Here is a 144,179-nt window from a genome sequence, read left to right as displayed (position 1 = left end):
TAGCTATCTGACCCTGACTGAGAATAAGCCCTCATAGTTCTTTGAATGCTATCTATTGTTCGATCCTTACAGGTATTCTTGTGCAAATGGACCCAATAAAAGCCCCTTGAGGAAGGGGCTCTTGGCCCTTCTCCTTTGAGGGATGGGCCATCTTTCCTCCCCAAGAAGATCATGTCTTGGTAGTTTCACTTTCATCTGTGGTGGATGGGGGGACAAATGTTGTGCCCCCACACAACATGTAACCACTATAGCCCTAAAATGAAAGTTATGCTGTTACCTGTCTGTGTGCTGCCTGAATTCCAAGACTGTACACTACTGGTCTCAGGAGCCAGGACTGTGCCAGCAGCATAGTAGGCCCTCACAAATATTTCTGGATGTATCAAACACTTTTATGTTGTCTTAAATATATAACAATTATATTTCAAATTTATTATAACAATGGGAGATTAAAAAATGGACAACCCCAATATAAATAAAGTCAGGACCATAGGAAACCAGGAGAAAGACTTCCTACCACCTCATGGAAGGGTTTCTCTTGAAAAGAAACTTGGAAATTAATGTAGATCCATACTATATATTACTTCAAACTTTATCACTTAACTATTTATATTTTCAATTATTTACATTTTTAATAAAATAGTGTGTATACATTTCCTGTTTATGCCACCATCTCAGGGAGAAAAGATTTTGCTAATTCTGGGTTTAGGAAATTGAAGTAATTCAGATAACATTGTTTGCAAAAGTACCTGACATAGCTTCCACACTAATTGTATTTAAAATATCAAGAAAGTTTTACTCCATAAAACTACTTTAAATTCATATTTTATGATATAGCCTTAATATATTTAATGTTCTTCTATGCAAGAATACACATTTAATTCTATGAAAAATATTATGATACTTTTGAAGAGATAGCTATAATTTAGGCCACCTAACAGGTATATAGTTTTCTACAATAGAAATGATGATGATGATGATGACAATAACACCCATCTATTGTATTGTAAAAGTATATGTTTAATAAAATAGACAAACATACTATAAACTTCTAAAAAAATTCATATATGAAAGGCAGTATCACTTCATCAATATAAATGACTCAGAAATTACTGACACTAGACATGAAATTTTATGTTGCAGTGAGGCTTCCCAAGAATTCAACTGAGCACATAAAATAATCCTTTTATATAAATGTTTCCTTTCCTAAAATAATTGACAAAATATTAGAATTAATTTATCAGTGCTTATTATTGTGCCATTCTTTTGATAAATTCAACATAAATTTTATATTCATTCTTAATACATTTTTGTCTTGAAATTTTCTTTATCAATGTGAATATCTTTTTTTATACTGGAATTAGTTGAGAGAAAAAGTGATATATACAATCAAATATTTGTGCAAATGAATGAATAGCAAAGAAAACACAGTAGGTATCATGGATGTGCATAATAATTATGTGGGCCCTTATGTGGGCATATTTCTATAGTTTCCCAAATCTCAATTTTTTTACTACTTCATTTATGAAATTGAAGTAATAATGTCTACACTTGAAAGCTGCTGTGAAGATTGGTTGTAAAAATATGTGTTTAAGTACCCAGTGCAGATCTGCATAGAGGATATATTATAATATTAAGGGTCCCTAGAGGCCCCTACCAGCACCGAGATGCTCTGTATTGCATTAAGCAATGCCTAATGACTATCTTGATTCATAAAACTCGGGTCCTATACAAATCCCAAAGAATCAATGAAAATATATACTTAGGCTAAGCCTTGGTCTACTTACACAGAGGGTGCAGTTGGAACTGGTGGAAATACAACTTCTTCACAATGTGATTAGTAAGTGGAATTCTTTGTCTTTATGGACCTATGGGAATTACACCGTCAACACATCAAAATTAATTTGTGGTCTTACTTGTATTTTTTAAATGACTTACATAATTATATAAAAATTAAAATGAAATAAAAATAATGGGGGATGAGATAAAAAATGGTAGCAGAGCAGGTGAAAGCTACACTCACTTCTCCCCAGGATCAAATTGGAATTATAACTAAATTATACAAAAGTCATCCTGAAGAACCAACTGAAGACTAGCTGAAGACTAGCTTAGTCATCCTCATATAACTAAGGATGCACAGAAGAAGACACATTGAAACTGCTCCAGACAGGTTGCCAAGGGCCAATCACAAGCAGCATCAGATAACTGATCTATACCTGAGACTCTCCCAAGAAGCCCAAAATTAACACACCCAGTGGCCAGAATGAGACAACATCAGAGCAGAACACAATAAGCTTCACAAACAGCACATTCAAATGGAGATCTTGGCAGGCACCAAACTCCGCTGAGGCAAATTCCTCTTCATGTGGTCAACACTTGCATAGAACCTTGTCTGCCATGCTCAGAATTGAGCCTCACAGTCAGCAGGTTAAGGGTTGATCTCATGCACAAATGAACCAATAATAATCAAGATTAAATTACACTAGAGGCCCCATATAACCCACACAAGGGACACTTCTGGAGTGCCCTGCTGAGGTGATCAAGGAGACTGCACACTCGGTCCAATAGGACATCTACTACAATAAGACTGTGACACAAAGACTGTGAGTAATAGCTGATCTAGCTAATATATAGAAATAAACACAGAGCCAAAATGGGGAGACAGAGACAAAGAAACAAGGTTCAAATGAAAGAACAGAACTCTATAGAAAAAGAGCTAAATGAGATGGAGGCAAGCAATCAGATGTAGAATTCAAAATAATGATCATAAGGATGCTCAAAAAATTTAGTGAGAAATACAACAGTTTCAAAAAGGACATAGAAACCATAAAAGAGAACCACTCAGATGTGAAAATACAATATCTGAAAAGAAGAATATATTTGAGGGAATAAACAGCAGGCTAAATGAAGCAGAGGATAGAATCAGTAATTTGGAAAATAAGGTAGAAAAAAGACCCAACCAGAACAGCAAAAAGAAAAAAGAATTTAAAAAATAAAGATAGTTTAAGGGACATTTGGGATAATATGAAGCACAGCAACATCCACATGATAGAGCTACCAGAAGAAAAAAGAGAGCAAGGGATCAAGATCCTATTTGAAGAAATATTGACCCCAAACTTCCCTAACTTTGTGAATGAAAAAGAAAGGCAAGCCCAGGAAGTTCAACATGGACCCAGAGAGGCCCATACCAAGACACAATAATTCAAATGGCGAAGGTTAAAGACAAAAAAAAATTTAAAAGCAGCTACAGAAATACAGTTAGTTCCCTACAAAGGAACTTTCATAAGACTGTCAGCTGATTTCTCAACAGACACATTTCAGGCCAGAAGAGAATGGCATGAAATTTTCAAAGTAATGAAGTGCAATGACTTACAACAAAGACCACTTTACCCAGCAAAGCTACACTATCATTTAAAACTGGAGAAATAAAGAGCTTCCTAGCTAAGAAAAAAAACTTAAAAACTTTGTTACCACCAAACCAGTATTACAAAAATTGTTCTAGTTCCTGCAAGGAGGAGGAGGGGAGAAAGAGGAGAAGAGGAACACAATTAAAAGAATAAAATGGCAGTAAACACCTATCAATAATCACTTTAAATGTAAATGGCTAAATGCTCCAACCAAATACATATGGATAAGAAAATTATATATATATGCTGTCTATAAGAGACCCATGTCTGAATGAAAGATATACACAGACTAAAAGTAAAGCTATGAAAAATGGTATTTCATGCAAATGAAAATGAAAAAGAAACCTGGGAGAGCAGTATTTATATGTGACAAAATAAACTTTAAAACAGAGGACATAACAAGAAACAAAGAAGGACACTGTATAATGATAAAGGGAGCAATACAACAAGAGGATATAACCCTTGTAAATAGTTATGCACCCCAAATAGGAGCACGTAAATAAGTAAAGCAAATCTTAAAGGATAATAAGGACAAGATTGCTAATAATATAGTCATAATAAGGGGTTTCAACAACCCATAAGCATCAGTGCATAGATTTTCCAACAAAAATAAATAAAGCAAAAGCAACCTTAAATGACAAATTAGAAAAGATGGATTTAATTGATATCTTCAGAGCATTTCACCACAAAACAGCAGAATATACATTATTTTCAAGTGCATATAGAACATTTTCTAAAATAGACTACATATTAGGACACAACACAAGTCTCAGTAAATTAAAAATAATAAAATCATAACTAGCATCTTCTCTGACCATAATGATATGAAACTAGAAATCAATCACAAGGAAAAAAAAAACAGAAAAATACAAAGAGACTTGCAGTACCAAGAGCATGTTACTAAACAATGAATGGATTATCAATAAGATGAAGAAAGAAATCAAAAGGTACCTTGAAATAAGTAAAAATTAGAACAGCCCCAAATCTACAAAACACATAAAAAATTAGCCCTAAGAGGGAAATTCAGAGCATTACAGGCTACCTCAAGATAAGAAAAAGCTCATATAAACAATCTAACTTTGCACTTAAAAGAACTAGAAAAATGAACAATGAGCAAAACCCAAAAGTGAGTAGAAGGAAGGAAATAATAGTGATCAGAGCAGAAATAAATGGAATACAATCTAAAAAACAATACAGAAGATCAATGAACTAAAGAGCTCATTCTTTGGAAAGATAAAATTTAAAAACCCTTAACCAGACTCATCAAGAAAAGAAGAGAGAAAGCCCAAATAGGTAAAACCAGAAATGAAAGAGAATTAACAACTGACATTACAGAAATACAAAGCCTTTAAGAAAATATTACAAACTCTACAAAAATACAAAGGCTTTAAGAAAATATCACAAACTCTGCAGAAATGTAGTAAAATCTCAAACTATATGTCAACAAATTAGACAGTCTAGACAAAATGGATAAATTCCTAAAAACATACAATCTTCCAAAACTAAATCAGGAAGAATCAGAGAATCTGAATAGGCAGATTACACATAGTGAAATTGAAGCAGTAATCAGAGAATTCCCAACAAAGTCCTAAACTGGATGCCTTCACAGGTGAATTTTACCAAAGAACTAACACCTATTCTTCTCAATTCCAAAACAGTCAAGAGAAGGGAAGATTCCCAAGCTCATTTATAAGCCAGCATTATCCTAATTCCAAAACCAGAAAAAGATAATACAAAGAAAGAAAATTATAAGCGAATATCCCTGATGAGCATTGATGCTAAAATCCTCAACAAAATATTAGCAAACCATATCCAGGAATGCATTCAAAACATCATACAACATGATCAAGTGGGATTTATCCCAGGTATAATACCTGCAAATAAATAAACATGATGTACCATATAAACAAAAATGAAAGATAAAAATCACACGATCTTATCAATAGATACAGAGAAAGCATTTGATAAAATACAGCACCCATTTATGATAAAAATAAGTCTCAGCAAAGTGGGAATAGAGGGAACGTACCTAAATGTTATAAGGACCATATATGACAAATCCACAGCCAACATCATGCTCAAAAGAGAAAAACTATAAGTGTTTCCCTTAACATCAAGAACAAGATAGGGATGTCCATTTTCACCACTCTTATTCAACATAGTACAGGAAGTCAGCCACAGCAATTAGACAATAAGACATAAAAGGCATCCAAACTGCAGAGGAAGAAGTAAAACTGTCATCATTTGCAAATGGCATGACCCTGTATGTAGAGAATATAATGATTACAACAAAAAACTACTAAAACTAATAAATGAATCCTGTAAATAGCAAGGTACAAAATAAATACCCCCAAATCAGTTTCATTTTATACATCAATAATGAACTATCAGAAAAAGAAATTAACAAAACAAACACATTCAGAATTGCTTCAAAAGAATACAATTCCTAGGAATAAATTTAATTGAGAATATAAAATGCTTGAACTTAAAAAATTATATGACACTGAAGAAAGAAATTGAAGAAGATACAAATAAGTGAAAGCATATACTATGTTCATGTATAGGAGGAGTTAAAATCTTCAAAATGTCCATACTACCCATAGCAATCTAGAGGGTCAATGTAATTCTTCACAATGTACCAATAACATATATCACAGAACTAGAGCAAATATTTTAAAAATTTATATGGAACCACAAAAGACCTTGAATAGCAACAGTGATTGTGAGAAAAAAGAACAAATGTGGAAGAATCAAACTACATGATATCAAACTACACTAGAAGGACATAGTAATCAAAACAGCATGGTACTGGCATAAAAACAGACATAGAGATCAATGAAACCAAATAGAGAGCCCAGAAATTAACTTTTGACTTTATGGTCAATTAAAATTGGACAAAGGAGGCAAGAACTTACAATAGGGTAATGATAGTCTATTCAATAAATGGTGTTAAGAATATTGGACAGATACATGCAAAATAATGAAACCAGACTACCTTATTATATCATTCACAAGAATAAACTCAAAATAAATTAGAGATTTATGTGTTAGACTCTAAACTATAAAGGTCTTCAATAAGCACATAGGCAGCAAAACCTCAAACATTTTTCATAGCAATTTTTCTGGTATATCTTCTCAGGCAAGGGAAACAAAAGAAAAAATAAATAAATAGAAGTACATAAAAAATGGCACAGCAAAGAAAACCATCAATAAAATGAAAAGACAACTCACTGAATGGGAGAACATATTTGCTGATACATCTGATAAGGAGCCAATATCCAAACTTTATAAAGAACTTACAAAACTCAATACAAAAAAAAAACAATCCAATTAAGAAATAGGCAAAGTATCTGAATAGACAATTCTCCAAAGAGGACACAGAGACAGCCAATGGACATACAAAAAGATCCTCAATGTCACTAATCATCAGAAAAATGTAAATTAAAACCACAATGAGATATCACCTCCTACCTGCCAAAATGGCAACTATTAATAAATCAATAAATAGCCATTCTTGGTAATAGTATATAGTAAAAAGAATCCTTGTCCCTGTTGGTGGGAATGCAGACTGGTGCAGCCACTGTAGAAAATAGTAAAAAGTTAAAAATGACTCCTCCTTATGACCCAGCAATTCCACTTCTGGTAATATACCCAAAGAAACCCAAAACACTCATTTGAAAAAATATATGCACTCATGTGTTCATTGAAACATTTTTACTATAGCCAAGTTTTGGACACAGCCCAAGTGCCCATTACCCAATGGAATACAACTAAGCCATAAAGAAAGAAGTAAATCTTAGCTTTTTTGACTGCATGGGTGGACTTGTAGAGCATTGTGTTAAATGAAATAAGCTAGTCAGAAAAAGACAAATACCACAAGATTTCACTCATATGTGGAATCTAATGAACAAAATCAACTAACAACAAAATAGAGATAGACTTTATATAGATAGAGAGCAGGATGATAGCTTTTGAGGGGTGGGGGAGGATGGAGTAGGGTGGTTGAGGGATTGAGCAAAAAATAAAATAAACTCATGGACAGTAATGTGGTAATTGCTGAGGTGAGGGGAGATGGAGGAGGGTATGGAGGGATAAAAATGGTAATGAACAGAGTATTGACTTGAGGTGGTGAACACACAATACAGTATATAGATGATGTGTTGTAGAATTTTGCACCCAAAACCTGTATAATTTTGTTAACCAGTGTCACCCCAATAGATTCAATAAAAATGGGAAAAATAAAAATAAAATATATTAATAAAAGTAATGGGGGAGGAGAGTAATTGGCCAAAACACCAGTCTATACTGTGTACTCAATCCACCACTTTTCTTTGAATTTATAAGTACATTGGACAATGAGAATGGCAAATCTTATTGGGTATGTAAATAAGACACTATTTTATTTTTACTAGACTTAACTTGGGGCCTATTTAGGTTTAAATTCAGGCCTATTCAGGTTTGAATTCTAGAGTAAATTTATGTCTACACAGATCCTTTTCAGGCTACTTGAGAACTTGAACACAGTCACTAAGCTACAGAATTAATGGTTCAATTATCTAGGAATGCTGTCTAGTACTTAAAGTTAATGGTTAGCAGAAAGGACTTCCAAGAACAATGTATTAGGAGCTTACTCTTTATAGCTGTCAAAGGGGACTGCCTTTGGAAAGTGGGTCTGAGACACTGTTTTCTCACGTGTTCCTGTTTATCAGTTCATCACAGGTATGAACTCTAGGATTCGGGCTTATAACCTAATCACTGGAGCCAAACAAATCACTGAAACTGAAAGGGCTCAGATGCCATGTTATTAATACTTCTCATGGGCTGTGACTGTCCCCACAAGACTAGTTAGTAGAAGAAAGAAAGTGAAATGTCCATATGCCAGTTCTAGGGATAGTACTTTTCACACCTCTCTTTCCACCTTTCTCTGGGTGTCTATCTGGAAAAGAAAGAGACTGGGGAAAAAAAGAGCTAGGTTGTCCTCTTATAGAGAGAAATCACACAAAAACACACACTGCATGTGCACAATTTTTAATTTTTTCATTCCAACAGTTATTTACATTTATAAGTGAATGAGGTCCTAAAAAAGCACGAACTTGCTCAAAGATTAGTGCCATATCCAAGTAAAGAATTCTGACCTTCTGACTCATAGATGGGTGTTTTCCCATCCAGGTTTATAACCCTGGTAGCTTGATGGTCCAGACAGGTTAATACACCTTAAGCATTTCCAGTATCTATCTGGGATTTACTGGAAATTGAATAACTGTGTGGTATAAATAAAGATACTTATGAATAAAACAGATGTAATGAGATTCCATACTGCTAGATTGTTATTATGAAATATATTTTTTGAAGGCAAATGAGATTTAGGAGAAAAGGGTTACTCAGGACTGAAGAGAAACTGAAATAATTTTTCTGATCCCAAGGAATGTAGGAGCAGCCTGGTTATTCTCCTTGTCTACAAAAAAAGAAAGAATTGTGAAAAGTTCTCATTGATTGTCCATGAAAATACAGTCTCACTCAGGAGTTGAAATCAAAACTAGCTAAATCAGAGAGATTTATTTGAAATACAGAGAGAGAGAGAGAGAGACCTGGATTCTCACTGGGAAGAAACATGCAGGGTCTCTACTGACCCGGGCACCTGCTGCCTTCCATGCTCTGCTTTCCAGACTCACACAAGCTTGCCTGCCCTTCTTGGGGAAAACAGGTGCAGAGAGGAGGCTTCAGTGAGGAAGTGTAACATTTTCACATGGTAAACCCTGGGACCAAGGTCAGCTGTAATAGGAATCTCCATAGCGGTTGATAAGGGGAAAACAAAATTAGAAAAGAAATGCCAAACTTGTTTTTCCCCTGTTCTCTACTTACTCATTTAATGATGTCTTCACTATTTCTCAAACCTCTGTTACCTGTCTAATGACAAGTATAAAAATTTTTAATTATATAGATTAATAAATTTTAAAAGAAATGGTTATATTAACTATTATAGTTTTTACTAAGGTAACTGTATAATTCACTTATTTTTCCATTTAGTTTTTATGATGGAGACCTGACTTCCAATGTAACTCTAATAAAGTTAGTTACTCTCTCATTTCTATATGACTCTCTACTGTTATGTAAGGTCTACATAATGAGTTGTATTTAAGTACATTACACATATTTTTAAATTTAATTCCTTCTTCATCAATTTGTATGTTTATGTCTTCTGTCCTCCTCTTTATATTTCTGCAAAAGAAAATCAAGAAATTAAAATTATCCCTTAGGGTAAGCAGGGATTACATGCTATGTGCTTTTTATACGAGTTTTTTTTCCCCCATGGTTTCGACATCCTTCTTCTTCCCCTTTTTCTCCTCATTTATTTCCTCCCCTTTTTCCTTTCATATAAACACATTAAAAATTCACACATACAAACATACACACAAAACTCAGCTTGAAGCCACGTATAGAGAATTAAATGACTCCATCTCAAAATATATTTATATCTACCTCACTCTATCTATCTACCATCTATCTTTATACCTACCAGTCTCCATCCCCATAACTTTTCTGCACTTAAATAATGAAGCATGCTTCCTTTTTTTTTTTTATAACCCAACCCAAATCTAATGTACTCCAGGGTTTTACTGTATTTTTAGCTGGTCAAAAAGTACCCTCTGATTATTCTCAAGTCTTTTATATAATTAACATCATTTGCTATGGTCCTAGGGAGCAGATATCAGAGAATTTAGGCTTGTAACAGTGACAAAAAAAAAACCCTGAAATAAAACTACAAGGAAAAAATGGTATGCCCATTTATCTAAAAATAGTAGTTAAGCTGTGTTTACATGAATAAATTATTTGGTTTATATTAAATCATTTTTAACAACTGTTGGGTATCACTGCCTGAGTATTTGTTAAATTTGGTGTGCAGGCAACCAAAACAAGAAATATTTTGACTCCTTCACCTTGTGTATATTCAATTCAAGGTGAGAGTTAAGTTACTTTTTAAAAACATGCCTACAGTACAATACAGTTCTTACTATTTAAGAACCAGTTCTTATAAACCTGTTCTTAAGAACTGTTGTTTAATTCACAGACATCAAAGAAAGCTGTAGAACCAGTTCCTCTATTAGGCTGTAACAAGAAGACGAGAGCCTGCTTTTATAAATGTTTTATTAGACTATCTAATTGCATCTGTAAGTAGACCTACATTCTTCTAGTTGTACCTGGGTTCCACCTTTTATAACTAAATTGCTCCTATTGAAACAGCCCACCACTTGTTGGTCACAAGATGATTGATCATCATTTATGAATTTAAGGGTATGTTCATGTTTTTCACATTTTAGTGTGTTTCTATCCTGAGATGTGTTTCCATTCTAGGAAATGGGAAACTGCTTCATCAGGTATGGTTGTACCTTGATCCGAAAGACTGGGCTTGAAATGATACCTATTTAAAGATGTTGCCTAACTATAAGCATAACATATAAAATGTTGATGCATACACATTTTTATCAAAAAATTTGAGAGTATCATGCTAAATTAGCAACTTATTCTGCATATAGGATGTGTACCTAGATATTTATACAAAAAGAACAGGGAAAACAAATTAATTGTTTCTGTTGAAGTCCCCTGAAAACAAACATAGACTATCAATAAGAGATTGAGCAATTAAGCATATACTGTTAAGAAAAAAACAATTTGCATCTCTTTACCATTGAGTAAAGAATTAATTATTTTTGAAAAGCATCAAAAATAACTAAAACTCTAATTTCCAATTCATGCTATGAGAATCTTTAAATCATAAATAAGGAGCCAGTTTTGAGCAAAAAAAATAATTAAATATCCTTAAACTTTTTTCTCCATTGTCCTTGTGGAAGACACTGCACTTGGCCAAACTCTTATCTGGATCAAGACGTATGTCTTGCTTTCTGTCTACATGCACCTAAACACAGATGCAAAACAGCACGGCCACTGAGATTTGAGAGGTGATGAACTCACTGTATCCCACCACCACTGGTACCTTAATGCTGCTGGAACAACATCGAGGTTTTCTTCGTTTTCTCTCTGAATTTCAATCGGCTTTTTTCAAGCCTTTTCTACTTTCCTTAAGCATAATACTTCACCTCCTCCCCACACCACTCTACTCTCCTTTAAAAGAAAAAGGAAAGAGACCATCAACAAGGACTCTCTCACATATATCTGATTAACCAGTTATTTGTTTCCAAAACAATTGTCTCATTTTTTTCTCCTTAAGGGGACCTCAATCCCTGTCTAATTTTTTTCCTAATTCAGCTTCAAATATGGCTCTCTTGGTTTCGTCAAGCACGCCACTATACTGCTTATTCTCTTGCTCTTTATTATTCGGTCCCCACCCCTCCAAGCTGCCATCTACACTTCTTCCATAGAGTTTCTCCCTGGGCTTTAGCTGGACATTCATAGTCTTCCTGGCAAGATCCCCTCACTTGTTGGTCCATACTCATCACCATTCTGCCTTCTTCTTGTACTCTTCAGGAGCATTTTCACCCTCTTCCTTGGTGTTCAGATCTGACAGTATCCATGATATGTAAATCTTCCACCAACCCTAAATTCTCGACTAAATTTCAGATTCACATTCACTTCTAACTACAAGAAAATTGCTCACAGATTTTAACAAAAGAAGACAAAAGGACCAAAATGGAGTTGCTTATTGTATACTCAGATCACCAAACTGAGAGTTAATTACTTTCAGCTCTCCCAGAAATGGGATCTTAAGTCAGTCAATTAGGAATAACCTGACCAGTGCTAGTTGGGAAATTTGCCTGAAAGAAGCCTTGCTATCCACTAGAAAAGCAACCTTGCCCTAGTCAATCTACTTATTTGCCCAGCATAACTTATTGTTCCTGCTGCCTTCTGCCTATAAAAGTCTTTCATTTTGTAAACCTCCTCTGAGCTCCTTTCTAGCTGCTATCCTGGATGCTGCCTGATTTAAATTTTTTCTCAAATAAATTCTTAAAATATTTACTGTGTCTCAGTTTATATTTTAACAGTTAATTTAATATTTTTAAAATAAAATTGAGCTATTTGTGCCATCAGTCTACTGTGGCCCTTTCCTTTAACCCTTCTTTCATTAAATGCAAGACAATCTATTTGATAAAGAAACTTTGGCATTATATTTATTTCTTACTCTCCCTTGCATAATACATAAAATCTAACTCCAAGACTTCTCATTGTGATTCCCAGATATCACTGGAATCCATTCACATCTCTCCATTTCTGTTGAATCTATCACTGTTGGTTCTACCATCACCTCTTGCTTCTATGTCACAATAGCCTCCAGTGCCTCCCTTTTCACCACTTCTTCAATCTACCTCCATCCTGTGACCATAGTGATCTTTGCGTTAAAATGTTATGCTCCATATTTGCCGATGATACATTAGACAAAGGTTGAATCTCTAAAATATATAAAGGACTTATATGACTCGCCACCTATCTATAGGAAGATAAAATTCAATTAAAAATGGGCAAAGGGCCTGAATAGACACTTCTCTAAGGAGGTCATATAGATTGCACATAAACATAAGAAAAATGCTCAACATCACTAGGCATCAGAGAGGTACAAATTAAAACCACAATGATATATCACCTCACAGCTGACAAAATGACTATCATAAATAAGTCAACAAACAAGAAGTGCTGGTGAGGATGTGCAGAAAAGGGAACCCTAGTGTACTGTCCGTGGGAACACAAACTGGTGCAGCCACTATGGAAAACTCTGAGGAGTTTACTCAGAAAATTAGTAATGGAACTGCCTTTGAACCTAGTAATTCCACTTCTGGGAATATGTTCTAAAAATTCAAAATCACCAATTTGAAAGAATACATGCAACCATATGTAAATAAAAGCATTATTTACAATAGCCAAGATTTAGAAACAGCTTAAGTGCCCAACAATAGATGAGTGGATTAAAAAAACTGTGGTACATTTATGAAATGGAATACTGCACAGCAGTAAAAAAAGAAGTAATTCTTTACTATTTGCAACAGCATGGTTGGAAATGGAGATCCATGCTCAGTGAAATAAGCCAGTCAGTGAAATTCCATATAATCTCACTTATAAGTGGAATCTAATGAACAAAATAAACTAATAGGCAATATAGAATCAGAGTCATAGAAACATGGAATAGACTGGCAGCTATAGGGGGATGGGAGGAGCGGAAGGGAGGACTGGTTAAAAGATGGTGAATGGATAAATCAAAGAACGTGTGTGCATGACCCCTGGTTATGGACAACAATGTGGGGATTGACTGTGGGAAAGGGGGAAGAGCTGGGAAGAGGGAGCAAAGAAGGAGAATAGGGAGCACTCTAATAGTATAAACAACAAGACATTTTTTTAAAAAAGAGAGAATCTTTAGAAAATTAAAAACAGCAGCAACAACAAAAAACCTTATCCTGGATGGTATGGCTCAGTGAATTGAGCACTGGCCTATAAATCAAAAGGTTATGAGTTCAATTCCTAGACAGGGGACATGCCTGTGTTGCAAGTGTCAATATTTCTCTCCCGCTCTCTCTCTCTAAAAATAAATAAATAAAATCTTTAAAAAAACTTTATGCCCTATCTAACCACTTAAACTTCTAAGTCGCCATGCCCTCCATCACCCCTTGCACATGCTAATGCACTCCTCCACTTTTGCCTTTTTAACTCACATTTATTTATTAGACTAGCTTAGATGTCATTTTCTTCATAAAACCTTTCTTCACACCCCATCTTGGGTAAACTGCCCTTCCAACTGGCTCCTCTAGCATTCTACTGAATTGAAACATTCTACTTAGTTGTCTATATCCTCTTCTGAATTTCAGAAACTCTGCCAGTCTTGTTCACTGCTGTGTTTCTAGAACCTAGTACATGTACTTGACATACAGAAAGTATTTTAAATAATTATTAAATAAATTTATGAATTCATAGGAAGTGAATTGATTTAGGATTCACTGAAGACCACATGGAAATAAATGGGGTTAAAGGAGAGAAATCAAGCCCCCAGCAAGACAGCAAATAAGGACAAAATATGTTATAAGTTATAATGTTGTTTTATCTTTAAAAATTCTTTAAAAATTATAAACTTATGACTTTTACATGTTTGAGACAGATTTTATTAAGTCCCATTCTTTACTCCTCCCTGTATCAATGCCATTGTCAAGTAACTTTGCAAAGGTCTCTAACTGTGAGGAAGTATGTTTCCCACCTCCTAACTCTGCTTTCCATACTGAAACATACTTTTGTCAAAAGATTGATTTGAAAGTAACACTATGTTCTTTGCACCTTTCTGCTGGTCCTTGGGTGCTCCAGCCATGGCCATGAAAAGAGAATGGCTGTGCTAATCCACTGACTCCAAGAGGAGAATGAGAGATCCACGGGGCAGAGCTACTCTAGCCAAGATGCCTCAGCTAAACCAATCCTAGGGCACTGACCTCACTGGCCAGTATCCTTGGTTGCAAAATAAATAGTACTTATTGTTTTATGGCAGTGAGTTTTGAGGTAGTTTTTACACCAAACCTTTGTGGCAATAAGTGCTTGTTATGTGGGTCACTTGAATGTTTTGGTATAGCTATTTCATAGAATGGTACATAAGGGCATTTTGATTTATTTACATGTATTTTAAAATGAAACCTCCTCTAGTCCTCAACAACCCCAAAATTTCTTTCTCATCAAATGTTTTAATGTTTGAGTTTGGGTGAATATTTTTCCTTGATATTTGATATAACTCAATCATAATAATAATATGTTTTTAGCAGATCCTGCACTCTGTCATATATTTTGATCAGTATTATAAACATGCACAAATGCAATGATTTGCATTTCTGTATGAGGCCTTTACCCAGCATTTCAAGATTTCACACATAAATACACAAGATGACCCATTAAATTTTAATCATAGATAAACAATAAGTAATTATTTAGTGTACTATATCTCATTTGTTTATCTGGCATTCAAGTTAAACGGGACACCCTATCCAAAGGAGTAATTTAAGAAAAAATCCTGTGAAACTTTGTATTAAGATCTTTTTAGAACTTTTTAATTCTATCAGGTAATTTCTTTTCCACAGTTTCTTTTTCTGGTTTTAATAGCAGGAAGAGTTGCTCTTCTTTTGTGAAATTCATTTGTTTTTATCTTGGAAAGTCTGTACAGGACTTGACAGGCTTCTCTTTTTCACCTTGATGGCAAAAAGGCTTAGAGCCACATTTTGGGGTCCATATAGGTATAAGAGAGCACATAGGTGCTGTGGTTATACATGGTTTGAGGCTTTTTCTGGCTTCGTTTTCTGGCCTCATCATTAGTTTCCTTTTTTCTGTTGCTTCTACTTTATTACTCTTATCTTCCCAGATTTTGTATCATTTTCCAGATTAAATCCACAATCTTACCAAAAAAAGTTTGTTATGGAGTTTTTGTTTTGAATTATATCTAAAATGATTTTGCACATGTTTGCTTACTTATTGCCATTAGGAGTTTTACAAACATAGGCCTGCTTTGAAGGTGGTCCTACAGAGGAAGCCCCAAACATGACAGTGGAGTGAAAATCAGTGTGTGCTCATTTCTCATTCAGAGAAGATAATATTTTAATTTTTTACCTGAATTTTTGTATACTCTTTGTATTCATGTCTAAAATCATAATTTTGTTCTAATAACACTTGTATGTATATGGCCTTCCTATTCAAATAAACACCCTCTTCTGTTTTTCTCTTTATCCTCTAAGTTATTAGTATGTAGATAATCAATTTTATACCACCTTCTTTATGAGGATAGGTTGACTGCCCATATGGGACACTTTACATGTAGTACCATCTGAAAGTCAAGTTAATTTGGCAGAAAGTTAATTGATTTAGTCAGTGCAAAGGTTGAAATTGAAACACTTAGTTTAGAGATAGGCTCTAAAATTAACTCTTAACTGGCTGATCCCATACGACATAAATGGACTTGGTGACAGTATTCCCATTTAATTTTTTCATAGAATTTAGTTATCTTGCATTTAATGTCTTAAATAGTTGACACCTTAACAGTGTCATCAAAGGCAGCCTCTTTCTTCCATTTCCTTTTCCCTCTGAGTTTTACACCAAGCCACCCAGGAGTCTGGGGGTAGGGGAGACAGACAGGGAGGTAGCCCAATAGCTCCATGCATCAGTACAAAAACAAGAACAATAACTACAGATAAAAAGTAAGAGTAGTTTTGAAGAACTACTCAAAAACACTGACTTTTTTTTCTCTAAATTGTCTTGTAGAGGTTTTAAGCTACCTCAATTAGAATGCCTTGGGTGACTCATGAAAAATCAACACAGAAAATGAAGTATTTAATTTTTGAATGATAAAGCACTAATAAAATTATTTAAGAATGGATTGAACCTTGTGCCTCTGATGGATGGCAATGAAGAGAAGGAATCAGGCAAGCTGCTAAGAAAAATGCTAGGTCAGTCTGCTAAAGGCAGACCAACAACACGACTGTTCCACCATATGCCCTAAATTCATTTACCTTTTCTCTTCTGTTCTAGCTGAGACTGGGAATAGCTCAACTTGACTCATTAAAAGAGCTCCTTTCTGGAGTTTCTATTATTGCACTTTCTGGTTTAATCAAGAGAGGTCACTGTGGCCCTACTACTGGTAATAGTCTGTCCAGGCAGAAAACAATGGGAAAATGCAGTCACTCAGTCTACAACTTTGTATTGGATGGTATCAAACTCTAGGGATAAAGAGGTATATAAAGGAGGTGGTTTGAACAGCACTGAAAAAAGTGGAGAAGTAGAAAAAAAGGGTACAGTTAAATGTGCTAAAACAATGAATATAGGTCAGATCATTAGAAAAAGCCCCAAATGTTCTATTTACTTTTGGCAGGCATTATGTTTAACAGCATTTATGCAGTCTCAAATGTGAAACACTATTGTTTAAAACAGATCTGATGAACTTGCATCATTTTAATCCATTCTATATTTCAAAATACTTTCAGGACATTTTTTCAAACAAGTAAATAAATAGACACAAAGTCCTCATGAATCTCTTTCTTTGAGAAATAAACTAATATATGTTAATATCCATCTTTTATTAATGGAAGTCCCTATAGCAGGTAAGAGTCAAAACCTATCTATTATTCTTCTCTAGAGCATTTAGGGGTTCTCAACATTGGTTGAGAGTCAAGAAATTCCTCATGCCTAGGCCTCATCCCAAACCATTTACATCAGGACCTCTGGAATGGCGAGGGTGACCGCCCTTAGTATCTTTTAAACCTCCCAGGAGAGTCCAATGTGCAGCCAAGATTGAGAGCCACTGCCTTAGGATGTCTTTAAATTGTGTCCCCCAACACCAAAAAAAAGAAAAGAAATGAAATGAAAAAGAGAGAGATTTAATGAATGATTTTTTAAAAGTCTGTTTCATGGAAACTGCTTGAAAAATGGAGGATCATTTGGTTCTAAAAAGAAATGCAGAGCTGTTATTGCAGTTAGTTTTTAGAAAATGGTGAAGTTGAAGCCTGCCAATAGTTATCTGAAGGTTGTATAAAACATTTTATGTGAATATAGTTGGAGCTATTTTTTCAGTGTGGTTAAGTACTTTTGCCTGGTTAAATAAGCAAACAAAGGTGGAACAGGGAAAAAAGCAGAGTTTGATTAGCTTTGTGTTTCCCCGATAAGTGTCCTCCCTTTCTCTAAGTTTGATCAAGGACAGAAACTGCCTCTCCTGCTGCCTGTGCTTCCTTTGTAATTGATAACAGGTACTGATGGTCAGAGAGCCTTTAATGGTCAATATATTCATTGGTTTTCATCAGAAAAATTAGAGTTACATGACTCGATTGTCACCACTCATTTCTTTTTTTTATTGTTGTTCAAGTACAGTTGTCTCTGTTTTTCCCCCACCACTCCCCATTGACACACCCGGGATCCTACCCTCCTTTGGCTTTGCCCATGTGTACTTCTTTCTTTAGTGAAATGAATATGTACTCTTATTTCAATGAGTTTTAAGCTGTGTGAACACTAATTGCATGATGAGAATTGGTATTATCAAAAGACTTTTAAACATTTAGTTTATTAGAATCTGTGGCAATTATTTTAATTCATAAAAATTGCTCAAATATTTCTACTATGCTATATGGACAAACTATGTGAAAAGTATATAAAATGTGTAAGTAAATTGGAAATTATTCAACATTATTTATAGTGAAAGATCTCAAACAAAAAGAATAATGAAGTTTATTTCCTCTATTAAGTTATTTTAAAAATTGGTGTACAGTACTAGTGAAGATATAAATAGCACTGGTATTGAATTTCTCCATTGCTGGAGTCCACAGAAAATGCAAGAAAATGTTGGAAAAATAATTTGCCAATATTTACAAAGGTTTTATAACATTCATACCCCAAGTAATGGCAACCAGGTAATATTAATATAATACACATTTTTATTTATTTATTTTTAATATACATATTTTATTGATTATACCATTACAGTTGTTCTACTCCACCCCTTCATTCCCCTCCACCCGCACACCCCCTCCCCCACCATTCTCCGCACCTTAGTTTATAACCACGTGTCTCAAGTTCTTTAGATTCTGTATTTCCTCTACTATTCTAGCCCTCCCCCCTATTTTCTACCTACTGTCTATGCTATTTTCTGTACCTTCTCCCCCCTTCTCCTTTTCCCACTCCCCTGTTGCTAACCCTCCATGTGTGCTTCATTTCTATGGTTCCACTCCTGANTCATTCCCCTCCACCCGCACACCCCCTCCCCCACCATTCTCCACACCTTAGTTTATAACCACGTGTCTCAAGTTCTTTAGATTCTATATTTCCTCTACTATTCTAGCCCTCCCCCCTATTTTCTACTTACTGTCTATGCTATTTTCTGTACCTTCTCCCCCCTTCTCCTTTTCCCACTCCCCTGTTGCTAACCTTCCATGTGTGCTTCATTTCTATGGTTCCACTCCTGATTTAGCTGTCCTCTTGGTTTGCTTTTGTTTTAGGCGTGGTTGTTAATAACTGTGAGTCTGCTGTCCTTTCACTGTTCATATTTTTCATCTTCTTTTTCTTATATAAGTCCCTTTAACATGTCATATAATAAGGGCTTGGTGATGATGAACTCCTTGAACTTGACCTTATCTGAGGAGCACTTTATCTGTCCTTCCATTCTAAATGAAAGCTTTGCTGGATAAAGCAATCTTGGCTGTAGGTCTTTGGATTTCATGACTTGGGATACTGCTTTCCAGTCCCTTCTTGCTTGTAAGGTCTCTTTTGAGAAATCAGCTGACAGTCTGATGGGTACCCCTTTGTAGGTGACTGCCCCCTTATCTCTTGCTGCTTCTAGAATTCTCTCCTTCATTTTAATCTTGGCTAGTGTAATTATGATGTGCCTTGGTATGTTCCTTCTTGGGTCCAACTTCTTTGGGACTCTCTGAGCTTCCTGGATTTCCTGGAAGTCTATTTCCTTTGCCAGACTGGGGAAGTTCTCCTTTATTATTTGTTCAAATAAGTTTTCCACTCATGGCTGTTTCTTTACCCCTTCTGGTACCCCTATAATTCAGATATTGGAATGTTTAAAGATGTCCTGGAGGTTCCTAAGCTTCTCCTCATTTTTTTTTGAATTCTCATTTCTTCATTATTTTCTGGTTGGATGTTTTGTTCTTCCTTCTGGTCCATTCCATTGATTTGAGTCCCAGTTTCCTTTCCATCACTATTGGTTTCCTGTGCATTTCCCTTCATTTCAATTAGTTTAGCCTTCATATGTTCCTCTAATTTGTGACTATAATCAACCAGTTCTGTGAGCATCCTGATGACCAGTGTTTTGAACTGTGCATATGAGAGGCTGGCTATTTCTTGGTCACTTAGAGTTGTCAGCTCTGGATCTTTGAGTTCTTCTTGAGACATATTTTGGACTGTTGGTGCCTGTTACATATCAGGATTGGAGCCGTAGGTGTTCACCAGAGCAGGGCAACTCAGTCGCTGGGTTATGAGGCTGTACATGGGGGCGGGGTCAAAGAGGAGCAATGGCGGTCTCGTCTGCCACCTCCTGCCGCCATTGCCGCCGCAGCTGCTACCGTCACCAGGGCCCGCACATTTCGTCCCACTGCACTGGAATGTGCCACCGCCGTCAGCCCTCCACCACTGGGTTCGCCCGCTGGGGCCTGCGTAGTCAGTCTCACTGTGCACGAATGTGCGACCGTGGTCAGTCTGCCCCGCACGCCGACTGGGTCTGTGCTGCCTGTGTGCCTGAATTGGGGGATCTTTCCTGCCTGACCCTGCTCCACTGCGGGCTCTGCCCCTCATACTGGTTCTGGTTGAAGGGTTCATTGTTGTCGGACTTCCATATAGTTCAATTTTCTGTTCTTTGGCTGTGTCTTTGTTTACTAAACCTTTGTTGTATTCAAACTTGGTTGTGGGAGAAGGCACAGTGTTTCCACCTATGCCTCCATCTTGGTGGAAGTCTCTATAATACACATTTTTAATATCATGGTTCAATACTATGAGAGAAAAGATAAATTTTAAAAAAGTATAGAACTATTTATAAATACAGAGGAAATCCACAAAAGTAATATATTTTCTTAAAATTAAAGTCAGAAAACAGAGCAAGGGTATACATTTATTTTAATAGCCACAAATAAAAATATTTGAAAAATAATGGAATCTGAATGTCTAATAATACATTATATAAGCAAATACATCTACATATAAGATGTAATTAAGACATGTTCAGTATGATAGGAGTGTAAGACTTATAATTTAAAAACTATATGTGAAGTAACATGGAAAAAAATTGTGCTATGAATGTAATCAAAAATGAATTGACTCAAACCTCAAACTACAAGGATGAGTTACTTAAGATCTGAATAAGGGTGAAAAAGTGAAATGGCATGCAATCTTTGTTATTTGTAGGTGATAATTATTATAGGACTTAAGATGGAGAGACAATAATTCACATTGTAGGATTTAGTAAGGCCTCAGAATGAAGGAGGAAACATCCTAAATGAAATTTGAAAGGACAGTGTCAACAGGCAGATATTTGTATAAAGTACATTCACCAACTATAGAATGCAGATCAAATCAATGGGAGAAATACATGTATATAGAAACTATGTTGGGGAAGTGAAAATATCACTTTGTTAAGAAAAACCTCTTATTCAATCATTCACTCACTCATGTAATCTGTCAATGTCTGTTGAGCAGTAACTCTGACCAGACACTTCCAGATGTACATTACAGTGGTGGTGGGGTGGAGGGTGGGGAATAGCCCCTGCATTCTTGGGGCTCATATTCCAAAGCATAAGACAGAAAAGAAATGTAAGTGCTATGTATTAATTTTGGCTACACTAATATTGGGTGGCTATGCTTCTAAACATTTCTTATTAGATGTAATGACAATAATAATCTTATAAAGGGGAAATTGTGTCTGACCCCTTCTGTTTGGTGAAGGAGCAACAATCTAAACATTAACCTCCAAATTATAATTGCACTCCATAAGTAAATTTCCAACAGAAGAATAATAACAAGTAGATTATACTTCTCTTAGAAGATGCATGTAAACCAATAGTTTTTCATCTATTACACTTGATTTCCCTCCCATTTTTATGCATTAGGATTCTACGTGGACATTGAGATTTAATATAAAATCTCACCTTTCCTATTTGAGAAAAGCCATTTTATTTAATAAAGAAATATTTGCTTGACCCCTCAGTGGATTGAGTGCCAGCCTGAGAACCAAATGGATGCTGGTTCAATTCCTAGTCAGGGCACATGCCTGGGTTATAGGCAGGGTCTCTATTTGAAGGCATGTGAGAAGCAACCACACAATATTTCTCTCCCTCTCTTTCTCTCTCCTCTCCCCTCTCTGTAAATATAAATAAATAAAATAAAGAGAAATATTTGCATGATATTAATAAATGTTTAGCATGCTGTCAGGCCCTGGATACACAGTCAAATAAGTCCTGCTCTCTATCCTCAAAGAGCATGGAGACCAGTAGAGGAGTCCAAAGCTTAGGTAATCAATGTTGACAATAATGTCCTCCAAACCAACTGTGGAAATCAAGGCCAGCTTCCAGAGGAAGGTGTGATTTGAGCAGGTTTTTGAGGATTGAGTAAGAGTTAGTCAGGGTAGTCCTGGGTTGGTGACTCACTTGGTTCGAGGATTGTCCCAATACCCCAAGATTACATGTGTGATCCCCAATCAGGGTACATACAAACAGCAACCAATGAATGGTACAACAAATCAAGGATTTTTTTCTCTTTCTCTCTTTCCTCACTCTCTCTAAAATCAAACAATAAATCTTTTAAATGTAATTTAAAAACAGCCAGTTTAAAAGAAGTAGAATGATGAAAAACATTCAAAATAAAAGGCACAGTGATAATAGAGATCTTAATATATATTAAGCTTTTATACTGAATGCCACACATTTGGCATGCATTGTTCAAATCTTAACATAACCTTATGAAGTAAGTATTACATCTTCATCTCTGTATTGTGGATAAAGAAACTAATACAGGACTTCTGGCCAAGATGTAGGCATAGTAGACACACTGTGCTTCCTTGCACAACCAAAATAAGGACAACAACAATTTAGAAACAAAATGACAACCAGAATGACAGAAAATTGAACTGTATGGAAGTCGGACAACCGGGAGTTAGAACAGACACATTCATCAGACTGGTGGGGGGGGAGGGGCGGAGTCAGAAGGCCAAGCGGAAAGGAGTCATGGCACAAAAAGTGGTGGCACCGGGCGAGCAAGGCACACCAGGCATGCAAGACTGGAGAGGGTGGACCCTGGGCATGTAGGCATTGGCTGACAGACCCCAGAGACAGGGTGGCAACAGGCAGACCCAGCAAGGAGGTGACTGTGAAGTGAGACATGGCACACAAGGAGGCTGGCTGACCAGGCAGTTCCACATTGGCACACAGATAAACTAGGTGAAACTGGAGAGACAGCATAACCCAGGGTCCCAGCACCAGGAAATAAAGCCTCAAAACACTGATTGAAAATACCTGTAGGAGTTGAAGCACAGGGAGAGACTCCCAGCCTCACAGGAGAGTTCATTAGAGAGACCCACAGGGTCCTAGAATGTACAAAAGCCCACCACACGGGAATCAGCACCAGAAGGCCCAATTTGGGGGAAGTGGCAGAGGGGACTAAAATCTGATAGAGAGCAGAGAAAATGCCATTGTTCCCTGTCAGACCCCTCCCCCACATACAGCGTCACAACCCAGTTACTGGATTGCTTCACCCTGGTGAGCACCTAAGACTCTGTCTGCCCCTAATATGTAACAGGTGCAACAACACCAAAAAAAAGGCCTAAATGAAAGAACAGATCAAAGCTCCACAGCAAATATAACTAAGCAACAAAGATATAGCCAACCTATCAGATGCACAGTTCAAAGCACTGGTGATCAGGATGCTCATGAAATTGGGTGAATTTGGCCAAAAATTACATGAAAAAATAAAGGCTAAGCTAAGTGAAATGAAGGAAAATGCACAGGGAACCAATAGTGATGAGAAGAAAACTGGGACTCAAATCAATGGAGTGGACCAAAAGGAAGAAAGAAATGACCAAACAGAAAAGAAAGAAAAAACAAGAATTCCAAAAAAAGAGGAAAGGCTTAGGAACCTCCAGGACATCTTTAAACATTCCAACACCCAAATTATAGGGATACCAGAAGGGGAAGAGGAACAGCGAGTGGAAAAGTTATTTGAACAAATAATAAAGGAGAACTTCCCCAGTCTGGCAAAGGACTTCCAGGAAGTCCAGGAAGCTCAGAGAGTCCCAAAGAAGGTAGACCCAAGGAGGGATATACCAAGACACATCATAATTACATTAGCCAAGATTAAAATGAAGGAGAGAATCCTAGAAGCAGCAAGAGATAAGGGGACAGTCGCCTACAAAGGAGTTTCCATCAGACTGTCAGCTGATTTCTCAAAAGGGACCTTATAGGCAAGAAGGGGCTGGGAAGAAGTATTCCAAGTCATGCAATGCAAGGACCTACATCCAAGATTGCTCTATTCAGCAAAGCTTTCATTTAGAATGGAAGAGCATATAAAGTTCTTCTCAGATAAGGTTAAGTTCGAGGAGTTCATCATCACCAAGCCCTTATTATATGACATGTTAAAGGGACTTATCTAAGAAAAAGAAGATAAAAAATATTAACAGTGAATGGACAGCAAACTCACAACCACACTTAAACAAAAACAAACTAAGGTTGTTACTAACAACCACACCTAAACAAAAGCAAACTAAGAGGACAGCTAGATCAGGAGCAGAACCATAGAAATGGAGATCACATGGAGGGTTAGCAACAGGGGAGTGGAAGGAGGAGAAGGGGGAGAAGGTACAGAGAATAAGTAGCATAGATGGTAGGTAGAAAATAGACAGGGGTAAGGCAACAATAGTATGGGAAATGTAGAAGCTAAAGAACTTAAACACATGGACATGAAGTAAAGGTGGGGGAATGTGGGTGGGAGTGGGTGTGCAGGGTGGAGGGGAATGAAGGGGGGGAAATGGGACAACTGTAATAGCATAATCAACAAAATATATTTTTTTAAAAAGAAGAAACTAATACATAAAGCTGTTAAAAAGTGTGGCTCTAGATACTCATTTTTATCACTAGGGACAATTTAGACTATTCTTCTCATAGTATCAGGCACCTCTCTCCAATGACAATGAATTCTATTCGCTGTACTATTCTGGCTTAATTTTCGTTCATGGATATGTTTCAGCTCCCAACAATACTGGCCATTCTGGAGACCTGTACACCATGCTTCTTCTTCTATCATGCATGCAGTGAGGCTTCATTTTTATCTGTTGATTGAAGAAGAAATGCCTGGTTTTATCAAACCAGAGATTTAAAAAGCAAATAGAGACAAAAAAAAAGGTCCCTTTGGGAAGTCTCCTTCAAATGTTAGAGCTTAGTCTGAGCATACTTAATTTTCCTTAATTATTTCTTTATATATCCAACACACATAAATGTCTTGAGAATGTTCTTAAATCCTTTAACATAATTTATTTGCTAATAATAAGTTGTCTATAAATATGGGTAAAATATACATATTTGTATCTTCCAAAGCTATCTCCTCCAAGTTGTGATAGGTCTTTTTCTTTGAGAGATGAAATCAGACGGTTTTGCCTTTATTCACATTTTTCAATGACTCTAAAGTGAGAAGCTTGCACTAGAACCAGCTGGTTCTATTCTTATGAGAACATAGTAATACTGGGGAATATAGTCTTACAGGGAAATTTTAGACTCTAGTCTATTTATTCTGTCTTATATGAAACATTCTGTGCTATTTTAATCTTACAGTTTCTTTTCTAGACTTTCTGTTTTTCTTGAAGTGTAGTAGCAAGACCCACATGACAATTTTAGGTGGGTCATTTTCTGAAAGATATTAAACTTATGCTGGGAGAACTGAAGCCATAGCAAGCAAGAACTTGTTTTCTGTGTGACCAACACTTGCCCAGAGGACCTAAGTCAAAAGCATGGGTACAATGTATGGTTCATCAAAACTAGCTCCCTAGGGGGAGAGGCAGAGCAGGCAAGGCAAGAAAGAAGAACTAGGGCTGAGCACAGACAAGGGCATGAAAGAGGGTGGGCATTCAAATCAGAATGAGCTAAATAGTCCTGTAGGTTAAATGAAACCCTCTCATTTATCCAGGATCAGATTCTTCGTGTAGTTCTCAAAATGCAGAGAACCCATTCCTGGGCCCAAGCACAGACCTATTGGACCATTTGGGAGTAAAATGGAGGAAGAGTGTACAGAAACCAGTGCTTTGAACAAATTTCCCAAGTGACTCACATGCATAAGAAAGTTTGAGAATGAAGATAAAGCGTTGATATAATAAGTAAGTGTTATTTTACAAGTCGTTGTTCTTCCTCTTAAGAGAACATTTAGTATGCCTATGACATCCAGAAAATAACCTTTTAAAACTTTCACTTGTCCAATTGCTTCTAATGAAAGAACACCCCCCGGCCCCGAGAAGAGACAATTTAGAATTGTGTGGCCAAAAACAAGATGGCACATTTTCATATTATTTTAAACTAAGCTTAAAAACACATTCATACGTGCTTTCAGGGTGGCTTTGTTGTTGTTGTTTGTTCATTTATTTTGTTTTTTTTTCGTTTCAATTTTCTTAGTAGTAGATTGTACTTAAAATGCATGTTTCAAGTCAGTTCAAGTTTAGTTAAAGCACTAGTTCAGACCAGTTTACATTTTGGTTTGGGTTTGAACACAGATCTGAACACATCATATTGCTCTGTAAGAAAGCTGCCCTTTCTTAGATTGGGAGGAAGTCCCTCTTTCCCTCAAAAGCCCTTTCAACCACTTTGGTGCCTGAAATTAATTTTTCTCAAATGAGGCCCAAATGTTAGAGCTCTGAGAGATGTAACACAACAAAACAGAATGTGCTTGTTCTGAACTTCCCTAAGAAGGTATTTTGTTAAAGTAAGAAGAGAGGCCTTGAGGAGGACACAGGCCTGTACAGAAACCAGGGGCTGGATCACTTCAGAGGACCTTCCCCTAGCCATCATTTTCCAGGGATCTGTCCTGTCTTTTACCACTTCCTTAATCCCTAGGAAGTACAGTCATTTGAAGATGATGGTCTGTATCAGAACTAGAGCTACCAGAGGTAACAGAACCATTTGCTTAAAATCTGACCTCTTGTCTAAAAGAAACAGAGGAAATATTATATAACTTTACCCAGATGATAGATCAAACAAGGGAACACTGATTAGTTCATGAAAGCTTTCAGTCACACTATATTTGCCACACAGAAAAAGAAAGGCACTCTATTTTAGCTACCATGTGACTCCTCCCTGAGCTGCCTTAATTAAGGGTCACTCCAGGATTTTCAGAGTTTTCTTTGGTGGCTTCAGAGGGGAAAGATAGGAGGTGGCTTTCAACAAACAGGAACCTCACCCATAAAGCCAATCTCAAATTTCACCCTCAGTTCTTTTGCCAGCCAAAGCATCTGCATAGAGAAGGGAATAGGCCACTGTGCCAGGGAATTTGCCTTTAGGGAAAGGCAAAACCCCATCAAACAAGGACTAACAAAAAACAATCTCAGAAACAAGCCCTCACCCTGGCTTTGAGAGTAGAGCATACTCGAATCTTAATTTCTTATCATTAGAGATAACAAGAGCAAACACTGGGAACTGGATCCCCATGGTGTAAGGGTACAGTATGTACTAGAGCTAAAAGCTGGTGCTCTTCAAATTGTGGTCAGGGTTCCAAAGACTCCCCAAAGGGTTCTCTGATTCTCTCCTAGCCTAAAGCCTGAGAGTGCTTACACATTTGTTCAGTTTTCACTGTCTTCACTTTCTTCTGTCTTCTCACTGTCTTCTCGAGAGATTCTGTCCTCAACTCCCAACTCCCCCAATTCCATCCCCATCCTGAAGGCATTTTTAAGGATGATCTGAAGAAAAGCCAAATGGAAAGTTAAACAGGCAGAAAGTTTAGCAAGAGATTAGTTCTTATTAAATTAGTTCACATTTGGCTGCCCTGCAGGGCAGTATTATACATGGAAAAGCTATTCTGAAATTTACTTTGTAACTACAGTTGCAGATTTCAAACAGTTATTTTTCTAAATTTTAAGATCAATCTATATTTAATTAATTGAACTTATAATTATTAAGAAACTTAAATTTTCTTAAACTGTCCATTGTTATTCATAATTTTATTAAGATGTCTTAAAAAATTATGGGACTATTTTCATTGCTTAGGTATTCATCTTATATTAAAATTATAAAGTTAATCTGTTGCCTCTAGAAGTTTAAAAGCTTAAACAATATATCAATAGATACATAAAGAATCAATTAGGCACAGATTCCTTAATTCAAAAATATTAATACCACAAATTAGATCTCACAAATATTTAGTTTTAGTCTTCCCACCATTGAATATATTTACTTATTAAGGAAATAATTATGACATTTCAAACAATTGGGAATTACTTTTCTATAAAATTTTAGGGGGTGCTTTCTCAACTTGGTGAGTTTCTTAGTGTTCAGAGATTTCAGACAAGATATGGCTATTCCTTGTCTCTGATCTTAATAGGTTGTGCCTGACCCTATTTGTGGTGGCTGAATTAATTTAATAACTCTGTTATTCAAAGGAGGTAATATTGTAATCCCAGAGATAGAATTAACTTTACAGGAACTTGTTATCAGGGAAAGACTCCTGGAAGTTGCGCCAAAATGAGGTCAATAGATTGTGTACTACTTTATTACTTTGGCTCATAAGATATATGACACACATTTAACACCAAAAATCTTTGAATCTAGTGGAATCTTTCACTCATCTTATTTTTTGTTTGTTTTTAAAGCTAAAACAGATGTCTTTTTAATTTATTTTTTCAATTTTATTTTTTCCATCACCATTTATCCTCCTTATACCTTCTTCCACTTCTACCCACTCCATTCCCCCTCCACACAGAAAAAAAATTACAGAAAATGAAGGATAGGAAGAAAAGGCAGAAAAAATATCCAAAGGAATAACTGGCCAAAAATGTTTTAAATGGGGAAAAAAAAAGAACATAGAAATTTAAAAATCTCAGTGAAATTTAATCAGCAAAAAAATAAAAGAAAAAATATATTTAGAAGACACATGATAATAAAAATACTTGAAATTAATGGCAAGGAAAAGTTCTTGAAAAGAGATATACAGAAAAAGGAAATGTATAGAAAAAAGACATTAAATACAGAGGAAAAACAATAAAAGTGTGGCTAACATCATCAGAAATCATGGAGTCCAAAAAACGATTGAATTATATCTTCAAAGTGCTGAAGGGACAAAGTGTCAACCAAGAATTCTATGTCCTTACAAAATGGAGGCAAATGAAGATTTTTTTCCAATTAAATTAAAAGTTAAAAATTTGAGTCCAAGGATCCTAAGTATAAGAAATACTAAACAAGGTTATTCAAGCTAAAAAAAATTAATGCCACATATAACTGTCAATCTATATAAAGAAATATAAAGGACAGAAAATAGTATGTATAGAGTAAATATAAAATAGTTCTTTCATCATCCATTATTTTTTAAAACAACTATTTAAAGCAAAAATAGCAATAGTAATAAAATACTTTGTTTTCTTAAAAAGTAAAACATATGAAAATGATAGCACAAAGGATTGGAAAAGAAATTATACTGTTGTATATACTCAGTGTGTATGTCTGTGTGTGTGGTGTTAATTCAAGATAGAATATCATGTTAAGGATGAGTATAATAATCCTCAGTGAAATCATTTTTTAAAATAACAAACTTTGCCCTGGCTGGGTGGCTTAGTTAGTTGTAGCACTGGCCCATCCACCAAAAGATTTCATGTTTGATTCCCAGTCAGGTTGTGGGTTAAATCCCTTGTTGGAGTGTATATGGAAGGCAACAATTGATGTTTCTCTCTCATTGTTCTCTCTCTTTCTCTCTCTCCCCTCCTTCCACCTCTCTTTCTCAAATCAATAAATCAGTATCCTCAGATGAGAAGTAAAACAAATAGAAAACTCCAATAAAAAGAGGTAATATACAATAATAAATAAAACTGCAACTAACCAAACAAAATGCAGAGGAGAAACGAAGAAAGAATACATGGAACTAAAAAACAAAGTTGTACTCATTAATTATTATATTAACAATATGTTGAGTAAACACCACAGTAAAAGTCAGAGATAACTGATAGAAAAAAAGAAAAGAACCGACTGTATGCTATTTACAAGAATTTTAAATATAAAGACACAAACAGTTTAAAACCACAAGGATAGTTAAAAAATATATACCATTCCATTAGTAAGTATAAGAATGCTGCTGTGTCTATATTACTATCAGAGAAAGTAGACTTCAGGACAGAATGTTAATAGAAATTAATAAGGATATTTCATAATGATAAAGAGTCAATTCCTCAAGAAAACAATAACTGTGAATATGCATACATTTAATAAAAATTCTGCAAAATAAGTGAAGCAAATATTGGTAGTAACCAAGAAATGTAAAAATACATATTCCTAATTCAAGATTTGAGCATTCCTTTCAGTAATAGAATATGGAGAGAAAAACATAATAACATGAAAAATTAAACTATCTCACCTGATCTAATGGACATTTATAAAGCAAAATATATAGCATCTTTAAGTGAATACATACATTTCACTGAGTTTGGTCATATGTTGTACCATAAAAGAGCCTCAATACATTTTAAAATATTGAAATAATTTAGAGTATGTTCTATGACCTCAGTAAAATCAATAATAACAAACTATCTAGACCCCTAAATATTTGAAAATGAAGTTACACACATTTCTAAGTCACATGTAGTAGCGCAAAGGAAAATAACAGGGAAAATCAAATAATACTTTGAATTGAACAATATTGGAAATTTTGTGGGATTTGACTAAAATAGTGCTTAGTGGAAAACTTATAACACTAAATGCTTGTATTAAAAGACTGAATGGTATGGGCTTCTATCTCAAGAAGCCCCCAAAGGCAAACAAAAACTTAAGTAAATAGAAAGGAAATAGTGGCAGTAAGAGAAGAAATGATGATGTAGAAAACATACCCATGATGAAGAAAACCCACAAAGCCAAAAGTTGGGTCATTGAAAAGATTTTAAAAATATGAAAAACTTCTAGCATAATTGATCTCCCCAAAGAAGAAAAACACAAATTACTAAAGGCTAGATATTCTAAAGCCTGTAAAAGCACATGGGTTATATTATGTGAAGTCTCACACTATAAATTTGACAACTTACATGAAATGAAAAAATATTAAAAAACACAAATTAGTAAAATTGATTTAAGAAGCAGAGTATTTAAATGACTTTATCTCTGTTAAAGAAATTGAATTCATTATTTAAAATCCTTACCACATATAAATTGCAGGTTCAAATGATTTCTATAGCTGAATTCCATCAAAAGTTTCAGGGGAAAAAACATCAAACCTACATAAATACTTTTGGAAAATAGAGGAGGAAACACAACTCATCTCATTTTATGAAACCAGTTCAAACCTGATACAGAAACCTGGTAATATCATCATTGGAAAAGAAAATGACAAACCAGTATAATTCATGAACACATATATAATGTAGATGTATCAACCTTCAACAACATATGTGTATGTATAATTCAGAAATATGTTAAAAAATACTATGTGAACAAGTAGGATATTTTTCAGGACTGCAAGAATGGTTCAACATTTTTAAATTAATTAATACAATTTATCAAATTAGCAAAATCAAGAAGAATATGGTTATTTTATTAGGTATAAATAAATCATTCGGTGTAATTCAACCTAGTTGCATGATAAAAAATTTTAAATTCAAAATAGGAAAGACCTTAATCATCTTGATAACACGTCTCTAAAAAAGACCTACATAAAACTCATACTTAATTGTGAATTAATGACCAAAGTTCTCGCTTTCACATCTTTTCAATACTGTACTAGAGGTGCTAGCAAGCACAAATAAAAAATAATAAAAGCTATAAATATTGGAAAGAAACAAACATCTTTATTTGAAGGTAATGCAATTATGTCCATAGAAAATCTTAATACACACACAATCCTAGAATTAATATATCAATTTAACAGGACCATAATATGCAAAGTCAACTTTTAATGTAATTTTATTGTACATGCTGGCAACATAAAATTGAAAAATAAAATTAAAATGTAGTAATTTAAAAGCACACAGCATAATATCAAAATACTAAAATACAGAGTTATAAAGTTAACAAAAGATGTGCAAACATTCACATTAAAAATATAAAATATTACTCAGTTAAATTAAAGAAGATGCAAATGATGAAGAAATATATCTATATTCATTAACTGGAAAACTCATTGTTTTTAAGATGATATTTTTCACCAAAATAAGCAATAGATTTACCTTAATACTTATCAAAATTCCAGTGGAAATTTTATAATGAAAATTACAAGTGTATGTTGAAAGTTAAATGGAAATGTAAAAGGCCAAGGACAGCCATAACTTTCTTTAAAAATTAGAAAAAAAATTTGAGAAATTACATTTCAGATTTCAATTTTACTATAAAAATACAGAAATTAAGACAGTGCTATTGGTAATAGACATACAGCCAATGCAGCAGAAGAGAGTTCCAGGTATAGTAGACTCATACAATTATTGTTGGTGATTTTTGTTTGACCTATGCAAAATCAAGTAGGCCAGTTTGGAATCTGTAAGGCTGGATTTAAAATTCAAAGTTATAAACTTCTAGAAGTCCAGCCAAACTGCAACCACTGGACATTTAGGATGTGAAAATAAGTTATAGTGACAAGCAACAATGTCTTCACATGGATGGGTGGGAAGTAAGGGGCCAAGTAAAGACTGGTTTTCTGAGCTCACTAAACAGAAGATTCCTTCCCTACCTAAGTGTACCACATGTTTCAGTGAAAATGGTTGTATAATTATCCTGGACAAATGAAGTCAATTGAATTTCATTTTAGATTGGAGAATACTTTAAAAACTGACAATATACTACTTGTCAGAATCACTGCAAGTTGAAAGAGGTTTACATTTTGTTTGGAAATAATTATAACAATTAACATGTGTTGAGCAGTTACTATTGACAAGCAATATCTTTAATGCTTTTAAAAAGTATACCTCTTATTTTCCTAACAACTCACATTTTCATCATTATCATCATCTTTGACATAAGAAATGAAGATCACTTACTCAACATTATAAATATAAAAGCTGATATAAAAACCCAAGTAATTGGCCCCAGAGCCCACACTCAAAACCACTAGTTTATATCTGCCTCCCCCAAAAGAAATATTTTGATACCTCTTTTTCTTGGCATTTATTTGCCTACAGTTGATCTCTAAAATAAGACCGAGCAGTCATAAGGTATTTGAAGAAATTTTTTAAAAATTCTGTTCAAATCTGCTGTCCATTCATACATGTATAATTGGTTGTGTGTAATCAGATTTTTTGCAAAATACTCAGCACATGTTCTCTAAACATCACATTGATATCAAAAACACCATTCTCATTTTTCTCCATCCTCCTTTAACAAACACTTCCCCACCCTGTACTCAACCTATACACTTTCCTTGTTACCAGCCCGTGTAGGGACACGTTGCTACCTTTTATAAATGTTTCCTTACTGCTCTTTCTGAGTCATTATTTATCATTATTATTTTTGGTTTCCTTATTCTCCTTTGTATGAGATATCTTAGTTTCAGGAAAACCCATGCTAATTTCCTTATCTTATAACAAACCAAATATTCCCTCAGAACACTTACAAATTCTCATATTTAACTAGCATTGATGGAACAAGGGCTTGCTATATGCAACTCCTTTATCTGAGCATGTTTAAGGTAAAGATGAAAATCATTTTGCTAAATGTGTTGGATAATGTACCAGGAAGAGTTGGTAGCTTCAGTGACAGATTTATTAATGAATCTTGGTGAATTACAGGCATTTGGAGAAATGCTAGGGAAGAAAAACCCAGCCAGAGAAGCAAGGACCCTACAACATCTGGAACCACATCTCCTAGGTGATGACTGAGTGACTTGGTCATTTGTAAAAATAACAAATAGCAATTGAATGCCTACCATGTGACATAGTTTTAAGATCTTTAAGTTTAATTTTTAAAAATCACCACAATCTTATTAATTAGATATTATTATTGTTACTGTTATTATCCATATCTCATAGATAAGAAAACTGAGCCACAGAGAAGTACAGTAACCTGTTCAGGGCCACATAACAGGTAGGGGATAAAACCATACTTTCAATACAAAAATTTTTACTGTGGACTTTGCATTTGTAACACCAAAATCAAGTAGGTAGTCTCAGGCAAGTTTTACTAAAACAATAGCATTTGTTCTACTTCAAAATAATAATATAATAAATAATAGCAAATATAATATATACTTATTATATAATACTAAATATGAGGTATTCCACTGTAAAAAAAATAGTAAAACTTGCACTCATTGGTGTGCCACATGGCAGGCCACATATCAAGTAATCTAGCTAGGTAGTGTTTATTCATTTATTTCTTAATCCAATAAAGAACTATTTGCTGAATATTTTTAGGTTTAGTCTGTCCTAGCTGGAGGTAGCAGATACATCAATGAACATGGTTCTCCTGGGCCTCATGGAGATTACACTATAGATAGGAGAAATGAACATAAATATAAAAATAAGCAAATTAATAGTATACCTGTTTTTTACTACTATCACCATATTATGAATGTTTTTCTTATTGTGAAGATGTAATAATTTTATTTTTTAATCTTTCAGTATATACCTCATCCTTTAAAGAATACTACATTCCTGTACTATGAATTCTACCTTTTATGTCAGGCATAATTCAACCTGTAGCTGTAGCATGAGTAAACTTGAGCTCCTCCAATCAGGTGCATTATTGTGGGGCTTGAGATGGAAGGGAGCAAAGGGAGGAAGTTGGTCCTGCTTACACTCCTATTTACAGATAAGGGTGGTGGCAAGATATCTGTCTTTTGGGCTGGTGAAGTCCAGCCACTGATACAAAAATGGCATCAATGCTAATTGCATTTGAGTCCTGGCACTCAGTGACTACCATTTATGGTGGCAACAGAGGAATGCTACTGCAGTTTGTCATAAGTCCACTTTAGGGTGGGGGGGTAGGGGTTTAAGCATTCTTTGTGCACAGTTGTCCCTAAGCCCATTTGTCTTCTCCCAGTGATGCTAGCAGCTATCGAACATCAAACTAGACAGTGGATTTCGAGACTTGGAACTGAGGTCTTTAACCTGCTCACTAACTGTTCTATAGGGAACAAGCCTTTTTTGAAAGGAGAAGATTTTGCTTCTCTGGCCTGGTTAAAACAGAAAAAAAATATTAGAATGGGAAGGTGGGATCCTGATACTTCATTTCACACAATGCAAGACAATGTCTTGGAAGACAGTGTGGATGTTGTCTTAGGACAGTGGGGAAGGCATGCAAAGTGCTGTACTGTGGTGAACTGCTCCTTCTAATTCCGCCGAAGAAAGACAAGGTTAGGCTTACTATTTTTAAATTCTCTGAATATAGCACAGCAAGAGACAGTCCAATATAAAGGGCAAAATAAGTTTTACACCTCTCATTACTAACAAGCAAGCACAAGGTCTGGTAGACAGGAATCTTTGAATTTTAGAGCTAGCATATTAAAGTAAGGAATATTTCTCTGATCCAATTGTCGAGCCAAACAGAAGGATGCCAAATTTGAGCAGGACACCAAATGACCATGCTGCCAATATGTCTAGAGTGAGCTGAGTTCTGTCAGACCTCCACTGAACCTGAAGGTTAGGTATGCCAAGCAATCAATCAAAAATATTAAATTGTTATATCTGGAATTGTGCATGACAAGGCCTAAGGATACAAGCAAACTGCACAAGCACGTGGCATGCACCCTGCACCTCTAGGTTCTTTCAGTCTAGGGATGGAAATGACTTCCCAACTTTGCTAGCCCAAGGGTGTGTCACCAGCCCTTGTTGATATTTCTAACTTTATCGTCACCTTTCTAAACAGATCCTTAATTACCAATATTTGAAGGTTTTATGATTTCTTGACAGAACCATGATAAATACAAAGAAAAATAACCCATCTCAGATTAGTGACCTCTAGAAACCTCACTGACTTGGATGACCCTTTAATTTTCATCTGATGGATCACCCATTCTCTTACACATGTATGTCCTCCCAAGACATCAATGGTCCTTGCTATTTCCTGGCCAGTTAGACTTATCAGCATATCATCAGTGTGATGGACCAGCATGCCCTGTGGGATAATAAAATAGCCAAAGTCTTTGTACTCTAATTTATGGAATAAAACTGAAGTTGTCATGGTTTAAAACAAAATGGTGAAAGTATAGTACTATCCTTTCCAAGTAAAGGAAAACTGCTGTTGCTATTTCCTGCATATTGGAATTGAGGAGAAATATATTCTAATTACATGGCTGCATACTAAATACAAGGGGTTATTTAAACTGTTTCAGTAAATTTACTAAATCTGAAACAGTAGCTGCAATTTAAGAAACAATATAATGTCTCCTTATAAAGTATTATTACTTTTCTAGGTCTATATTTTAGGTGAGGTTACTAGGAAACAATCTCTAAAACAGATATTTATGTACAGAAAATTTATTAGAGAGTGGTATCAGAAGCAACACCTGTAAGCAAGTCTGGGCACAGAGAGTTGAATTGTAATGTAGTTGCAAAAAAAGCCTCAGTCAATTTCACAGGGTGTTCAGAAGCAAAACCAGTCACATATGTTCTGAAGTAAGCAGGAGTGGGCCTTTTTGTCTCCACATGGATGAGTCACTGCACCCAGTCAGTCTCCAAGGAGGGGCATAAAACTTTACCAAGGCAGCCCTCTTCACCTGAGAGCAATTTCTGGGGAAAAAACTCAGGCCTCAGGAGGCAACACTCTTGAAAGTTGGAAGAACGAATACCAAAATTCTGAAGAAAAATCTAGGTGCTTTACTACAGGATCTGATATAGTTCACTTTTGCATCACTTGAATCCACTTACCTTACATAATAAGGTGATCCTATCTGGAAACATTTATTCCAGGATTCTCAGGGAATCTTTGGAAAGAAAGTTTAGTGGAATAAATTGTGCCCTCCCAACTACTGCATTAGGTCTTGTATCAGTCCCATGTGAGATTTTATTATAATAATTTGTCAAGATTTAGTTTTATTTTTCCTTCTCGATGAAATACTTTTAGAATTCACTTCTATTGTGGTCTCTAGATTGCTGTTGAAACAAATTAGCAAAGCCCTGACACTCATATTATAGGATATTTTTCCTTGAATTAGGGCTTTTACTTTTCTTTCTGGGATGTACTAGTATCTAACCATAATTATGATCCTAGAAGTATTGGGGGGAGGATATGTTGTAGATCTGGACAAGAATTATGATCCCCTGGAGAAGCAGCTCTCACAGGTAATGTCATTGAAATATTTTCATAAAGGGAAAATTTGGTTCATCCTAACAGGAAGACAAGGTCTGCTCCTACTGAAGGGCGCTGAGGGTGCTTTGTAGCTTCTAAGTTATCACAGTCATTTTTCTTCTCAGGTATTGCCATCTCAGATCTCAGGTTTCTACACTTGCCCTGTGCTTAGCATAAGTGACATGGTATAGAGCTGAGCATTAAATCAGAAATGCAACTCTACAACTATTACAATCAGGGCAAACGTTTGTTCACAATATTGGCCCTGGATGTTGAAGGCCACATATACTGCATTTGGAAGTGCTTCTCTGATACATTTATCTGGTGATTCACAAGATTGCCAAATTTGAGAGCAGTGCAATGAAAAGGAATAATTAAGGTTATAATTAAACAGATAATTAAGGCTATAAAACAAGCACCTCTTCTGACAATTATGTTATTGGAGATACAATGCTGCTTAAAATGTCGTGAAAGATTAGAAGCCCTTTAAAGTCTGCAGCAAGTCCCAGTACCAAAATTATAGAGGAAACTACTAAGAGTACGCAAGTAACACTATGTAAATAACCTTCCTTCTTTCAAGAGTGACTGATTTGGGAACACCAGGTGCCTATGCTGTCTGTGTTTTGCCAACATAAACTGGGTTTGGCCGGAACCACCAAGCTAAATAGAACCCAACCTTCAAATACAAGTGTCTTATGTAGTGTGTTGGTTTTTAATTGTTGAATAACAAATTACCACAAATACAGTAGTTTAAAACAAAAACTTATTATCTCATAGTTTCAGAGGTCAGAAGTATGATGATTAATTTTATGTGTGATCTTGACTGGACAATGGGATGCTCAGGTATATGCTTAAATAATATTTCTGGATGTATCTGTGAGGATGTTTCTGAAAGACATTAGCATTTAAATTGGTGGACTGAGCAAGATGGATTTGCCTCCCCCAAATGGGTGGATATTATCCAATCCATTGATGGTTTGGTAAGAATGAAAAGGTTGAATTTTCTCTCTCTGACAGCTTGTTATGAGATATCACTCTTTTCTGCCCTTACACCAGATCTGAAACCATCAGCACTCTTGAGCCTTAGGCCTTTGTACTCAGACTGGAACTACACCACTGCCTTTCCTGAGTATCAAGTTTGCAACAGAAAATTGTGGGGCTTCTTAGCCTCCATAATCATGTCCCAATTCCTTATAATAAATCTCATCACTCATATAGATATAAATATGAATTAATATATATGCATACGAATACCATGGGAGTTCCTTGTGGCCAGTTGGTCCAGCTTTACAGATACCTCTGCCCCATATGCTAGCATGTGTAGGGGATGGACTGCTTTAGTACTACAACTGCAAATGGAGAGGGCCCCGTTTTTAAGGTAGAGGATGGAAATTATCCCAGTGGCTAGAACTTTGACCTGCATATCTTGTCCCTTGGGCTGCAAATATGGACAATTTTCTATATTTTGGTCAGGTGGATAGGGTCTTAGAAGACACAGGGACTTTGAAGACTAGAGGACTGGTGACAAAGGACAAGGAAGTGTAAAGAAAAGAAATGTGTATAAAACCTTCAGGTTGAAAGAATATTCAAATTTCATGTTAATGCTCAGCAAAAATCTACTATGGAAGCTCTCAGTAACTGGATATAGAATAATTCAGAATATCAGCGATCTTTATTTCCTTTATTCTTACTTTGTGATTTTATGAGAAAACGTTCATGAAAACAGAAACTGTGTATAAGCTTAATAACAGGAAATTTTCTTCACTGAAGCTGACTTATCCCAGGCCTGGGGGCTTAAGTTGTTCAGAATGGGGTGTGACTAATCCATACTACTCAGTCTCAGGGGATCACCCAGTTTATAAATTGAACCTCTTTTATTGTGAAGGGTGCAATGATTTGCTCTCACTGGATGGAATTTTATTTTATATTTCTTCATGTGGGTTTGAGTTTTTGTGTAGGTCCTTTAATTTCAGCCTGAAGGACTCCCTTAAATATTATTTGCCAGGCAGGTCTAGTAATGGTGAATTCTACCAATTTTGTTTATCTGAGAACATCTTCTTTTCATTTTTAAAAGTTTTGATGGATATTAAGATTCTTGGTTGAGAGTTTATTCCATTCAAACACACTTTGTACATTTGTTGACTCATGCCTTCAATGCTCAAGAAGCTTAAAAGTCTGTCTTAGCCTCTATTTCCAGCTTGTGAAAGAATTGTAAGATGGCCAGAAGCAACTGGTCCCCTCTCAGGTCTACTGTGCACATGTAAGAGGACTTCTAAATCCCCCAAAACATTGTAGCTATTTAAAGCCCCTTTTAATATCTTATTTCCCAGATCTTCCTTTTAAATTTTTGGCTAATGCTTGTCTGTGACAACTGGTATTTCACAGCCTTGGGCTATGATATTAATCAATTGCTGCTGATTGTTTTCGACAAACAAGCTGTGGATAGAGATTTACTCACTGAGCAAGGCCTCCCTTCCTCTCCACCTCATTCTTCCTTCTCTTCAGTGTCTTGTTTATTCTTGAGCTTTTGCACTTTTATGAATTTTAAAATATTCTTTTAAATGTGAAAGTTTTAAATCTTGATAAATTCCGTATTTAGTATGTTCAGATTCCTACTTAAATTTTATTAAATATATAGATAACTTCAGGGAAAATTAGTATATTTATAGTAAGTCTTCTTATCTTTCCTCTAACTTTGTTAATTTTGTCACAACAATTTTTATAATTTTCTTCAAAATGATTTAGTACACTACTTTTTAGAGGAAAAAATGTCCAGTAATGTCCATTCCAAGTAATGGTATAAATATGAAATAGCAAGAACACTAATATACTTCTAGTGCTGATGCAAATTGATGTACTATTTGGTATTAAATTTTACCATTCACATACTCTATAATTTAGAAATTGTATTTTCCTAGAGAATATTGGAGAGTTTTCATATATGGTAAATAAATTGTGGTGTATCTTTACAATGGAATATTATGCAGAAGTAAAAATTAATGAACTATATATTAATATAATAATATAGAGGAACCTTAGAAACAATATTTAGTAAATAAACATCACTTAAAAAATATTACATATGGCATAATTCCACATTTATAAAGTTTTAAAATGAACAAAATGGAATAATATAGTATATAAGGATGCACACACTTGAAGTAAAACCATAAACATTGAAAAATAAGTGTAAAATTTACAACATTAGTCATCACTGTGGAAAAGCAGGAACTGTGATAAAGAAAGAGTACATTCAATTATATTAAAATTGTTCTAGTTTTAAAAAATAGGTTGTAGACTCATCTTTATTTATTTTACTCTCTTGCTTAATAATTTGGGTTTATGTATTTGTTTACATATATTATTTTATGTATAACTATTATATAGAAAAAATTAAAAGCGTTATTAATTTAATCTTTAAACTTTTCTTAAGTCTGACCAAATCCTACTCAATCTTTATGTAAAGTACTAGTAGATTTCTTTAAAATTTGGTTCTTAACATATAGCTATTACTATTTTCAGTGGTAAATATTGAAATATTTACAGATAAGTTGATGTGATCTCATAAACATGAGAATTTTCATACAATAATCTGGTGGGTGTGATGCCAACGTGCTGTGGATACAGCAGTAATAAAGTTGGCCCTAAATTATTATTTATTGAAACTCATGATGGGTGCAAAGGCATTAATTTTACTCTTATTACTTTGAGTAGATTACAATTTCTGATATTAGAAAGTTTTACTCTTAATCCCAGCACCCACAAAAAAATTAACCAATGACAAAAAAATGTAGATTAACTGAAGAACTTGGAAATTATGTGACCATGAGAGGAAAAGCCTGCCTAGGCAGACAGACCACCAGGCTAGTGATGACTGCTCTGTCATCCTGTGTTGTCCTACACCAAAGAGTTTATTGTTTATTTTATTTTATTTGTTTTTAATCTTGAAAAGTAGAAAAAAACTAATGGAAGTTGCTGGTTCAGTTTTAGCAATGCTGTCAAAAATTAAAGAACTTCCTCTCTTTAAGAAGTATAAGGAAAATTGTCCATATTGCTACCTTTCCTAACTCACACCCAACCCTACCAGGCAGAAGGGCCTGCACATAAACCTCATTTGAAGAGTACCTCAGAACTCCCTGAACCAGTTACATGAAGAAAACATTGTTAGTAACTTAGTTTCTCTCCTTCTCTCTCTTATTGTCTCTCAATCACAGCCCCCTACATTCCTGGATAAATAAAACATAAGGGTAGCCATGGTTTTAACTGAGCCTGATAGATTTTACATGCAACATTGCCTGGGATTTTACATGAATTATTTATTTATTTGTCATATTAATGCTTATATTAATAGAAGAAGTCCTTATAATTTTAGAACAGTTTTTTCAAAAATTGGAAGTAGCTTAAAAGCAAACAGAAAGATAATCTGTGGGGTTAGAAAGAGTTTTAAAGGTATAGCTAAAATGAACTATATACTAAGACTTTTGCCAAAAAAAGTCAGTGATGATGAAATGAAGGTCACTACCAATTTCACTCATGACAACCAAATAGATCAGTGTAGTATGTGGCTTCTTAAAGTGCTAAATCTATTGAAAGAACAGGACAAAGGAGTCAAATGTGAATTTCATGCAAACTTCAGCAGTAGGCTATAATCTGAATCAGGCTAATCCCCTTTAAAAATCAAGCTAACCCCCTTTTCTCCTGCCAGAGAAACAGGAGGTTTGTGCATTGTGGTACTTCCCACCAGTTTTTAGCAAATGGGAATTTTGGTTCACAGCATTAGCATCAAAACAATGTCACTTTCATTTCTATATTAATTTTAATCTTTTCTGAGCACTTTGTTTTAGGCTTTCATAAGACAGCCCACAGAATGGGAGAACATATTCACCAATACATCTGATGAGGGATTAATATCTGAAACTTAAAAAGAATTTATAAAACTGAACATCAGAAAAACAAACAATCCAAATAAAAAATGGGCAAAGGACCTGAATAGATACTTCTCCAAAGAGGACTTATGGATGGCCAATACACATATGAAAATATTCTCAACATCACTAATCATCATAGAAATGCAAATTAAAACCATAATGAAATATCACCTCACACTGTCAGAATGGCCATCGTCAATAAATCAGCAAACAGCAAGTGCTGATGAGGATGTAGAGAAAAGCAAACCCTGGTGCACTGTTGATGGGAATGCAGATTGGAGAAGCCACTGTGAAAAACAGTATGGAGTTACCTCAAAAAATTAAAAATGGAACTACCTTATGACTCAGTGATTCCACTTTTGAGAATTTATGTGAAGAAACCTGAAATACTAATTAAAAGGATGTGAACACTCCTATGTTCATAGCAGTGTTATTTACAATAGCCAAGATTTGGAAGCAGTCTAGGTGCCCATCAGCAAATGAATGGATAAAACAACTGTATTACATTTACACAATGGGGTACTGTACAGCTATAAAAAATAAAAGAAAATTTTACCCTTGCAACATCATGGATGGACCTAGAGAAAATTATGCTAAATGAAATAAGCCAGTCAGGGAAAGATAAATACCATATAATTTCACTCTCATGTGGACTCTGATCAACCAACTAAACTCACAAAATAGACACAGACCCATGGACAAAGAGCAGGTTGACAAGTCTGGTGGGGTATGGTTAGTGGGTGGAGGGATGGAACAAAAAGGGAAAGGGACTCATGGACATGGACAACAGTGTGATGCTTCTGGGGGTGGAGTGGTGGTGGGTGGAGGTGGAGAATGGTTTAAGGGAGATAAATGGAAATGTCCTTGAATTATTTTGTTTCAATCACAACTCTGCAAATTGAGAAAACATAGTATTGCAAATAATTCTTGTCCATAGATAAGCAAATGGATTCTGTCAGAAGGGGAAGACAATTGATTTCTCTTTCCACTATGTTAAAAGCTTGCTTGCATCTATCAGTATAATTTCATTTTAACATTTATGGTTGCCTATAAAATTCTCCTTTGAAAGATTGGATTGGTTTCCTCATTAATTAATGAATTAAATACAATCTTAAATAAGTATTTTATTTTTAACAATTATGATTTTACTTTTATTAAAAAATATCCTTTCACCTGGCTAGTATAGCTCAGTGGATTGAGCAAAGGTTGCTGGTTCAATTTCCATTCAGGGCACACCCCTGGGTTGTGGGCCAGGTCCCCAGTATGGAACACATGAGAAGCAACTACACATTGATGTTTCTCTCCCACTCTTTCTCCCTCCAATCCCCAATCTCTAAAAATAAATAAATAAATAAAATTTAAAATATGCTTTCAATGTATGGCCATACCAACCTGAATCAGCCCAAACTTGCCTGATCTCAGAAGCTAAAAAATATGTTTTCACAGGATATAATCAGTCTGACTCCAGAGCCTACATCTTAATGACAAACTATACTAACACCTTTAGTATGATAATAGGTAAAGTTTATTTTGTGCTAACCATATCACAAACAATCTAACACAGTGATTTTAAACAAGTGTGCCACAAGCTTTTTTAAAATATGCAATACCTGACTATTTAATCAGGGGAACTGACCTCTTTTCTCTTAGCCTGTCAAAATAAATTACAATGGCCAATAATGTCCAATGTGAATAAATCAAAATTTATACCTATTTTTATTAGATCAGCAAAAAATATATAATTTTTGGTGTACCACAGACCTTTACTAATTAGTTTATGTTTGCTATGAGATAAAAAAATGGTTGTAAATTGTTCTAACAGCTTGAAGAGATTAAACAAGCTCTTAACCCTTGTGTTATATTCCCTCCTTAAGTTCTTTCACAGCCACAAGAATTTTCTGCTTGCTCAAGACTAAAGTAGTGCTCTATTCTTCAGAATTTGCTCAACTCTTGACCTCATTCCAGAATCACAACAACTTCAGGTGATAGGTAGAATAGATGTCATTTCCCTCAACTTAGTGATATGGAACTAACTTAAGAGGTCAAAGGGCTCAGCTAACAGCACAAGCACTAAGTAATGGAGCTGGTACTCCAGCCCTAACTTTCTGATTCTGAATTCTTCTTTATTGCTTTGTTGGATCACCAGACAGGTGGTTAACACCCAGTGGGAAGGATTCTACTGCCAGATGACCACATTCTCTGTATCCTAAAGAGAGGTCAGAAGCCCTAGGAGAATTGACCCTGACATGCTCCACCAAGGTTTGATCACTGCTCTGAAACATTCAGATCTTAGAACTTACAAGGACAATCCAACACAGCAGCATTTCCACAGGGCTTTCTCTGTGTCTGGTATTTATAGAGTTTATAGACTACAAGGAAACACTGGGTGGTACCTCAAGCCTTGCAAATAATTTATCAAATGTAGCAGTATTAATTTTCCTGAGTCTATTCAAACCCAGGCAAGATCTAATGGTGTGATATAATCCCAAGCATACCTGAAACTGTCAGGAATTTGTCCTACCTCCTCAAGTCACAACAATACCACAAACCTGCTTGTGAGGTACTCTCCAAATAATTTATTTTCTCTCATTCGACACTGAAAAACTCACCATGGATGCATTTTACTTTTCAAATATTCATTTTCATTCTTTCAGTATTTGTCCAGATATTTTTCACAGAGAGCTGCCTGATGCTCCCTGTGTTGGGGAGTAAAACTGCAGAAATTTCATCTCTATTGTCTCAATTCAGAACTTGGAATTCAGCTCCAGGGGTGTGGGTGGAGCAACCATTGTCTGCTGAAGAGCATTAAATCTGCTGGTTTATACTTCTCTGCTCTGAGTGACTTTCCTGTGGCATTTTTCTGGGTGAAGACCTGTCCTTTTGTCCCACTGTTTCAAAAATATCCCCTTTTAGGAAGACAATACATTGATTCTCTTTTCCTGTTTCTGAATAGTTGTTTTTCTAAGGTCTGCACTTATAACTTTTGGGGCATTACCTTCTCCGTATACACACAACCCCTTTTAAAGATGGCATAGTTAGATACCAGGGCTGCCTCCTGAACCATGTCCAGGACAAGCACAAACTCCAAACAAGGGCAGACTCCACTGGTGAAACAGTACACCAGTGAAACCTACAGTCTGAGTTTCACTTGCTCTTGGTACCCAGAAAAATTCCTGTAAAAAACAAAACAAATCAAACACTGTTGGGCCCTCCTTCCTTTTAAACTGCTCCAGGGTCATGGTGCTAGGTGACCCATTATTCTGAAAGTTTCTGACTCGATAGTATCTCCATGTTTAAAGATAAGATCCAATAGCAATAAAAAATATTGACATTTAAACAAATGAACTGTAGTGAATGTTCTCACTTCATTAAACTTATTGCAAGATGCAGATTCCTGAATCAGTCACTGTTAACCTTAAATATCACTGGAACATTAAGCAAAACAGAAAAAAAACTGTGGCAGTGGTGCCTAAGCAAGACTAAAACTAGCACTTGATTTAGTGAAGGGATTTTAAAAATTCAACTGATGGTGATGCAAAGCACATTCATTTTGTTATATTACTCAGTGTATTATTTCCAGTAGCTATGAGGGTATGAGCTCTAAATGTAAATAAACATACTGCCATTTGTGTGTCCTTGATGAAAACTTGGACGGCTGTGTGTCCTTGGTAAAAGCTTTTCTGAGGCTTGGTTTCTTCATCTGTAATATGTTGGGAACCACTCTGCTTGGTTTCAGGAGTTGTAACAGCCCCCCATGGCTAAGGCTGAGTGAACAACCTCTGGACTTCAAGCCACTAAGGAGACAAAGCTTGTCTTTGGCAGCAACACTGCTTCTGCTTCATTTCCTGTCCCCAACACTTGGTCAGTTAGTCAGAGATGGGTAACACTCCTTAGAGGGGGGGCAGCCTAAGCCAGATACGATCACTTGGGAGCCCATTATGGGAGGACTCAGGGGCCTGCAACAAAGAGGGAGTGATGGACCCTCACCTCCACCCCCCGGCTATTCTGACATAGCCTGAGTCCCCTTTTCTGTCTGGGAGAAGCGCTTCCTGGCTCTAATCCACTTAAGCCTAGATACCTATGACTGGGAAGACAGTGCAGCCCCTGCCAACTAGAGCAGTTTCCGGGCATAAGGAAGAATTCCTAAAGTCCTGTGAAGCCTGCTTTGCTAAGAGTGCTTTCATTCATACAATGAGGGTTTGAGCAGGAAACAAATATGTCTCTCAAAGTTTCTGCAAGCCCCTTACCTGATGGACACTGACTCAGATTAAACCCTCAGATTTCTTTGAAATGTTATCTATTGTTCGATCCTTGCTGCCTGACATTGATTGATGAGCTTTACTTTTATTCCTGTGTATTACAACCTAATACAAGCTGTTGAAGAAGAGGTTCTTGGTCTTTCTCCTCTGAGAGACTGACCACCTCTCCTCCCCAAACAGATCATGTCTTGGTAGTTTCACTTTCATCTGTGGCTGACAGGGGGACTTGTTGGCAAAGTTGCCCCCACAGTAATAATCACTTCATAAGATTGATTACAATTTTTTAAAATATATATGTAAAGTTATAAGTAAAAAGTCAGATGCATAGTATGTTTTCAATTAATGGTACAGTGCTTATCAAGAATTTAAGTTCATCATTATACAGATGCTTCAATAGTCAAAGTCATTTGTTTACCCTATTCCACCCTGTTAGTGGGTTGTGGTTTATATTTTGTTCATAAGTAAATTGCATAGGTCAGTGTTCCAGCACTGCCTGGAAGTGTTGAGATTGCCTGCTTGGAGACCCCATTTGGAAACCAAGAACAAAGTTCTTTGGAAACAACATATAATTGACACAATGAAATATATAGATGATGTATTAAAGAACTGTACACTTAAATCCTATATAATTTTATTAATCAATGCTACCCCAATAAATTTAATAAAACAAATAAATGAAATCAGATACAAAACATTGTATTTGTCTTCAAAAAATATTATTAATGACAGAAATGATCAGTCCTAATCATCATCTACATTTTAGGTCATCCATTGTGTTTATAAAACATATTTTTAAAATCACATCCTCATGTACTGTATTTACTTGTAAATTCTAAAGTAAAGTTCTTTATTATTAGGGTGGAGCTTCTCTGTTTCTCCCCACTGGTTTTTTTAAGTGAGAAAGATAACCATGTGGATTTGAGTCACTTACAAAATTCCAAATTCTTCTCAGGAAGAACGTTGAGATCAGTGGTTATGAACCAGACAAACCTGATTTCTAAGGTCTTCCTTGGAAGCAGGGTGACCTTGGTCCTATTATTTAATCTCTCTAAACCTGACTTTTTTCATTTAAGATGGGATGAGATGGCATTATGTATGTAAAGCATTTTAAATAATGCCTGGCATATAGTAAGCACTATATAAGTATTGCCTATTATTACTGTTCTACTCAAGGCTGATTTCCTAGAACATAGAATATGTGCCTTGATTTCAGGACTCCTCGATTTAATTGGAGATCTGCATTGCTGCACCTGGAAACCAAATAGTGATCACCTTGGTTCAGTTTACAACATGGTTCCAGCTCTGTTGTTGAACAAACTGTAACTTGAAGAAGGCCAGGCAACAGAATTGTTTTAATAACATTTTCTTTGGATTAAACACTCCACTGTACAAAACACCTATAGCTTTTTTTAAAAAAGATTTTATTTATTTATCTTTAGAGGGTAAGGAAAGGAGAGAAGGAGAGAAATATCAATGTATGGTTGCCTCTCGTGGGTCCCCTGCTGGAAATTGGCCTGCAACACAGGCATGTGCCCTGACTGGGAATCGAACCTTGATCCTTTGGTTCGCAGGCCTAAGCTCAATCCACTGAGCTGCACCAGGGAGGGCCAGGCAACTGAAACTCTTATTTCTAATGTGTTACACTTACTTGAGCACCTCTGGCTTGGAAGCTCATTAGAGTCTCAGAAAGAAAAATAATTTATTAATCAAATATTGTGCACAGATGAAACAACATATCTCTTACTAATTAAAGGAGAGACTAGCACCGACGCAGGCATCTCTTTCATTCCCCTTGCTTTATGGCTCCATTAACAATTAACAATGACTGATGTCCTAAAAAGAAGCTCTCTGTCTCCCCCGCCTGGATTTTCTCAGGAGTTAGAAAGAAGATACGAGACAGTTTAGTCAGGAAAAAATTAAATCTGAGAAAACAACCCATCTTATTTGTGGATGCATAAGCATTCAAAAATCTTAGATAAGACCAACACATATTTATCGACTTTATAAAAAATGTATTTTCCTAATGTTAGAAACTTATGAAACATAACTAGAAACTATTTACTCCATGCTGGAAATTCTTGAATACTTATCTCTCTAGTAAATATTCATGTTAAAAGAATTACTGTTTTGGAGGGAAGATCTCCTATAGAAAAGATCTGAAGCTGAGAAATTAAATCCTACTGAAAGTTTCCTCAACAAAAAAATGTCTTAATTCTTCACTAGGCACCTATCAAGATATGCAGAGGCAGGGTTTCTAAGTTTTTTGTCTCTTTGAAAATGTACTATGATTAGAATTTGTCCCCAAACTAGGAGAATATAATGATTTTGAGGGAATGGCACAAAAAATAAACAAGCACTGATTATAAACATGAATCCATATTCAGATTTTACCTCTGGTTTTGCTATTGACTGATGACTGATGAACAGATACATACCAGGTAGAGATATGATCATGTTTTTCAGTGCTCTCTATTGCTGTTACATCCTCTCACCAGGACCCCAGTATCCTCTTATGACAATCAAATAGCCTCTCAGAAAAGTCTCATATTTCTATTATTTATGCCTCATCATATTATCCAATCAATGTATATCTTTTCTCATCTATACATATTTTAGCCTAAATAATTACAACTGTTAATGATCTCTCTCCAACCATAAAATAAACCCTAAGCTACATGTAAGAATTTTATATATATTATCTTATTTAATATTTATTATCATTTTATGATGCAGATAAAATCAATACCTTAAAATATTAATTGGTAAATTTCAGCTTAGGGTTGATAATTAAGTTGCCCAAGATCCTACAGTTCCAAGAGATCTGACTATAGAACCTGAGCTCTGAATTAATTATATTGATTCAAAAATCTAAACTATCTGAGTGGTAGCCATCTAAACAGGTAAGGAAGTCTTGTGAGGGTTTCCTTGCATGCTGAAACCAACACTTTAAGCTTAAGACCTGAGTTCTGCAACACACTTGCCATAGCTGCCATCTGTAATATATCAATGCATCACTGAATTCTGGCAGTAATTCAAGCCCTACCTCCCATGACCCTTTAATTTTCCCAAGAGAAGCACAGAAATATATGACCTCCATGAGCAAGAGAAAAGCATGAAAAAAGCATAATAAAGTGTCCAGAATCTCATCTCAACTTTGCCATAGCAGACCCCTTTCTACAACTAATGGCCAAGGTTTCTCGTTAAGCAGATTGAGTAAAAACAAGGAGGTGCCCATGGCATCATATCAAGGCCAGGAAAGATGAATAAGAAAATTTACCACATCCCAAACACCAGAAAACACATGGAAACCCATAAGGTGGAAAGCCTCTGTATAGGATAAATGCAAGGAAATGCTACTTTTCTCAACTTCAAATTTCACAGAGACACAAAACCAATCAACTTAGCAATATACATAAGCTTGAGGGGGGAAAAGGAGTAAAACAAGCAAAAAAAAACTTACAGAGGAAAATTAAGATTTTTGTGGGGTTTGTGTCTGATATTTCGAGGTTTGAGATAAAAGGGCAAATTCTGCCACTGGCAGAAAAGGTAGAGAAGGTGGACTGCTCAGTGGACCAGGAGCCAGGTCTAGGAGAAGCACTTTTGTGTGATTCCATCTCCTTCCTGAGATGAGTTAGGAAGAAGAACCAGATCTTCCTCAACACTCAAGAGGAAACTTTCTCTTTTGAACTGTGTCTTGCCTGCTGGGGAAAAAAATCATCATGGAAAACTGATACCCTAAAGTACTCCTCAGGTACCTGTTATACCCTCAACTGATCCCCAGAGTAACTAATGAAATGAAGATAATATAACACTGCATTTTGAAACAATCTTAGATGATAAACAAAAGAGGCCATTTCCACCAGTATCTCTCTAAGTCTGTCAGAGCTACCCTTACCCTGCCTTACCTTTTAGGCCAGAGCTCCAGGGCTACTTCCCAGACTTGGGCAGTCCTGGCCAGACAGTGTCTAGGTAAGCAAAGGCCTTAGGAAGAATAACTCCATTATGGCTTTTATTACTTAAAGGAGAAGGTTTCACTCTACTCACTAAATCCTATTACCTCTCTCCAAAATGAAACCAACATCTCAAAGAAAAACAGTAGTTAGACGACTCCCATTAATCCTTAGACCTTGATGGCTACTCTGAGAAGGGGCCTTTACAATTTGGGTTTCTGGTATTATGTGGTATTCCTGTGTCCAGTAAGTGACACAGGAATTCTACACCTCTCAAGAATCAGTTTTGCATTTAGATATGGAAAGATGATTTCTCATGATGTCTCTCAGTCTCTGTATCTTCATTCATAACTTAAGGATAATGACTCACTCTTAGGGTATATAGACTTTTTCTGTGGCTTTGATTGTCGGTTCATTTAAATGAAAAAGACAAAAACAAAAACAAAGATCCCTAGGTTTTATATGTGCTTCCATTCCTTTGCACTGATTATTACTATTTGATAGTATACAGTTTTATTGAAATCCAAATATTTAGACAACTTAGAAGCAGTCTTATATTTCAGATTCAGAAGAAAGACAAATGACTCCTTTGATTGCCATTTCTACCACTGCAGTAGGAACCTGAGTGAATGCCATTCACAAATTATAAATGTGTGGCAAGTCATACATTTTTCAGCAGTCACTGGCGCCCATGGGTTATACTAGAGGACAACCCCATGTCCTTCAAGGGGAAGCAGACCCTGAACTGGCATCAGGTTGTTTCTCAAGACTTCATTTTTCGTCACCTAAAAGATAAGAATGTCTCACATGTTCTCTGATATATTTTCAGCTCTAAAATGTCATCATCACTTCATTTATAGAGAATCTACCATATATAAGGCATTATAACAACAAAAGCTGAAGCAAATAGGAAGTAAATGTGGGAGATAAAAGTCACAACTGATAAATGGATAAAATTAAAAAGGAATAAACTACCCTTCCCATTCTCAGACCATAGAAGTGGACAAACACACACACATGTAAGTATAATTCCCAGATAAGTCCCATAACACATCCAAAGTGGTGTGGGGGCACAAGAAGGAGGAGGATCACATGATCACTTCTAATTAAGAAAATCAAGGCAGGTCTAGGAGCTGGTTTTATTGGATCATGACATTTAAAGATGTATACTATTAAATCAGTTGAGGATGACTAGAGATGCCAAAAGTAGCAACAATAAAGAACATTATGGTTAACTGATTACTATAGATTAGCCATTTGGCACAATAAATAGTATTTAATAAATGTTAAATCTATAGGTGGTCAGAAGAAAGAGAAGAGGAAGAGAAGGAAAAGATAAAGTCATCTAGCAAAGTTGATGAGCTGGAGTGTGAGGTTCAAGGTCAAGTTTGGGGGCAATGAAAATGGAAAATTAAATTGGAAAATAGTTTCAATCCTTAGGAGAAAATATCACACCCTATAAATGCTCATAAATACATGATATTTATTTCATTACTATTTAAAGTCTGTTTATGGCTATTTTGTTTCTAATATTTGTTTTTTAAATAAATATTCCAATTACAAAATAGACAATCCATTGTTTGCAGATTAATTATTTAGTCTGTGTCACATACATCTATTTTTTCTACTGATTAAATGTAGCAATGTTATGACAAATTTTATTTCTCCCCAAACATATAATTATTGAAGAGTGCATATCAAAATCAAAATCAAAAGCATTCTCTTGGGAGGGAGGTTAATTAGCTTGTGAATCCAGCAACTCACCACTTGACCTTGGCAAGATGTCCTCATCTCTAACTTCATGGGATGGGATCAGGATATTTCTAGACTCCTCTTAGGACTACTTTGATTATAAGTTGCACATGCATATTGTTAAGATAAATTACCAATCACATTGTACCTCAATAAAGTAAATGAATCACACACACTTAGAAATACTTAGTGAATAATTTCTGTGGTCATGAATATCTGTCACTCATAGGAAATTATCTACAAAGCGCACCAGCTAAGAACATGGCACAAGCTGAAAGTTAATACTCTTAGCCTTTCAAAAAATTTCCTTGCTTCTCATAGATGTATGTCTAATAGCTTCAAAAAGAAAAGTAAACTCAATAGTTTCCTTTAGAATTCTAAAAATCTTTCTTTCACAACAATAAGAAGATGAACTCTTGAGAAGCACAGAAACAATCTTGTGCACAATAAAACTATTTTCTTTGGAGCAATGGACTATGAGATCTGTGGTGTTCCCTTCTGTGTCCATGCTCAGATGACCATCTGGACCCAGTTGCTGAGGCCTCTTCTCCACTCTCCTCTCCAGATTCATACTCCTCATCTACTGCATGAAACAGTGGTTTGGATTTTAAGGTTGCCATTCTGTCTCCGCCAACATGCTCTTCTGGGCCTCTACTTCTTTGATAAAAAAAGTTGGATGGCTTCCCTCTTCTGTTGGAAATTTTCATTGGGATTATTTCTTTTGTTAGTTGTCTTTCCTGAAGCAACCTTGCTTGAGAGTGTGCAGTGAACATGTCGAAGGAGAGTTCTGAATCACTGCTTTCCTTATCTAGGAAATTATGACAAGAAGAGGTCAGTATAATAAGACCTAAGATCTTAGAGAAGACAACAACTAGATGGTCAGACCTCAGAGTAAAACAGAATCCTTTCTGATATCCCAGCTCAAAAATTCATTTTTCTTATGAGCATAATTATCTCTTCAAATTTGCTACCCCAAAGGAAGGGAGTAGAATGCAGTTGGCCCTTGAACAACATGGGGTTATGGGTACCAATTCTCTGTGTGTTCAAAAACCCATGTATAACTTTGCTGCCTGGAAGCCTTAGAGATAACATAAATAGTTGATTAACACATATTTGTATTTTAGATGTATTTCTAGAAATATACTCTCATAATAAATTAAGAAAGAGAAAAGAAAATGTCACAAAGAACATAAGGAAGAGAAGGACTTCCAGCCAAAATGGAGGCGTAGGTAGATACACTGTGCCTCCTCGCACAACCAAAAGAAGGACAACCATTTAAAAACAAAAAACAACCAGAACTGACAGAAAATCTAACTGTATGGAAGTCAACCACCAAGGAGTTAAAGAAGACACACTCATCCAGACTGTTAGGAGGGGCAGAGACGGGTGCGAGGAGAGGACTGTGCAAGGCAGTGGCTGGAGGACCTGGGTGAGCAAGGCTCTGGCTGGCGCACCCAGCACCAGATTATGGAGCAGGGTAGGCAAGGCTGCAGCTGGCTGGCAAGACTGTGGTGGTGACTGATGGAGCAGGGGATCCCACATTAGCCTCAGATAAACCTGGAGGAATAATTGGGGAACAAGACAGACCTCACAACTTAGAGCTCCGGCACCAGGGAAAAAAAGGCCTCAAACCTCAAATGAAAAACACCTATGGGGGTTGAAGCAGCAGTGGGATAAATTCCCACCCACACAGGAGAGTTCATTGGAGAGACCCACAGGATCCTAGAATGTACAAAAGCCAACCCACCAGAGAATCAGCACCAGAAAGGCCCAATTTGCTTGTGGGAAGCAGAAGTGATTGAAAGCCGGAAGAGAACAGAGCAAGCACCATTGTTACCTCTCAGACCCCTCACCCACAAACAGCATCACAACTAAGCAACCTGGGTTACCCCTCTGGGGTGAACACCTAAGGCTCCACCCCTCACTACATAACAGGCTTGTCAGGACAAAAAAAATGGCCCAAATAAAAAACAGATCAAACCTCCAGAAAAATTACAACTACGTGACAAAGAAGTAGCCAACCTATCAGATACACAGTTCAAAGCACTGGTAATCAGGATGCTCATGGAATTGGTTGAATTTGGTCAAAAATTACATGAAAAAATGAAGGCTATGCTAAGTAAAAAAAGGAAAATGTACAAAGAACCAATAAATGGGAAGAAAACTGGGACTCAAATCAATGGTGTGGACCAGAAAGAAGAAAGGTACATATAACCAGAAAAGAATGAAGGAATAAGAATTAGGAAACTCCAAGACATCTTTAAATGTTCCAACATCCAAATTATAAGGGTACCAGAAGGAGAAGAGGAAGAGCAACAAGTGAAAAACTTATTTGAACAAATAATAAAGGAGAACTTCCCCAGTCTGGCAAAGGAAATAGACTTCCAGGAAGTCCAGGAAGCTCAGAGAGTCCCAAAGAAGGTGGACCCAAGGAGGAACACACCAAGGCACATCATAATTACATTAGCCAAGATTAAAATGAAGGAGAGAATCCTAGAAGCAGCAAGAGATAAGGGGACAGTCGCCTACAAAGGAGTTCCCATCAGACTGTCAGCGGATTTCTCAGAAGAGACCTTACAGGCAAGAAGGGGCTGGAAAGAAGTATTCCAAGTCATGCAATGCAAGGACCTACATTCAAGATAGTCCTATCTAGCAAGGCTTTCATTTAGAATAGAAGGGCATATAAAGTGCTTCTCAGATAAGGTCAAGTTCAAGGAGTTCATTCTCACCAAGCCTTTATTATATGAAATGTTAAAGGGATTTATCTAAGAAAAAGAAGATGAAAAATATGAACAGTAAAATGACAGCAAACTCACAATTATTAAAAACCACACCTAGAACAAAAACAAAGCGAATAACTAGAACAGGAACAGAACCACAGAAATGGAGATCACTTGGAGGGTTAGCAAGAGGGGAGTGGGAGTGGTGAAAGGGGAAAAAGGTACAGAGAATAAGTAGCATAGATGGTAGATAGAAAATAAACAGGGGGAGGGTAAGAGCAGTATAGAAAATGTAGAAGCCAAAGAACTTATATGTATAACCCATGGACCTGAAGTAATGTGGGAAATGTGTTCAGGGCAGAAGACAGTGAAGTTGGAGAAAATGGGACAATGGTAATAGATAATCAATAAAATATATTTTTAAAAGAACATAATGAAGAGAAAATACATTTATAGCACTGTGCTAATATTTATTTTAAAAATCCACATATAATTGGACCCACACAATTCAAACCTGCATTGTTCAGGATCTACTGTAGAAGCTGTATGCACAGTGTTCTAAATAAGTAGAAAAGTATGAAAATGTGTCTATCAAGCTTGTCTCCTCTAGGTAAACAGGGAATGTTTTTTTCAAAGTCAGAATAATTGGTGCTAAGGCACAAAGATGCTTTGTGTTGTCAAAGACCAATGCTAAACTGAAGTTTATATGCTACTGTATATGAAAATGGCTGTTTTTATCTAGGTTTGTTTTTTAATCAATGGTTACCAGAAAGTATTAAATGTGAGTTTCTTCCCTTTTAACCTTGAACTAGCCAGTTTTGGAGAAACAGGGACAGGGTGTGGGCACAGTAGAGCTGTGGTCACCAACATTTTTGGTACCAGGGATTGGTTTCATGGAAAACAATTTTTCCTTGGACTGAGGGTCAGGGGAACAGAAGGTGGAGCTCAGGCAACTTTGCTTGCTAGCCCACTGCTCACCTCCTGCTGTGCAGCCTGGTTCTTAACAGGCCAGGGACTAATACAGGTTTATGACCCAGGGTTTGGGGACCCCTGTAGTACAGAGCTATATATGGCACAACTGTGACTAGATCCTCTCATTTCAAAAGAGGTAAGATGAACAGAGTGTGGCTGGTACACCATGGTGATGATGCTGAGGGTAAAGTCAATTTACTGGGAACTTACAATGTGTCTGTCACTTTGCTAATCATTTCACAACTATTATGCCATTTAGTTCTCATTATAACCCTTTGTGATGAGAAGAGTTATGGTGCTCATTTTATAGGTGAAGGTTTCAAGAGGTAAGTGACTTTCAGAATCATCAATGAAGACAGGACTGAAGTTTGAGCAGAACCTGTGCAGCTGTTCATCCACTCTCGACCAGACCATCACAGTCTCCTCTACATAGGTTATGTGTGAGTCAGGAGAACTGCTTCACGAGAGCAGAAAAATGATTGTCCCTCTTGAGTGATCTTCCACATACCTAAGCCATTCTCAGGACATTGCCTTTTTTTTCCTTCACTGTGCACACATCCTCAAAGGAATATTTTTCACAACCTCCTTAATTCTCATTTCCTCAAAGTTTTAAACTTATACATTTATTTTCCCTTTAAATATTCACCTGAGAATTTAGGTATTTTAAGACCTTTCATTTAAATCTGAAAGCAGGGTTCTTTCTCCCACTTTCTCCTCCTTCCTAAAAAAGCAAAACAAAAAACACAAAACAAAATCCCCAGAGCTAGAACTAATATGCACACAAGTTTATACTTGATAAAATGTGTTTAGGATGTGGGACGTCAGAAAATCTTAAAATACTCTGTTCAATAAGGTTTTTCCAAAATATGACCACATTATCCTGAGAAGGTAGCCTGTGAGCTAAAGGGGCAGAAGGCTGGAATCGATGCTTTGAATAAAGGAAACATTAGTATATTATTTGTCTATTATTTCAAGACTTCTTTTAATTTGTGCTCCACAGTCTGGCCTGGGACCTGCATTCCTCTTAATCTTTTGGTACACTACCTAAGCATTATCTGAGAAAACAATGTCCTGGATGTGTCTTCCCCCAGGAGCTGATCCTTCTTCACACTTCCCCTTTCCCCCTCCTAGTTTCCAACCACTCCTTCTGAGCATATGCCTCCATCAGCAAAGAGTCCTAACCTAACCACTTCCTGATTGTTAAAAGTCGGTTCCATGCACTAGAAAGAGGTTTGGGCCAGTACTTGAAACTCAAGTCTTTAGATCTGTCCACAGTGGGAGAAAGTGGCTCACTGGAAAGCAGAAGGGGGAAGGAGGAAGGAGGAAGAGTGAAGACTGTTCTTTGTCCCACTGACATATCCCAGGTCAGCACCCAGGCAGCACAGTTCCAGAGAGAAATCAGTTCCTGTACCTGCCACCTAACTAAGAACCTTAACTCCTGGACATGCGCCCTATGGCAGAATAAAGGAGAAACGGGGAAAGTGTATCTGCTCAGGGCAAGGCAGAACCTAATACACAGGATGAAAGTGGACTACCTAATACAGACCCAGACCTCCGATGCCACGGCACCCCCACATCCTCCTCATGATTTCGTTTTGTTTCAGTTGTGGTAAAATACACATGACATAAAATTGAATATCTTAAACATGTTTTTTATTTTAATGATATGTATGTGTACAGTTCTGCAGCACTAAGTACATTCACATTGTTGTGCATCACCACTCTCCAGCTACAGAACTTTTCATCTTCCCCAACCCACATGGGTTTTAAGCAGTTTCAGGGCATAGGAGGGGTATCCAGGCAGGACCTCTGTACTTGTAACATCAAGTGAACCCCAAGGGCAAAGAAGAATTGAAAGAGTGTGTAGAGACCCCCAAACCAGCAGGGAGCTCCCAGGCATCTAGAGTGAGGGATGTTCTACCACTGGAGGGCAAAGGGAGAGAGGAAGGAAAGTGCTTTCCAAGTCATAAGCTAGTTAACCAAGGATTGCCTGTTACTAGCTAGTTAACCAGGGACTGCCCATTACTAGACAGAGATGGCTGGACTCCCTAGAGACCCTCTGGCCATTCCCTGAACTTGTCCCCATACTGATGGACTTCAAGGATATAAGTAATTGTGCCCAGATATACTTTGAGAACTATCTGATTCTTCCCATGATTATTTTGATAATTATTTAAAACAATACTTCATTACTTTCTCTTTTAGATTTCTAGGTTTACCACTATTTTCACTCACTTAATGAAATTTAAAATCAGTTGAGTATATTTGAAATAAAAAATAATCAATGGGATGAACATTTTGTTGCATTTCTAGATCAATGCATGTAGAATGGACATTTCTGATGTGTTGTCTTCCTTTCCAGAAACATCTTGTCTACCTATGTCAAGTCTTCTTTGATATCCCTCAATAGTAATAATAATGGCTAATATTTATTGCACACTTACTTGGTTCCAGGTATTGTTCTAAGAGCTTTTTGTGCAATGATTGGCTTAATGCTAGGTCAACACTTTTGTGTGTGGGACATACCAGTACTCTCTTTTTTACAGAGAGGAAATGACAGCATAGAAAAGTAGAGTTTTATCTTTTCTTCATGTAACTTTTAGATATTTTTTCCTGGGATTTTATGATTTTACTGAAAGCATGAGTGAGAAAACTTTTAGGGAATCTATTGAAAAGACAGGATCTTTTGATTTGATAATCTGGTGGATAATGTAAACACTTTTCCAAATGTTAAACAACTCCACCTCTGGAATAAGTTCCACTTTGTAAGGTGTAGTATTCCTCTAATGTTCTGCTGCATTTTTAATAATGTTTTATTTAAGATTTATACATTAATGCTTAGGAGAGTTATTTTCTGTTACCGTAGAAGGTGATACTGATGTTCATTTCATAAGAAATGATTGTGAGACTTTCATGTTTTCTACTCACTCCAACAATACATAGTTTCAGATGATTCATACCAGGAAGAGTTTTAAAAATTAATTTTCTGTCCACTCTCTAACTGGTGTTATTTTGTTAGTTTGCTTTTGTTTGTGAAATAGCTCATTTAAAACACAACATAATACTAGTCACAAAACTGTGATCTGAGAATAGATGACTAGAGCAATGAGACAGAATTGAGTCCAAAACTCTCTCAAAGTGAATGACTTTAGTACAACAAAGACGGCATGTCATCTAAGAGGGAAAAAAATAGTGTTGAAACAGGAAAAAATGCCATTTAAAAGCAATCTCTACATTAATCTACACAAAGATAAATCTCAGATGATTTAAAATTTATATGAGAAAGTAAAATCACTAAAGCTCCAGGTGAAAAATATTAGGCAAATCATTTTCTAATTTTTCTGTAGAAGATCAAGCAGATTTCGTTCATCAGAATCTGAATGGCAAGTATGTCTAAAAGATAAATGTGAAACTTGTGGGAAAATCATTAACCACAAATATGACAATAGACAATGTCCTTATTATATAATGTTCTTCAAATTCAATTTAAGAAAACAAAAAACCAAATGGAAAAAAAATGGTCAAGGCAAAAACAGAAACTTCCCCAAAAGAAATACAGTTGGCTCTAAAATTATGAAAAGGTGTTCAACCAGACTAAAAATACTTATATGAAATTTAAATTGTGTCCTACAGATTACTCAGAAGTTTGAAAATAGTCCAGTGATAGTAAAAGTGTTCAGAAATGACCTTTCTCACAGATTGTGGTATAAGGGTCAATTTAAATATATGTGATTTTTTTTACCTAAAAATTTTATTTCCAGGAAAATGTGCTAAGGAAATAATTGCTTATTTATACAAAAATCAATCACAAGGGATCCAAGTCACTTATTATATATTATTGAAAATTAAAAATACCTTAAATATTTGTCAATAAGTATTTAACTAAATAAGCAACAGGGCATTTATAGAATTGATTCTTAAGTCACTAAAATGATCAAAAGTTTCACGTCTATTGACATGGAAATATGTCCACAACATATTGTTTAGCAAACTAAACAATTTTTTTAAGTTACAAAATAATGATTGTACTGTGATTTAATGTATAATATGATGCTGGTGTGTTTATAATTCTTTTTTTTTTTGTACCTAGTATGGGTAGGAGAGGGATTAGGGTGTTGTAGAAAAAATTATAGAATTCCTACAAAGAATTCTATAGTGATTATATATATATTTTAGGGTTTCAAATACTTCTAATTTTATTTTTATGCTTTCTTTTTATGCTTGTCTATGCTGGTCAATTTTATTTTATATTAAGCATGTTTTTAAATAAATTAATTAATTTTTAGAAATAATTACATTCACTTTTCAAATATCTAATTCCAAAATCCAATGTGTTTATTTGAATTTCCAATTCAAAGTCTTGAAATCTTAGGAAAATTTAAGTTGATAACATATATATATGTGTGTGTATATATATACATATACATGTGTTTGTGTATATATATATATATATATATATATACACACATATATATGTATATATAGAGAGAGAGACAATAAAAGGAAAACATTTCATCAGTAAATATGATGAAATTATTTTAGTAAAATTTAACCAACTTGGCCCTGGCTGGTGTAGCTCAGTGGATTAAGCGCAGGCCTGCGAACCAAAGCATTGCTGGTTTGATTCCCAGTCAGGGCACGTGCCTGAGTTGCAGGCCATATCCCCAGTATGGGGTATGCTAGAGACAACCACACATTGATGTCTCACTCCCTCTATTTCTCCCTCTCTTCCCCATCTCTCTAAAGTAAATGAATAAAATCTTTTTAAAAAATTTAACCAACTTGGAAGAAGTCTGGTAATTTTTAAACCATGGGTGAATTCTGTGGCAAATGTGCCCTTTTTTGTTTGTTTGTTTCTCTATGACAGGGCTCAACAAATTATGACCCTTGGGCTATATTTGGACTGCTGTCTCTTTTTGTATGGCCTATAAACTTAGAATTGCTGTTATATTTTTGAATGGCTGAAAAATGAAAGAATACTTTGTAAGTGAAATGATAATGAAATTTAAATTTCAGTTTCCATCAATAAATATCTGAATTAGATCATTAAAGAAATATTTTATTTTTTCTTTTAGTCATAGAAGTACCTATATAATATTCTTGTTTGTATATTTTGGCCCCCAAACCCTAGAATATATATCATTTGGCCCTTTACAGACAAGAAAAAGAGCAACCAAGCAAGCCAGTTACCTCTGAAATCAGCAGCCCTCCTGCCTCTTCTTGCAGGCTGAGGATTGGTATAGGGAAAAGACAGGTAGCGGATGTTTTTCACACAAGCCTGTAAAAAACAAGTAAAAATTTTAAAAAGCACAGTTCAAGTTCCACATGGCAAGAAAAGTGAAGGACTCAAACCTATACTGTGTAATCTTATTTGGATGACTGGATTTCAGTTACTTTTGTTTAAGAAAACCAAAATGCCTCAGCCTTTAATATGTATTTTATTTCCTTCTCATGTAAAATAGACCATTATAAACTCTCTGAGTTACTCCTGCCTTCTTACTGAAATTAGGGTAGAGAGGAGGAACTACTCCAGACTCAACCTCTAACCGGTAAGACTGGTTTGCTATGGACTAAGATAGAATAGATCAGGTGCACAAGTGATAAGGAAATAAGGCCCAAGCAACTTGGCAAAAACGACTTCCTCCGTGGAAGAGATATAAGCTTTCTAGAGCTAGGGGTCCTGGTCGAAGGAGGTCCCCTTGCATGTTCAGTACCTAGCCACCTTGTTGTCTTGTCTAGACTCACAGTCCAGAGAGTGCAATATAGTTACTTACCCATGCTGGAGAACAGATCCCATGGATTTCCTAAGGCCCTGGACACCAAGAGAGATACCCAAATATGTTGTCCTGCACTCCATTCCTTTTGTATTTGTCTGTCAACAAGGCAGTGATTTTGGTTTTGGTTTTTGTTTTGCTTGTTTAAATATCAGTGGTAGTCACTTGAGAAGGCCCTATACAGAGACTTGCCCAGTTCTCAGGTGTATCCACAGTCCCCACCTCACCGGCTTTCCCCATGGCAGGCTGTGGCCTTTCCTCATGCTCTCCTGGAAGGTGTTCTTGTGGCGGAGCAGGATCTCTTTAGCTTGGTTCTCAATTGTTTCCGGTCTAAGATTGTATTTATTATAGGACAGTGTCTACAGAAAGACAAAATGTCAAATATGAAAGGACATTTCCAGGATAGCTGCCAACCTCGGGGGCCATCAAAATACCATGAGTTACAACCACTACAGCAAAAAGATACCATGAAAGTCATCTGAGCATTTTCTTTAATTAGAGTGGTGCAAGCTGTGACCCCACAAAGAAGGGTCTGTGGCCAAGGCCACCCCCATCAGGACATATTTGTGGTTGGAGCTTATGCCTCCTGGCTCACACAGCAGTGCTTTCCGTCTTACTCTTCCTCTATTATCCCTGCAGCACTTCCCCTACTCAAATACCCACAGACTTGGACTGCCCAATATAAACACTTGTTTACCCCGGGTTGTGTTTTTATATTAAGTCAGTGGTTACTGAATTCAGTGAATCAGGACAATGTCAGAACTATGTTGGGAATTCACAGAAGGTTGCTATTTTTTAGTTTTACCTACTAAAGACACATTTTAAAAGTCAACCAAATACATCATCTCAGATAAAAAGAACAGTCCATATTGAATCAGCTTAGCTTAGTGAAAAATTTCTTCCTTGTTTTTACAAAGACCAGTGAAAACCTATGTTCAACCACAGACCAACATTAGTCCTCAGATGTTTACAAAGTGCTTAACTGGAACTTTTCTCTCTTCTTTTCACTCAGGGTTTACCAGTATATATCCTGTTTTCCATGGGCCAGCAGTTCTCTTGGGTAATAGAATCAGGACTGCAGGCACTATCACTCCTGGTTAATGGATACTTTAACAAGGAGTGAATATTCCTGTTGAATATTCAGTTCAACAGCAAAAAAGCAAATGCTTTATATGCCAAGTGCCATAAAAGACATGAAATCTTTTAAAAATGGAGAAGTTAAAAGTATGATCTTCAAAAGGCTCATACTCAACTGGGGCAGTTATACAAATAAGCACATGCCATTATGAGCTCAGGTAAGTGATAAGATGCTGGGGTTTGTAGGAGTTATGAAGTACAGGCAAAAGGCACTCAACCAGTCAGTTATTTTTGTGTGTTTTAGTGTATACACATCCAATTAAGTACAATTATGGATTTTGTTATCTATTAGCTTAATAATAGTTAATTGATACTCATAAAAGGGCAATTGTCTTAAAGTAGTTCCATAAAGAAGGCATAGTTTGGGGGTCAGGGAAACAAAGGTGAATTAGCAAAGCCAAACTTCTCTTTCAGCTGTTGAGAGATCTTTACCAGACACTATTGCTAAAATAACCGATCTGACAAGAACTTGTCCAGAATAATTGAATTTTGAAATACAGATTTTTATCTACCACCAGTAATGATGGACCTTAACCTAGGTACTTTGTACATTGAGATATTAAAGAATACATATAACACTGTCATAAAAATATTTTAAAAATAAGCATCTACAATACTGAGAAAAACTTTTATAATTTTTCACCAATGTTAAATTTATGCAAAACTGAAGTTAGTGTGTATGTTTACACACATATACATATGTGTATACATATGTGTGTATATATATGTTGCTAGTAGATATTCCCTACATCCTGATTTGAGGAAAGGTTTTACTTTAAGAAAAATTTGGATGCTGCTTTGTTATGACAGGGACCAGAGGAGAGAGGGGAGAGAATTTCAGGGAAAAAGGGAAGGATTCACAAGAACAAGTATAAAGGACACATGGACAGAAACTAAGGTGGGGAATGGGAGGGAGGTGGGGAGCACTGGGGCGGGGGGCTGGGATGGGAGTAAAAGACAGAAAACTGTACTTGAAAAAGAATTAAATTTAAAAAAAAAAGAAAAATTTGGATTTTTTTTTTCATTTTGCCTCATATCACTTCACCCATGTGCTTGTCTAATTTGTGTATATGGAGGGAGCATAGTAGGTCCTATGCACGTAATATATATTTAAGCTTTTTCTCTCCCCTACCTCCCTTTCTGCCTTTCAATGAAGGAGTTGGTAACTGTTTAAAACCTGTATTTCCTACTAAAACGTGAGCTCTTTGGGATAAAGATGTACATTTTAGATATGCATTAAATCTTTGCTAAAGGGAACTAAAGTTAAACAAATTGTTTTTCTCCTTTGAAAATATAAAATTCTGAATGTGTCCTGATCATTAGGGCCACTGCAGGGACTGCCCATCAGTCTTTTGACTTATCCTTAGGATCAAGGCTGAGGCTAGTCTTTTCTTGTAAATTTAGACTTTTCCTCCATCTCCATCCCTACTGCATTCCAAAGCACTTATGATGTGCTTGTCCTATTGATAATCTTCAGAGGTGAGAATCTTCTTCAACTTCCCCACCAGTGAAGATCTTGTACTAGATGTGCTAAGGGATGGTGCCAGAGCCCTTTCAGGTAAACAGACCTGGCAGAACGAGCTCAGTTTCAGGCCAATTACATGTTAGGATTCTCCAGAGTCAAACCCTTCACTCATTCTAACCTTGCTTGGAAGTGACTCCTCACTCTGAAGATGGCCTCTTCTGAAATGTGGACGGTGAGAAATGTCCCAACTGCAGTGTGAGACCTAGTGACCCAGGCTAGTTAACTATAGATGTCACCTTTTGTGATAATCCTCAAAATTGTAGACGGCCCCCTAGAAACAAAGCAGTCAAATAACTGTCTTGGGTGGCAGTTTGAGAGCTGTTTTTCCTTCAAGAAAGCAAGAGTATCATGATGGAGATAAGGAGCCACATGACCTATGCAGAAAACAGAGAAAGAAAAGACAGGAAGAGAGGAAACTGGTAAGTTTCACTCTCTCGAAGTAACAAAAGTGTAGGCAAAAGCCATCCCAGAGGCTTGGAACTATCCTCCACTTATTATTTACGTTCTCCCCTTGTGACTTTCCCATAACCTATTTGCTTATTTGGGGACAACAAGGCAGGGGACTACCACATAGCTTACAAGGAGTAGCCTAGAGGAGAGACCAAAATAGGCACGTGGATAGAAGAAGAAAGGTGGCATCTGGGAAACTGCATAAAAGAGAAAAGAGATAGAATGAGCAGTTAATCTCATTTTAGACTGGATTGGAGACCCAGGATCTCTATCTCCACTTTTGGACCTTTCCTTAAATCCAACCTTCATCAATACAGGGAAAAGGCTAAGTACTAGGCACATTTTGAGCTCTGGCCCTCCCTAAGCTAGCCCACATTGTTTAAACCAGGAAGTTCCTAACTATTTAACTAAAGCAGAACATGATAGTCTTACTGAAACAGTTTCACTTGGAATGATTTGAAAGCTGTTGCATTTCCTGAAAGCATGCTATGATTGCTGCTGACCTATATTCCTTCAGCAGGTGCACAGACTTTCCATGACACATTCCCCATAATCACTGACCTTTTTAAAGCAAGAAGCTGAAACATTTACTTTCACTACATCCTGTAAATATGGAGTCATAGAAAGAGCACTAGGTAGGCAGCTGGAAGATCTGGGTTCTTCTTTTTGTTCCATGACCTTAAACAAGTCAGATAATCAATTCCCCTAACCTTAGCATTTTCTATGTGAAAATGAGGAGCATCAACTAGATGATTTGTTTTGGTCCCATCAAGACTGTAATTTATGATATAGTCACAAAAATCAGAGCCCTCATAAAGAATTCACTTACAACCATACTGAAGAACTGCAAAGTTTGATCAACTCCTCGAACTTAAAAGAAAAAGCAACTCCTAACTAGAGTTCACAGGTTTATGTATCATTGGACTAAATCAAAGTTTCAGAAACACTCACCCACTGATTCAAGAAATGTTCCTACTCTACACTTTGGACCAGACTCCATATCATTTTCCAAAATTGAGAAATAAAATACCTAATACACCTCCTTTTTTAAAAAGCCTTTTACCATCACAGTTTCAGTGCTCTAATAGAAACCATCTCAATTTTCTAAGCTCTATTATAATCAACAGATTGAAACAACTATCTGTGACTGGAAGCCGTCATTTTTTTTTTTTGCAGGGCTAGGACAGCCTGACCCCTGGGGACAGCAACTAGATTCGCATTTCTTTTTATTCCACAGGTGCCAATTTGGAGCAGAAATATAACAATGAACTTTTTGTTCTCCAAACTAAGCAGGAAAAAATTGTTCAGCAAAAAGACTGCTTTAGAGAGGACAATGTGACTAAGACCTGATTCTTGAGAGGTTGATTCCCAGGACAGGCCACAAGGACAAGTAAGATCACTTCTACACACCCTCTGTCGAACTTGGTACATATTGCGCGTCAGAATGTCCCTCATGGCCTCCACATCTTCCTGGGAAAGCTTTTTGACTCCTTGTATCCGTTGGGTTCTGCAAACATCATTGGAGGAAGGCAAGCATTAATGTTCCATCTTGGCAAGAGTGCCTGAAAAGTATCAGAGTACTTGAGGGAGTTCTAAGTTCCAGGCCCCTGTTTTTACATAATCTTTCCTGTTGTTTTGGTAAGCTCCAGTGAAATAGCAGTACATAGTCTTGACTTACATTTTAAAAATATAGTTTCTTTACCTTTAACTTTTATATGAAAAATATTATAGCTCATTTTTAAAAAGGGGCTTACGATGACAACAAATCAGTTTCTTTCCCCTCCATATTTGCTATAAACAAACATGTCTGTAAAATATAATAAAGTCAATTATTAGACAATTAAAGTCAATTATTATTAGTCAAAAATTTTCAAAACTACCATAAAAAGCAAACCAAATGTTTTACTATTAGATTGAACAGAAATAAGGTTACCCAGTCAAAACTGATTCTTTTTTTTTAAGACTGATTCTTAATTAGCTTCATAATTATGGTAGACAAGTGACAAACAGCTCATGGACAATGCTATATCCACATACCACATTTTGACTGGCATTAAGCTAAGTGTACTAAAATTTTATGAGTACCTTTATGAGTACATCTACCTTGGGATTGTTCCTTTAGGGATTTTATCTTCTAGAAAGTTAAAGAACATTCTAAGAAACTAGTATCATATTTTACAAGGAACAGTTTTATAATGAAAAATCCAGCCCAGTTGTGAGACACTAAGAACTCTGTGATATTCTAGAAACAGTTGACTGCTCACTTCTGCATAGACCAGCTCCCCACATTGTCCTTCACCATGAGCTCCCCACAAGCCCCCCCAAAAAGGTTCAAAAACAAAGTCATGCCCAGATTATCAGTCAATACACAATTGTCTTCTGAGGATTTCAAAGTCATAACATTGCTATGTGCAGAATTTGCATTGACAAATATATTTGATTTCAATCATTTCAATTTAGTGGAGGTAATTTCTATTACTATTTTGTGAGTAATATATATTCACCGTAGAACATAAAAATTTAAAAAGGAGAACTAAAGAAAATTAAACCATTTTAACACTATCATCTTCCTTAACATTTTTATATAAATGCTTACAGATTTTTGCTTTTTTTTTCTTCTCTAGCTGTAGCTCTTCTGAATGCATAAGGGCACTGTTGTGCTCAAATCTGTTTGCAAAGGGCTCAGAATGATTTATCAAAGAGATACGTAGTTATTAGTTTCCATACAGGTCACTTTTAAAATATTTTCCCCAAGCATTGGTAGCAAAGTAATCATAAATAGCAAGGACATTTTGTAAGTAATGTACAACTGGTAAAGGATTTTTAAGGACCTGAGTGCTAGATATATTTAGCAATCCTATCTGTGCACTGACTAATACCCTTTCTACATAATCTTTGAAGCCAGAGTTTCCATATCTTAGAGTTATGAATGTCAACACTATTGACATTGTTCCCAACCTTGGTGAACTGAACATTATTATAAGGGCTTTTCGGCTTAACTGGTAAAATGTTCTTCAAAATAAATGTATTCTTCTGATTTAGATACACCCACAAATTCCAACAATTTTAATACATCCCCTTACAATTGTGGAAGCAATCTGTTGCTAAGTAGAAACAATAGCTAATGAAAGAGTTTCATTTTCTGTATGCCTATCAAAAGTAGGAAAACCCATTTGTAAAGGCAATGTTAAAGTTAAACTTCAGATAGCAGGAGACCTAACTTGGCACACTCTTTGGTTGGCAGTCTTTGGTTTACAATTGACCACTTTGGGAAGGATCAAACTTAATTAGAAGTCCATTCAGGCTGCTGGCTGGATGTGTAATACAGGTATCCCAAGGACATCATCTTTCACTAATCCACAGTGAGCAGCTGCAGCTATAAAATCATAAATTGAATCATTAACTTGGCAAGGTGACAGCTGGAGTTTTCTACCTGCCATTTGATTAGCAGGACTATCCTGGAAATAATTATATCATGAGCACAGGAAAGATATAACCTTTAGAAAAATGGAATATTAATAATTTGTTAGTCAAAAAGGTAAAATTATAAAATGAAAGATACTTGAATCTTCATTCATTATCCATAAAAAATATCTGTCACCATAAATAAAAGTCCTATGGTAATTTCATGACTCTTAAAATCAGTCAGAAAAATCTGAATCTAAATGTATCTGAATAAAGGGTTCATATTTCTTCTAACTTCTTTTTCAAAAAAGAGATGCTATGATAGTGTAAAAAGAGGCTTCAGTTACAAACAATATAGATATAAAATCTGTTTGATGTTATGTTAATGCCATAATATTAATTTACAAAACATCAAATACTATACCCCAATTCATTCAGAAGAATCCATTCTCTTTGAATAGCTTTATTCATTAAATCCATAGGAAATGCATAAGGTGACTGAAGGACATGCCCACTGAGTAAACAATGGTGCCCAACTGCTCTTCTGTGACTGTGGTTGCCTAGTGTCTTTTTTCCCCTATTAAATTTATTGGAATTACTTTTTAGGAAGGTCACAAAAATGACCAAAATTTAGAATGAGTGAAGAGTGGCAGAGAAGAAGGCCTGACTTCCCATAACACCATATTCCCTTATGGAATGAAAATGACATCAGTTTTCATTCCAGAGTCTTTGGTATAAAAATGCATGAAAGTTAACTTCCGCCAGTCAATATGTGATCAAATAAAAATTTATTAAAGTATAATAAATGTATGCTTTTTATAAATGACAGATTGAAATTATTTGGGAGTTTTTAAATATAATATTTAAAGCTGTACATTGTAGTTTGCTATGCCTATAAATTTATAAATTTGCATTTAATATATTTTTAATATTAACCAAAAATTTTTAAAGCTTCCACAGTTTTAATCAATCTAAGCCTCTATGCTCTGATGTTTTAAAAGCTTACTACTCACTGGTAAAATGAGAAGCCTCGTATTTAAAATAATAATTCAAATACATACTCTACTTATTCTACAGAGTTATTTTGAGGTTTAAATGAAATAATGCATGGAAAAGTAATAAAATTCCATGGAATCAGCAACATCAGCAATGTATGGAATCAGCAACATCTGCACTGTGCTATAGACAACTTTTGGCGGGAGGTTCTCTTAAAGGTCACAGAGTTTTTAAATCTGAATCTCTTGTAGAACAATTGCTAAACTTCTGAAGAAAAAAATGTATGTGCATTTTTCTGTTTTTATTTCATACAGAATAATAAAAAGTGAGCTGAATACACACTTCTTTTTCCTATTATTGTATGAAGGTTTGTTTATTAAGAAATTAGCTGCTTTGATCTTAGGAGAGGAATTCCCTTTTTGCTTGATGTTCTACATATTTCTGTTGAGATCAAATAAATACAGTTTAACTACTGAACTTGAATTAATGTGTTTAAAAATTCTCCTCTCCACCCCTTTTTGGGCTATAGGTAGGAAAATACTTGTCTCTTACCTATAAGGCTCTCTTACTAATCTTGAATCAGTGTCTTAAAACGGTCTGAAAGTATGATTGACTTGAGAGAATCCTACAACCCCCTCCAAATAAAGCTTGCTTAAAAATTACCTGAGGTCAGAAACTGGGACAACTGTTTATGACCAATGTAATGTAATTCAGAGATTCAAATCATGTTTTAGCACAGAATAGACTTATTCTTATTGGAGATAAGTGATCACACATTCCTAGACCAAATGCTAACATAACTAGTAAACAAACCAATTGAGGAAGTTTCTAATAGTCTAACTTGCCTGAACCTGTTCAGCCCTCCTGCCCTGCATTGAGTTAACTCCCATTCATCCTTCAGTGAGCAGGTCAAATGTCTGGGGAATGGGTGAGTTTTACCTCTTATACCATCACAGCTCCATAGACTTATAGAATTATACATTTATGACCTTTTAAAATTAATATAACCTTTTGTATTAATGTCATGACCCAGCTCAATGAAGACAGGGACAATGTCTGCTTTCACATAGTAGGTGCCCAAAGAATAAGATTGGGCCTGCGCTGAGGCTAGTGCAGTACTTGCCTTTGGTAAGAGGACATCAAAAAACATTGTATGTGGTTCTTACCCCTCCATGAACCCAACCCCTACACCAAAATTAAGTAATCAAGTTAAGTAGGATTTGAATGCAATATTTTAGAAAATAAAGGTCAATGCAAAAAATCCACGATGAATAAAATATTAACATTTAAGTAAAAATAAGTTCAATCTTACTGATTTTTCCTTCTGCTTTAGGCTCTAACATGGCACTGCCAATAAAAATTTGTTAACAAATTTTCTTATAGCCATTTCATGAGCAGCACCAAAATAAACAAATCAACCATAAAACAGTTTCACTAAAAAATAAGGCAAATTGCTCTTTATTTACACTGGGTTGCACTCAGGGACATCACTACCTTAGATTTTTCCTAGGCTGTGGAAGAGAGACAATGGTGTTTCTGATTTATTAGTAAGTAAGCGATGAGAAGAAATACACATTCAAGATTAGTGACAATTTTATTGCTATATATTCTTAGCTCTTCTCTCAACTAGGTTTTCAAACATGAGGACATAATTAAAGCTTATGATCAAGTGTTCTTACTACCTGAATAGAACAGGATGGAAGGGCTAGAGTTCCTTATCCTAAATATATGCTCTGATTAATTTTCTCAATTCATAAATCATTTCTTGGGAAAAAACTGGGCATCCATGGGTGGGGCAGGTATAAATTAATTCATGTGATATTGAAAGGACTCTTGTTAAATGTCAGAGAGTTAAAGCAACTTGGAAAACACCTACCCACATGTTAAGATAATTGGTTTCCAATGCTACAATAGAAGTGCCATGCTTCAAAGGAAATCATCTTGTAATGACAAACTTATACACAGGTCTTACCTCTCCATACATCGGCCTCTACACCAACTCCCTAAGGCCCTTAGCTCCCAGGAAACCATTCCTCTCTCTAATCCTATTGCAAGCTAGTCTCACACAGGCTCAAGACAAATCTCACACTGATCTTTTGGCCTTAAACACAATGACACACACACTTTTCTTTTTAAACAGCCCACCAGCCACCACACCTCTTGCTACCATCACTCATCTCCAAATCCAAGTTAGCACCTCAGAATGCTGACTTGGTTTCTCTTTGTGCAAGAGAGGAAGAGAAATGACTCATGAAAAGAATGCAGTGGTAGAATTAGCAGAATCACACAAACAAGGGTTGAAAGGTGGAGAGTTCTAATCAGAAAGAGAAAGATAAATTCTTGTAAAACATGCTGTAATTTGATAAATTTATTTGCTTCTCCCTCCCAAAGAAAGTAATTTGCAGAAACTAGGTGAAACAGGTTGTGCATGGCTAAACTACTAAATGCCAAGACTTAGATTATTTTTTTAAAGATTTTGTTTATTTATTTATTTTTAGAGAAGGGGAAGGGAGGGAGAAAGAGAGGGAGAGAAACATCAATGTGTTGTTACCTCCCATGAGCCCCCCGCATTGGGGACCTGGTCTGCAACCTAGGCATGTGCCCCAACTGAATCAAACCTGTGACCCTTTGGTTCGCAGGCCAACACTCAATCCACTGAGCCACACCAGCCAGGGCAAGATCATCTTTTTCTTTCTTCAATATTTCTACCTCATACTTGCCTTTTTTCACCCCCAGTATTATCTTTAATTAAGAATTAATGAGTTAGTGCCCTTTGGAATCCTGATGTTGAACATCTAAATCAGTGGTTGCCAGAGGGGAGGGATGTTGGAGAACTGGGTGAAAAAAGTGAAGGGATTAAGAAGTACAAATTACAGTTAAGAATAGTCACAGGGATGTAAAGTACAGCATAGGAAATATAGTCAATAATATTGTAATATCTATGCATGGATCCAGGTAGGTACTTGAAATATTGGGGGATCACTATGTAAATTATATGATAGTCTAACCACTATGCTGTACACCTGAAACTAGTACAGAATAGTAACAAAAGTAAACTATAATTGAAAAACATTTTTAATGAAAATGATCTAGATCAAAGAGCAAATATCACTTACTGATGGGGTATGGAAAATGCTGTAGAACTTAGAATACCAGTTTCTACCATCTCAATAGCTTGTTTTATTTCCAGCCTCTTGTACAAAGAAACAATGCTTGATTTTGGCAGGTTCTTTCGGATTAGAATTTTCCGTAAATATCTATGATCAAACTTCTTAAACCTAAAAATGAAAACCAACATTTGGGAAATGTTTAATCTCTGTACATGATATGTAACTATGTCCTGTTCTTAAAACAAATTACTACTTAACTTTAGTCTGAGAAACATCAGGACAGTGTCTGGAATTCATAGCTGTCAAACATTTTTTTAAATCATGGAATGAATATTTTTTTAAAGAAAGAAAGAATGGCTTAGTGGCCTGAATATAGCGAAAATCAATTACACAAAAGGAAGGGATGAGCTGTAATTAGGACAGAATATATCATAAATAGGGAGCAGGAAAGGCCCAGTCTAGCTCATTTCCAACTGTAAGAGAAAAAACGAGGGGGCTGAAGCTTTTGAACAGGTGTTTCATTCTAACAGCTCCTAACAGTGGCATATGTACCTACAGTGACACTGGCTTATCCAAACAAAACCAGGAAGTTTTAATGGCCCTGTGGTTACAGTAGTTCCCCCCCACCCCTATGCTGCAGATCATTTTCTGCTTTGCCAATTAAGGGTGATTGCAGAACCCATAAACCTTGATAGTCTGAAGGATGGAGAATCTGAATAGGCTAGATGCCAATGCCTGCCAATTATTGTAGTGAACTTCTCACTGACCCATTAGACTGAGCTGCATGGATGTATTGATGCCTTCATCAAAAGTTGGCCATTTGGGTAGAAATTTTCAACACTTCCAATCATTTTACATTCAAGAAGTAATTTGTCTGCCTACTTTACTTGTTGCCATTCCCCTTGCCCTACTTGCCATATGGCTTCCCCTGATAAACCACTGAGTTATTATCTCATGCCCACCATGTCCTGATTGATACAGGCTTTCCCTTTTAGCTTTCCTAGTGACTTCTGAGTCTCCTCCACCCTTCCTCTTCTTTACCTGCCCAATAGAAATGAAGGCTTCTCAGAATCCTGTCCTCACTCAGTGACTTCACCCATGCCCATAGCTTTGGTTGCCAAACACTCCCTGACAACCACAGCCTTAATCTCAAGCCCAATCTTCATTATAGATTATGAAACATAATCTATTGTGTAACTCTAAACATTTGCCTACTGTGTATAAATATAACCATGATATTATTCTCTCCCTAGACTCCTGTCTGGAAATCTCAGTCATTCTTATTTTCCACTGACTTATTTTTATTTTTATTTTTAAAGATTTATTGAAGTATAATTTAAGTGTATGATTCAGTAATTTTTAAATATATATTTTATTGATTATGCTATTACAGTTGTCCCATCATTTTCTCCCTTTTATTTTCCTCCACCCTGTACCCTCCCTCCCATCAGCATTCCCCAACCTTAGTTCATGTCCATAGGTCATGCATATAAGTTTTTTGGCTTCTCCATTTCCCATACTATTCTTAACCTCCCCCTGTCTATTTTGTACCTACCACTTATGCTTCTTATTTACTGTACCTTTTCCCCCATTCTCCTTCCTCCATCTTCCTTCAGATAACCCTCCATTGTGATCTCCATTTCTATGAATCTGTTCCTGTTCTAAATGTTTGCTTAGTTCATTTTTGGTTTTGTATTTTTTTAGGTTTAATTCTTGACAGTTGTGAGTTTGTTCTCATTTTACAGTTCATATTTTTTATCTTAATCTCTTCTTGGATAAGCCACTTTAACATTTCATAAAATAAGGGATTGGTGATGATAAACTCCTTTAACTTAACCTTAGCTGGGAAGCACTATATCTGTGATTCTATTACAAATGAAAGCTTTCCTGGATAGAGCAATTTTAAATGTAGGTTTGGTTTTTTTTTTTTGCTTTCCTGACTTCAAATACTTCTTTCCAGCCCCTTCTTGCCTGCAAGGTTTCTTTTGAGAAATCTGCTGATAGTCTTATGGGAACTCTGTTGTAGGTAACTGTCTCATTTTCTCTTGCTGCTTTTAAAATAATCTCCTTATCTTTAATCTTGGCTAATGTAAGTATGATGTGCCCCAGTGTGTGCTTCCTTAGGTCCAATTTTTTGGGGACTCTCTAAGTGCCCTGGACTTCCTGGAAGCCTATTTCTTTTGCCAAATTAAGGAAGTTTTCCTTCATTATTTGTTCAAATAAATTTTCAATTTCTTGCTCTTCCTCTTCTCCTTCTGGCACCCCTATGATTTGGATGTTGGGACATTTCAAGTTGCCCTGGAGGTTCCTAAGCCTCTCCTCATTATTTTGAATTCTTGTTTCTTCATTCTGTTCTGGTTGAATGTTTCTTTCTTCCTTCTGGTCCAATCCATTGTCTTGAGTCCCAGTTTCCTCCCCATCACCATTGGTTCCCTGTACATTTTCCTTTATTTCACTTTGTATATCCTTCACTTCTTCTTCTATTTTGCAACCATACTTAATCATTTCTGTGAGCATCTTGATTACCAATGTTTCAGGCTGTGCATCTGTTAGACTGGCTATCTCTTCATCACTTAGTTGTGTTTTTTTCTAGAGCTTTGATCTGTTCTTTCATTTGGGCAACAATTTTTTTGTCTCAGTGCCCCTGTTATGTAGTAAGGGGTGGAGCCTTAGGTGCTTGCTGGGGCAGGGCAATTCATGTGGCTACATTGTGGCACTATATGTCGGGGAGGGGTCCAAGAGGGAACAATGCCACTTGCTCTGCTCTCGGTTGGCTTTCAGTCACTTCCTCTGCTATCCACAAGCATATTGGGCACTTCTGGTGCTTATTTCCTAGTGAGTGGTTTTGTGTACTAGTCTAAGACCCTATGGGTCTCACCAATGACCTCTCCTGTGAAGCTGGGAGTTTCTCTCACAGGTTTTTCAGTCAGAAGTTTTGAGGCTTTATTTCCCCATGCTGGAACCCTGGGTCTAGGTCTGTCTTGCTTCACAGTAGTTCCTCTACATGCAAGTGTGGGAACTCCTGCTCCACCAGGTGCTGCCTCTCCCAGTCCTCTAGACACTGCCTTGCCACAGGTCCTCTCCACACCAGCTGCCCATCTCCACCCCTCCTACCGGTATGGGTGAATGTTTCTTCTTTAACTCCTTGGTTGTTGTTGGCAGTTCTGGTTATATTTTGTTTTTAAATTTCTTGTCCTTTTTTGGTTGTGGGAAGAGGCATAGTGTATCCACCTACACCTCCATCCTGGCCAGAAGTTTTCCACATGCTTCTTGTATGAAATGGCTCCCAGACCCTTGCTTTTTCCAGTCCCTTTCCTCTAGATTTTTTCTAGTTTTTGTTCAGCTTCCAATGTAACATTTTGAGGTCCCCCATGCCATAAATATCCTTCCTAAATAGTGAAACCCTCAGTTTCCTTACTTGTCTCGCACTTGGTAGTGGCTCCATTGCCCACACACATCTTCAATTCCAGCCTTCAGGTGATCCATCAGCTGGCAAACCAAACACAAAGGATATGATTGCTAGTGAAACCTTAATGATGAAAGACACACAAGGTAATCTGATACACTTTGGAAAACAAAGGCATCTGTTATTCTCTGGAGCATATCCTCTTTTCTATCACTCCGTTCATATAACTAAAAAGTTATAAATATTTTCATAGTAATTTAACTTTATGATTCAATGACTGTAGAAAAAAGTTCCTTAATAAGGCACATAACTTGCAATGAAAACAGGGTACCTTCCATTTCCTTTGAATATTATATTTCTAGAAATATTTAGGAAATATCTCATTGCTGAAACCATGTAGATATAAAGCCTACTAATTAGCTTACTATTAATTTCATGGCAAAAAAGAGAAAATGCCAGTTTCTCAATTTATACAGCTTCTAAAAATATAATCTACAGATGTTCTATTATAATAACATATAACAACAAAATTTAGCCATATGCCTATTTTTTTGACTTTTTTTTCATGATAGAGGCCAAATATAGTATATTTGACTTATCCAAATTGTTTATAGGAGCTTAGGAAAAGGCACAATCCCATCAAAATTTATAAATTAGGCCCTGGCTGGTGCAGCTCGGGGATTGAGCATGGGCCTGTGAACCACACGATTGTGGTTTGATTCCCAATCAGGGCACATGCCTGGGTTGCAGACCAGTTCCCAGCAGGATACTCACAAGAAGCAACCATACACTGATATTTCTCTCCTTCTCTCCTTCCCTTCCTCTCTAAAGATAAATAAATAAAATCTTTAAAAAATTATAAATTAGTATTCATACAATTTAAAGTTATAATCACTAAAGTTTAAACTAGCTTCCAAACTTTTTGCAGAATATATTAAAATACTAAATTTCTAAAGTAACTAACTGGTACATATTTTACCAATAATTATAACTTTTTTAAAACATAAGAAAGATGTAAATAACCAATTTTTATTGTCTTAGATATATAATTTTTATTTTCTTAGATATATAATTTCTTATTTCTGAAAATAATGAGCAGAGGTTACAGAGACAAAATTTTTAGTTAGGTTAAACGTTACTTATTTTAAAGCACTTACTCCCTGTCCTCATATATTGAGTATTTACAAATGACTTTGAACAGTTTTGGTTTGGGATCATAAAAAGCATCCCAAGAGCATCTACTTTAGGTGATGAAGGGGACTGCACCACTGAATCTGACAGGCCTCGCACCATAGATGGTCACACCACAAAGTCAGGAAGTCAAAACAGATCAACATAAGAAACAAAAAAAAAAGAGTTTTATAAATACTGAGAAGACAAAGAAAGAACTCTCAATCAAAAGGAAAGGAGGAATCCTCAGAAAGACTGCTAAATAAAATAAAGACAAGTCAACTAACAGATACTTGGTTCAGAAAAATGGTTATAAAGAAGCTCAATGAGGGGCTCAAGAAGCCCTGAGAAATACCAAAAACAAGAGGGAAACTATGAGGAACTTACTGCAAACTATATCAGTATAAAAAAGGACATAGAAACAATCAACATGGACAAAGAGGAAATGAAGAGTACAATTTCTAAATTGAACAACACAGTAAGTATAAGGAATCAAAAGAAGGCTACATGAAGCAGAGAATTGAATTCATTGAGCTGGAGGACAATGTAGAAAAAATTCCCCAAAAAGAGCACAAAAACGAAAAAATAAGAAGAATGAAGAGGGGTTCAGGGAAATGCAGGACAACATGAAACAGAATGATATCCGTGTAATAGGGATACCAGAAGGAGAAGAAGAGGAGCAAGGAAGAGAAAACTTGTTTGAAAAAATAATGATGGAAAACTTCCATAATTTGATGAGAGAAAAAGCAACATGAGTCCAGGGAACATAAAGAGTCCCAATTAAGAGTGATCCAAAAAGGCCCACTTCAAGACACATCATAATTAAAATGGCAAAATTCAAAGACAGCAAGAATCTTCAAGGTAGGCAAGAAATCTTCAAGGCAGCAAGAAAGAAACAGGAAGTAACATACAAGGGAGCACCAATAAGGCTAGCAGCTGACCTCTCAACAGAAACATTACAAGCCAGAAGGGAATGGCAAGAAATATTCCAAGTAATGAAAAGCAAAGGCTTGCAAATAAGACTACTCTACCCAGTAAGCCTCGCAATTAAAATGGAAGATGAAATAAAGAGCTTCCCAGACAAAAGAAAGCTAAAAAATACAATTCCACCAAACCAGCATTGCGAGATATGCTAAAGGGACTGATTTAAGAAGAGGAAGAAAAATAGTAAGAGGAACACAGGTACAAAGGGGGTAAAATGGAAGTAAGTAAGTACCAATCAATAATACCCTTAAATATAAATGGATTAAATGCTCCAATAAAAAGACATAGGGTAGCTGAATGAATAAGAAAACATGACCCACACATATGCTACCTTGAAGAGACCCACCTCAGAACAGAGGACCTCCACAGACTAAAAGTGAAGGGTTGGAAAAAAATATTCTTAGCAAACACTCAGAAAAAAAAGCTAAGGTAGCAATACTTTTTAAATATATTTTATGAATTATGCTGTTACAATTGTCCCATTTTCCCTCCTTTATTCCCCTCCACCCTGCACACCCCCTCACACCCACATTTCCCCCCTTTACTTCATGTCCATGGGTTGTACATATAAGTTCTTTCGTTTCTACATTTCCTATACTATGCTTAATCTCCCTCTCCTTTTTTCTACCTACCATTTATGCTACTTGTTCTCTGTATCTTTTCTCCCTGTCTCCCCATCCCACTCCCCCACTGACAACCCACCATATGATCTCCATTTCTTTGATTCTGTTCCTGTTCTAGTTGTTTGCTTAGTTTGCTTTTGTTTTTGTTTTAGGTGTGGTTGTTAATAGCTGTAAGTTTGTTGTCACTTTAGTGTTCATATTTTTTATCTTCTTTTTTCAAGATAAGTCCCTTTAACATTTCATATAATAAAGTCTGGGTGATGATGAACTCCTTTAACTTGATCTTATCTGGTAAGCACTTTATCTGCCCTTTCATTCTAAATGGTAGCTTTGCTGGATAGAGTAATCTTGGATGTAGTCCTTGCCTTTCATGACTTGGAATACTTCCTGCCAGACCTTGTTGCCTGCAAGGTTTCTTTTGAGAAATCAGTTGACAATCTTCTGGACACTCCTGTGTTGGTAACTGTCTCATTTTCTCTTGCTGCTTTTAAGATAATCTCCTTATCTTTAATGTTGGCTAATGTAATAATGATGTGCCTTGGTGTGTTCCTCCTTGTGACTCTCTGAGCTTCCTGGACTTCCTGGAAGTCTATTTCTTTTGCCAGATTAGAGAAGTTTTCCTTCATTATTTGTTTAAATAAATTTTCAATTTCTTTCTCTTCCTCCTCTCATTCTGGCACCCCTATGATTCAGATGTTAAAATGCTTAAAGATAAACTGAAGGTTCCTAAGCCTCTCCTCATTTTTTTAATTTTTGTTTTTTCATTCTGTTATGGTTGAATGTTTCTTTCTTCCTTTTTTTGGTCCAAACCATTGATGTGAGTACCAGTTTCCTTCCTGTCACTGTTGGTTCCCTGAAGATTTTCTTTTATTTCACTTAGCACAGCCTCCATACCATATGCAACCGATTCTGTGAGAATCTTGGTTACCAGTGTTTTGAACTGTGCATCTGATAGGTAGGCTATCTCTTCATTGCTCGGTTGTATTTTTTTCTGGAGGTTTGATCTGTTATTTCTTTTGGGCCATTTTCTCGTCTTTTTTTTTTTTTTGTCTCAGTGTGCCTGTTATTAAGTAAAGGGTGGAGCCTTAAGTTTTCCTAGGGTGGGGCAACACAGGTCACAGTTGTGACTCTATGTGGTTGAGGGGTCTGAGAGGGAACAGTGCTGCTTGTTCTGCTGATTTAAGTCACTTCCCCCACTACCCACAATCTATCTGGGCCTTTCTGATACCTGTGTGCGTGTGTTTGTGTATGTTCTAGGACCCTTTGGGTCTCTCTAACAAAGTCTCCTGTGGCACTGAGAGTTTCTCCTGCTGCCACAACACCCAGATATTTTTCAGTCAGAGGTTTTGAAGCTTAATTTTTTTGCACTGGAACCCTGGGCTGTTTGGTTTCTCTCAGTCCCCAGCTGTTCCTCCCAGTTTATCTGCATGTGAATGTGGGACTGCCCAGTCCACAAGCTGCCACCTTACTGTGAGTCCTCTCCAGCCAGCTGCTCATCACCCCACCTCCTACTGGTCCAGATAAATGTTTTTCCTTTAACTCCTTGATTGTCAGACTTCCATACAGTTTGATTTTCTGTCAGTTCTGGTTGTTTTTAAATTTGTTGTCCTTCTTTTGGTTGTGTGAGGAGGCACAATGTGTCTACCTATGCCTCCACCTTGCCCTAAAGTCTGGTAGAAATACTCACATGGAACGAAATAGGACACTTCATAATACTCAAGGGAAGAATCCATCAAGAGGAATAAATATTGTAAACATATATGCAAACAAAAATATTAGGAAAATCTTGGAGCATTTCAAGAAAGATATAGACAGCAAAACATTTATAGTTGGGGACTTTAACACACCCCTGTCAACAATGGATACATCTTCCAAAGAAAATATCAGCAAGGATATTGTGAAAGTGAATGACACGGTAAATCAAATAGGCTTAATGGATATGTAGAGAAAGAACTTTTCATCCCGTAGAAGCAAAATGTACATTCTTTTCAAATGCACATGGAACATTTTCAAAGATAAAACACATGAGAGGACACAAAACAAGCTTCAACAAATTCAAGAAAATTGAAATCATATCAAGCATTTTCTCCAACCACAAAAGCTTGAAGCTAAAAACCAACCTCAAGGGAAAAACTAAAAAATACTCAAATTCATGAAGATTGCTGTTAAACAATGAATGGGTTAAAAATGAGACCAAGAAAGAAATAAAATGTTTCTGGAAATAAATGAAAATGAACATGCAACAATACAAAACATATGGGACACAGTAAAGGTAGTCTAGACAGGGTAGTTTATAGCAATACAGGCCCACCTAAAAAAAAAAAAAAATAGAAGCATTTCAAATGAACAACCTAACCCTACATCTACAAGAACTGAAGAAACAACAACAAACAAAACCCAGAGTGAGTAAAATGAAAGAAATTATCAAGATCAGTGTGGAATTAAATGACATAGACAATAAAAGAATAGTTTAAAGAATTAAAAAATCAAGGAGCTGATTCTTTGTAAAGATAAACAAAAATGACAGATCTTCAAACAGACTCACCAGTGAAAAAAAAGTACCCAAATAAATAAAATCAGAAATGAAACATGAGAAATTAGAACTGATACCACAGAAATAAAAAGGATTGTAACAAATTACTATGAACAATACGCTATGAAATTTGCAAACCTAGGTGAAATGGACAAATTTCTGGAAAAATATAATCTTCCAAAACTCAATGAGGAAGAAGCAGAATGCCTAAACAGACCAATAACAGTTGGTGAATTTGAAGAAGTAATGAAAAAACTCCTATCACACAAAAGCCCTGGATTGAACAGTTTCACAGAAGAATTTACAGAATAGTTAAGATGGAGCTAGCCCCCATCTTTCTCAGACTATTCCAAAAACTCCAAGAAGAGAGACAGCTACCAAACTCTTTTCATGAGTCCAGCATCATCCTAATCCCAAAACCAGAGAAAGACACAAAAAATAGAGAAAACTATAGTTTAGCATTGCTGATGAATGTACATGCTAAAATCCTCAACAAAATATTGGCAATCTGCATCCAGCAATACATCAAAAAGATCATACACCTAGATCACATGAAACTAGTCCTGGGGATGCAAGATGGTATAATATTCACAAGTCAATAAATGTAATACATCGCATAAACAAAAGAAAAGGCAAAAATCACATGATCATATCAATAGATGCAAAAAAAGTATTTCATAATGTACAGCACCCATTTATGATAAAAGCACTCAGCAAAGTTGGAGTTGAGGGAGCACACCTCAACATAATAGTGGCCATATATGAGAAACCTACAGCCAACATGAGACTCAATGGGCAAAAACTAAAAGCTTTCCCCTTAAGATGAGGAACAAGACAAGGATGTCTACTCTCCCCAATTCTATTCAACATAGTATTGGAAATCCTAGCCACAGCAATCAGAGAATAAGAAATAAGAGGCATCCAAACTGGAAAGGAAGAAGTAAAACTGTCATTGTTGGCAGATGACATGATAGCGTACATAGAAATTCCTATAAACTCCACCCCAAAACTACTCGACCTAACATGTGAATTTGGCAAAGCAGCCAGATGCAAAGTTAATATTCAGAAATTGAAGGCATTTTTGTACACCAACAATGAAATATCAGAAAAAGGAATCAGGGGAAAAATTCCATTTGCTATAACAACACAAATTGTACCTAGGAATAAACTTAACCAAGGAGGTAAAAAAACCTGTACTCAGAAAATTTATAAAACACTGAAGAAAGAAATTAGGAAAGACACAAATAAATGGAAGCATATACCCTGTTCATGAATGAAAATACTTAACATCATCAAAATATCCATACTACCAAAAGCAATTTATAGGTTCAGTGCAATACCTATTAAAGTACCAATGGTGTATTTCACAGGTAGAGAACATTTCAAAAATTTATATCAAACTATAAACAACTCTGAATAGCCACTGCAATTTTGAGAATGAAGAACAAGTAGGAAGGACCACCATACCTGACTTTAAACTATATAACAAGGCCATGGTAATCAAAACAGTCTGATATTGGCATAAGAACAGACATATAGATCAGTGGAACAGAATACAAGCCCAGAAATAAATTCAAGTCTCTATGGTCAACTAATATTTGACAAATGGGGCAGAAGCATAAAATGGAGTAAAAATAGCCTTTTCAACAAATAGTGTTGGAAGATCTGGACAGCTACATGAAAAAAAACGATACTCGACCACCAACTTACAACATACACAAAAATAAACCTAAGATGGATTAAAGACTTAAATACAACTCATGATACCATAAAAGCCCTAGAGGAGAAATAGGCAGGAAAATCTCAGGTATTCCATGCAGCATTTTTTCACTAATATGTCCCCTAGAATAAGAGACATAAAAAAAAGAATAAGCAAATGGGACCTCATCAAAATACAAAGCTTATGCATGGCTAAGAAAAACATCAGCAAAATGAATAGAGAGTCAACCATATAGGAAAATATATTTGCCAGTGATATCTTAGACAAGGATTTGATTTCCAAAATGCATAAAGAAATCACACAACTCCACTCCAGGAAGACTAACAATCCAATTAAAAAGTGGGCAAGTATAAAGGACACATGGACAATAACTAAGGAGGGGGGCAGAAATGGGAGGGAGATGGGGAGCACTGCGGGGGGGCAGGTAAGACAGAAAACTGTACTTGAACAAGAATTAAATAATTTTTTTAAAAGTGGGCAAAGGACCAGAACAGACACTTCCCAAGAAGGACATACAAAGGGCTCACAGATGTATGATACTATTCTCAACATCACTAGCCATCAGAGAGATAAAAAATTAAAACCACAATGAGATACCACTTCACAGTGGTCAGAATCGCCATCATAAATGAATCAACAAACAATAAATGCTGGGGAGGTTGTGGAGAAAAGGGAACCCTAGTACACTGTTGGTGGGAATGCAGTGTGGAGCAGCCACTGTGGAAAACAGCATGGAATTTCCTAAAAGTACTACAAATGGAATTCCTTTTGACCCAGCAATTCCACTGCTCGAATTCTACACTAATTCTAAAGAACCTACACACCCCAATGTTCATAGCAACACAATTCATAATGCCCAAGTGCTGGAAGCAACCTAGATGCCCGTCAGTAAATTAGTGGATCAAAAAGCTGTGGTACATTTACACAAGGCAATACTATGAAGCAGGAAGAAAAAAGGAGCTCCTGTCTTTCATGATAGCAAGGATAGAATTGAAGAGCATTATGCTAAGTGAAGTAAGTCAGGTGGTGAAAGACAAATACCATATGGTCTGACCTATAAGTGGAACCTAATCAACAAAACATCCAAGCAAGAAAAAATAACCAGAAACATTGAAATAAAGAACAAACTGACAAAAACTAGAGGGGAGAAGGAAGGGAGATAAAGGGGAAAGAAGGGAAAGGGTTATCAAGCAACACGTATAAAGGACTCATGGACAAAGCCAAAGAGGGGAAGACTGAGGGTTGGTTTGGCAGGGTAAAGTGGTGGTGGGAAAATGGAGACAATTCTGTTTGAACAACAATAAAAATAAACTTTTAAAAAGAGATGAACAAACTGAGATAGAGATTTAAAAAGAAAAAGAAAAATTTTGGCTCGGGTGTCCTGGAATTTACTTACTTTATTTTCTCAGGTAACTTTGGCTATGAAATTCAGTGCTGATTTTGAATGATTTTAGCAGTTTCTCCAGCTTTAGAATCATGAATTCTCAGGGATTAAGAAACCTAAAAATTGTAAGTCAAACATCCCCTCAAATCTTCAATCTTCTATACCTATGTCAAGTGTTCTCAATTATTACTTGCCCACATCCATTTCAGCTTTGGATGTGCTATAGAAAAAAACAAGTCAGAGTGTTCTTCATTAACTGAGCTGAAGTCTGTCTCCCTATATCTTCCATACATTAGTTCTCATTCTATTCCCTGGAGCCATACAGAATAACTTCCCTCAATATTGTGTTGAATGTATTGAATTTAAATAAAATGAACAGGTAGAAACCATGCTCAATTTCATTCTGATCTTTGTCAGACTTGCATATTTTCACTGAAAACTGCTGCTAGATCTTGTCTGTAGAAGTAGTAGAAGCCTTTACCCCTTTCTAATTAAAAGTTCAATAAAAGCAGAAGATCCCATGTTACATTTGAACTCTGATTTTAGAACATAGTAGAAAGACTCTCAATGTTAGTTACAGTAGTAGTTTCTTGAGGGGTCAAATTATCTAGGTTAGTCTCCAGTTATTATTCATACTAATCTAGTTATTGCAGTTAAGACATTTTTAGATATGATTAAAGTTCAGAATCAGTTATTTTAAGTAAGGGAGACTATTCTAGATACTTTGGGTGGGCTTGATTTGATCAGTTGAAAAGTCTAGAGTGGAGCTGGGGTCTCTATGTGTGCACAGTGGCTGTAGCTCATGCCTAATAGTCTCAATCCACCTTCTTAATTACTTAATCTCCAGATTGTCAACTTCCCTCCCGGTTCCCTTAACAGGTAAGCCAATTTCTTGCAACAAAGCTATTAATATATATTTCCTACTGACTTTGCTTTCTTTCTCAGAAACACTGACAGCTTAGACCAAACGGGAGAGAGAGAAGGCATAATAAAATAAGGCTTTTAGATCCCCAAAATTCTACAAGCAAGAAAAAGCTGATCACACTAATGAGCTTCAAACATGCCACCTTTCATGAAAAAGTAAGTATGACTCAGAGCAGGGAGTTTAGAACCAAGAAGTTGGTGCAGAGGACCACAGAAGATTGTTCTTAGGCCTTGAAACCAAATAGTTTTCTTAGGTAAACTGAGAAGTGTGCTTGGGATAGATGACTTCTTTTTTCCTTCCATTTTCCCTTCCCTCTTAAAAACAAGTATCTGTAGCTGTTATCTCATGACTTCCTACCAGTAAATTTTGGAAAGTGATAACTTATTTCTTGAGTATCACATGTTCAGAACTGGAGAGGATTTTTGTCTCAGAATGGATTATACCCAGGACCTTATCCATACCTGATTTAGATCACTGAGACGGTAAGGTAATATTTGGACTTTTTGAACAGTTATGATTTAGATGAGATTTTTGGTCTCTGAGTTGATACTATAATGAGTTGACACTTCTGGGATGTTGGGGATAGAGTTAAAGTATTTTGAATGTGGAACAGACATGTATCTTTGAGGGGTAGAGGGCAGACTGTGGTAGAGGCAGAATACTGGTCTACAAAGATAGCCATGCTGTAATCCCCAGAACATGTAAATATGTTAATTTATATGCAAAGATGAATTAAGACAGCCAATGGACTTAGGCTTGCTAATCAGCTGACTTTCAGATACTTGTCTTAAATTATCCACCTGGGCTCAAAAGAATCACACAGGTCTTTAAAATGGAAGAGGAAGGCAGAAGAATCAGTATCAAAGTGATGCAGCTCAAGAAAGAACTGACCAGCCAGTGGATGAAAGGTGGATGAAAGGTGTCCAGGAGCCAAGGAATACCAGAAGTTTCCAGAAACTGGAAGAGGCAAGGAAATAGATTCCTTCTTAAAACCTCCAGACAGTAATACAGCCTTACAACATCTTAATTTTAGTCCAGAGACACATTTTGAAGTTCTGACTTCTAGAAATACAAGGTAATAACTTGATGTTTTTTTTTAAACCACCAAGTTTGTAGTAACTTCCTACAGCAGCAATAGGGAACTAGTGCAGTATTCCTGGTGGAACTGGAAAGAGGCTATGTCTAGGGATATAAGCCTCATCAAAGCCTAAATGACTCCCATAGGTGGCAAATGGGCAACTCTTTATTAATTTATTAATTATGAAAAAGAGATAACTTACACGAATGTGAAGCTCTTCATTTATGGATTCTTTTTTATTGGTTTTTTTAACATCCAGATACCTGACCAGAGGGCCAATTGTGATTCCCTAGATTATAAATAACAAAATAAAAGGCTTTGTTGTAGTTAAGATTGCCATTATAGAAAACAAATCTATTAACAAAATTATTAGAAATTCCCATTTTATGTCTTTGTTTTGTACCAGCTTTTACTAGATAAATGCTTCAGTGTTTACTTCTTTTTAATTCTTTTAAATTCTGCAATAAAAATAGGCATTTTGTCTATATTTTAAAGCAAGAGTTTCATTTCATCCCTTAAAATAACCCCTCATCAGTTTGTTAAAAGGTAGCTTGAGCTAAAATAAAAATTTGTGCTACTCAGTACTAATTGGAAACTTATTTTTATCAAGACACAGTAGAGCAGTTTTAATTCACCTGTTACCCAGGAATATTTTGATTAATATATTTTACTGATTAAAAGCCAATATACTTTAGAGTTTGAAGGATGACCACAAGCACGATCTGCGAATATTTGAGAATTTAGTTTGAGTATATTATCTAATTCTTCAAAATAATAAATAGAGGTTATAAAAATGGAAAATTATATCTGGAAATAAAATATACTTTTTGTCAGTATAGTAATTTAATTCATAATTTTTAACTAATCTACTTCCAAATATGAAAGAAATCTACCAACCTGAATAAATACAGTAAAATATATAACTACTAGAGTAGCTGTAATAAACACTTTCTTCCTAGGAAATAGAGACAGAGGAAGCAAAAATGCAAGTGAAAAACTTCCAGCTCCTCGAACGCCACTGTAGAAAACTATACACTGGTCCTTGATGGAGAAGGGGAAAGTCCGAAACTGGTTACTGACATAGAAGAGAGCAAAGACACCTAGAAAGGGAGAAATATGTATTAGAGGAGAGGGTCATGAACTAGTAGAGATACAATGCTAATGAACCAGTTTGTACACCTGTGCCTTGAAAACTTGGCACTCAAATTTCATCACAACCATGATCTCCTGTCCCAGACAGTAGCACTTCAGATTGGTAGCTTTCTAAAATCCTCTGTGTGTGTGTGTGTGTGTGTGTGTCTGTGTGTGTGTATTTTAAGTAGTAAAATCTTGATACTTTTTTATATGAGAAATGGCATATATTTTCTAATCTAACTCATAATTTTTGATCTGCCTCTTAAAACACATTAAAGCAACAATATTGCCTGAAGAATAAAAACATTTGTTATCACTCATGTTCTCATTCAGTAACCAAAGAAGGTGTGTAATTTTCAACATAAAAGGGGCCCTCTTGGGGACTGTGCTCTCTGCAGGGTGAACAAATATGATGTGGCTGATCTGGTTCTTCTTGAGAGTCAATGCAAATAAAAAAGGATTTTGGCAAGAATTCAACAGGAGGCCTTCTTGCTATCAGTACGTGGAGGGTAAAGGACAAGAGAGCTTGTTTAAAAGACAGAAATACACTCTTCTACACTACTTTTCCATCCCCAACTGGCTTGCCTGACCTCAGGCAAGGCTTTAAATTTTGTCATGCCTGACTGGTGTGGCTCAGTGGATTTGAATGCCAGCCTGCAAACCAAAGGGTCTCTGGTTCGGTTTCCAGTCAGGGCACATGCCTAGATTGCAGGCCATGTCCCCAGCATGGGTCACATGAGAGACAACCACACACTGATATTTCTCCTCTTCTCTTTCTCCCTCCCTTCCCCTCTTTCTAAAAATAAATAAATAAAATCCTTTAAAATTTTTTGTCATGTATCCAAAGCCTTCCTCTGCTTAATAGAAATAATGATAGTATTTCCATCAGAATGTCAATATAAGGTTGACATTAATTTCATAACTACAAATAATTATAAAGTAGGCCCTTATATGTTACATGTGTTTATCAGTGTGAATTATTATTAGCTATAATGAGTCAGGCTAGAATGGGAATAGGTTGGGAGTGCGAGAGCTGGTTTCTGACACTGCACTCTGTCTCTCACTGTGATGTGGTCCAGTCAGCCATGCTTGTGGTGACTGTTCCCATAAGTCCCTCAGGTAGAAGATGATGAAGATAGTCTGGGTGGTCACCAAAGCTCAACAGTGTGGAAAGAGCCATAATATTAATTCTTTCGTAGATGGTATCTATTCTTGTTGGCTGGGCTGAATCTCTGACATTAGTTTTACTCACTCTTTGGATTCCTATAGTGTTAGAACTGAAAAGGATCTTAGAAATTTGTCCGCACTCACCATTTTGTGGTTGAGAACAAGTATTTTGACTAGTTAAATGTCTGTCCAAGGTTGAATAGCTAGTTAGTAATAGTGCCAGGATTTGATGTGAGATTATAAATTTCTATCACAGTTTTCTTAAATCTTATTTCCCCTTGAGACCCAACAGTTATATTCAAGTTTTATATTTTAATATTTCTTATTTTTCCTAGATCCTAAAACCCATCCTAAATTAATTTGAAATTGATATGCTCAGTAAGTTCTCTGCCATTTTCCCTAAATTCTCCTTGAATAATTGTCTTGTCAATATTGATCAAAGTCATTTAAAATGCTTCAAATATTAGTCAAATCACTTAAAAACATAATTATTTCTATTAAAAAGGCAACATATATATTGTAGTTCAGTACTTAATTTTTTCTAGAAACATAAAATAGGATAAATCATCAGGCATTAGTCAAGACATCTCAGTTTTTAAATTAGTCATTTTATAGGGGTGATGCCAGTTACATTAGAGAGTCAGCTTTACTAATTAATGCTAAGCACTTCTTAAAAATAAAGATTCACCTTCTGGTCCTTGATTTCTATGCATCACACTCAATGCTCAACTGAAACCACCTATATTATTCAGGAAAATGTTTTCTAAAGTACTTGCCTTACATAGAATACAATTTGTGACATCTCACTTTTCCTGTAACAAAAGTGTAAATGCCCACAGTTTATCATCTATATCTGATTTCAGGTGCAAAAGGGGACAAGATAGCACCAGAAGTGAAGAGCAAGGGAGAAATTCAGTTATATTTAAATGTGTAGATGTGAAAATTCTCTCTTCAATTAAAAAAAATAACACTTTCTCAGGAATAGAACTTGATCAGCCACTAATAACTGTGAACTGATTGAGAGACTTAACAGAACATTCCTCTTCACTAGAAGGTGCCATACTCCCCTAACCAGTAAAACCAGTTATTATAACCTCACAGCTTATGCTTGTACACAGAAGAAAGGAGTAAGACAAAATTTAAAAAGCAGTATGCAAGAACTCTTGGGGGCCCTGCTGTCCTTACTGATGGCTCTCCAGATCTGGCAAAAGGCCAGGGTGAAGCAGACAAAGGCCCAGTTCCACTCATGGTTCTTCCCAATTGTAGACACGCCCATGAAGATGAAAATCAGTGTCTCACTGACACTGCTCAGCATCTTCATGAAATACTTGATAGTCGTGTAGGATGGCTGGGACACATTTTCTTCTACATACTTTTTCATGGTCACTGCACAGGCTGTGATTCTGCAAAAGAAGCTGAGTCTCAGAGAGAAGCTTATGATTTTGCTTCTCCTACAAAAGCCACCCTTCTGGTGATGCCACAGATACAAAGTCCCATTTTTATCCAGAGAGAACATTTTCACAACGCTCTGGCTGCATCTTTCCTACAGATTTTGTTTCTGCCTCTTCTCCCTCCCCAAGGGGTTTGTGCAAGATGCGTGAGCATGGTGGGGAAGTTGAGTGTGATGGTGAAGGAGGGCACTAAGCCTTTCCCACAACAAAACAGCAGGCAGTTCATGAACAAAGTGGTAGCTCAACTGCTTCTATCTTGCCCTCCCTTGTGAAGAGCTTTGTTGATCTTCCTCTTACTCTTTACATCACTCTGCCTTTTAAACCAAAATAAATCCATTGTATCACCTAGAAGTAATTCAGCAAGGTCCCTTATTTTCTTTGCCTCAGCAATATTTCTTGCAATAATTTAGTAAGCAAATTTTCATTTAAAATATTTCTGGTCTAGACCTACTTAGAAAGTGGGTGGGTAGAGAAAGAACTTTGCCTTGTCTTAGTAGCTTTGATCATTTGTAAGGTGGAAAAAATAGTGAGTGTTTAGATTTTACATTATTATAATTAATTAAAACACTTATCACTGTACAATAAAATTAACTATTCCTGCCTGAGTAGCTGAGTATAAAAACAACGTCAGAGAAAATAACATAACCTGATATAATAAGCCAAGTGAGAAGCCTCATTCCAAGATCCATACAAGAATAAACATTGAAATCTATTTTAATTAAGAAAAAAAGAAAGCTGGATTTCTAGTCTTATCCCTTCTATCTAGTTTCATTCTACCTGCAGAGTGCTAGGCTGCGATGAGGTCTGAAGGAAGCAGCAGAGGCAGACCTTCATGGCGTGCTTCTCCTCGACTTCAAGATAATGAATTTTTCAAAGAAAGGAAAAATTACTGACATTAGACTTTAACCTTGAACTCCCTTAGATTTTCTCCACAGACAGTTTTCTGGTCATTCTAAAATGATCTTCTACTTGCTATGCTCTCCACAGCCAAATCAGAAAAAGAGAACAAATACAAATGGTAGAAAGAGCGTTTGTTTGGCAAAGGACCTGAATCAGATTTTACAAATGTTTAAGAAACCTAAATCCTGCAATTCTTTTGAAAATTAACATCAATAGTCAAGATTTTTCCAGATGCTGGTCCATAAAATGTGATCCTAAATTCTCTTTTATTGATACTAGTTGGTCCTTGGTTTGTACTCACGCCAGAATGCCGGAGAGATAGAGGGTCTCAGCAGCTAAATAAGACAAATAGCTGAACATGAAGACGATGAGTGGTTCAATTGCAGAGATATTCTGTGTGAAACGTGTGATAAATGCAGAAACGAATCCAAAAATAATGCCGAAAAATATTCCCCCAACTCCCACAATAATGAATCGGGCACATCCAGCCAAAATATCAACAGTCTCTATGTTTTCAAACTTATGCATCTTCGTGAAGGAAAGTAATATATTGTATAAGACCTGGACAAAAAAAAACCAGAAACATGAATTAGAAATGAGAAATACTTTATACACAGATTCTTAATTTGGGGTCTACTTAAGTAATATACAATAAATGACATTATAATTAAAATTAACACAGCTGCCTAATTTTTCAACTAATTTAAATTTATTGTTTTTCCAAATAGGTATCAAATTCACAGCTTTCAATCACCGAGCACCTACTGTTTACTCATCTCTTGCTAAACTCTCTGTGTCATTTTTAACTTACTTCCTCTCAGTCCCATATCCACCATTCAATATGGATTTTATAATAATAAAATTCCTATATGTATTTTTCCTTTAACGTGACCTCCATGCTAAGCTCTCTCAGCAGTGGGACATTGTAGGAGAAAGAGGTTTCCTGAAACTTTGGCATGGCCTGGGAGGAGTCAGCCATGTGGGAGTAACATTGTCTCTCTGCAACTGTCCATCTTAAGCCTGGTGATACATGGGGGGAATAAACCCCAGCATCGCCCGTGTGCAAAATGCCTATAGTCCAGGGGTCCACCTGAACAGCTCTCCCTCTACAAGTCCTCACTTTGCAAACTGCTCCCCTTTGCCCACTCCTGAGACCAGGATTCCACTGCCCCTCTGGTGCCCCACTGATTGCTCCCTGCTTGTCTGATGGAGGGTGGTCTGTTGTTTGTCCAGTAACTCCAAACCAGCTCCTGTACAGTGGCCATCCACACCTTCTCCAGTGAGATCTAAACCCCTTCTAAGTTTGTCCGTTTTGCAGGCCATCCCTCAGCCCTAGGTTACCATAGAGAGTTCCTTATATCTTATAGTTATTTCTCTATAATAGTTCATATTTTTAAAAAATTTTCATTGAATTTATTGGTGTGGAATTGGTTAATAAAATTATATAGTTTTCAAGTGTACCAATTCCATAATACATCATTTGTATATTATATTGTGTGTTCACCACCCAAAGTCAAGTCTCTTTCAATCACCATTTATCCCCTCTTTACCCTCTTCTACCTCTGTCCACCACTACTCTCTTCCTTTCCCTCTGTTAATTACCATACTGTTGTCTGTGTCTATGAGGGTTGTTGGTTTTTCTTTTCCTATCCCTTCACTTTTTTTACCCAACTTCTGAACGCCCCTCAATTCTCACAGCTGTCAGTTTGTCCTCTGTGTCTGTGAGTCTGGTTCTATTTTGTTTACTAGTTTATTTTGTTCATTATATTCCACATGTGCTGGTGGGGTCCAATCAGGAAAAAGAAACCACTGTTTAACCGACTTGTGGTTTCTCTTTCCTGATTGGACTCTGCTGGCTGTACTTTCCATATACATCTTCTCACTGACTGCCCACCCCCCAACAAAAAAAAAAAACAGTAGCCCGTGTAATGCACACTTCTAATGTTCCTACTATTTCTCTACTTATTTCAACATTTCTATGACGTTGCAGTGATCTGCTTAGTACTAATTCATGTCATTTGGCAAGCTCAGAACTTAAACTGAACTTCTGCAAAGTAGCAGGTAATGAGACACAGTAAAGAGGTGCAGTGAGATCTCTGCAGAAAATGAAAAGCTTTGAGAATAACAGTCCTTAAAGAGTCCTGGGAAATCAAACACTTATTAACCTTTGTTTCCTGTTAAGAGAAATGAAAAAAATCAGATGAACAGAAGCTAAAACTCAAAAAAATGGGGTCAATAATTTTTCTGTTTATGCATCAGCCATCTTTTACAAAACTGGTATAACTGGTATAGTCTCTTATTTAAGTAAAATTAAGCCATATTTTTAGAAAATCTTGGCTACGTAATAGAAAATTGTGATTTCTGGATTCAAAATTAATCCAAAAGAAACTTAATGGCTGTATCCCAAATCAATGAGCTTTCTTAGTCCAATTTCACCTTTGACCTGACCTCAGAGCAACCCATTCATGGGTCTCAGAAGCCCTGGGGTTGCACCTTTGCAGTTGTGCTCACATTCCAATTATTTAAGCCAAGATGAGGAGACAGACACTTCTGCAAGAGCCTGAAAAGGCAGGCCTGAATGCATTCAAGTGAGGCCTTGGAGTTCATTTGACTCTCAAATTCGGAGAAAACTCAGAGAATTCCATTGAGACTCAGAGATTTTCATGTTGTTTTCACAAACAAAATCTCTTTGCATAGCTCTCCAGATCATAAGTAGTTATCCAGTCTGTTCCAAAGGCCTGGAAAAGTCATTCAGGAAAGTCCTGATGCTAGGTGCCAAGGTGCCCTGCCTGGAAGATACTATAGCAGTTTAAGAAGCTCAAACAGTGTATCTAATTAAAAATACCACATTTATAGGCACAATTCATATTGACTACATAGAAAACAATTCTTATCTTTCAAATTACCAGGCTGTGGATGTCATTATAGTTGTAAAATGTTTTCTTTGTACTTATTTTAAATCACAATAATGTGCGTGTATTTTCAATGCTACATCTCAAACAAGTCCACAGCACTAATGGAAACCAACTTAGATTTCCGCTGTTCAAAGTGGATGTGTGATATTATGATATAAGGGGTGTGTGTGTGTGTGTGTGTGTGTGTGTAAATATATATATGGGGTAGAGAAAAGTAAGTACAACTGTAAATCTACTTTTGCCACACCTGTCTATATTTTTTATCTTTGTTTCCTGACACAGATAGAAGTGCAGTTCACTTCTTATTACTGGCTTTTTAGAAAGGATTCAAGTCCGGAACATCCTGAGAAGCACAGGGCAAGGTATGAAGGGAAGGGACACAGAGCTTCTGTGCCCTCTCCAGTCACACCACCCTCCCAGCACCCTTCCAGCACCTTAAGAACCTTGTGATGGGGTGAAAGGAGCATCTTTTGCTATTCATAATGAACACTTTTAAACCATATTTCTGTTTATGCTAATGAGGGGACTGGCTGGCCCAAGATAGCTTCAGGATGAGGACTAATTGCCAGAGGGACCAAATACATTATTAGGAAGTTGTAACTTTTAATCCCATCTTCCCCCTGCTCCTCCCCTGACTTCCAGGGAGAAGAAATGAGGTGAAGATTGAGTTCAATAACCAGTGGCCAATAATTTAATCAATTATGCCTATGTAATAAATTTTCTATAAAAAACCTAAAAGACTGATTTCAGAAAACTTCCAGGTTAGTGCTGGGAGGGTGGTATGACTGGAGAGGGCACAGAAGCTCTGTGCCCCTTCCCCCCATACCTTGCCCTGTGCATCTCAGGCTGTTCCTGAGTTGAATCCTTTATAAAAAAAAAAAAAACAGTAATAGGCCCTGGCTGGTGTAGCTCAGTGGATTGAGTGCGGGCCTGTGAACCAAAGGATCATGGTTCGGTTCCCAGTCAGGGCACATGCCTGGGTTGCAGGCCAGTTCCCAGCAGGGGACACATGAGAGGCAACCATACATTGATATTTTTCTCCCTCTCTCCTTCCCTTCCCCTCTAAAGATAAATAAATATTTTTTTAAAAAAACAGTAATAGGAAGTGAACTGAGTTCTGAGTTTCTGAGTTCTGTTAGCTATTTTAGCAAATTATCAACCAGAGGTGGGTGCTGTGGGAACCACTCATTTTATAGCTGGTCAGTTAGAAGTATGGGTGGCATGGATGTATGATTTGTGTCTGAAGTAGAGGCAGTCTTGTGCAACTGAAATCTTATTTCAGTTGCGACATCTGTGCTACTTCCAGGTAGTTATTATCACAATTGGATTGAATTAGAGGACATTAAATTGGTTTATGGAGATTGGAGAATTGGTTGTTATGGAGGAAAATACCCACACATTTGGTGTCAGAAATGGTATTGTAAACAAAACACAGTTTAGAGGTACTTCTCTCAGGAAATTGTCCTTTTGTGTTACCTTTAACAGGTATATCAAGTCTCCCAAGGTAATAATAATGGCAACCCTTTAACAGGTAGCACTGTAGAAATTTGTAAAGCTTTTCAATAAGACGTATAATGACTAAGGATACCAGCCTACAAACCAAGACTTAGCAGAGTTGATTTAAATGTGATGATTTTTTTTCTTGATCAATTTCATTGATGAATAATTTACATATGCTAAGCTGCATTTAAAATGAATAAATACTGACCATTGTACCCACCTTCAAAATCACCATCACAGTCAAGCTCTAGAGCAATTTTATGAACCCTGAACAGTTCTTCTATTCCTTTCTCAAACCCTTACATCAGAAAGCCACTGATCTATTGTTGTTACTATAGATTAATTTGTATTTTATATAATTGAATAATAAAGTATGTGATCTTTTGTGTCTGGCTTCTTTAACTGAGTATAATATTTTGGGGACTTACCCATATTGTGACAGATATTAGTGATTCATGCTTTTTGTCAATGAATAATATTCCATTATATGGCTATAGCACATTGTTTATCCATTCACATCTTGAAGGATATTTGTTCTCTGCTTCCCTCCACCATCTAGTTTCAACTATTGAGATATTGCTGCTATAAACATCCATAAGTCTTTAATATTGACTCATGTTTTCATTTCTCTTTGATATATACCTTTGAGTAGAACTGCTAAGTAATATGACAGATACCAGCTAAAATTTTAAGAAACTGCTCTCTTAGTACATTCAGATGCTATAGCAGGATATCATTAACTAGGTGGGCTATAAACAACAGAAATTTATTTCTCACAGTTCTAAAAGTTGATGAGTCCAAGATCAAGTCACCCATAGATTCAGTGTACTCTGAAAAGCTCATTTCCTGCTTCTTAGACAACTGTCTTCTCACTGAGTCCTCACATTGCAAAATGAGCAAGGGAGCTCATTGTGGTCTCTTTTATTAGAGCACTATAATCCATCCATGATGGCTCCAATCACATGATCATGATCCAATTACCTTCCAAAGGCTCCACTCCAAAGTACTATCAGGTTGGGGATTAGGTATCAATACACAAATTTTGGGGGACACAAACAGACAGTCCATACCAACTGCCAGATTGCTTTCCAAAGTTGTTGTATCATTTTCCATTCCCACCAGAAATGCATAAGACTTTCAGTTGTACCTTATCCTGGTCAACACTTTATGTTGTCAGTCTTTTTCATTCTAGTCACTCTAAGAGTGTGTAGGGATATTTCATTGTAACTTTAATCTGCATTTCCCTGATTACTAAAGATGTTGAGCATATATTCATGTGATTATTGGTCACTTGTATACCATCTTTTATGTTCAAATCTTTTACCCATTTTTGAGTTGTTTATGTTTTTATTATTGAGCTATAATTTTTTATATCTTGGATGTACATATTTTGTAAGATATACACATAGTGAGCACTTTCTTTCATTTTAGCTGGCTTTGTTTGTTAGTTTACTTATTTAATAGTCTATTTTGACCCTGGCTGGTGTAGCTCAGTGAAACAGGCATCATTCCACAGATCAAAAGGTTGCCAGTTCAATTCCCAGTCAAGACACATGCCTGGGATGTGGGCCAAGTCCCTGATTGAGGGTGTAGAAGAGGAAACTGATTGGTATTTCTCTTGAACATCTATGTTTCTCCCCTCTCTTTCTCTTTCCCTTCCCCTCTTTCTAATAATAAACAAAATATTTTTAAAATAGTGTATTTTGAAGGGCAATTTTTTCTACTTTTAAAAACCAGTGTGCTACCTTTTATTTTTCGATGTTTGTGATTTTTCTGTCTTTTGCCTTCTCCAAAATTTGTTGTAAATTTTTCATAAGTATCTTTTATCAGATTTTGCTGGAAGTTTCTTTTATCAGATTTTGCTGGAAGTTTTTATCATAAATGGATATTGAATGTTGTCAAATGGTTTTCTGCATCTATTGACACAATCAATTATTTTCTTTACATTGTGAATTACATTGAAAGATTTTGTTTTAATGTTAAAGAAACTTATGCTCCTAAGATGTACCTTACATGATAATGATTTATTATCTTTGTTAATAATTAATATAATATGGTGTTGGGAGATCTGGACAAGTATATGCAAAAAAAGTGAAACAAAACCACCAACTTACACCACATACTAAAATTTATTCAAGATGGATAAAAGACCTAAATATAAGTCATGACACCATAAAAGTCCTACAGGAAAACATAGGCAGGAAAATTTCAGATATCCCACACAGCAACATTTTTGCCAATATATGTCCTAGGAAAGAGGAAAGACAGCAAAAAATAAACAAATGGAAGTACATCACACTAAAAAGCTTCTGCATAGCTACAGAAACCATCATCAAAATGAAAAAAGAACTGTTCATATGGGAAAACATATTTGCCAATGATGTCTCAGACAAAGGTTTGATCTCCAAAATATATAAAGAACTCACATGACTCAGCATCAAAGGACAAAAAAGCAATTAAAAAATAGGCAAAGGACCTCAATAGACACTTCTCCAAAGAGGACATATGGGTGGTCCATAGGCATTTGAGAGAATGCTCAATATCACTAGCCATCAGAAAGATGCAAATTAAAAGCACAATCAAAAGACAAATACCATATGATCTCACCCATAAGAGGAACCTAATGAACATAACAAACAGGCAGCATAGAACCAGAGGCATGAAAAAAAGGAACAGACAGTAACCAGTAGGGAGGGTGAAGGGGAATAATAGTGGAAAGAAGGGGAAGGGATTAGTTAAAAAGCCCGTATGAATGACCCACAGACATGGGCCATGGTGTGGGGATTGACTGTGGGAGTAGGGTGGTGGGCTGGGCAGAGCAGAACAAAGGGAGAAAATTGGGACAACTGTAATAGAACAACAATAAAATATTTAATGAAAAAAGTCTCTAATTTCTTTTGTAACTTTTTATTTGATTCATGAAGTTTTTAGCAGTGTGTTGTTTATTTTTCAAATATTGGAATTTTCTTAGATATCTTAATGTCATTTATTTTAATTCAATTTTGTTGTGGTGAAAGAACATAGTTTTATCACCAGGCTTCTAAATTTATCAAGGTTTTTTTATGGTAAAATATATGGTCATTTTTGATGATGAACATACCAATATGCACTTGAAAGGAATGTATGTTTGATAGTTGTTAGGCACAGTATTCTATAAATGTCAGTTAGGACAGAGTGGTATTTGATAGTGTTCAGATCCTTGAGGTCTTGCTGATATTTTGCCTACTTGCTTTATCGTTTTCTAAGATTAGGCTATTAAAACCCTTCTGATTGTGGAATTGTCATTTTATTTCTTTAAATTTGTCAGTTTTTTTCATATATTCAGTGGCTCTATCCTAGGTACATACACGTACATAATTATTAGGTATCCTTAATGAACTGACTTTTTTGTCGTTATGAAACACCCCTTTTTACCTTTGCAATTTTAACTGATATTAATATAATTACACCGGCATTCTTATACTTACTGTTTGCCTGGTGGATATTTTTGTATCCACTTACTTTCAACTTATCTGCATCTTCACACTTGTTGTGTTTCTTTTTAAAAAAATTTTTATCGTTGTTCAATTATAATTGTCCTCATTTTCCTCCATTACTCTCCCCTGCCCACCCAGCCCCCTCTGCCACATTCAATTCTCTACCCATCTCGTTTATCCTTGTCAGTGGGACCCTCATACTTATTCCCGGACTTGACCCTTTCCCTTCTATCCCCTGTTATCTCCATCCCCAACCCCTCTGGTCACTGTCAGTTTGTTTTTATTTCCATGTCTCTGGTTTTATTTTGCTCACTTCTTTGTTTTGTTGATTAGGTTCCACTTATAAGTGAAATCATATGGTATTTGTCTTTCGCTGCTTGGCTTATTTCATTTAGCATAATACTCTTTAGTTCCATCCATGCTCTCACAAAGGGTAGGAGCTCCTTCTTTCTTTCTGTTCCATAGTATTCCATTGAGTAAATGTACCACAGGTTTTGATCCACTCCTTTACTGATGGTCACTTAGGCTCCTTCCAGCACTTGGCTATCGTAAATAATGCTGCTATGAACATTGGGGTACAAGGTTCTTTTGAATTGATATTTCAGGATTCTTAGGGTATAAACCTAGCAGTGGAATCACTGGGTCAAAAGGCAGCTCTATATTTAGTTTTTTGCGAAAATTCCATACTGTTTTCAACAGTGGCTGCACCAGTCACCGGTCTGCAATCCCACCAACAGTGCACTAGGGCTCCCTTTTCTCCATAAACTCACCAGCACTTGTTGTTTGTTGATTTGTTAATGATGGTCATTCTGACTGGTATAAAGCAGTATCTCGCTGTACTTTTAATTTCCATCTCTTTGATGGTTAGTGATGTTGAGCATCCATTCATATATCTATGGGCTTTCTGTATGTCCTCCTTGGAGAGAGAAGAGTCTGTTCGGGTCTTTTGCCCATTTTTTAAATTGCATTGTTTGTCTTACTGGTGTGGAGTTGTGTGAGTGCTTTATATATTTTGGAAATCAAACTCTTGTCTGAAATATCATTGGCAAATATGTTTTCCCATATGGTTGGTTCCCTTTTCATTTTGCCGATGTTTTCTTTAGCCATGCAGAAGCTTTTCAATTTGATGTAGTCCCATTTGTTTCTTCTTTCTTTATATCCCCTGCTCTAGGGTACATATCTGTGAAAATATTGCTGCATTGAATATCTGAAATTTTCCTGCCTATTTTTTCCTCTAGGACTTTTTGGTGTCATGATTTGTATTTAAATTTTTAATCCATTGATGTGTTTCTTGTATACAGAATATATTTGGGTCTTGTTTTATATCAGTGCTAGGAATCTCTGGCTTTTAACTGAAACATTTAGCCTATTAACATTTAGTATAATTATTGTTATAATTGAATTTAGATATATTATTTATTACTTGCTTTTCCTTTCTGTTTTTTCTTTCTTAAATTTGTTTTGATTGTTTGAATACATTTTAGAATTATATCTTTTCTGTACTACCTCTTTGCATTTTGTTCACTAGTATATTACAATATAACATTCTGAACTTTTTACAGGATACTTTGGGTAAACATATCACTTTACATGAAGTAAAGAAAACCTATAACTATGGAGTTGAAAAAGATTTTGCTTACTCCTAAGGATTTTTTGGCTGGTCTAATAATTAAATAAACATGAAATAGGTAAAGGAAAACAGCCAAATTTAATTGCACATATATGTATGGGAACCCCAAGTATGGGAAAGTCAGAGACCCCACATACTTAAAAAAGTTTCAGGGACAGAAAGGGAAAATAAGGTTATTTATGACATTCTGAGCTAAGGATCACTTTGGGGTTTCAGAAGGAAGGAAATTCACTGTAGGACAGTAAGAGCAGAGAGATACTCAGTAATTTGAACACAGACCTACACTACAAGATAGGTTACAAGAAGTTATTTTTAGTGCTAACTCTTATTATGGGCAAAGCCCTTAATTTAAATGTTTTAGAGGAGAGGTGAAAATTTCTCATGCCTTCAGGGCTTGATTGCCTTCAGCTCAAAAAATGTGAATGCTAAAGTGATACATTTTGAGGAGGCCTCTTCTGAACCCCCATATAACCAGGTATGTCCATTAAATGTACTGATTTTGACCATCCTTAAGAGCCAAAGGGATAAAGTTAGTTGCCTTCAAAATATTAAATTTCCTAGATTCTTTGACATTAATAACTGAGGCCTTAGTATTAATTTACTGCATATTCTGTAACTACCAACCCTCCTATACACATAACCATACTTCCCACCCTGCTCAGGGATCCTTGTAAGAGGAACTTCTATGGCATAGCATCTGAGGAAGGGTTAGCCTCATGTGGCTCCATTACTTTCAACATGAGATCTCCCATTCAAGAATAAAAGTAGACATACGCTGAAAAACCCTGTCTATAGACTGGGGACTATGAAATATCCCGAGGTAAAACCTTCTGCCTAGGTGTGAGCTATAGCAACTATGTTTTCTAAGAAGTACAGAAAATTTATTATGTGTTGATTAACAGGGAAATACTATGAGGCAGATGTAGAGGTGATGAGGGGCCACATGGAATTATGAGTTATTATGATACCAGAACTGTGAATAATAAAAACTGAGGAGTAGGGGAAAGACAATTGCATAAATTATGTGGAAGTTAATTGGAAAAGGAAAGACATGTAAAGATCTATAAAAAGAAGCAGATTCTGAACAACTGACTAACTTTCATCCATGATGAGCTCTGCAGTGATGATGTAATAGCTATTAGCGCTGTTCACCCTTTTTTTTTTTTCTTTCTTAAGCACCTGGTCGGACTGTACTTCCAGCCTCTACCAGGTGAGTATGTCTGGCCAAGATATGAGTCTCAGTGAGTTCTGAGCAGAGTGGTGTATGTAATTTGTGGGATAGGGCACTGGCTTGCCAAGGAAAGAGTCCACCAAACTTCTCTTTCCCTCAGGCATAGAGGCCACTAATGCTCAATATGATAGCTGCTCTATAGGCCCAGGATCCTGAGTAACCATGGTGAATACAGCACCTTGCTGGTCAGCAAAAAAACAAGTGGTTTAGCCCTGGCTGGTGTAGCTCAGTGGATTGAGCACGGGCCTGTGAACCAGACAATCATGGTTCGATTCCCAGTCAGGGCACATGCCTGGGTTGCACGCCAGTTCCCAGCAGAGGCCAGTTCCCAGCAGGGGATGCACGATAAGCAACCATACATTGATGTTTCTCTTCCTCTCTCCTTTCCTTCTCCTCTAAAGATAAATAAATAAAATATTTAAAAAATAAAGTTAAATCTCCAAAAAAAAAGTGGTTTAAAACAAAAAATACCCCTTTGTTGTTTTAGGTTTGAGGAATGTTTATTAACCCAGTACTGCTTGGTTCATCTGGATTATCAAAAAGATCTATGAAGTCTTGCTTCTGAAATCCTTAAAACTAGCTTGTTTCTAGTTACAGCCTTTGTGAGGCTTCTTTGTAAAGCATTTCCTATTCCTGGGCTCTTGAGGGGCCTTTTATGGGGTGAATTGTGTGCTCCCAAAATTCATATGTTGAAGTCTTAGCCTCCAATACTGCAGAATGTGAGTGGATTTGGAGATAGTGTAAAGAGGTAATTAAGTTAAAATTAGATCATAATGGTGGGACCCTAACCAATAAGACTGTGTCCTTATAAGAAAAGGAAGAAATACCAAAAGTTCACCCAGCAAGAAGGCAGCCAGGTGAAAGCCAAGAGGAGAGGTCTCACCAGAAACCAACCCTTTTGGCACCTTGATTTTAAACTGTTAGCGTCCAGAACTGTGAGAAATGCATTGCTGTTATTGAAGTCACCCATTATGTAGCATTTTAAATGGAAGCCCTAGTAGACTAAAAATGGATCTATATCTTCCTGATTGCCTTGTGAATCTTTTAATTAGTGCTCATTACTTGAGCTTGCCATGAACTCAGCTAAAAAATAAGTAAATATTGAGTCTACACACATGTAAAGAGCATTGAAAGTTCAGAGTTACAACAGAGTAAAGTAAAATAATCTTCACTGTATGTCAGATACTGTAAAGATATAAAGAATATCATTAAGAACTGTATTGATCAATCTTACACATGAAATTAAATAATGAATCCAGTTAATTTTATATTTTGTGTGAAGGGGCACTGGCACATTAAATGCAGTTGTAGAGCAATTCCTTGACAACTATTTGCTCTGCCCATTAAAGAAAATTACCTTAGAAACCAGCAATTACCCTGTGTACACTGCAAAATAATATAAAAGCAGAGAAGGGGGTAAAGCTTTTAAAGCTTTTAAAGGAAGGAAATAGAATATCTGCAACCTAGAACAAAAGGTTAATTACACATGGGACTTTTCAGCTCTCCCCTGAACATTTTTTTATTAGAACCTCAGAGAACAGAATCTAGGAAGATGAACTAAACAGACATGAGAAAATTTAATAAAGATGTGATGTGTCAGTGGCTGAAATTTATTGTCTTAGGGGAAAGGCAAAGGCATTCCTTTTATTAACTCATTTTCAATTTAAAAAGTTGGAAAATTTTTCTCAGCTTGAGGAATGGTAGGGTGGATGAATGCCCTATTTCATAGTTGTAATTACCACCTATTTCTCAATGACTGCTAAATATGCACCTCTATTCTATCTTTCTCCCAGCCTCTAGACTCACGTTTCTAAAACTATTGGAAAAATTCTCTTCAATGGCCTATAGATTTCAAATTCAGCAGCTTAAAACTAACCTAACAATAATTGCCTACTCCCTCAACACTGGTTCTTTACTCATGATGTCAAGTCTTTCCCCTTCACACCAACCTGGAAAGATAGCCCATAGGACTATCTTTCATTATTCATGTTAGAACATCTATGAACAGGAGAGGCTATTTAACCTTGATACATTTTTAATTATAGAAGCATAGAGCATTTGTCACCAGTAGACTCAAGTTCACTGATGACTAGCTTAGTGATTAGCTTCTTTTGAGATGGTAACTCTGGCACAGAGAAGAGAGAATTTTCCAAAAGAAAGTAGTTCGCAGTAATATTTTTATGAGTGAATAAATGAAGAATAAACAAGTGATAGACTTTGGCTCAGGTTCAGTCAAACTGAACTAAACTTTATTTTTATCATAAAAAAGTTAGATTTCATAATCTCTCAGTTTCCTCCCATGCTGTTAGTTTAATACTCACTAATGACCAAAACTGATCCTGGATGGTAAGGAATGACACACAGATAACCACGGCCCGAAGCCAGAATGAATGGCTTTATCTTTGACACATAACCTGAAGGAAATGTTGCAGAGGGGAACTGTGTAACAGGTTCTGCTGGATACTGTTCATTTTATATCATCATTGAGGAAACTATTGTCAACCAGCTCTTTCCAAACAGCCAGGTTATGGAACTTTCCACATAATTTGAGCATATTTTTTCCATAGCAAGGCCCACCACACCCATCACACCCTTAAGAATGTATGCACACATGTGGTTGGTGGGGGGGGGGGGAACTGTTGAAGACCACTGAACTAGGAAGCACTTGGCTGTGTTTGCAGTTCTTGGTTTTTCTTCCACATCAATAATTTCTATTAATGTATTATGTGATTTCCTAGGAAATCTCTATGGCTTGAAAGGGCTATATGAAAATATAGAAGAATAAGTTCTTCTGTGGTTGTAGGATGTGAAGAATACATAGATGGAAAGAGACAAGTGTCCTAAGCTGTAGCTCCTCAAAGATGGAAATGATGCCTACTTACCTCTGCATGGCTGTGCTCATTTTGATTATTCCCTAAAGCTTTAGGAGAGTTTGCTTTTCTAAGTTTTGTTTTTTTCAAATTCATTTCCATAGATGCTCCCCCTTACTTACTGAATAAGGGATGACTGGATACCAGAAAGATTTTGTCCTTTTTCCTGACACTTGCAATCTTTCACCATCACAAATTTCCTCAGAGCATAGGCTGGTTGAAAACTGATTTGTATAATTCAAACTTCAGTCATTCTGTTTCATCAACCAGAAAAATATGAACCAAACACATGTTTATTAATCAAATTTGAGGAATTCCAATGGCATAATTGTTGATGTGTCCCTTTCTGACTCTCATTGCCCCACCATGCTTCTGAGTTATTAACATGCACTTGAGCAACAGATCTATAGGGTTCATAGGATTCTGCAGCTCAGACCCTAGACATGCAGGAGGTAAATGTGTCATGAAACTGAAGAAGTTTAGGAGTCAAATGCCGCCTCCTCTAGAAAGGTGAGCCTTCATTGCCTCCAACACCCTTGTTTGTGGGTACGTATTGACACTGGCTGCCCTCTGGCCCTCTCTTCTCCCAGCTCCTCCCATCTTCCCAAACTGGTCCAGTGTCATCACAAGCTATTTGTGTGTGCTGTATCTGATGATACACACACATATACACACTCATACCCATACATTCATTACAATCCCCCTTCCAGCCACAGACTCGTATAGCCACCACCATATGTCATTGTTAATGGCAGTTGTGGGCAGAGGAAAAGTCACCAGACAAACCTCCAAAAGTTCTGTATGAGTACACACGTCGGAAGAAAAATGCCTGGGTCCTGGGCTGGGTGGGCACCAGATATCTGTCTGACCCCACAGTGAGTCAGAAGCAGCCCAGGGGAGACGTCTTGTAGCTCTGGTGCTCTTGTGGGGCCTTTACCTGCAGCTAACCCAGCAAGGCTGCATGTCCCTGTTTGTCTGAGTTTTAGGCCTTATCCCTAGTTCTTCTCAGATGGATGCCAACTAGACTGCTGTCTTCTGTGAAACTTCCGCTCACACACAAGAAGGGCAACCTGCTCTGTGCCAAGCACCTATGTGTCTTATTTCATACTTTCCTCAAAACCACTCTTTGAGGTTAGATTAACCATTAGAAACTGAAGCACAAAAGGTTCTTGCTCAAGATCACACAGCTTATAGGTCCAAGTCCCCCTTATACACTGAGCTCCCTATATTCTTGGCCAGAAGAAACCGTTTAATTGTAAAGGTTTCTGGAGCCTCTAACCTTCTACCCTAGGAGCCTGAATAAAATGAAAAGAAGATTGAAGAAGACAAGAAATAGCTGCATACCATTCTCCCTTCAAGAGTCTGGTCAAGTTTGTACACAGCTCTTCTCAAGAAAAGGCTGAGACTGTGAAGTCCAGACATATAGACAAGAGAATTATTTAGGACTTAGAGCTCTGTGGCTCAGAGGGGCTCACAGTAGGTAGACTTCAACTACGGTAGACTTAGATTAATAATACCAGACACTTAAATCTGTGCCCATTCTGTGCCAGGTGCTATTTTAAATGCTTTATGTATAAAAACTCACTTTAACCTTCATATAATCAAATCCCCATTCCAAAGAAAGGAAACTGAGGCCCAGAGGAGTTAAGTAAATTCCCTAAAGCCACACAGCTTGTGGGTTATGGAGCCAGAATATGAGCTGCAGCTGCTCTGTCTATGCTCTTGGACATACCCCACTGCCTCTTGAATTGGAAGCTACTAGAGATAGGACCCCTTTAGAGCAGGAAAAAATAAACCACAGAAAATTTTGAATAAAAATGCATCCTTAAATGAACTTACTTAATCATTTTGGGGTCAAAGGCAGCTTTCTTGGCAAGTTGCTCCCTATTGTCCCAGCTTAGTTTGAACTTGTTATCTTGTCCTCACAAGGAGCAGTCGGCGGTGGGGATCCATGACTGTCTCTCCATCCAGGAATGGCCTATGTGCCAGGACAGCACCAGTGTGGACATGTGCTCCACAGAGGAGTGAGAAGAAAGGGCACCACACTTTTCTGTCCCCCTATGCCTGGTCCTGCTTTCATCCCACCCCTGGCATTAGGTTCAAGGAACAATTCCCATGTTCAGTGGTGGCACTGTCTCAGAAGGAAAACATCCCAGTTTCTCACAGCTTCTCTGATGAATCCAGATTCAAATGAAGTATCACTCTTGAGGGTAGGGATGAAAGGCAGTGGGAGCCTTTGCCAGTTTCCATTACTTTGTGTTTCGTTCATTTGTTCGCTCTTTATGTAGCATTCATTGCCACACTATAGGATTACTTAGCACCTCTTGCAATGAATGCCCAGTGCTACACATTGGGCCCTATGGTGATGGCAGGAGCTGCTAAGAGAGAAATCATGAGGCTTAACAGGCAACTAGGTAGCAAAGTTAGGCTAAGAAAGGGATGGAAAGATGAGAAGAGGGCAAAAAATTATAGTATAATGGATTGGAAAATTTAGGATCTAATGCCAGCAACAAGAATACATCATAGAAAGGTGAATTAAATGAAAGGTGAAGTCTCTGCTAGGAAACTGTTGCTATCAATTGCTGTCTGGGAAAAGCAGTGGGAAGACAGCTCCTCTGTATTTCTCTAGGATCTGGAGCTGCATGGGAAAAATTACATTCTATAAATAAGAAATTTCTCTAACAGTCTGTGTCTTTTTAATAAAAACAAGAGTGGGGAGACTTCAGCATGTGGAGAGTTGATAATGTACCTGAGGAGTCCCAAGGACCAAAATGGGCCAGTATAGAAATGTAAACCCTGATGCCCAGGTCCAGGGGGTCTCTGCTCTTAACCATTACTTACTGTTTCTTCATAAAATGAGGACAAAAATCCCAAGCACATTAGGTCATTAGGAAGCTCAAATAGGAAACGTACATAAAAAACATCCATCCATGTGATTAGCCCAAGGTCTGTGCTCCGAAATTTTAGTTTGCACCCCTCCATAATTCTCTCATTCATTCCATTCCTGAAGAATGGGCTGCAGCAGCAGCAAGATGCCAAATGAGAATATCAGGGAGGGAGAGAAAACCAGAGAAAAAGAAATTGGGAAGGGGAGAGGGAGAGGTGACAATAAGGAGTAGCAGCTAGAAGCAGAGAGTCACTGGAGCCAGGATGCCAGGGTTCAGATCTCAGCCCTGGCCCATCCTGGTCTCTTGGATCTCAGATGAGTGGGAGGCGGGGGAGTGAGGAGGGATGGGGGTCATAGAAAGTTTGTTGCCATTGCCTTGTTGTTTAGTCAGCAAAGTGATCCAGGAAAACCAAGAAGGAGTATTAAAACAACTTGTCCACAATAAAGGACACAGTTCCATATTTAATAGAAAATGCCTATTAAGAGAAAGCCAACCACCATGCCATATCCATGAGCTGATGTGATAGAAAGATAATAGCCAGCTTACATAGAATACTCACTACATTCTGGACACTCACTGTCTCAGTGTATTAAGAGCTTAAAATGAATTTTCTAGAGACACTATAAGCTAAGTAATGTTGAAGCAGGAAGTAGTTAGGAAGGAGGAAACTCCAGAGGTACCCGAGGGCTTAGATAAAGGTCACTGATAAAGGAGAGAGAACCTGTTCTAATACCGGTTGTTCTTGCTTTCTGGAAAAGCGCTGAATCATGGTGAATCATAAATGCACTTACACAGAAGATGTTACGTGACCCCTGCTTCATTATAATAGAATTATAATAAATTGTGGGACTCCCTTTCCTGGTGTCCAATCAAGGAAAAGCATGGGAGACCACATGCGAAGTAGCTTTAAAGTAATGTTACCACTTGTAACATTGCGCGTAATAAAACCCCGTCAGTACTAGCCAGGAAATATCCCCCCAATAACAATAGAATCCCTCTAGCCTCTGAGGTCAGACTCTGCTCAGAGTTGGCCCACTCCCATGTTCTGTGGAGTGTGCTATCGCTTAATAAATCTACTCTCTCTCTTTCTGCTATAAACTCTCTGTGTAGTCAGTTCAATTCTTTGCCCGCAATCACCAAGAAGTTGGTTACCTGTGCCCACCTGTGACAATATCATTATTTTGATTTTACAGAAATGAAGCACAGAGACAATCAGAATCTTCCCAAGCCAGTTAGCTTTGATTTATAGAAAGAACACTGACTTCACTACTAACTGGAAATGAGCCCAGTCTCCCTATCGGGGCAACGTGAGTACTTTGCCATCCTCCCCAGCTTCATAAATTGAAATTCAGAAAGGAGATTATTGGAACAAGACAGACCAGAGTACCCATGCTCAGTCTATCTTCAGCTAGAAAGTATGTCCTCATTCAGTTTACAGTGTTTGAACTTACTTTGCTTTGCTTTCTCTGTGAAATATGGATATTAATTCATTCTTTGTAGTGAAATGTAAGGATTTAATAAAATAATAAATGTAAAGGTAACCCTACAGAAAGCCAGGAACAGTAGTAGCACCTTTCTTCTCCCTGTGATTTTGGTCATGAGATTCACCTGGAGATACTAGTAATCATTTTAAAGCTATTTGGGTTTTCTGTCTACTCCTTTTGCCCACCATTAAGAGTATGTTCTGGTGACAAGAGTCATGATTTAAATTGTTAAGCAAGAAAGAAAAGGAAATAAGACAAGAAACCTGCAGAATCAGATATATTAATACTGTGACAGTACTGGAGGAGTTCCTTCTTCGCAGTGAGAAGGCCACTCTTTAGTTGATGACCATCTGTGGAGTTGTCACATGTAACCCACAAATCACAGGTCACTTTCTAAATGACTCAGACTTTCTACTGAAAGAGCATGCTTGTAACTGCTGCCCTTGAGAACATTCCTTCTTCAATGAAAGGGTGAGTTCAAGGCCTTTAGCTCAAAATACAACTGAACTGCATTAAATACCAGTTGCTTTCAAACTACTTTCTAAATCTGGCCCTGGGGCTTCTCTGGTTTCACATAGGAATGCAGAAGTCCCTCAGCACACTTAATGCTCACTGTGCTACGGGTAACCACAAAGTGACTAAAGAGTGATGTGTGGGCAACTCTGCTGGAGCCAACACAATAGATGCTCCTCCCACTGGAGGTCAGAGCAGTGCCCTCAGCAGATACTTTGGTCATTTGATAATTATAATTTTATTTTGAAATTATCATTTAAAAAATTGTCCAAGTGGTAGCAATTAAACTTTGGGAAAGTCAGACAAATGTTGCTAGAAAACAAACAAACAAAAAAACCCCAGCCAAGCAGCAATTGGTTTTACATATAAAACCTAGGTAAAAATCCAGGGTAAGTTTAGGTTCTCAAGTTCAGGGCAGCACCAAAGAGGCAGCAGAGTCAAATGTTTTTATGGGTAATTAATAAAGACTATTTTTCTGCAAAAATTTTCACATCATGGAGTTCTCAATTAAGAAATAGTGTGTCACCCTGGCCAGGTGACTCAGTTGGTTGGAGCATCGTCCTGTACACCAAAAGGTTGCAGGTTTAATCCCTGGTCAGAGCACATACAAAAGCTGCAGATTTCATCCCCAGTTGGAGCATATATCAGAGGCAACCAATCAATCTCTCTTGCTCTCTCAAATCAATAAATGTATCCTCAGGTGAAGATTTAATTAAGTAAAAAGAAATACTGTATTCTGTGAAAACTAAAGATTTAGTATTAAGACAGTTATCTCTAGACTTCTCTAATAATTTATGAAAGAGAGTTTGAATAATTATCTCAAAATGAGCAGCCAACAGGTGGCTTATTATCACAGATGATCACTCTCAGTGGCATTACCAGTTTCAGTAAACAAGTCCTCCCAGAGAACTCAAATATAAGTGAAATAAGATTATGTCTGGGAGATTAACTATGAAGTGAATATGTTATACCTCAGAGAAGTCATTGAAGGAGGTAAAATAGATTCCCAGCCAAGAACACTTACTCCACTGTAACAAAGTAAAAAAATTGAAATATCTAAGGAAACAATGAGCAGGGGGAAAGGGACCTCAGAGACTAATCTAGCCCAGTCTGAGGAGAGATGTACAGCCCTTGTGGTAGAGGTATCTTCATTTTAGATCAAGATGCACTGACTTCTCTCAGCCTAAATGCAAAACAAAACAAAAACAGTAGTTATCAAATACCAGCAATCATCTGAGAAACACAGATCATCTTGTTGGAAACAAGTTTCCCTCCTAAAGAATCTGGGTCAGTAGGTCTCAGATGGGTTTGAACATCTGAGGAGTCATCAAGCCCACTAGGGCCTTGTTGAGGCATAGGGCTCAAGGGACACACTCTGAAAAACTAAACATATGAATCCTCTGGCAGTCTGGAATCCATGTTCCCCTGGCAACATTCTGACAACTTGGTTTTTGGTGATTTTCACCCAGAGGGAAAGTGTGTGCAGGTCTGGACTCTAGCATCTTGTCCATGAGCTAAAGATTCTTATTATGCAAAAATAAATTGATTTCTCAGTACACATACCAGCCTCCTTCATTTAGTCAATATACCCCAGGAATATTGGATTATTTTTCAAGAGCTTTTATTCCCTCTACACTGTTTATTTTTGCATAAAGTCCTCACCATAGAATATGATTTGCCTGGTGAATTTACATTATTAATTGTAAAAGGGGAAAAATAGAAAACATAATGGTTGCATGTCTTTTGGCCAGGAACAGTCTCCAAAAGCAAAGGAAGAAAAGTAGAGACAATAAAAGGGTGCTTTAGTTAGGTTTCACTATAAAAATTTAAAATTTGTATGGAATAATAGATACCATAATCTAAAAAATATAAGTGACATAATGGGAGAAAATACTTGATTTTTATCCAAATTTAGAATTTTAAAATGTGGATAATTGAGTGAGTTCCTACAAACCAATTAAAAATAAAAATAAGTCATTCCTAAGAAAAATTTATGAGGCTCAATATTTGCCTGAAATAACTGGAACATACTTATAAAAAAGTATATGTAGTTTAGATGAAATTCAAATTTAACTGGGTTTCCTGTGTATTTTTAAGCCTGGTACCCATAAAGGAACACAAACTTTCAATTTACAACATGAGAAACATTAATGATCCATGATCATTGAAAAGATGTTTGATATCACCATGCAGATTAAAACAAACATGAGCAATCCTTTTTTTGTTCATTGAATTGGAAAATATTAAGAAAACAACATCCTATTTATTGAAGCAGTATCAAGAAACATGCACTCAATACACTATCTGTGGAAATGTAAGCCCACAAAGACTTCCTAGGAAATATTTGCAGCCATGGTATAAAACCTTAAATTAAGGTCCAATATTATCTTCTACTTTGATATTTGGTAAAATGAGGAGGGTCTTGAGTGGGCTAATTGCAAGTTCTCTCCCCAATCTGACCCCATGGATAAGGTCCCCTAGCCAAACAACCTCCTTATGAAGGAGACCAGGCACAATTCTTGGTCATCCCTGTGTAGTGGGTTTCAGTCCCCTGCCAGCCTGTGGGCTTATTCAAACAAACCAATCTCATCATCCCGTGGGACCCAGGAGGTACCCCATCCTCTCAATATTAGACAGCCCGCTTTTCACACCCCTAATTATTCACTCAGTTCTTGAGTGTGCCCCCATGTGGTCTTGCGTGGTGTGGAGTGTCCTCTTCCCAGGCTTTGACTGGCAAACAGTTATTAATCTCAATTGTCCAGTATCACATGTCGCTCCTTAGTCCTGGAGTAGAGATTCCTCCCTCATCAACTGGATGAAAAAATAGCTATTAAAATATCACCATCTTTCCAATTTTAAATGTGCCTACTTTTTAACCAAGAAACTTCATTCCCTATAAACTGTAGAAACAAAAATATACATTGTGACATTGTTTTTAAAAGCAAAAAGTTGGCAACAGCCTGAATATTTATCTATAGGGAAATGGTTAAATAAGTTATAGTTAAACTATAGAATACTATGCAGCAGTTGAAAAGGCTTAGAGAGAATTCCAAGACCCGTTACTTCTAAGCAATATGTGTAATATAATCTCACCCAATTTATGTATGATAACATATCTATATGCATATTGTATTGTCTCTTTCATAGAGGATGAGAAGAGAGGAACTAGGCAGAGGCTTTTGTAGTCTTTTGTTGTATAATTTTGCACAGTTTGAGTCTTTTACAGTGAAAATGCATTCTAGTTTTACTTATGTAATGTGATATAAATTTTAAAATAAGAAAAGTATATCTCTATATCTATATCTATATCTATATCTATATAATTTCAGACTAACTGTGAAGGTTTGTAGTAATGTAATGAACCTGAGCAATGGGACCGCTAGTCTAGAATATTCCAGCACCCCCATTCACAGACATCTTCTGGGCCCTGATGCTATGTGAGTTAGCCTTTAAGTCCCTCTCAGGCTTCTCTCCGGAAGAACTTCTAAGTAAAAAGTCCTCTTTCACATTTTCCATATGAATCATGCAAACACAACTGGTACATAGCTAACACATTTTTACAAATCCTCTGTCATCTCTCCCCCTAATCCTATCTTTTATTTAACGTCATCATCTAATGAATCATGTTAAAAAAATTAATAGTCCCTGGCTGGTATAGCTAAGTAGATTGAGTGTGGGCCTGTGAAGCAAATGGTCATGGGTTTGATTCCCAGTCAGAGCACACACCTGGGTCACTTGCAGGCCAGGTCCCCAGTAGGGTGCGGGCAAGAGACAACCACACATTGATGTTTCTCTCCCTGTCTTTCTCCTTTCCTCCCCTTTTTCTAAAAATAAATAAATAAAATATTTATAAAAATTAATAAACATATGAAGGAAATGAGGGTGCAGTCCTGTGAAGGAGAGATAATAAACACATAAGCTATTGCTTGTCTAGTTGTGGAGACTCAGAAGAGCCTTTAGAAACAGTTTATGTTTGCTAAGTGAAAAATATATAACTGAATATAACTGTGGAGCAATTTGCTCTCTCTGCTTTTTTGCACTTTAAAGAAACTAGTTGAGTATTGAATTACAAGCTGTGTTGGGAGCAATTATCTTAAGGAAAATCACCTACACTTGGGCCATACTGCATTGACTAAAGCCAACCACTGTCCTGCTGCAGCTCAGTCTTGCTCAGCCTTATCCATTAACCCTGAGAACAGACTACTGTTGCCAGCTTAATCAGTCCTCTCCCTGGGGACGTGTCATTGACATCTCACCACACTAATGCCGTCATTGAGAAGAGCCTCCCCGAAGATCATCATGTATAGTGCCTCATTCACTCGTGCCTCCTCAAACACAGCCAGCACAGCCACTGGATCCACAGCCGAGATCAGGCTGCCAAACAGCAGGTTCTGAAGCAGGTTGATGTCACTGAGGCCAAAAGCCTTGATCTGGCAGATAAGGTAGAGGGAGAGGCCAATGCCAAAGGCATTGATTAGGGCGCCCAGGCCTGCCCACCAGAGGATGGAGCCGATGTTCTCAAAGAAGGGCCGGGTGGGCAGGAAGTAACCGCCTTCCAGGACGATGGGTGGAAGGAGATACAAGAAGTAGATGCTCGAATCCATGACTGGAGGTGATTTGTGGTTAGTGCCAAAAATGATGGCACCCACCAGAGCCCCAACAATGATGAGAAGGCAGCTTTCTGGCATGAGGCCTGGCAGTCTGTGGTAGAGGTGGAAGCCTGAGTAGGGAAGAAAACCACATTTAGCTGTCTGTTAACAATACCCTTCTGTCCACTATGATACCAGGAGAGGGTGCACAAGAGTTTTTTTAAAGTCAAGCAGATGGAATCTTGGGCAAGCTGGCTGTCCTCTCTGAACACCAGCTCCTACATGTAGCAAGAACTGAGAGTGCTATAAAGGCTTTACCCAAGAACAAGTACTTAACATGCTAGCACAGGCCACAGAATCAGTGTTCCCAGCCAGCCCTCCTCCTCCTTCCTGCTGTCCCCATTTTACAGTATCTGAGGCACTTGGGTGAAGAGGGTGGGGCTGTCAGCTTTCATGCAAAACTCACATTTAAAGCTCATACAGAGTTTTTCATCATCACCTAAACCTCAGCTTGTTCCAAACTTACCTTACCTCACTTCCATCTCCACCAAACAAAAATAAAAAGTCCTTTATTTTGTTTCCCTTAGTTAATCAATGACATTGCCATCCAGACAATCACTTAGGGAGACATAAAGTCACATTCTCATGAACATTCTTTTAATCACCTTTGTTCCTTTATGCAATCAGCTCCCCATTTCATGAGTAATATCTCTCACTAGCTGCCCCTAAAGTCCATCCCCTCCTCTCCAATTCTACAGGTACCACTTTTACTTAGGACTCTCCATTTCTTCTCCTAATTATTGCATTGTCTTCTTGATATCCTGTCTTACCCTCAGCCCCAACAGTTCACACCACATCTTGCTGCCAGCTGACTTTCTTACACATATATCTGATGGTCTAATTTCCCACCTTTGACTGTGAAGGTACACAGTGCTTCCCATGAATTTTAAACCGAGAATATTTCTTAAGGATCCCTGCTAATCAACCTGCTGGGAGGTACTGTGAGGTGGAGAACCAAACACGTTTTCTACAATTCCAACTGTTGATGAAATTTTAGAAACATGATATTAACAAATAAGAAACACAAAAACAATACAATGGATAAGTATACAATAAAATGCCAGCAAATATGAAAAGCTGTCAGAATACATCAGGTCTCCCTAGGGCTCTCTCCAAGTCAATATCCCTCTCCTGTTCTATTTTTATGAATCCTACATTATAGCCAACCACACACTTTTTCACCCTGAAGACCTCCTTTCTTATCTTCATATGCTATCACTGATGCCTGAACTGTTTTTTGTTACTGATTCCTGCTCAATCTTCGAAGTTAAGCTTTTCCTGATCTTTCCCAAAAAGACATAATATGTCTTCCTCTGAATGATTATAACATCTTATTTGTACCCGTGTAACAATAATGATCTCTCTCTTTACCATTTTTTGTGCATGAATTTGTCCCCCACTAAATCTTAAACTTCTCGAGCTCAAGCAGAATGATAGATATCTTTATATCTCCCAAAGCATAACAGCCACTTTATTTGCTGAAAGAACTTATAAGTGTATATAAATGAATGAATAAAAAGGTTAAATATTCATCACATAAGACTTTACATGGGAAGTAGAAGTGGAACAGGTTGTTGGAGAATGATTATGACTTACATGGTTAGACAACAAAATAGGAGACATTTTAGGTGGGGAGAACTCCAGAGAAAAATAGAGACAGGATGGTCCACATGGATATGTTTGATATTCATTGAGGAGATCCACCTGGTGAGAGTGCATTTTGAATTGCAAGAGTATTGGAAGGAGAGTTAGAACACGATTTTTAAGCCAAACAATAAGGGCCTTGGATTCAAATGCAAGAAGTGTAGGACTTCTCCCATAGACCACAGAGAGCCATTGAATGTCTCCTTAGGAATTTTCTAGGTTCAGCCATCCATAGAACATATGGATTTCCCTACCACAGCTTTGAATTTCTCCATGCACTATAGAAGGCAGGTTAATTAATACAATGGCATATTATTAGTATCAAGAGACATTGCTACAAACCACAGACCTAGCCCACTGGCTTCAAGATCTTAAACCTCCTTCTTCTAGAGTCCTGCACTCTCTATTTTTAAATAAGAACTTTCTCCTTCTCTTCCTTCCTCCTCCCTCTTTTACATCTTCATCTTGTAGAGCTTATTTTAACCACATGGAACTTTTTAAAATGTAAAAGAAGTGGAAGATAATATAGTGTAATTTTATCAGGCCCTGTGCCTCCCCATAGTCCCTACTTGCCTAGGCAAGTCTAGGTCCTGCTCCCCAGAATCTAGTTTCCTGAAATGAATCCAACATGTACTTGCCTTAAGCTAAGTTTCACCTTAGCTTAAGGTGCAACTTTAACACAGCAATAGAAATAGAGGCCTCATGCCTACTTACAAGTAAAGCACAGTAAAGAATAATGATATCTGTGCTTCATATTTCACAACTATTCTCCCCTTTTGTGATGGCCAGTAGAATCCAGTTGCTTTGAGACATTATAATTCCAATGCCTGAAACTTAAATGGCCACAAATAGCCAAGTCCTACTATGAGTCAAAGACAGCCTTCCTTTTCATTCTGCCTAATGATTCAGGAACAACCTTCTATAAAGGTACAAGAAATGAAACCGAAATAAAAGATAAACAAAAAAGCCTGATGTGACTCTGTACTATCTTTGTTCCCAAATATTATTCTTTCACAACATGGATAGTTGGGTGTTTTAAAATGATTGGAGAGAGTTGTGATGTTTTTCTGTCAGAGTGCCTAACTAGGCAGTGCTAGATTCACCGGTCTTCCCCATTAAACTAAGTCCCTTGAGGCCAGGGACCATGGTCATTGCCACATATTTTATGGGTACTCAGTAAATGTAGCTTGATAGAATGACTGAGTACAAGAATGAATAATAATAATCAGTATTAATCGCATTTTGATTTAAGTTTCATAATATAATATCTAAAAAAACTATAAGCATTTCTTGTCTTAAAGTTTTTATGTCTTCCCCCACCCCCAGGTGAATGAGCCACCATATATAAAACTACAAGCCCAGTACCTGGCACCTAGTATACACTCAATAAACATGACCTTCTTTTCATGTACAGTGTAAAAATAATCTTAATTCCTAAAGACCAGCAAAAATGAAATAGTACTTGAGTACACATGATCCATCTGATAATCTACTTATTTTCTTTTTCTAAAGTATGGTGGGTTACATCAACATGAAAATCAAGAACATTTAAACCACTACAACATGCTAAACTTTTAGACATAGTGAGTCTGGGTACGTGTGATACCTCTAAAGAATGATCTATGTTTATGCTAATATAAAACCAAGATAAAATATATCTTTTCTGCATTGAGATGTTTATTGACATAGAACATAAGCTTCTTTTCTATTAGAAAATCCATATTTGCACCGAAGAAAAGTCTTAAAAATAATTTCACTGATAAAAAACTAAGACCTAGAAAGACAAAATGACTAGCTAGGCAGTGGTAGATCCAGTTCCTGACCCCAAGAAGAGCTGTACCCATTACTGTGAAGAGGAAAAAGAGGTCAGGTCAGGGAGAATCTCTAGCATTGTTTACAAAGGAAAACAAAAGATCTACATAAGATCACTTTGAATGGTTTCAGTGTCCATGTGGTTGGCTGAAGAGTGTTAGACCCTTAGCTCTGAACTAACAATATTAACCCTTGAGAAAGCCACTGTACTTGATCACTTCTTAGAAATAATATGAGGTCCTCTGAATAATTTAATCATTTGACAAGTCACACAAGAGTTCTTCGAGTTAACAATTTCCATTTAATCTTTATACTTTAAGGTCAAAATGAATAGCAGTTATGAGGGAGTCAGTGCCTCAACACCCATGGGGAGTCAGATGAATAGGCAAAGCCCCTAGGACTGATGCCAAGCAACTAACTGCCAGATCTCATGGCTCAGCCCACACTTCACACCCATCCTAGAGGTAAATTAGAAATGAGTACCATGGATTGTAGTAAAGCAATTTATTTACTCAACTATCAAATGATAGTTGAGGCAAATGATACGTTATACATGATAATCGAGACAATTATATAAATTTTTCACTTTCAAATAAGCTGGTTTTAAGGAGACAAGGGGGTGGACTTAGGAATTAGATGGTTACAGAATGTAAACCATCACATTGGTTTTTGGCACAAAGAACCTTGATTACAATCTAATCCATTAACCTGACTTGACTTTATTTCACAAAGAAAAGCAAAGGTGCCCCACTGGATTCACTTGGTTCAGTTGTAAATCAATATCTTACTACTGACACATATCATCTTCTGGGCCCCATATCCCATCAACTGAGAGATATAGCGTCTCCTGGGATTGTCTTGTTTCTTGCTTTCTCTCAATTTGCAAGGAGCACACACCACTGTTAAATAATCAACAATGGGAGCCATTTATGAAGCCCCTGGCCAAGAATAATGGAAGAATATTTCCAGAAGAATCACTATGTGGTTCCTGAAATTCCCAATGGCCATCAGTCTGAGGTCTACATGCTTTACCCTATAGGATTTTTTAAAGCACAGAATCCTGAGATTTTTGCATGTCAAATAATGTCACATGGTTGTCATCCTGAAATAATAAAAAATTTTAAAAAATACCCAGGACACAAAAGAATGCCTTTAAATTTAAAAACACAATTCTGAAGCATTAAATGGATTTATAAAAAGCTATAAGACTTTTCCTTTGTCGAGGAACATAATTTTTGATGTAACATCAGTTAACAGTTACAATCCACTTAGCTGCACAACTACAAGGCATTTTTACATACAATATCTCAGATGGAAAACAACTTGCACAAGCTGGTGTTTGAAGACTTACCTATTTTTGCAAGGGATGCTAGAAGTATCCAGAGGGTGATCTCATAAGGAATTTGCACGTAGTCATAATCCAATGTAAAAACACTTATCTTCTCATTTAGCTCTGTGCTGACAGCAGCAAACCGAATATCAGAGGAATTTGTGGATTTGTTCAAATCAGAAGTTGCTTCAGAACTCTTGAGGACCACTATCCACAGCAACCAATTCCAACGGCAAAAAGGCACAAACACCTGAAAACCCATGCTGTGAGCTTCTTCTGCCCTGTGTGCCACACCTCTGAAGTGAGTAGGTTTCTGGAGAGACTCAAGCTTCACTTGGTCAAAAGTAATACACATACAGTCCATAGGTCATCCCAATAAGAGTCTGAGTGTGTCATTGAGTTGTGAGTGTAGAGGTTTTCAAATATTCTTTAAAAGATTCATGTTCAGGCAACTCAGCTTCTGGCTCAAATGCAATCATTCGGTAGATTTGTTAAAGTCCAGGGAACTATCGGTGGGGCCTTTACCTGATTGTGATTTGAAGAGAGAAAGATTATGAAGGAGAAAAATATTTCTTCATTCAAAGCTGTCTCCTCACTTCACTGCACACTGGTTTGGCCTTGTAAGTGAAAATTACGGCACCACTAAGGTGCTCATTTCAGGTATCATTGGAGTCCTTTTAGCCAGGAAGGGAATCCTCCCCTCTCTACCAGATCCCGGGAAAGTACCACCTGTCTTGCACCAGCTGTTTCTCTCCTCCCCCTGCTCTCTCACTTTTTCTGAATGCCAAGGCTGCAGGTAACTCTTGAACCACACTTAATTATTTGCTCTGATTTGACTTTCCCAGAGTGTTCTCTGAGAGGGGTTACACTGCTGACACCTAGTGGGCAGCCATAATAGGACACCTTGGCATGTTTAATAACAAAACACTATGTATCTCACCTAAAACCATGGCACTTTTGAGAGTAAAGAAAATCAAATAATATATGGCAGACCACAGGTGTAGACCAGAAATTTCCTGGTACCCCACATCACATAGTCTCTATTAATGAAGAAGGTGGAGGAGGAGGAGGAGATATAACACATTACTGGACTCTTTGAGCAATAATTCAAAGACAGAATGAAGTTCCAGTTATTTGCAAACTTTACACAATATTTAAAAAATAATAAGCAGAACAAGCTCCATAAATACCTGTAAAAACCCAGTTTTGAAAAGCTCCATGGCACATTCAAAATTTTCTGTTTAAAGAATTTTTTTATTAAGGTCTATTTGTTCCAAAGAAGCAGTACAAAAGAGCTTATAAAAGCATATTGAGATGGATTCTACGGTTCTACTCCTAGGTATACATATGGTCAGGTGACCTTGGCCAACTACTTACTTTTCAAAGTGACCTTACATGAAGAGGGGGAAGATAATAGCTACCTCATCCAGTGACTAAGAGTATCAATAAAACAGGCATACTACTTGGCACTTACTAAATATTAGTTTTTATTATTTTATGTTGGAAACTTACCTGCCTGGTTTCAGAAGCTATAACTCCACCCCCCTCCCCCACAATGGCTAAGGTTGAGTGATTGACCTTCACTCACTCAATAAGCCACTAAGGAGACAAAGCTTATCTCCCTGGCAAGGGTACTGCCTCTGCCTCTTTTACTTCACCCTGCCTGGCCCCCAGTGCTTGATTGGTCAGCCAATGACAGGTAAGATTCCATAAGGGTGGGATGACCTAAAACAGGCACAATCATGGGGAGGACTCAGGGAAGGACTTGGGGGCTACAGAAAAGGGGTGATGGACCCTTGCTCTTTGGCTTTGACATAGCTTGAGTCCTCATTCTGTCTGCAAGAAGTCTTCTAAAGAGATTAGGGGACTTCTCCTGTCTGACTTAAGCCTGAAACAATGTCGGTGGTGGGTGTTGCCCTGTGCTGGAACAGGCAGGTTCCCTAGGGCAATCAGGCCTGAGAAAGAATATGTAAAATCCTGTGAAGCCCGCTTTGTTTAGAATGCTCTCAATTAAATGATAAGGGTTCAAGAAGGAAGTGAGTTTGCTCCCCAAAGTTTTATGGCCATTAGCTACCTTACCCTGACTCAAAATAGGCCCTCATAGTTCTTTGTATGTTATCTATTGTCTGATCCGTACTGCCTGATAATGATTAATGAACTTTACATATACACCCTATATTCCTATGCAAACTGAATCTAATAAAAGCCTCTTGGGGCAAGGGTCTGGGTGCTCTCCTCTGGAGATGGTGGCTCAGGCTCTTTGAGGCTTGCTTTCTCCTTGAGAGAGAAGTCGCACCATCCCTTTTCCTCCGCAGGGCTCAGTAGTCCATATGAATTTATTTTGTCTCATCCATAATGCCACTGACACTGTGGGCTGGTGTCCACATCAATTTTAATCACATTTCTTATTCTATATGAGAAATAAAGACTATTGCAATGACAAGTAGTGTTCAATAGAAAATGAGAATTATTATTCACCTTCACTCTCTCAGCATCACTTTATGTCAAACTGCAGGATGATTTATAAATTTTTCTCAGTCAATATTAGTAAGTGTAAATAGTTCTCCTTCAACAAATTTGACAAAGATTATTAGAGAGTGAAGCAGGAATAATTAGGGAGGACTAGCATCTACCTGCAATTTTTAGCAAGATAATAAAATTAAAGCTCATATATGGATTAGGCAAAGCCTCCTCTCATATGCATCAAAACCACAACAAATGAAAGAAAAAGTCAATGAGTTGGACCTTATTAAATTTAAAACTTTTTTTAAAAGATTTTATTTATTTATTTATCTTTAGAGGGGGAGGAGAGAGGAAGAGAAACATCAATGTATGGTTGCCTTTCATGCATCCCCTGCTGGGAGTTGGCCTGTAGGGAACCGACCTGCAACCCAGGCATGTGCCCTGACTGGGAATTGAACTGTGATCTTCTGGTTCGCAGGCCTGTGCTCAATCCACTGAGCCACACCAGCCAGGGCAAATTTAAAAACTTTTTGATCCAAACTATATTATTAAGGAAGTGAAAAAAGAAATAAAAACCCTCAGAATGAAAAAAAATATTTGTAAATCACATATCTGATAAGGGATTTGTGTATTGGATATACAAAGAACTCTTACTACTCAATAATCAAAAGATAAATAGCACAATTAAAAATGGGCAAAAATATCTAAAAACATATTTCTCAAAAAAATACACCAAAAAAACCATCATTAGTCATTAGAGAGATGCAAATCAAAACTGCAGTGAGGTATCACATCACACTTGCAAGAATGCTAAAGCAGCAAACAAAACAAAAATATAGGTAATAAGAAATATTATCAATAATGATAGAATATAATCCAAAGCTTCCAGCCAAGATGGAGGGGTAGGTAGATATGCTTCAAATCCTCACAAAACCAAAAGAAGAATAGCAACTAATTTAAAAACAAACAAACAAACAAACAAAAAAACAACCATAACTGCTAGAAAAATCAAACTGTATGGAAGTCTGACAACCAAGAATTAAAGAAACATTCATTCAAATTGGTAGGGGGGTGGGCAGAGAAGGGAGGATGAGGAAGCCAGTATGTGCAACAAGACAATAGCTGGCAGATTAGGATATCACACATTCTCGTGCAAATAAGCTGGGAAGAACAACTGGGGAGCAAGACAGACTGAAACCCAGTGTTCTAGCAATGGAAACTAAAACTTCAAAACCTCTGGCTATAAAAACCAGTGGGGGTTGCAGCAGCAAGTGAATCTCCCAGTCTTACAGGAGAATCTATTGAAGAGTTCCATGGGATCTTAGAACATACACAAACCTTGGAATCAGCACCTGAAAAGGCACAGCCTGCTTTGTAGGAAACAGGGGCAAGTGACTGAAAAGTGAGGAAAGAGCCCAGCAAAACAGCATTGTTCCCTCTCCGACCCCTCTCCCACATACAGTGTCACAACCAAACAAAGCGAGTTGCCCCCCACCCCTGGCAAATACCTAAGGGTCTGCCCCTTAGACTGTAACAGGTCCACTGAGACAAAACAATATGGCTCAAATGAAAGAACATATAAAAATTCCAGAAAAAGAACTAAGTTATGAAGAGATAACCAACATCTCAGATGCAGAGTTGAAAACACTGGTAATCAGGGTGCTCATAGAAATGATTGCGTGTGGTCCAAAAACAGAGGAAGAAGTGATGGTTATGCAGGTGAAATAAAAAATACTATACAGGAAACCAACAGCAATGGGAAGGAAACCAGGGCTTAAATTAATGTTTTGGAACGAAAGGAAGAAATAAACATTCAACCAGAACAGAATGAAGAAAAAAGAATTCAGAAAAATGAGGAGAGGCTCAGGAATCACTGGGACAACTTTAAATGTTCCAATATTTGAATCATAGGGATGCCAGAAGGCGAATAGGAATACCAAGAAATTTAATACCTATTTGAAAAATAACAAAGAAAAACTTCTCCAATCTGGTGAAGGAACTACACATGAAAGTCCAGCAAGCTCAGAGAGACCCACAGAAGTCAGATCCAAGGAGAAACATACCAAGACATTTCATAATTAAATTATCCAAGATTAAATCTAAGGAGAAAATCTTAATAGCAGCAAAAGAAAAGGAGACAGTTATCTACAAAGGAGTTCCCATAAGACTATCAGCAGATTTCTCAAAAGAAAACTTACAGGCAAGAAGGGGTTGGAAAGAAGTTTTTAAAGTCATGAAAAGCAAGGACTTACAACTTAGATTACTCTATCCAGCAAAACTATCATTTAAAATGGAAGGGCAGATAAGGTGCTTCTCAGATAAGGTCATGTTAAAGGAGTTCATCATCACCACTCCCTTATTATATGAAATGTTAAAGGGACTTATCTAAGAAAAAGAAAAATATCAAAACTATGAACAGTAAAATGACAGCAAATTCACAACTCCCAACAACTGAACCTAAAAAAAAAAAAAAAAAAAACAAGCTAAGCAAATAACTAGAACAGGAACAAAATCATAGAAGTGGTAATCACATGGAGGATTATCAGTGGGGAAAGTTGGGAGGCAAATGGGGGAAAAAAGATACAGGGAATAGGAAGCAAAATTGGTAGGCACAAAATAGACAGGGGGAAGTTAAGAATAGTTTAGAAAATGGAGAAGCCAAAGAACTTTTATGGACATGACATAGAACCCATGTACATGAACTAAAGGGGGTATGTTGGAGGGAGGGGGTGCAGGGTAGGGGGGATGAAGGGGAGAAAAATGGGACAACTGTAATAGCATAATCAATCAAGTATTCTTAAAATAATGGCAAGAATATAGTGAGATTCTAAAATGTTAGTGGAAATCTAAAATGGAACAGTTTGGCTGTTTCTTCAAATGTTAAACAAAGAATTACACACAAACCAGCAATTCCACTCCTAGATATATACAGACTCAACATAAATGAAAACATATTCACTTACAAACTTGTACGTATTTTTAGCAGAATCATTCCTAACAGCCAGAAAAGTGAAAACAATCCAAATGCCCATTACTTTTTCATTGAACAAATAGAACGTGAAATATCTATACATGAAAGGAAGTGCTGATATGTGCCACAATGTGAATGGACTTGAAAAAAATGTGGTGAGTTATGCTCAGTGAAAGAAGTCACAGAAGACCACATATTATAAGACTTTATTTAGATTACATGTTCAGCATAGCAAATCTGTAGTGACAGAAAGTAAATGAGTTGTCTAGATCTGGAGGATGGGGAAAGTGAGGGGAAGAGGTAGAGAGTGACTATGACTATGAGGTTTTCTTTGGGTTAATGAAATATTCTAAATTCATGGTTGTGATTGCATGATTCTGTGAGCATACTAAAACCACTGAATTTTGCACTTTAAATAGGTGAATTGTATGGCATTTAAATGGATGAATCATATGGCATCATATGTTAATAAAGCTGTTTAAAAACCAAGACATGATCCCTGGCTGGTGTGGCTCAACGTATTGAGTGCCAGCCTGTGAACAAAAAGATTTCCAGGCAGGGCATATGCCTGGGCTGTGGGTCAAGTCCGCAGTAGGGGGCATTCAAGAAGCAACCCACATTGATGTTTCTCTCCCACTCTATCTCTCTCCTTACCCCTCTGTCTAAAAATAAACTAATCAATTTTAAAAAATTAAGAAGTGAGTCAGGACAGGGAGCAAGTTGGTTATGACTCAACCATATCTTCACAAGAAATTATAATTGGTTGTTTGGTTACATAGGATATCTTTTAGAAAGCCAAGTGAAATCACCATGCTTTAGAAGGTTGATGAGAAGAAAGATAAAGGGTTCTTCCCATCTCTTATCTCTTATTGGTCTATCCATGTTTGCCTCACAGGACACTGACTCCCTTATACTTCCAGATACATTAACAAGATACCTCCCAAGAAGCCAGATCTCACATCTTACACTGCAGAGCTTCATATTGGCCTGAAAGTAGAAAAAAGAGCCACAGCCTTCTTAGGTCCAGCAGCCTGCAAGAGCCACTGATAATCCTGGAGTAGAAGACAGTAAAGAAACTACAATTCATCATGAAATAATTGTTTAAAAGCCAGAGCCAGAGATGTAGAGGAAAATAATAAATTAACTTGGAAGGCCCCGAGTACACTATAGCCCAGAAGGCCAGAATTGGAGAATGAGCTATAGGCTTTGCATGAAAAATTACTTCAGTGCACATGGAGAAGTCCTGAGCATTCTAGCTTCCTAGGACTGTTGTCCATCTCCTGGGGAAGCCATGTTCCAACAATAGATACTCATAAATTGGCTCTTGAATATCTGCCTAAGAAGACCAATCTGTTGTGGAAGAAGCAAGGTTATAGCAGCCAGAGCATGTGGTCAAAGCCCATGCAGATGAAGCCATGTGAATCCTGGGGCCAAGAGAGGTGGTGGTACACAAAGAAGTTCTAGAAAAAAAACCTGTCTTTCTCTTTGATCCATTTGTCAGCACAATTCAAGTGGCCTGCAGGTTCTAACCAGCAGGTTATTACATCTCCAGCTCCACTTATTCAAACGACTTACATTTCCTGGGAGAAGCCTTACTCTCTCTTTTCAAACCTGAATAATTGTAAATGCAGCTTCTTTTGAGTGGAATAGCTTGATTCTATCTATCACTGCCCTTGATCTGAGTAATGCATCCTGGTTCTTTGGGACTCTGGAAAGAAACATTTAATTTTCTTCCATTTGGAAGAAGATTTCTCCTTGGACTTAATGTAAACTGTCTCCCCCAACCAGATATCAAAGCAGGGGCTATCATGACTATTTTTGAGTTTGCCATGACCAGCACAGTGCCTGGCACAAAGTGATTGCCCTGAATTTACAGGTGTTGAAATGAAAAGTTTTACCACCAGCCTCAGTTTTTCCACAGTCTGATTTCCTCAATAAGGACATTAAATTCCTTCTTCAAAGTCTCACAGGAAACCCATTTTTTTTTTCCTAAAGGTCAAAAATCAGGAAGACAAGCTAATAAGTCCTGTTGGAAAAGCTGTATCTTGAGAAAGCTTTTTGGTGAGACAATACCATACAAGTAGGTTAAGAACACAGGTTCTAGAGGCAGCAGGCCTGGCTTCAAATCCAGCTCTACTATTTACTGGTTGTCTGACCTTGGGAAAGGTACATAGCTATCTGTGCTTTGATTTCTTTACCTATAATGTAAGGAAAATAAACATAAAAGTGTTTTGAATATTAAATGACTTTAAACGTATAAAGCACTTAGAACAGTTTCTGGCACATAAGCACTAAGTAAGAATTTGTTTAAGAAATGGGGGAGAAGATAGAATTATGAGGAGTAGGGCCTTTCTTCAACAAACATCAAGACTTCTGTGTCATATGTTCTGGGCATAACAGGAAAGAAAAGGTTTTCCAGGAAGAGAATATTATATTTCAAGAATGTATTTGGGTTGTGCAGGTTTCCCTGACTAGAACCAAGAAGATGCAGACATTTAGAGCAATTGATAAGACAGAGTTGATATGAGGAGTTAGATCCTCATAGTTTAATTGAAACAAATTCTTCCTGATGTTCTTACATTGTAATAAGATCCAAATTATAGTTATTGGTTATGTTAATTCCTTGAGAAAGATCGATTGACAAGGCATCATGAGACCAAAAGATGCTGGACACTCACCTGTCTATAGTTGGACATGTAAAAAAAATTTGCAATGTTAAGGAAAAATAAAAACCAATTTTTGCTTGCATAGCACATAATTAAAGGAGTTACTCTGGATTTTAGGTCAGTAGTAAACTACTGAATAACCGGAAGCTTTTGGTCTAGTTATCCAGAAAATTATATTAGCTGTAGAAGCCTGGTTTGTTCTGACCCTTTTTGATGCCTGATCCTCAAAATCCTGTGATCCTTGTCATCTGCTCTTGAAAACCCGTGTACTCATAGAATCCAGTGATGGGAAGAAAGGACTGACGTTCTCTCTGACTGCATCCCTTATAATTCCAGTGTCCACACCCAGTCCACCCTCATGAGATTAATTGAAGGGGGCACACCCAGCAGGGGGATCTATCATCCAGGGCTTTAGGTGTGCACAGTTGGAAGCAGAGTTTGGGGGTTTGGTTTTCTTCCCTTTTTACCTTCAGTTTCCCAAAGGCAATTTTTGTCTCAGAAAAGCTCCAGAAGAAAAAAGAGAAAAGCTGGCTCTTCTATGCCTGCACATAATGAATTAGAAAGTCAACTCTCTCAGAACAGTTTTAAACAAAATTATCAGTACATATTTTCTTCCTTCTCACAGCGTGTGGCAATAATTGACTTTATCAGAAAGTATTTGCGTAGCACTTCTGGGAATCAAGTATCTGTTGCTTGCCCCAAACTCATGTTACTTTGTAGAGACTCAAATTCCTATTCTTTTTTTAGAAAGAAGAAAACAGTGAGAGAGAATTGGTCAGTGCTGTCCAGAAATATGGTTTGTTTTCCAAGCCCATAGCTAGCAATTAAGCCGGATGGCCTTGGATTGAGTTCGGGCACATCATGCCCTTAAATTGAAAGCATGCATCCTAAACTGGAGTGAAATCAAGAGCACTGACCCTGTTTTTCAGGACAGAAAAGCTGAGTTCCATTCTTGCTCCCAAAGTCTTTTGCTTCTCAGAGAGAAACAGGAAGTTACTGGAGGGTGTAATTAACTCTGGGAGATTGCCTAATACAGGAAGGAGAAGATAGGTACCACGATGGTATGATACACATGAATGTGAGCTTTGGAATGGGACAAATCTCCAAACCAGATCATGGTTAATGTTATGATCTTACAAGTCTAATGTGATAACTTCCATAGGGAAATAAGAATTTTGTGTAGGGGATAAACTTCAAGTTGTGTGATCTTGGGCATGTCTTAAACACCTCCAAGCCTCAGCTGTCTTATCTAACAAGATGATGAATATTATGATGATGAGGATGATGTCTATATAAAAAATTGTTAGAAGATTAAGTAGCACAATATATAATAGAAAGGAAAATGCTTAATACATAGTAGATACTAGAAGAGTGCTAAATTCATTTTATTTCAAAAATATTATTAACTTCATATAGGTAGAATCCCTTTGTAATGGCTCTAACTAATGCCTAAGAAAATTCTTGTTCATAATACATTCTACATCAATGAATTGGGTGGCTGAAGTAAGATAATTAGCTGATTAAAATGAAATATTTAATCTTATCCTACTTACCCACATTATTACCAGTCACCGCACTCTGAAAATGAGTCATAAGGCTAATCAAGCCCAGACTTATGTGACTGGGCTAGCAACGTAATTACCATATTCTCTCCTCTCACTCCTGGGGACTGACATCCCTGTCCCCCTTTCCCTACCATTACTTGTGTTTACTAGGCCTGTTATACATTTCCTTTCTCTGAAATTCTTCTTTTATTTATTTCACCAACAAAATTTTTATACCCTTAGGGTGATTTTGATATTGCATTTGGAGGAACACTGGGTAGAAAACATGTGCTACCACGGGGAAGTTTGCTTCTTTTGGTGCAGGAGAATTGCTGGCAACTGCTAAAGCAGTTTGGTTAAATGTAAACAACAGATATAGGATAGTGAAGTGTGGAAAAATATTGTGGGTCAGAGGAGATTTCCAACTTTTCTTTCTTTTTTTTTAAGATTTTATTTATTTATTTGTTTATCTTTAGAGAGGAAGGGAAGGAGAGAAATATGTCAATGTATGGTTGCCTGTCGTGAGTCCCCTGCTGGGAACTGGCCTGCAACACAGGCATGTGCCCTGACTGGGAATCGAACCGCGATCGTGTGGTTCACAGGCCCGAGCTCAATCCACTGAGCTACACCAGCCAGGGCCAACTTTTCTTTCTAACTGGACTTTAAGAACGTGGATGGTGTGAAGAAAGCACAACTGTGATCTCTTTTCAATAGTTCATTGCCAAGGAAACCACTTGCATGGCAGTAAACCAACTTCCATTTTCTGTGATTCAATCTAGGTAAATCTTTACCCCCTTCAAGATTTTCTCCTGTTTCATATCATGTCCAACACTGAATACCTGAGTTTGGACACTGTGTTAGTCAACTTGGGCTGCCATAATGCCATAGATCAGGTCCCTTAAACAATAGAAATACATTTTTCCACAAATTTGGAGGCTGGGAAGTCCAAGATCATGGTGACAGATCATTAAATTTATGGTGAGAGCTCTCTTTTTGGCTTCTAAGTGGCTGCCTTTGCTGTGACCTCACACAGTCTTTCTTCTGTGCACACACACAGGAAAGAGAGTGATATTTCTAGTGTTTCCTCCTAGAAGGGTACTAATCCTATTGAATCACCCATACGACTTCACTTAAAGAAATCTCTTCCCACCAAAAAAAAAACACAAAAAACAAAAACCAGAAAAACTGAATATAATTTTCTTTAACTTTGAAAATCATAATTTCAGATGGCAAATCTCTGAGTGCTCTGAGATGTTAAAAAGAACGGAAAAGGCGTCTGTATTTTATTACTCAGGAAGCCCTACTTTATCACATAGCAAAGCCATCTCAAACATGTAGCCTCCAAGATCACAATGGCAGGGGAAGAGAATGGAAATGTTATACTTGCACTTAATTGCCTCTCTCTAGAAATCATGTGTCACTCCATTCACCTTTTAGAAAAAAACTGTCACATGTCCCAATGAACTACAAAGGGGGTTAGGAAAAGAAGTTTCCTTGTGTGTTCAGAAAGATAAAATAATCTTGATGAAATAATTGGTGAACATAGCATTTTCTCTACCACACTTATGCAGTAAGCTCTAATTAGACTCCAGGTACAATTGCATGAGCAGTCACCCATTCTTAGTTGAACTGTTGATTTTTTTAAAGATTTATTTATTTATTTATCTTTAGAGGGGAAGGGAAGGAGAGAAGGAGAGAAATATCAATGTATGGTTGCCTCTCGTGAGTCTCCTGCTGGGAACTGGCCTGCAAGACCAGGCATGTGCCCTGACTGGGAATCGAACCACAATCGTGTGGTTCGCAGGCCTGTGTTCAATCCACTGAGTTACACCAGCCAGAGCAAGATTTTATTTTTTTTATTTTTAGAGAGAGGGGAAAGAATGGAGAAAGAGAGGAAGAGAAACATCAATGTGTGGTTGCTTGTCACCATGGCCCTCACCAGGGACCCAGCCTGCAACCCAGGCATATGCCTTGACTGGGAATCAAACCAACGACCCTTTGGTTCTCAGCCCAAACTCAATCCACTGAGCTACACCAGCCAGGTCTGAATGGTTGATTTTCATCTTTCTGTGGGATCAGATGTGGAGATACAAAGGAAACCATAGAGAATGTGATGAGGCAATGATGGAAGAATAATAAAGACATTTTCTGCAGATATCTCAGAAAGTTCAACATGTTCAATAATCCAGTTACAGTTGTATAGGTCTATGAAAAACTCCTAGACATAAAGTGAGCCAGATTAGAAAGATAAAATAGCCAGTTTAGGGGGGACTCAAAAAATCACAAAATTTATTTATACAAAATTGTGTATTTATTCTTAGATGTTTAAACTTGATCCACCTTCAAAGAAATCCCCATTAGATGCTAGAAACCTATCAAGACATTTTTCCACTGTCCAAAATAGTTTTTGAACTTGATTTTGATGCCTCTATATGTTTCTGTCATTATTTATTTCACCTCTTCCACAGTGGCAAAACATTTTCCTCTGAAAACTTTTTTACCTGGGAAAACAAACAAAAAAAAGTCACCGTGGGCAAAATTGGGTAAATAGGGAGGGTGGGGCCAAGGGTCATGCCATTTTGGGCCAAAAACTGCTGATACTCAGCATGGTGTGGCAGGTACACTTGTAAAGTGTACCTGGTCATGAAATGAGCAAAAGCTTTTAAAAGGTCTTCCAAAAAAATTCACTGAAGCCAAACCACAGCCTCTCATCACAGAGGCAGCTGGTACAATGATACAGGTGGGTTCCTAGACACTCACCCAGCAGGGGAAGCTTGTACTACATGGGGCCTGCCCTCCAAGAGATAATTTAGTCTTTTGGGGATTCACTCTTCTATATTATATTTAAACGTGCAAAAATCTCACAAGATACTTGCCTTTACATAGTTGGTTTTTAAAATAGCACAGAACCTTACCTGGGGGTAGGTACAAAAAGATGTTAAATGGGGCTTTTCCAGTTGACTCTGAATTTTAGCAGGTTACAAATTTAAGGACTGTGAGTGACAAGTGCTGTCTTAGTCCAAAAAGAGATGTTAGACAAAACCATTGCAGGACTTGCTAAGGGTAGCCAAACTGTCAAGTCACATCCCCTAACAACCTATATAGGAGACAATTGAGCCATTATCACCAGTAAGAGAGCTCCAAGAATAAATCATAAAGATGAAGTTTGTCTCCCAGTGGGAAGACAGATGTTTCACCCTCTGGCTGAAGGTTTACAGAGGTGAAGATTTATCATCGCCACAGTACTCATAGAGTTGAGTTGTACTCAACTCTATGAAAAATAATCTTGGGAGAGTTTGACATTTTTTTAAAGATTTTATTTATTTATCTTTTAGAGGGAAAGGGAAGAAGAGAGGGAGAGAAATATCAATGTATGGTTGCCTCTGGTGTGTCTCCTGCTAGGAACTGGCCTGCAACCCAGACATGTACCCTGACTGGGAATCAAACCACGATCGTCTGGTTCACAGGCCCACGCTCATTCCACTGAGCTACACCAGCCAGGGCGAGTTTGACATTTTTCATTTAGGATTCAGATATCATTCTGGAGCCTAATATCATTGACAATGAGAGATAGCCAGAACAACTGCAATGGGAAAGCAAGGACAAAAGAGACAACAATGGGAAAGTGGTGGAGAAGGGGTCATCTGATTCACCACGAGCCAGGTGAGTCACATAGAAATAATTGACCGTAATGGCTTTACTGCTTGGGGCAGGAGATGAGGGGCATCCAGAGAAGGCACCACCTGCAACAGAAGCAAAGGAATTGGGAGGAAGGTTGTCCAAACAACCAGCCAGAATGCTTCAAACAGAAGGAGCTAGCAGTCTGACATCAGGTAGAAGACAGAGCATTCCACAATTAAGAGATCATTTCAGCCCTGGCTGGTATGGCTCAGTTGGTTGGGCATCATTCTGAAAACCAGAGGTTACAGGTTTGATTCCTGGTCAGGGCACATGCCTGGGTTGTGGGTTTATTTCCCGGTTTTACCATGTATAAAAGGCTACCAGTCCACATTTCTCTCTCACATCAATGTTTCTCTTCCTCTTTGTCTCTCTCCCTTCACCTCTCTCTAAAATCAATACAGGGAAAATCCACCAAAAAACCTGGAATTATCTTCTGGAGGGTGGGCCCCTCATAGTAGAGACTTCCCCTGCTAGCTGAGTGTTTTAGGAATCCATCTGTATCAGTGTACTAGCTGATGTTATATGGTAACAGGCTGCTTTCAGCTACAGTGAATTTTTTGAAGACTCTTTTTTTTTTAAACTATGTTCGTGGTTTAATGAACACAGTTGTTGTTGGTTTTTTTAAGATTTTATTTATTTATCTTAGAGGGGAAGAGAAGGAGAGAGAGAGAAATATCAATGTACAGTTGCCTCTCGTGCATCTCCTGCCACGAACTGGGAACTGGCCTGCAACCCAGGCATGTGCCCTGACTGGGAATCGAACCGCGATCGTGTGGTTCGCAGGCCCGTGCTCAATCCACTGAGCTACACCAGCCAGGGCTTGAAGACTCTTTCAGTGCATTTGCCCATTTCATAATAGGTGACTTATAATCCCACCTGCCCACACTGCACCTAGTGTTCAGTGGTTTTTGACAAAAATGGCATGACCCTTGTGCCCCACCCTTCCTATTCACCCAGTCTTGCCCCAAGCAGCTTTTGTTTTGTTTTGTTTTCCCAGATGAAAAAAGTCCTCAGAAGGGAAAGTTTTGCTAATGTGGAACAAGTGAAACAAACAAACAAAAATGGCAGAAGCATTAAAAGAATCCAAATTGATGAGTGCAAAAATTGCTTTGAGCAGTTGAAAAAACATCTTGGTATGTTTATTACATCAAATGGGGAGTACTCTGAAGGTGACTGAAATTAAATATAAAAAAAATACACAATTTTTAATAAATAAATTCTGTTTTGGGGGGGGGCATTCCCACTTGTAAGCATGTCCTTGGGGGAAGATTAAAAAAAGAGAGAGATCATTTCATAGAGCACCATCTGAATTAAAAGCTCTTTCCTTCTCCTCCACTAGTCTATCCTCCTAAACTCAACGAAGAAAAGACAAGAGCCAGACAGGAGAAAAAAAGTTGACCATATACTCCTGTCTCATTGCTGGTCTGCAGAATTACACAATGGGTCTCCACTAGGGTAAGGGGAGAAATTTCAACTGGATTAGAGATTGAACTTTTGATAATAGATTGGACTGACTTTAAATGTTTATTTTTTAATTAGCATATAATAAAGTTGGCCTCAAAAAGGCCAATTTGTGTATGCCTGTATGGATTTTTTAAGATTTTATTTATTTATTTTTAGAGAGAGGGGCAGGGAGAAAGACACAGAGAGAGACACATTGAAATGCGTGTGAAACATCAAGCCGTTGCCTTTACTTTTCTCCCTGTCCAGGGACTTAACCTGCCACCCAGGCACATTCCCTGATCAGAAATTGAATCAACCACCTTTCCCTTTGCAGGATGACAGCCAGCCAACAAAGCCAAACCAGTCAAAGCTGGCTGTATGACTTTTAACACATGTATACAGAGTGGGGCAAAAGTATGTTTACAGTTGTATGTAACATACCAAGTTATTCCTGCATTATTATTTATTAATTATTGTATTATTTTCCATACAAGCAAGTGTAAACCTACTATTGGTTCACATAATCACCAAGATAATCATGTTAATGCTCTCCCTTTGTGTATCCGTTTGTCACACCCTCCTCCATTAGTAACCCACAGAAACCACAGATTTCTCCTCTGCCAGTTTTGCCTTTAAAATAATGTATATAAGCAGAAAAATGTAACCTTTTGAGATTAGTTTTTTACTCAGCATAATTCATCAAGATTTATCCACATTGTTATGTATGTGAGTAGTGTATTCTCTATTGAATACTGAGAAGTGTTTAATTTTTTCATGTATAGTTATTTATTGATTGATTTAGCCTGTGCTAGTTATTTTATAACTTATGAGCCCAGAATTCACTATCCAGTAACTCCTCCAAATAATGGACTGGATTTTTGAAGCAGTTATTCTTTACAGTGACAGTAATGTTAAGCTTCATCAGTAGAGGAAGAAGCTGTAGAGGAATTGCTGCTCCCTTTTTATTTTTTCTTGTTCCTGCTGCATTGTCAATCAGCCATACAGGTAACATGGACACTGTCCTGCAGTGTCTGCGGCATTATGAATGAGATAAGATACATTCACACGGAATACCGAGTCCTGCGGAGGAAAAGGGGCTGCACAGCTGCTCCCTCAAGCAGGGAGCATCTGGCAGTGGCCTAGCCACTCTCTCAAGGGGAGAACACCTCAAGCCCTTGCCTAGACAAGCTTTTATTGGGTTTCAATTTGCACAGGAATACTGGTAAAGCTCATTAATTATTGTCAGGCAGTAAGGATCAAATAATTGATAGCATACAAAGAACTCTGAAGGACCATTCTAAGTCAGGGTCTGTTAGCTAAAGGGCTACAAAACTTTGGGAAACAAACTCATTTCCTGCTCGGACCCTTATCATTTAATTGAGAGCATTCTTAGCAAAGCAGGTTTCATAGGAGTTTATGTATCCTTTCTTAGGCCTGATCACCCAAGGAACCCACCCTTTCCAGCACAGGACTGCACCTTCCTCTGTCATTGTTTCAGGCTTAACCCAGGCAGGGGAAGTAAGGCAGCCGAGAGATAAGGAGGCTTCTTGCAGGCAGAATGAAGACTCAGGCTATGTCAAAGCCGAGGGGTGAGGGTCCATTACCCCCTTTTGCTATAGCCCCCAAGTTCTTCCCTGGGACCTCCCCATGATTGTGCCTGTCTTAGGTCAATTCTCCCTTGAGGAATATTACCTGTCATTGACTAACCGACCAAGCATTGGGGGCCAGTTATGGAAAAAGGAGCAGAAGCAGTGCTTCTGGCAGGAAGATATCCTTTGTCTACTTAAGTGGCTTATGGTCCAAAGGTGGCTCACTCAGCCTTAGGCGAGGCAGGGTGGGGTGGCAGCAGAGGGTGGGGGAGGGTTACAGCTTCTGAAACTAGGTAGGGCAGTTTACCAACACACGGGTGTGTGAAGACATCTCTTAATGCCCTGCTCAGGTTGTGTACATAGAGGAAGCAGACTTTCAGCAACTTTTGCAGTCCTGGCTTGAGCCAGGTTACCACCTTATCACAGCCTTTTGACACGGGCAATGAATTCCAAGCTTTCTACCTACAGTAGCACTCCACCTGCCCCCATGCACATCAACTGCAGCTCACTTGCACACCAAAACTTTGTGTCCTGAAGTTCTCATGATGTGGATGCTGTATGCTCCAGGGCCCTCTCCACAGCCATTCCCTAGTTCATGCTTCAAGTCTATGTACCAGCCACGCTTTGTCATGTTCTGGAGCTTTGCAAGCTGCTTTCCATCAGCTGGAGACTAGTTCTTTCCTCAGCAACCAGAACTTGCCACTCATTGGGCTGCACCACACATTCTCCAACAACAATTCTTCTGCAGCCCATAATGATGAGCGAACCCCTTCCAAGTTTCCCTTCATACTCTCTTTCAGCCTGAATGTACTCTTTGACATTCTATTCACATATTTATAGTCACTCTCTTATAGCCAAATAATTAGTTCTATTAAATTTTTAAAATTACTGTGTGGTTTTTGGCTCCTGACTAGACCCAAATTGATATATATCAGTTGAAGTTCATTGATTTATTTTTTAAATATTGATGATTATAAATAGAGCTGATACAAATACACACATAATAGTTGTGAGTATGTGTACATGTACATATGTAAGTTTTCATTTCTCTGGGTTAAATATCTAGGAATGGGATTACTGGGATATATATTGTCAGTGGATATTTCATTTTGTAATAAATTATTCAGCTTTGCAGATTGCTGTACCATTTGAATTCCCACCCAAAGCGAATGAGTATTCCAGTTGCTCCATATCATCATCAGCATTTGGTATTGTCAGTCTTCTTTTCTTTTCCTTTTGTTATTTTCTTTGTTTGATTGTGTTTGGTTTTTTTTTTTATTACTTCAGTTTGTAATTTTAATTTATTGTAGTTTTAATTTACATTTTCTAAGAATAATAATGTTTCAATTTTGTCATGTGCTTACTTATATATTTTTAATCACTGGATTATTTATTCAAGTTTTTTCTCCTTTTTTAATTGGGTAGTTTGCTTTTTATTATCAAATTCAGAAAGATCTTTATATTTTCTAGATTCAAGAGTTTTGTTGCATATGTGATTTGCAAATATTTTCTACGGATTTATTTATTTTATTTTTTGATAATATTTCTCAGAATAAAAGTTTTTAATTTTGATGAAGTCCAGTTTATCAATCTGTTTATTATAGATGTCATATCTAAGAACTCTTTGCCCAATATTAGGTCACGTTTTCTTCTAAAAGTTTTATAGGTTTAGGATTTTTTACATTTAGATCTATGGTCCATTTTGAGTTAATGTTTGTAGAAGGCATGAAGTTCACATTATTACCTATGTACATCCAGTTAATCCAACATCATTTGCTTAAGATTTTGTCCTTTCTTTATTGAGTTGTGTTTGAAAGTTTGTTAAGAATCAGTAGGTTATATTTGTGTGGATATATTTTTTCACTTGTGACTCTTGTGCTTTCATATAACTTTTAGAATCAGTTTGCCTATCTCTACATAAATTTCTTCTTGGATACTGGGATACTGACTGGAATTATTTTAAACTTCTAAATCAATTTTTTGAAGAATTATGGATTTCAGATTACATTAAACCTTGTGTCAGTGGACATCTATGCCTCTCCATTAATTTAATTGTTCTTTGATTTCTTTTACAGATACTTTGCAGTTTTCAACACATAGAACATTCTTGTGTTCTGTTGACTTATACCTCAGTAACACTTTATTTTTCTTTTTTTCAGGTATTGGAAATACTTTTGAATATTTGGTTTTCAATTGATGATTGCTAGAGATAGATATATTTGGGTTTTGCATGTTAATTTTATATTCTGAAATTTAGCTAAAGTTATTTAGTAGTCCTAGGAATTTTTTATAGCTTTCTCAAGTTTTCTATTTAGAAAATCATGTCAGGAAAAAGGACTGTTTTATTTCTTCCTTTCCAAATTGCATAAATTTAATTTATTTTTGTTGCCTTATTGCACTGGTGAAGACTTTTAGTATAAGTTTGAATAGGATTATGAGAGCAAACATTCTTGCTTTGTTCCAAACCTTATTTGAAAAGTATAGTTTTTAACCATCAATGTGATTTTAGCTGTAAGTTTTGTTAGTTTGTTTAGTAGAAAGCTTTGTCATGGTAAGTTGCCTTCTTTTTCCAGATTTCTGAGAATGTTAAAAACGAATGGACAGTGATTTCTAGAATTGGTTGATAAGATGGTGTTATTTTTCTTCTTTAGTCTGTCAGTATAGAGCACTACACTGAAAAAGAATGTAATGTTAAACCAGTCTCGCACATCTAAAATAAATTCCACTTGGTTATAGTGTATTATCATATTTACATAGTGCGCGATTCAATTTGTTAATATTTTTGTCTTTATAATGTTTATAAAGAATGTTGGTCTATAGTTTGCTTTTCTTCTACTTTGGTTTTGGTATAAGAAAATTTCTGGTCATATTAAATAACTTTGGAAATGTTTCCTTATGTTTATTTTCTGAAAGAAATTTTGTAGAATCAGTGTTAATTTTTAAAATGTAAATGTTTGGTAGAAATAACCAGTGAAACAGCTGGGTATGAAGACACTTTTTGGAAATTTTAAACCATAAATTTAACTTTTTTGTTAGTTATTCAAAAGTCAGATTATCTATTTTATCTTATGGGTGCTTTGACACATTATGATTTTTGATAATTTGTTTATTTTATTTAAGTTGCCAAATACGTGTTCATATACTTATCCATAGTATTCCCTTGTTATCTTTTTAAAGAAATGTAGGGTCTGTAGTGTTGTAAATTTTTTTCTTAATATTAGTGATTTGTGTCTTCCCACTTATTAGTGAAACTTTCTAGAAATTTATCGGTTGTTTTCTTTCTTATGTTTTTATTATTCAAGTACAGTTATGTCCATTTTCCCCCACACCACTATCCATCTACCCCCACCTACCCCCTCAAACCTTCCCCCCTTTGGCTTTGTCCATGGACCTTTCATACATGTTCCTTGACTTGACCCTCCCCCTTTTTCCCCCATTATTTCCTACCCCAACCACTCTGGTTATTATCAGTTTGTTCTTTATTTCCATGTCTCTGGTTCTATTTGGCTTGCTTGTTTGTTTTGTTGATTAGGATCCACTTATAGGTAAGATCATATGGTATCTGTCTTTTACCATCTGGCTAATTTCACTTAGCATAATGCTCTTCAGTTCTATCCATGCTCTCACAAAGGAAGGGTAGAAGCTCCTTTTTTCTTTCTGCTTCATAGTATTCCACTGTGTAAATGTACCAGTTTTCCAATTCACTCACTTATTGATGGGCACCTAGGTTGCTTCCTGCACTTAGCTATTGTAAATTGTGCTACTATGAACATTGGGATGCATAGATTCTTTTGAATTTGTGTTTCAGTATTCTTAGGGTATAATCTCAACAGGGGAATTGCTGGGTCAAAAGGTAGTTCCATCTTTAGTTTTTTGAGGAAATTCCATACTGTTTTCCACAGTGGCTGTACCACACTGCATTCCCACCAACAATGTGCTAGGGTTTACTTTTCTCCACAACCTCAATAGAAATTCTTGTTTGTTGATTTGGTTATGATGACCATTCTGACCGATGTGTATATCATTATGTTTCAATTTGTATCTCTCTGATGGCTGGCAATACTGAGCATCCTTTTGTACGTCTCTGGGCCCTCTGTATGTCCTCCTTGGAGAAGTGTCAGTTTATGTCCTTTGCCCATTTTTTAGTTGGACACACACTTTAGGAAGACACACTTGTCTTCCTGAATTGGAGTAATGTAAGTTCTTTATATATTTTGGAGATCAAACCCTTGTCCAAAGTATCACTGGAAAATATATATTCCCACACAGTTAGTAAGAAAAGCCACATAGATCAATGGAACAGAATAAAGACCCCAGGGGAAAAAAGACAGAAAAAGAAAAAAGAAAAGACAAAAATCATATGGTTATTTAAATAGGTGCTAATAAAGCATTTGATGAGGTAAGCACCCATTCATGACTAAAACACTCAGCAAAGTGGGAGTAGAGGGAGCATACCTCAACACAATAAAGGCCATATATGAAAATCCTACAGCCAACATCATACTCAATGGCAAAAACTAAAAATTTTCCCACTAGGATCAGGAACAAAACAAGGATGTCTCCTTTTATCACTTCTATTCAACATAGTATTGGAAATCCTAGCCACAGTGATCAGAAAAGAAAAAGAAATAAAAGGCATCCAAATTGGAAGGTGGAAGCAAAACTGATACTCTTAGGAGATGACATAATATTGTACATAGAAAACCCTATAGACTCCACCAAAAACTACTCGACCTAATAAATGAATTCGGTAAAACAACAGGATATAAAGTCAATACTCAGAAATTGAAAGCATTTTTGTACACCAACGAAATATCAGAAACACAAATTAGGAAAAAAACCCATTAGCTATAGCAACATGAAAAATAAAGTACATGGATAAAACTAACCAATGAGGTAAAAGACTTATACTCAGAAAACTACACAACACTAAAGAAAGAAATTAAAGAAGACACAAATAAATGGAAGTGTACACTGTGTTCATGGAATTGAAAAGTTAACATCATCAAAATGTCCATACTATCAAAAGCAATTTATAGATTCAACACTATCACTATTAAAATACCAATGACATACTTCACAGATATAGAACAAGCATTTCAAAATGTATATGGAACCATAAATGACCCCAAATAGCTGTATAAATTTTAAGTAAAAAGAACAAAGTAGGAAAGAATCACAATACCTGACATCAAAGTATATTACAAGGCCACATAATTGAAACAGTCTGGTACTGGCATAAGAAGATACACATAGCTCAATGGAACAGAAGAGAGCCCAGAAATTAACCCAAGTCTGTATGGTCGGTTAATATTGGATAAAGGAGACAGAAGCATAAAATGGAGTAAAAAAAGCATCTTCATCAAATGATGTTGGGGGATTCGGATAGCTACATTAAAAACAGGAAGCTTGGCCACCAACCTACATCATACAAAACAATAAAATCAAGGTAGATAAAAGACTTAAATATATTTGATGCTACCATAGAAGTCCTACAGAAGAACATAGGCAGGAAAATCTCGGATATTTCATGCAGCAATATTTTCATCAATATGTCCCCTAGAGCAAGGGACATAAAGGAAAGAAGAAACAAATGGTATCTCATCAAAATAAAAAGCTTCTGCAGGGCTAAAGAAAATATCAGCAAAATGAAAAGGGAACCAATATATTTGCAAGTAATACCTTGGACAAGTGTTTGATCTGCAAAATGTATTAAGAAATCACACATCTCTACTCTAGGAACACAAACAATCCAATTAAAAATGGGCAAAGGACCTCAACAGATCTTTCTTCAAGGAGACATACAGAGACAAATGAAGGGATGCCGAGCATCACTAGTCATCAGAGAGATGCAAATTAAAACCACAATGAGATACAACTTCACACCAGTCATAATGGCCATCATAAACAAATCAACAAACCATAAGCAATGGCAAGGTTGTGGAGAAAAGGGAACCCAAGTGCACTGTTGGTGGGAATACAGTCTGCAGCAGCCACTCTGGAAGATGATATAAAATTTCCTCAAAAAACTAAATGTGGGCCTGCCTTTTGAACAGTAATTTCACTGTTAACATTATATGCTAGGAACCCTGAAACACAAATTCAAAAGAATCTATGCACCCCAATGTTCGTAGCAGCACAATTTACAACAGCCAAGTGCAGGAAGCAACCTAGGTGCCCATCAGTAAATGAGTGAATAAAAAAACTGGTAGATTTACACAATGGAATACTATGGAGTGGAAAAAAAGAAGGAGTTCCTACCCTCCATGAGAGCATTGATGGAACTGAAGAGCATTATGCTAAGTGAAATTAGCCAGATGGTGAAAGACAAATACCATAAGATTTTACCAATAAGTGGATCCTAATCAACAAAACAAGCAAACAAGATATAACTAGAGATATGGAAATAAAAAAACAAACTGCCAGTAACCAGAATGGATGGAGGAAGGGAACAATGGGGGAAGAAGGTGAAGGGCCAAGTCAAGGAACATGTATGAAAGGTCCATGGGCAAAGCCAAAGGAGGGAAAGTTTGAGGGCAGGAGGTGGGTTTAAGTGGAACAGCGGAGAATGGTAGTTCAAAAACAAAGACAACTGTAGTGAAACAATAATAAAAAAAGAAAAAATACATGAAGCAAAAAACAAAGAAATGAATATAAAAAGCTTCTACATGCCTAAAGAGAACTACTACAATATTTATCAATTTTATTGCTTTTGAAAAAACTAAGTTTTGTTGTTAATTTTCTCTATCATTTTCCTGTGTTCAATATAATCAATTTATGCTCTTATCTTTATTATTTTTTCTGTTTTTACTTGCTAAAGTGAGAGTTTTGGTTATTGAGATATTTTTATTTTCCAATATAAACACTTAACATTATATAGTTTCCCACATGACTTTCACCTCTGATGCAGTCACCAGTAAGCAGTGTCTTTGGCATTGTGTATGAGACATGACAAATTCACATGCACTACCAAGTCCTGCAAAGGAAAAGGGAGTACAGGTTCTTTTGGAGGAAAAGGGACGATACGGCCACTCTCTCAAAAGGAGATCACCCTGACCCTTGCCTTAAGCTTTTATTGCTTTTCTGGGCACATTACATTGAGGAGGGTCCTCATTTACTATGTGCAGGTTCACTTTAGGTGGTTACCTTTCACAGAAAACAAAGGAAAGAATGATGCTAATTTCTTCAAAGAGAAGAATGTTGAAGACCACGGGTGAAAGTGGTTGAACCAGTTATACTCCATACTGGTGAGGTTTAGCACAGACTTTAGGAAGTAAGCACCTCTGCCTCAATTCAGGGTGAGGGAGTTTTAGCAAAAGCAAGTCTCACAGCAGTCTAGGTACAATGCAGGCCTGATTTCCCACAGAGGAGCCTATCTGTGGGCATGGGTCCTGTGCATCGGACGTTGCTTTCCACTGGCCTTTCAAGTGGGAGCTGGGCCCATGCCACACAGAATGGTCTCCTATACACCTCATCTTGCAAATTTTGATGTGCTGTATTTTTTAAAGTTCAATCTTTCTGTTATTAATTTCTATTGTAAGTGTTATAAATAGAGAACCTGCTTCATATAATTATTTTATTTCTGTTCATATTTGTTTTATGATTTAGGATGTTGGTAAGAAAATTCTTAGGTAATTTTCTATGTGTATTCTTCTGTTGTTGGGTGAGATGTTCTATATTGTCTGGTAGACCCACCAATTAAGAATTAAGTAGTATTTTTCAGTTCATCTATATCATTGCCAAATTTTTGTTTACTACTTTTATAAGTATCTGAGAGGAGAATATTAACATTTCTATCTGCAAGTGTGGACTTATCTATTTCTACTTTTAGTTCTGTCAGTTTTTTCTTTATGTGTTTTGAATCTTTGTTGTTTGATGTATACACAATTATGATTGTATGTCTTCTTGGCAAATGTATTGTTTTGTTTCATGTGATATGATCTTCATCCCTGGTAATTTTCTTTACTCTAAAGTTTGGTTAAGCTGATGTTAACATAGGTACTCTAACTTTCCTTTAAATTCATATTCACATAATATATTTCTAAGTAACCCTTTACTTTTAACCTACCTATATTATCATATTTGAAATGTGGTTATTGTAGAGGTATTGTAGGTGGGTCAGTTTTTAAAAATCTATTGTAATAGTCTTGGTGTTTTGAATACTCTTCTAATAAATGTTACATTTACTATAATTATTGATATGCTTGGATTTAAATCTACCACTTTATTATTTGATTTCTGTTTATTCCTCAGTTTTTTGTTCCCTTATTTTCATTTTCTTTTCTCCTTTTGGGATATTTAACCATTTGCATTATTCCATTTTAATTTATCTATCATGTTTTAATAGTATTTTATTTGTTTTAATGATTGCACAAGGGATTAAAATATAATTATATGTTTTCACTTTCTACTTAAAATCAGTATTTCACTACTTCAAGTGGTATATATATCCTTACACTCCTTCCTTTGTATTGTAGTTGACTAATTTTATTACATCTACCTACATTGAAAATCTTATAACAAAAATGTTATAATTTTTGTCTTTAATGGGTTGCATTCTGAATACTTTGAATATTTTGTTATGCAACACTGGATCTTGTGACATAGTATGAAGAATGTTACTTTTTAAAAAATTTTAGCAGGCAGTTGACCCAGTTGATTCAAACCCCAAGTTCTCACTATCCTCGTGGTTTCAAAGTCAGTCTTGTTTCATTATTTTCCATTCTACTTAGACTGGCTCCATATATGCACCTTGCAATGACCAGTCTAGAACTTAAGAAGTGGTCTGTCTTATTCTCAAAGCTTATGATATTTTATTTAATATTAGATTCATGCATATACAATAGAGGGATGAGCTTTGGGAGTTTGGAAACAACATTATTGGTTTGCTTTCCTGAAATCCCCTTTGTCTGCAATCTCCATGGTACTTTCTGGATTCATAAGCTTCCTATACTTCCCTTCTGGCCAGTGCATTGGTGTTTTATATACCCCACTGTGAAGTGCTCTTTCCACAACTTCTTCCATCTCCATAGCCAAATGATAAGAGGACAGAGAGGGGAAAAATAAATAGACATTTGTAACACTCATTTGGGACCACAACTCCTTTTATCACAATGGACAATTTGCCTTCCTCACAGATGTAGGCTCT

The 144,179-nt window shown here is 36.8% G+C and overlaps 1 protein-coding gene across 1 annotated transcript; it reads right to left on the bottom strand.

Moving 5' to 3' along the window:
* Positions 1-47,146: 47,146 nt before the first annotated feature.
* Positions 47,147-119,461, bottom strand: SLC9A4 (solute carrier family 9 member A4). Its single transcript, XM_037060818.1, has 12 exons — positions 118,696-119,461; positions 113,496-113,959; positions 91,034-91,293; positions 89,567-89,784; positions 86,978-87,180; positions 86,283-86,369; positions 75,676-75,746; positions 72,264-72,425; positions 66,157-66,253; positions 61,862-61,993; positions 61,051-61,138; positions 47,147-52,976 (listed from the first exon to the last, which is right to left on the bottom strand). The coding sequence occupies exons 1-12, from the start codon at positions 119,036-119,038 to the stop codon at positions 52,621-52,623; spliced, it is 2,481 nt and encodes an 826-aa protein (XP_036916713.1). The 5' UTR covers positions 119,039-119,461; the 3' UTR covers positions 47,147-52,620.
* Positions 119,462-144,179: the final 24,718 nt, after the last annotated feature.

The sequence above is a fragment of the Sturnira hondurensis genome, unplaced genomic scaffold (assembly GCF_014824575.4).
Source record: "Sturnira hondurensis isolate 20B ecotype Veracruz unplaced genomic scaffold, ASM1482457v3 Scaffold0012533, whole genome shotgun sequence".
NCBI classification, from domain to species: Eukaryota; Metazoa; Chordata; class Mammalia; order Chiroptera; family Phyllostomidae; genus Sturnira; species Sturnira hondurensis.
Note: the sequence above shows the minus strand (reverse complement) of the source record. Positions and strands in the feature narration are given on the sequence as shown.

Bases quoted from the DNA above. Each gene is read 5' to 3' on its own strand.
- SLC9A4 (XM_037060818.1), bottom strand. From the start codon at position 119,038: ATGGACTGTATGTGTATTACTTTTGACCAAGTGAAGCTTGAGTCTCTC. The intron at 86,370-86,977 runs GTTGGTAGATTT...TTTATAATCTAG, and splicing joins ATTTTACTGTATTTATTCAG to GGAATCACAATTGGCCCTCT. The intron at 75,747-86,282 runs GTAAGTTATCTC...TTGGTTTGCCAG, and splicing joins ATGAAGAGCTTCACATTCGT to CTGATGGATCACCTGAAGGC.